The sequence below is a fragment of the Balaenoptera musculus genome, chromosome 14, assembly GCF_009873245.2.
Source record: "Balaenoptera musculus isolate JJ_BM4_2016_0621 chromosome 14, mBalMus1.pri.v3, whole genome shotgun sequence".
NCBI lineage: Eukaryota > Metazoa > Chordata > Mammalia > Artiodactyla > Balaenopteridae > Balaenoptera > Balaenoptera musculus.
Genome location: NC_045798.1, coordinates 26,716,666 through 26,853,113, shown reverse-complemented (window position 1 = coordinate 26,853,113; position 136,448 = coordinate 26,716,666). Strand labels below are relative to the sequence as shown.

Below are 136,448 nucleotides of genomic sequence, written 5' to 3'. Positions count from 1 at the left end.
GGCATCCAAGTCCCAGCTCCTGGCACACCAATTCATCTGGAACATGAAGACGAACATCTATGTGGATGAAGAGGGGCACCAGAAAGACCGTGAGTGCCCGTCCCTCGGGCCCCACCCCGTCCTCACCACCTGCCCAGGGTCGTCATTCCTCCACTCCCACCTCTGACCCCTGCCCGGCCCCCAAGGCCCTGTGGCTCCATCCTGCAGCTCCCCGGGCAGCGCTTCCCAAACCAGGTCGTCCCAGGACCCTCACACCCTTGAAAACTACAGAGACCTTCAAAGAGCTTGGGTTTATATGGCCTTTGGCCATCCGTGCTCACCAACATTAGAAATTTAAAATGGCTTCCCTGGTGGCGCAGTGGTTAAGAATTCACCTGCCAATGCAGGGGACAAGGGTTCAAGCCCTGGTCCGGGAAGATCCCACATGCCACGGAGCAACTAAGCCCGTGCGCCACAACTACTGAGCCTGTGCTCTAGAGCCCGCGAGCCACAACTACTGAGCCCGCGTGCCACAACTACTGAAGCCTGCGCACCTAGAGCCCGTGCTCCGCAACAAGAGAAGCCACCGCAATGAGAAGCCCGCGCACCGCAACGAAGAGTAGCCCCCGCTCATCGCAACCAGAGAAAGCCTGCGCGCAGCAACAAAGACCCAATGCAGCCAAAAATAAAAATTGAAAAAAAAAATAGAGACCCATCTCACATAAACATAACTTTTAAAGAAGTGAGCGAGAAGAGTGGCATTGCTTAACACGTTTACAGGCCCCTTTAGTGCCTGTGGGAGATGAGGTCATCAGTGTGGTGGGAGATCCCCTCACTCTGCCTCTGCATTTCATGTCAGAATATGCTGTTTGGGCTGAAGTGGCTACAGGAGATTGGGCCTTGCTGACCCATAGTTGGAAAGGGAGGAGCGTCTGGTGTTCAGGCCCCCATGGGTGCTCCCCGCTAACACTACCAAGCTTGGCGGGACGGTTTCTCAGGGGTTCAGTGCAGTGAGGGGTCTGAACCGTGTTGTGAGCCTCGCTCTCTGTTCATCCAGCCCCTGGTTGCCCTGCACTCGCCCCTCGCAGGACCTGTAACACCCACCATGGTCACACCCAATGCGCAGGGCAAGGTCTCCAGCGCTGACGCATTTCGTGACGCAGTACTTAAAGATCCCGTGTGTGGAGCCCCAGCTGCCTCACAGGACAGAAACGTTTCTGAGTGCTAGGAAACTGTCAGGCTTTTTGGTCAAGTTTAACAAAGTATTGTAGTTGTTTTCCTTAAATGGCAGATTCATTTTATTCGTTTTCAAGAAAATATCTGCCATAAGTCTACGTCTGAGTGACTTTACCTTGTCTCTTGGTCACTCTTTCAAGTAAAAATGACGTTCCCTGGAAGAGGGGACAGTCAGATGCAGGTGCTCCCCTGAGACCACCACACGCTTCAGGTGCGGCCCCCTTGAGCATCCGTGATCCTGGGGCCCTCCACTCACCACAGCCTCACGGGCGTCAGCACCCTGAGGAGGGCAGACCTCCTCTGGGTGGGGTCTGGAGAGAGGGTCACCAGGACTGCAGGCTTACCCTCGGTTTCTCTGCAGCTGACATTGGCGACCTCCTGGAGCAGCTGGTGAAAGAGATCACAAGCTCCCTGTCTGGCCCGGCCAAGGACTTCTACCAGCGGGAATTCGACTTCTTCAACAAGATCACTAATGTGTCAGCCATCATCAAGTAAGTGGCATCTTCTCCAGGCCGCACTTGTGGGAGTTGCCCAGGGAGCTTTGTAGACATGGCCCCTCGACGTCCCCACTAAGGAACAGCCAGACGGGGAGTCTGCTCCCGCCATCCAGGGCCCCCGCGGGCATAGCAGATGCACAGAAAACACCATCTCAGGTTCACTTTGGGTCTTGCCCAAGCCTGAGGACATCTGCTGTCCAGGTTCTGATGGTCCCCGTGGTGTTAGGGAAACCAGACTCCTTTGTAGCCCCAAGGTCCTTTCTTGATTCACCTCCTGGGCCGCCATTCACGTGGAGCAGACGCCGACCTTGGACGTCTTGGGCCACCCATTTGTGCAGGATGGGGCCCCGGAGTTGTGGATGCTGGCCGGGCGCCTGGGGAGGCAGCAGGGGAGCCCTAGTGCCATTCCTCCAGGCGCCTAGTCACCACACTGTCCCCAGTGCTCAGGCTCAGCCCCCACCCCATCACTGCGGGCCACGTGTCCCATGGTCCTCTCCTGGCCAGTTCTAAGCAGAGCGGCAACGTGGCAGCAGAGATGGAGGATCAGGGTGGACTCCCTGGGCCTCTGCCATGTGAGAGGCATGATTTCATTTCACTCGCCTTGTCGTGGGGCGCAGAGGTCTGAGGGCCTTCCCGAGGCCACACTGCCAGTAAACCACGGAGCCCGCAACCTGGCCCCCACAGCAGCGCACCACCCCCTTCCCCTGCCCCAGGTGGCGGAGCGCAGGGCTAGGGCTCTCGGACAGGAGGGCCTGTCTGTGCCCTGAAGCCACAGACACCAGCGTCTGTGTTTTGTTCTCCAGGCCCTACCCTAAAGGTGACGAGAGGAAGAGGGCTTGTCTGTCGGCTCTGTCTGAAGTGAAGGTGCAGCCTGGTGAGCAGGGCTCGAGGCCAGTGAGACGGGGGTCTGGGGGGCCCTGGGTGCCCGGCACCCCTCTCCAGAACCTGCCCCTGCCAGTGGTCACTCTTGGTTCTCCTAGCTACTGCTGTTTTCTGAAGGCCAAGGCCCTGTCCTTGGCAGCTGTGGTTCTAGAAGGTTCCTGAGCTCCAGTGTAACAGAAGCAACGCAGGCCACACAGTGGGCTTAGGGAGGAGCGGGGGCGTCCCAGGTGTGCTAGGGCCTGTAGGATGAGCGAACCCATGCCCCCCTCCCTGGTGCTCTTGCCATGTGGTCAGATCCGTGTCTTTCCAAGACAAGACGGGAACCCAGACGTCACCGCACAGCTCCCCGTTCTTAACTGTCTCACACACTCGTTCTTCAAAACCCTGGCCTTGCACACTTGCCCACTGCCTGCCTCAGTGGTGGGCACCAGTGCAGGGCCCTGGGTAGGCCTCTCCTGACCGTGCTGAGCCCTGCCCAGCCCCGCCCCAGAGAACACTCAGCCTCCCAGGGGACACCATGCTGCCGGGTCGTGTCCCCGAGGCACTGGGGAGCCAGCTGGGCTCTAGAGCAGAGTGGAGCTTGGGCTGTGTGAGGGAGGCTGGGCTGGCGAGGGAAGGAGGGCGGACGAGGCGGGGGCCCACATGGTCCCCAGGGGCCCAGTCCCTCCCACCAGGACCCCGCCTCGAGCACCCCCACCTCCGGGGGCTTGGGGAACTGTGGTCCGTGACCAGGAAGGGCCTTCTCTCGACCTGCCCTGACAAGGTCGAGCTGGGGGTGTCAGGTGGGTGGGCGCTGGGGCTCCTGTGTCCTGTGGCACTGGCGGCCAGTGACCTGAGAAGCTGAGGGTTTAGGGTGTCCTCTTGGAGAAGCGTCTGCGGGAGGCGGTGGCCCCATGTGGAACGTCAGGATGGGTCCAGGGAAACAGCACAGAGTCAGGGATGACGGCCTTACCGGCCTCGGAACAAGGAGTCGGCGGTGCCGCAGGCAAGGCCCTCAAGGCCTCAGCACAGCCCCGTCTGCTGGGAAAGCCTCATCCTGCTTGGGCCCTGGGATGTCCCTTCTGTCCCTCACAGGCTGCTACCTGCCCAGCAACCCCGAGGCCATCGTGCTGGACATCGACTACAAGTCCGGGACGCCCATGCAGAGGTGAGGCACCCCCCGCAAGCTCCCCCTCACGGGCTCCCATTCCCTGTCACTTGTGCCCCATTCTCTGTTGTTTTCCAGCGCTGCAAAGGCCCCGTATTTGGCTAAGTTCAAGGTGAAACGATGCGGAGTTAGTGAACTTGAGAAGGAAGGTCAGTGGGGCACGTCCGATGTAGTTTGGGGTCCCCATGAACAGTGACGGCCTCCAGCCAGTCAGTCTGGGCACTTGTCTGGGGGTGGCAGGCACGTGTGCAGTGACAGAGGCCCCAGGGAGGACTGGTCGGCTTGGCTGCCGTGCGAGTGACCGCAGGCTGGCAGCCTCCACAGCAGGAGTCGATTCTCTCCCAGTCTGGAGACCAGGGTGTCGGCAGGGCCCTGCTCCCTCCTGAAGCGCTGGGAAGGATCCTTCTGGCCTCTTCCCAGGACAGGGCATGGTTGTTCCTCAGCTGTGGCTGCCACATACATCACACTCTGCAGTTCTGGGGGGGCATGAATGTGGGGAGCACAGCAGCACAAGGGTGTGGCCCTGGGTCCTCGCTCCTCAGCTGTTCTTAGGAAGAGACCCTGGCCCCGTGGCCCCACCCACTGACCCCCGGTGTCTGCTGGGCCTCGTTGGCCTCCTTAGGGTTTTGCAGAGATGATCCCTAAGGTTCTGTGTTGCTTCAGGCACATGATCAGGGCTCGCCCCCAGCATCCTCAGAGGGCCTCTCTGTCCGCCACTGACAGGAAGCCTCTCTCTGTGCAGGTCTGCGGTGCTGCTCAGACTCCGAGGATGAGGGCAGCACACAGGAGGCCGATGGCCAGAAAATCTCCTGGCAAGCAGCCATCTTCAAAGTGGGAGACGACTGCCGGCAGGTAGTGGGCTGGGCAGGCAGGGCCAGAGGTGGGCGGGGCTGGGGCAGGCCCGCCTCTCTCCAAGGCTCCAGGCACACTTCTCAGCATCACACAGAAATAGGAATCCTTGGTTCCCCATTTGATTCTGTTGCCTTGGAGTACATCAGGGCTTTCTGCTAAACCCAGAGGCCTCTCCAGTGGCCCCCACCTCCCGCTGTACACCCTGGCTGCTCAGGGGGAACTGCCCCGGGGGGATGGGTGCCCCTTACTCACACCCACCGCCAGGCAGTGCATCCTCGCAGTCTGCCCAGGGAGCAGTGGGCAGTCAGGCTCACCAGGGCCTCCCTCCCTCCTACCCCTCCCCCTCCCCCTCACTGGGCAGGGCCGCAGGCACCTGGAGCCAGCAGCCCACTACCACCCTGAGTCTCTCCCGGTTCCCAGGACATGCTGGCCCTGCAGATCATCGACCTCTTCAAAAACATCTTCCAGCTAGTTGGCCTGGATCTCTTCGTCTTCCCGTACCGGGTGGTGGCCACCGCCCCTGGGGTAAGTTCCCCAAGCAGTTGCTTGGGCGCTGCCCCTGTCCCTCACCCTGCGGTGTGCCCGCAGCCTCAGCCTCGGCCCTTCCTCCCTAGTGCGGGGTGATCGAGTGCATCCCTGACTGTACCTCTCGGGACCAGCTGGGCCGCCAGACCGACTTTGGCATGTACGACTATTTCACGCGCCAGTACGGGGATGAGTCCACGCTGGCCTTCCAGCAGGTGGGCAGCAGGGCGGCCCCACTGCCCCCCAGCCCCAGCTCCCGCATTGGTCAGCACCCTGTTTTCCAAGTCCTCGTATGTCTGGGGGTAAAACCAGGGCATCTGTAACCTTCCTTGGGATGAAAGGCATGCCTTGAGAGGGGCTCCCCAGGAGAAAGCTGACAAGAGTTGAAGGGGGGAAGGGGCCACCGCCCTGCACCTAAGATGCACCCACTTGTCACTCCGGCTACCAAGGTTTGGCTTGCTGATCTAAGCGCAGGCCCAGGGGTTCCAGGGTGCCCACAGGCCCAAGAGGGCACAGCTCCGGGGCGCCCTGAGCATGCTGTCTCTGCACAGGCGCGCTATAACTTCATCCGCAGCATGGCTGCCTACAGCCTCCTGCTGTTCCTGCTGCAGATCAAGGACCGGCACAACGGCAACATCATGCTGGACAAGAAGGGCCACATCATCCACATCGGTGGGTGGGCATCCTGCCGCGGGGGCACCGGGGCAGGGGCTCTGGGGGTTGAGGAGCTGGGCTTCCTTTCCAGCCGCTGCTCCCCAGCGTCCCCAGGAAACGGCAGCTACAGGGCATCCACCCGGCTTTGCCCTGCAGCTGATCCCAAAACGATGGCTCTTTGGGGTATTGCAGACTTTGGCTTCATGTTTGAAAGCTCCCCGGGTGGCAACCTCGGCTGGGAACCAGACATCAAGCTGACAGACGAGATGGTGATGATCATGGGGGGCAAGATGGAGGCCACCCCCTTCAAGTGGTTCATGGAGATGTGTGTCCGCGGCTACCTGGCCGTGCGGTGAGCCCTGTGGATGGGGCGGGGGGCAGGGAGGGGCTTCCATACTGGGCCCGTTCATCCAGCAAGCCCCGCCTGCCCCTCAAAGCTCCCCTTGGGTCATCTCAGGCCTTTGGTGGACACAGAACTGGGGTTGGGGCGGGGGTATGCACGGGAGGCCCCCTGAGGCCTCGCCTTCCTGTCACGTCTCTGCCACCTGTGCCAGCAGCATCTTGCTCCAGGCATCAGTGACCCTCCATGTTCTGCATCTCCCAGGCTTGGCCTCGCCTGCCGACGCCTTGGGGCCCCTCTGAGCACCCCACCTGCCCTTCCTCCCTAGCCTGAGCCCCTGCACCCCCAGGCTGCGTGCCAGGGACTCAAGTCCTGGCTTCCAAGTGTCATGTGGCCAAAGCCACAGAGCAGTGTGGGGACACCTGGACTCCAACCCGAGTCTGCTGAAGCCTGCATGGCGCGTACGCGGTTCCCTTCAAGAAGGGAGGATCCCTTCCTCGGCCGGGCACAGAACCACGGCAGGGGCCGAGGGCAGGCCCTGGGCAGGGGCTGCATGTTGACCACAGGCAGGGCCCCCACCCAGGCTGGCTTCTGTCCACCTCCCTCCCTGCCTCTCCCCAGGCCCTACATGGACGCCGTTGTCTCTCTGGTCACTCTCATGCTGGACACGGGCCTTCCCTGCTTCCGCGGCCAGACAATCAAGCTCTTGAAGTAGGTCCGGCAGGCAGGCCACTTGGGGGCGGCTGTCCCCTGAGATGGGAGCCCCTCGAGTGCTGGTAACAGGGACTGTTATCGAGGCCAAGTGCTCCCCCTTGGACGCCCAGACAGACGGGGTCCTGGGTGAGGCACCGTCCCCAGACCTCTCGTGTGTGAGGTGCCATGGCTTAGGCGGAGGATGTACCCTGCGGCCCTTCGTCCCTCAAGGGTGTGTCTGGGCCAAGCCCCGGGGCTGCAGTGGCTCAGCCCCCTGCCAGTCCTACCCTGGCCGCAGGCCCCTGGGCCCGGGAGGTGCTGGGAAGGGGCCCAAGCCCTCGAGGCCAGCTGGGAACCGTGTCCCCACAGGAGGCCAGGCCACTAAGTGCAGCCCACCAGCCAGACCACGTCCCTGCAGGGAGGGCAGCCTGGAGCCCTGGGGGCGGCAGCCCTGACACGGTCCTTCCCCCCCGCCAGGCACAGGTTCAGCCCCAACATGACAGAGCGAGAGGCCGCAAATTTCATCCTGAAGGTCATTCAGAGCTGCTTCCTCAGCAACAGGCAAGTCACCCTGTCCTGCCCCACCCACGCACCCGTGTCACTTATCTAGTGTTCAGTGGGCACCTGTGCAGGCCCACACCTGGGCCAGGTAACAGGATGCACTGCCCCGAGACGCCCGGCCCAGTGGGGCAGGAAGTGAGTTCTGAGAGGCTTCAATCCCCTTCAGCTGCTGTGGGGGCCATGACAGGAGGGGCCTGGTGGGGGAACTGGGGCCACTAGAAGCGGTGGGGCCAGGCCTCAGTGACAGGCCTGGGGACAGGCTCCCAGGGGCTGTGACAGTCGAAGGTGGCCTTGAGGTTTCTAGACTCAACAACGGGGTGAGCGAGGGGAGTCCAGGCCCCGGGAGGTGCAGAGGCCCCAGGCCCACACCCTGGAGACAGAGAACTGGCTCCGGTGGATCCGCCGAGGTCCAGTGGCACAGGAGCACCACTTGGTTTTGCTGACTGGGGAGCAGAGAAGTGGGGTTGCTCAGGGTAGCAGGAGGGGTTTGGAGGGCGGCATGAGGCAGGCTCTCCTGATGGTGATGTGAGGCGGGGGGTTGGGGGGCGGGGCGGAGCGCACAGACCCCTTCCAGCCACATGCCAGGCCCCAGGGCTGGGAGTCAACTCCTACAGACGCACCCCCGGGCCACATCCCGGGCCCCAGGACCAAGGGCAGGCGTCTGGCTGAGGAAGGGCATCCTCTTGAGCCCACTTTGGGGCCCATGAGCAAGGAGGAGATGGGGCATAACAGGGAGGCTGTGGCCATGGGTGAGGGAGCAAGTGTCCCAGTGAGAGAGGGGCTGGCAGGCAGACAAAAAGTCCGCGATCGGGCACTCGGCCTCCAGGGGTGTAGCAGGACGGCTCAGGGGGTCGGGTCCCCAGACCAGCACAGGCCCCTCACAATCCCCTCTGCTCTCTGCTCCCAGGAGCCGGACCTATGACATGATCCAGTACTATCAGAACGACATCCCCTACTGAGGGGCAGAGTGCCGCAATCACTGCCTGCTGCTGCACACGGCCTGCCACTTCATCCGATGGACAGATGGGCTGAGATGCCCCTGCAGAGCCCGGCAACCCGCTGCCTCCCGAGGTGTCGCCTACATGGCCCGTGCGGCTGGAATGACAATCAGAGCCAGTCTCTGCACAGGTGTGAGCTATGCTTGCACTGGACACATTCCCTGCCTGTCTTGTCTCAGAGGTACATGAAGTATTTTCTTGTGTATAAAAAATGGGAAAATTATATTTAACCTAAGATTCAACCAACGTAAACAAAATAAAAACAAAAAAACTGCGTTGGAGCCAATTCAGTCCTAAGTGCACGTTCAGCTGGGGGTGGGGGCCGCCAGCCCAGGAGCCTCGCAGCCACGAGGGGCCATCCCCAGTGCCCTGGCTGTGAGCTTCACAAAGACGACTCACCACAGCATAGATGTACCGAAAATAACACTGTATTTTCCCTGATGGCTCTCAGGGCTCCCGCAGAGGCCACCTGGCCACCCCATTCTCGTCTCTCCTCCGCAGGCATTGCTCTGCGTCCTGCCTCTGCTCCGGTCCTTCCCGGTGTCCCTCTCGACCACCTTCAGGTCCTCTACTCCAGGACACCGCCGTCCTCATGCACCAACCTCCCCGCAGTGTCCATCCCCACCCGCATGACCCTCCAAAGACCCAAAACTAAAAAAACAATGACAGAATATCTAGAAATAAGTCACACAAAAGATGATTGATTGATTGGTTAAAAAGCAGGTAAGGACTTCCCTGGTGGCGCAGCGGTTAAGAATCTGCCTGCCAGTGCAGGGGACATGGGTTCAAGCCCTGGTCTGGGAAGATCCCACATGCCGCGGAGCAACTAAGCCCGTGTGCCACAACTGCTGAGCCTGTGCTCTAGAGCCCGCGAGCCACAGCAGCTGAGCCCACGTGCCACAAGTACAGAAGCCCATGCGCCTAGAGCACGTGCTCCACAACACGAGAAGCCATTGCAATGGCAAGGCCGCGCACTGCAACAAAGAGTAGCCCCTGCTCGCCACAACTCGGGAAAGCTCGCACACAGCATCGAAGCCCCAACGCAGCCAAAAATAAGTTAATTAATTTAAAAAAGTAATTAAAAAAAAAAAGCAGGTAAGATACAGGTGAAGAGACAACCCATCAATGAAAGGCAGAACAATGAAATTACCAAAAATGAGGCATAAAGAAAAGGAGAGTTGAATGAGACGCTTCAGTCACCCACGACAGGATTCCAGAGTTGGTGAAAAACACCCACTCAGCTGCAGGAAGCACAGTATAAATAAATATAAAGAAGCAGCCAATATGTAAGTTAAAAGAACTTTTTAAAATATTAAATTAATCCAAAAGAAGGCAGGAAAGGAAGAAGAAAAGAAGAAATAACATGGGACAAAAAGTTTTGCAGTAGCAGACGACAGTCCCACTGCATCATTAATTCTGTTAAGCATGGACAACTAAGCACTCCAGTCAGGAGGCAGGAATTATAAACATGGATAAACGTGAGACCCAATTATATGCTGATGACAAGCAGTGCACTTTATAGTCATGGACCTGACGCAGAAGTAGAGGAAATAGAAAGATTCACCATCATCGTGTGTACATGTGTTTCCGAAGCAAAATTTGACAGAATTCAGGGGAGAAATAAACTAATAGAGTTGGAGATTTTAACATCCTTCTCTGCACAAGTGATTGATAGAACACAGGATGCCATCACACATGTAGCCCTGATGGCGATTATGAAATGCAGTCCGTCAGCAGCAGCACCCCATCTGTACTTGTTCACCACGTCAGGCTGATCCCACGGAATTGTTAGGAATCAATAAGATATCTGGAAGAACCCTAAATACTTAGAAATTGAAAGAGTGGAACTGAAACACCAGACAAAATACACGTAAGAGCCAAGGGGATGATCCGAGTTAAATGCTTTAAGGTCGTGTTTGGGGAGGTGCATAGAGGTGAGCCTGTTCAAGTAGAAAGGAAACCAGAATATCAGGTGTGACTTCCAGAAAGATCAAACAGAAGACCAGGAAGAGGGGGGAGCATAGGAAGTGCAGGACAAACACACTATAAAATGTAGACACACACTCAAACACAGTAGAACTGATTTGAAACCACAATACTTGGAAAGGAAGCCTGTCAAACTGGCTTTAAAATGAAAGTCAATTGAATGGCACGTCCAAGACTCCGGCAATATGGCAAATTATACATCTTGAAAAGTTAGAAATGCTATTTACAGTACTGGGTAGAAAAATCTAAATCCACAAGCTGACAAGCAAATAGGTTTCTTTAGAGACAAAAAACAAAATGAAATTTAAAATCTTAAGAACAATCAAGTTCCTCTTTCGATTACGCAGGAGACAAAAGACCAACCCAAGAGCCTGATACCTTCGAGGAGTTTCTGGGGAAGCTTGGTCCACACTCAGGACGGGGTGTACCCAAAACATCACTCCCTTGATGTGAGTGTCTGCGAAAAACTCTGAAATTCTTAAAGGTGATATACTGACAGCTGTCCCCTTAGACAATACTGTGTTTCACCACCTCTGTTCAGCACTTGGCACTGGGGGCCCTCGCCAGTCTAGTCAGGCCACAAAAGGAAAAGTGTAAGAATCTGGAAAGGAGAAATAAAACTCAGAAATGGCCTTTGTGTACATAAAAATCCAAAATAATCTGAATATTCTATAGTCAAGGTTCAGGATACAGGTTAATATACAAAAATCAATTATGTGTGTGTGTGTATGTGTGTACATATATCTTACAACAACAACAAAAATGAAAACACTACCATTTACAATTGCACCCCAAACATCAAATACCAAGAAAAAAATCTAATGACCTATTCATAAGAAGTACTGAAAACTACAAATGTTGAAAGAAAGAAGATCTAAACAAATATTCATGGGTTGGAAAACTCAACATTATACAGATGTTTGTTTCTCCCCAAATTGGTCTGTAGTTTCACTGCAAATGCCAATCGAAATCCCAGAAAGTTCTGTAGTGGAAATTGGCAAGTCTAAAATCTATATGGGAATGCAAAGGTCAAAATATAGCTATTTGGATCTTGAAGACCCACAAGCTAGATATCAAGAATTATCCTTAAGCCATGGAAGTTAAGACACTGTGGCTTCCTGATTCAAGGAAAGACAAGTGAACAGTGGAAGAGATGAAGTCCAGGGACGTATACCCACATACATGCAGACACTGCAGAGCAGTCAGGGAAAGATGGTCTTTGCAATAATGGTGCATTAACTGGATAGCAGTATAGAAAATAACTCAACCTCGACTGCCTACCTCACATCAGACATAGAAATTAATTCCAGGTGGACTGGAGAGATGTACGTTAAAGGTAAACTTTAAAGGCTTTTAGAAGAAAATACAGAAGCATGTCTTGATGACCTCAGAACACACACAGATTTCTTAAGCAGAACCAAAAAAGCACTAATTATAAAGGGGAAAAAATTAAATTGGACTCTATGAAAATACATGCCACAGACCTGGGAAGATATTTGCAATTACCTATATCTGTTCAAAGGACTTACAGCCAGAATATATAAAGAACTACTAAAAAATCAGTAAGACACAACTGAATAGAAAAATGGACAAAAAACCTGAACAGGCATTTCACAAAAGACATTGTCCAAACAGCCAATAAACATAGTAAGAGGTGTTCAACTTCATTTAGTCATCATTGCAAATTAAAACCACAATGTGATACCCACTCACCCCCCTGCCTGTCTGAAACATAAAATGATACATAATGTCAGGCATTGGGGCATGTGGAGCACCTGGAACTCTTAAGTTGCTGCTGCTGGGTGTGAAGCCTCCAGCAAGGCTGAGCAGCTCAAGCCAGCAGTTCCCCGCCTATACACATACCCGACAGACGTACGAAATCTGTGCAGGAAATAGTGTCCTGAGGTCACTACTCCTAACAAACAAAACCTGTAAATGACCAAAATGTTCTTAGACAAGAGAGAAATCATTGTGGTTATTCATGCAGAAGAATACAGGGCAATAATGGACATAAATGAACAACTGCAGCAGGCAGTGTGGACGCTGCTGAGCAAAAGGTACTTGCTGAATGACTCCATCTGAGGTTCCAGAACAGGCACCATTATTTGATGGTGTTAGAAGTCAGGACACAAGTTAGTTTTGAAGGAGGGAGCCACTAGGAAGGCAGGGGGAGAATCAGGTGCTGGTAACATTGTTTCTTTTTTTTTTTTTTTTTTTAATTTTGCTTGTGGCCTTTTTTCAAGTTTATTTGTTTATTTTTGCTGTATTGGGTCTTCGTTTCTGTGCGAGGGCTTTCTCTAGCTGTGGCAAGCGGGGGCCACTCTTCATCGCGGTGCGCAGGCCTCTCACTGTCGCGGCCTCTCTTGTTGCGGAGCACAGGCTCCAGACGCGCAGGCTCAGTAGCTGTGGCTCACGGGCCTAGTTGCTCCGCGGCATGTGGGATCTTCCCAGAGCAGGGCTCGAACCCGTGTCCCCTGCATTGGCAGGCGGATTCTCAACCACTGCGCCACCAGGGAAGCCCAACATTGTTTCTTATCCTATGGAAATTCACTGAGCTACATACACTGATGACTCATATGTTTTTCTGTGTTAAAATTATTGAGGTGTAATTTTTTTCATCATAAAGCCAAGATGGGTCTCAATATGTAAGGAAGCAATAATGCCAGTGTTACACACTATCCTTCAGAAAAGAGAGGAACAAACACTTCCCTATTCATTTTTTTATGAAGGCAGCACAGCCCTGATATTAAAAAGGACCTTCTGGGACTTCCCTGGTGGTCCAGTGGTTGAGAATCCACCTTCCAACGCAGGGGACGTGGATTCGATCCCTGGTCGGGGAACTAAGATCCCACACGCCACAGGGCAACTAAGCCCACACGCTCTAGAGCCCAAATGCTGCAACTGGAGAGAAGCCCAAGTGCCGCAGTGAGGAGCCCACACGCCATAATGAAAGGTCCCGTGTGCCGCAACTAAGACCCAATGCAGCCAAATAAATTAATTAAAATTAAAAAAAAAGACAACGACCTTCCAAGAAAACTAGAAGATAGGGCAACATCCCTCTCATGAACACAGGCGCAAAAATCTTTAACTAAATATTAGCAAATTGAACACAATGTGTAAAAAAGGACCATCATGACCAAGTGTGGGCCTTATCCCAGGAATGCAAGGTTGGCTTAAGATGCAATCAGGGTCATTCACATTAACAGACTAAAGAAGGAAAACCATATGATCAATAGGGGCAGAAAAAGCACTGCACAATATTCAACACCCATTCGTAATAAAAAATCAGCAAACTTGGGAATTCCCTGACTGTCCAGTGGTTAGGACTCGGTGCTTTCACTGTTGCGGCATGGGTTCAATCACTGGTCAGGGAACAAAGATTCCGCAAGCTGTGCTGCATGGCCAAAAAAAAAAAAATCAGCAAACTAGAAATAGGAGAACAGTTCCTCAATCTGATAAAGATCTCTAAGAAAAACATGGTTAACATATTCATGATGAAATATAAGATCCAGAGCAAGATAGGGGCACTCCTTCTCACCACTTCTAATCAGCTTTGTACCGAGTGTGTGGCCAGCGGTAGACAGTTTGGAAGGAAGAAGAGAAACAGTCCTGCCTCACGGGCAATAAGATTGTTTATAAAATCCTGAGGAAGCTATGGAAGAGTTTCAAAGAACTAACAAGGGAGTAGTTCAGCAGTACCACAGTTTACAAGATCCATACACAAAAGTCATTGTATTTCTATATGCCAGCAATAAACAGTTGGAAATTAAAACTAAAAAATCCTATACCGTGTATAATAGCACCCCAAACATAAAATCCCTCAGAATAAATGCAAAGACATGAAAGACCTTTACACTAAAAAAAAACACAAAATGCTGAGAAAAATTAAAAATGGAGAGAGATGTCGTCCAAGGTTTGGAAGACATTTCTCTGCAAACTTATCTCTAACTTCAGTGTAATCCCAATCAAACAAATGCAAAAGGTCCTCACATCCTAAACCATACTAAGTCCCTACGTCCAGAGGCAGACAACAGGCTGAATATAAACTGAGGAAGCATGCAAGTGTTGGAAGAAGACGGGAACAGTTTCCTTCATAACCCAGAAAATCCAGGATCAGTACAGGAAAGCAAATTGTTACCAAAACAACACATAGATAGCAAAAGAGCACCCCGAACAAAGCGAAAGACAAACTGGGGAAATATTCACAACAGATCTCGAAGCTAAAATGCATCCTAAAAAAGAGCTTTGAAAAAACTGAGGGAGAAGGAAACCCTACAATCCTATAGTTTTAACATGAACAAATGATATGAATTGTTTGCAGGAAAAGAAATGCACCTGGCCCTTAAATATAAAAAATGTGCTCAACCTTGATCACAAGAGAAATGCAAATTAAAACCACCCTGAAGTGCCCTTTCTCACCCATCAGATTGACAACATGCAGGGTTGGGGGGGGAGGCTGTGGGGAAAGTGGCCATAGCCAGTGAGGGTGGGAATGCAACAGAGCGACCCTGAAAGTGACCAGGGGCATCTCCAAATATCATGCATGTGGTCACCCCTGGCTCACAATCCCACTGTGAGGAATGGATCTCACAGATTCTCTGGCAAAATACAAACAGACGTTTGCAGAAGGCTCCTTGCTGAGGAAGCATGAGGACACACCCCCACGGCTACGGTGGCTGTGGCGTTAATGACAGGCCCACCTGCCACACTGCCCAAAGCGAGGAGCTTCCAGAGAAGTCGCATGTTGCACTGTGCTAACCAGGAAAGGGGAGGGGGGCTGTACATAGTTCACTTATCAAGGGGGGGAAAGGAGAGTCCATTAAAAAAATCAAGTGTTTCTTCCACAGGAGTGGGGGCAACAGGGTGGAGGGCACATGGATACAAGCTAGACTTCCCTAGGACATCTTATTTTATGGATGTGATGGATGAGACTTTGTAATTATAAATTATAAAAACTAGAGAATGCAAAGCTTGAAAATTGAAAGCAAAAAAAAAAATCACACCCATTAGGATGGCTATTCATTAAAAAAGAAAGAAAAAAACCAGCAAACTAATATTGCAGAGGATGTGGAGAAGCTGGACCCCTTGGGCACTGCTGATGGGACACCATACAGCAGTTCCTCAAAAAAATAAACAGAAGTACCATTTGATCCAGCAAGTCCACTTTTGGGTGAATACCCAAAAGAAGCGAAAGCAGGCACTCAAACAGATATCTGCACACCCATGTTCACTGCACCATCTTTTTTTTTTTTTTTGGCCACGCTGTGAGGCTTGCAGGATCTTAGTTCCCCGACCAGGGATGCAACCGAGGCAAAGGCAGTGAAAGCGCCGAGTCCCAACCACTGAACCACCAGGGAATTCCCTCACTGCAGCATCCCAATAGCCAAAGGGTGGAACAACCCAAATGCCCATCTACGGATGATGGATAAAATGTTTACACCAATGAAAAGTAAAGTGTGAGAGTATCTTTACGACTTCCAGGCAAGAACGGAATTTTTAGAACACAACGCACAATTCTTACATTGTGCAAAGAAGTCCATGAACAAATTTAACCGCCAAAAGACTAAAGAACAAGTGCAAATCAATAAGGAAACGATTGTTCAAAAGCCTGAGCAAAAACGCACGTATGTGTGCACAGGAGATACACACAATTTCACTACCAAAAAAAAAGTAAATAATAAAAATCGAGCAGCATCTGCATCAGAGACTAAGTGAAACGCGAGGTCCATCTCCTTTAAGCAGAACATTTACAGAAATGAAAAGACGATGCCCGCGAAGACCGCAGTGGTGAGCGCGCACGGTCCACACAGCCCGGACGCGGGAGAGCGCCGCGGACCAAGGAGAGGAGAGGCGCCGCGGGGACTGCGTAACCACCACGCGGACGCGGGACACGGACCTCCGCGGGGACCCGCTGGCCGGTGCCCCGGGCTCTGCTCGCCGGAGGAGAAAGCGGGTTTAGTAACAATTCCTACCCCTCCCGAGTGGGCGGCAGGGCTGGAGGAACCGAGGGCCCGGCAGCCTCTCGGGACCAAGGTCCGCCCGGAGGAGCCTGGCGTCCGCTGGGCCCGAGGACACATGACGCCCCCGCCCCGGCGTCTCCCATTCTCTCGCCGCCACCCCCGCGTCTCACCGTCTCTCGCCGCCACCCCTCCCCAGTCCCCCTTCCCCTCCCCTCCCCAGTCACCCCCGCCCCCCCACCCCTCCGCCTGGCGCCCAGAAACCACGCGGGAGACACGGGTGCTGGCGGCCGCGGCCGGCGTGATGCACTAGGCGGGCAGCAGTCCGCGCGCGCGCAGCTCCAGCAGCGGGGCCAGCGTGTAGCGTAGGCGACGTATGGCGGCGTCCGAGCCGGGGCGCATGAGCCCGCGGCGGAGGGCCGAGGGGTTCACCAGCGCCAGGTAGAGCAGCGGCAGCGCCACGACGCCCAGCAGGAGCAGCAGCAGCGTCTGCAGCGAGCCCAGCGCCCACAGCCTGCGGACCACGACGCACCGGCAGACGGGTGGTGGCGGGGCGCCGGGCGCACCCTGGACCCCAGACTCCAGCGCCGCGCCCGCCGCCGGCTCACCTGATGCCCGCCGCGCCCGCGCCGCCGAACAGCCGCTTCTCCTGCGGGGAAGAGGGAGCGACATACAGCCCCGCGCCGGGGAGCGGTGGGGGGAACCCCCTGCGGGAGCGGGGCCCGTGGGTGCGCGTCGCTCCGTGGGGGGCGTGGCACTACGGGGCGGGTTCCCTATGCGGGCGTGGTCCTTGGGTGGGCCGTCCCGTGGCAGGCGTGGCCGCCCAGCGGGGTTGGTATCATGGGGCGGGTCCCTGGGGGAGGGGGGGAAATCCCTGACGGGGTGGTCACGTGTGTGTGGGCGGCCCCGGGGGCAGGTCCCGTCTCCAGCCCGTCCCTGCCCAGGCCCGCACTCACACAGTCCGCTTTGGCCACCTCCTCCATGAGTGAGCCCGCGCAGCCCTGCCCCCGGCGAGGCTGCGACTCGCACCTGTGGAGACAGGCATGGCGATGTGCCCTCTGTCCGGCCCCACAGTCACCTCCCCACACCCGACAGTCCTAACCCCCTTACGGCTCCGGGCCGCCCTGCGAGGCGTCCAGCGCAGTCGCCGCCTCCATCACCTTCCCCTGCAGCTCCTGTAGGGGGTGGGAGTGAGGCCTCACACCTGGGAAGACCTTGGTGAGGCAGGCCCCGGCAGCTCCGGGGGAGGAGGCCGCAGTGGGGTCGGAGGTGAGCGGCTCTCCGAGTGGAGGGGGGCGGCACCTGCAAGACTCCGCTCTGCTCCTGGAAGCTGGCCCAGGCCTCCTCCGTCCGCTGTGCGCTCTGGCATGAGGGGAGCCGTGATTAGACGGGGAACTCAGCCCTCTCCACCGTCCGGCGCCTGCCCAGGCCCCACCCACACCCCAAGCCGACCCTCCCACTGAGTACCCGGCTCCGCCCGCACCTGCCGCAGGGCCTCCGCCTGCATGGCGTGCTTGGCCTCCACCAGCTCCAGGTGTTTCTTCCGGAGGATCCAGGGAAGGTCAGGAGCCCGGCACTCCCCGAGCTCGCCGCGCCAGACCCCGCCCCACCGCCCGGCCAAGATGTTCATGCCCGCCCTCGCCCGCCCTCAGCCCCAAGGCCCCGCCCCCAGGTCATCAAAGCCCCGCCCACACCAGCGCTCCTGCCCTCGGGGCCCCACCCAAGCACCTGCAAAGCCACCAGTTGGGTCCCGAGTTGCTGCTCTGCGCGCTGCTGACTCAGTTGTTCTCCTCCATAGTAAAAGAGCTGGGGGTGGGGCTTGTGAGGGCGGGGTTTGCGGGGCTTCTGGGGGGGGGGATATTATCCTGGGAGGCGGGGACGCGGCGGAAATGGGGGCGGGGACTAGGGTGGGGCTTCCTAGGGGAAGCGCGAGACGAAAGCCGTCTCCTGAAGGTACCTGGCTTGACAGCTCCTCCCACTGCTCCTGCAGCTGACGGTTTTGTTGCTCCTGGACGGGATCGAGGGGGCGGTCCGGGCCTCTCCGAGGTCCCCGCCCCCACCGCAGTCCCCGCCCCATTAAAGATCCCTCCCTCTCCACTGGCCCCGCCCACCAAGAGCCCCGCCCCGTCCAGGGTCCCACCCTGCATCAGGTCCCGCCCCACACAAGGTCCCACCTCGTCCAAGGCCCCTCCCTCTCCGCAGGCTCCGCCCCAGACAAGGCCACTCCCCCTCCACTGGTCCCGCCCATCCAGAGACCCGCCCCGTCCAAGGTCCCGCCCACAGCAGGCTCCGCCCCATTTAGGGCCCCGCCCCACCAGATCCCGCTTGTGCTGCTCCTCAGCCTCCAGCAGCCGGCGCGCCCGGTCTGCGCGCTCCCGCGCCGCCTCGCTCGCCTCCCCGCGCAGGGCCCGCGCCGCCTGGCTCCGCCGCCGCTGCAGGCTGCGGAGGGGAAACAGGCTCCGCGGTCCGGGGTCGCTCCCGGATGCCAGCCCCCTCGCGGTGCCCCCGCACGTCGGCTCGGTCCCAAGGCCCGGGGCAAGGTGAGGAGCAGCCCGCACCTGCGCTCGCGCTCGCTCAGGTCGTGCAGGCGTTCTGTGAGGCTCTCGCTCTCGGCCTCCAGCCCGCGCACCAGCTCCTCCAGCTCCTGCTTCCGCAGCCGCCCGTCGCGGTTGTCCTTCAGCAGCTGCAGCAGTAGCTCCTGCGCCTCGGCCATGCCCCGGCTCTGCCCGCCGCCGCCGGACCCGCGTCACAATGGGTGGAGCGCGGGGCGGTTCGGAACCGCTGCGCACGGCGCAGGCCGGTGGGTGCTCGCACCTGAAGCAGAAGGCGAGGCTGGCTTATTCCCACTGCCGACGGCACTGCGGACTGAGACGCCTCCTGTGGGAAAGAGATCAGGATCCGTAAACAGGTTCTTGTCTTTGGACCCAGTGATCCCACTCCTGGGAACTTAATCTAGGAAGAAAAAAAAAATTCTTAAACCACAACGTGTTAAGTGGTTCACTCAAGTGGGTAGTTACAGTCATCACAAAGAGGACACCACTGTAATTACTGAAATAATGTATTTTATGTGGCATGCATAGATATATGATGTCTAGTGAAAAAAAGAATATGATTTACTATGTATGCTGAAATAACTAAGATTGTAATGTACACGGATAAGATCTTTAAAGGAAACAAGAGAAAGACAAGCTATTTCATTGGTGAAATTGCAGGTAAACTTGTCCTTTTAAAGTCGGCTTTCATTTGGCCAATTTAGATTATGAAGCTGGATGCAAAAGTCCTAAATAAATTATTAGCTGACCGAATCCAAAGGGGTACATTGAAAAAAAAAAAAGGTACATGAAACCAAGCAGACTTTATTCCAGAGATTGTTCAAGATCAGAAAATTGACGTCATTCACCACATGGACAAAAGAGGGAGAACACCAGCTTCAGTAGGAGCAGAACGCGGGATAGAGTTCCTCATCTGTGGAAAATTGAAAGAGGGATCGAAAGGGACTCTAAACTGATGAAAGCTGCTTAGTAAACACAGTAGGGAGGCAGTATTAGCAGCCTTCCCGTTAAGATTTTAAGAGACAAGAATGACCCTCCTGCTCAGGTCTAACAGTGCTGGAGGACCTGCAGTGAAGCAAGAAAAAGAAATAGGAAAGTCTGAGGAGTCAGCAGATACGTCTGGGTGCCTACCATAAAGCTGCCCCTCCTGCACTGCTGGTGGGAATGTAAATTGGTGCAGCCATTTTGGAGAACAGGACGGAGGTTCCTCATGAAACTAAAGATAGAGTTGCCGGGACTTCCCTGGTGGCACAGTGGTTAAGAATCCGCCTGCCAATGCAGGGGACATGGGTTCGAGCCCTGGTCCGGGAAGATCCCACATGCTGCGGAGCAACTAAGACCGTGCACCACAACTACTGAGTCTGCGCTCTAGAGCCCGCAAGCCACAACTACTGAAGCCTGCGCGCCTAGAGCCCGTGCTCCACAACACGAGAAGTCACCGCAATGAAAAGCCCGCACACCACAATGAAGAGTAGCCCCTGCTTGCCACAACTAGAGAAAGCCCGCATGCAGCAGCAAAGACCCAACGCAGCCAAAAATAAATTAAAAAAAAAAAAAGAGTTGCCATATGATCCAACAATCCCACTCCTGGGCATACATCCAGACAAAACTCTAATTCGAAAAGATACGTGCACCCCAATGTTCATTGCAGCATTACTTACAACAGCCAAGACATGGAAACAACCGACACATGACTGGATAAAGAAGATGTGGTATATATACAACAGAATACTACTCAGCCATCAAAAAGAATGAAATAATGCCATTTGCAGCAACATGGATGGACATAGAGATGATCATACTAAGTGAAATAAGTCAGAAAGAAAGACAAATACCATATGATATCACTTATATGTGGGATCTAAAATATGACACAAATGAACTTACCTATGAAACAGAAATAGAGTCACAGACATAGAGAACAGACTTGTGGTTGCCAAGGGGGAGGGGAGTGGGGGAGGGATGTATTGGGAGTTTGGGATTAGCAGATGCAAACTATTTTATATAGGATGGATAAACAACAAGGTCCTACTGTATAGCACAGGGAACTATATTCAATATCCTGTGATAAACCATAATGGAAAAGAAAAAAATAAAAAGGTGCTGGTGTGAGTGCCCCCCACCCCCCCTCCAGCTCTGCGGCTTGGTTTCTCCACCTGTAAAGTGGGGCTTTTACCAGACTCCCTCATAGAGCCAGGGGGCCAGTGACTCACACGGCTGAGGCTCTGAGCCTGGCACCGTCACTGGTTCCAGCGCTGGACGTCCAGCCCCAGATGGTGGCGCCAAGCTCCTGAAAGTCTGGTCCAGACCGAGATGTGAACCCTGCGAAGCACCATCTCATCGATAATTTTTGTATCGATTACATATGAAATAACGTGAATACACTGGGCTCGATGACACACTAGAATCTGGCCCACTTGTTTCTCTTTCCAGTTTCCTGTGGCCCCTGGAACACAAGCTCCAGTCCCGTGGGACAGCGCTGCACCCCCGGGGGCCCCTCCATCGCCTCACAGCGTCCCCGTGACCACACTGCGCCCGCTGCCTAGGCGTCCTGATCCCGGTTTACGTGGAGAAGCTCAGTGACGACAGGTCACCAGGCAGTGGCGGCTCAGGTGCCCTGTCCCCGCGAGAAGCTGGGCCTGCATCCAGCCCTTACGGCGGTGACATTGGCCACCCCCTGGGTTGCTGTTCTGCAGCCTCAGAGGGTGAGCTGAGGGGCGCTTTGACCCCTCCCCGCCCCTGGTCTTTAGGAGGAAACTCTGGCAGGGAAAGCCCGGGGCTGAGGAAGCCTCCGGTGAAACCCAAGCCACTTCCCTGGCGGTGGGGGCAACAGGAGCCATGGAAACAGACCCCCGGCTGCGGTGCCCCTGCCCTTTGCTCCCACTGGACCCACTGGAAGCACCTGCCTGTCTTCCCACCCAGCCTGCTGGCCCTGCTCTGCCCCTCCCCCAGGACTCAGGTTCAAGGTCCTCTTCTCCGGGCCTCCCTCCCCACCCACCCAGGCCCTCACCGAGGGGCACAGCCCAGGAAAAGGGTGGTGCAGGGCCCCCAACCCTGTCTTCAGGGCTGAATGCAGTGGTTGCACACTCAGTGCATGGTCGGGTGAGGACATCTGCGTGGTGCCAGGAGCTCAATAAATGTCTGTCCAATCAGAGAAAGAACAGTTATAAAATCCATGCCTGTTGTGCACAGCCCCTTTTTTTTTTTGTATTTGAAACTTGTATTTTTTGCCTGATAAGAGAAAAAAGGGGAATTCCCTGATGGTCCAGTGGTTAGGACTATGCGCGTTCACCGCCGAGGGCACGGATCCGATCCCTGCTCCAGGAAATAAGATCCTGCAAGCCTAGCTGCACAGCCAAAAAAAAACAGAAAAAAGATTTCCGTAAACCACGATGCATCAAATAATGGCACAATGGCACAGAGTCCCCCCAGTGTGGGCCCGCCTGCCAGCCCCCCACCATCTCCCACACCAGCCACAGGGAAGCCACCTCAGTCCCGTAAACAAACCACGTGCTCTGATGCCTCCACACTTTGCATGCACTGTTCCCCACCCGTGGGGCAGCACTGCCTGAGTGCCTGGTGTCTGACCAGCTCCTCACAGCCCTTCACCAGCTTGTTTAATGGTTAGACGTTGAGTTACTGTGACGGCAGGTCAGGTAATGAGCTGTCTCATTTGCTGCCCCCACCTGCAGCCCCACCTCCTACCAAGGGCCGGAGGCCGGTCAGCGGCTGCCTCCCCCTCCCTGCTCTTGAAGACTGAGGTCTGCATCCCTGTCAGCGGACAGGCAGTGTGGGGACAGGAAGAGGAATTCTCGGAGCGTGTGCTGACAGCCACTGGCATGAGCTCTGCCCACATCCTGGAGGCACCCCAGGGCCCAGGGATCACTGCCTGTAGCATCACAAAGTGGGCAGCTTCTGGGGATACCCCCAACCGACTCCCCGGGGGGCACACTGCGAGGGGCGATGCCTCAGTGAGGAGCTTGTGGCCCCAGCAGGTACCTGCTGAGGGCAGAGGTGGCCTGTGCCCCGAGGCAGGAGAGAGGGTGCCAACGGCGCCAACATGGACAGAGGGTCACCGGGGACCCCCACAGCCACCCAAGGCTGCACATGGCAGGTCTGTGTGACCCATGTGGGCTGAAGCGTGTCCCCCAGAATTCCTACATTGAAGGCCTGCCCCAGCATCTCAGAATGTGACTGTGTCTGGAGATGGGTCTTTGGGTTGGACCCTAACCCAGTCTGACCAGGGTCCTTGTAAGGGGAAATCTAGCCACAGACACACAGAGGGACTAACAGACGGGGACACAGGGTGATGAGGGCGTCTACATGCCATGCAGAGGCCTCTGGAGAGAGACCACCCGGCCGACACCTGGGTCTCAGACTTCCGGTCCCCAGAACTGTGAGGAGTCAACCCCATGCTCTGCCCCCAGCCTGGGGTCCTTTGCTACATCGGCCGGATCCCCCACAGCCTGCCTTCCCCCCACTGTGAGGGAGTCCTGGGTGGCCCCTGAGGGCAGGGCAGTGGTGGGAGGGTCACCCGGCCCTTCAACCAGGGGTCAAACCCAGACTATCAACTGGCATTTTTCAACTGTGGTATAATTGACACATAACATTAGTTTCAGGAGCTCAACACGATGATTCCATCTTTATGGACATTGTGAAATGATCACCACAGTAAGTCCAGGTAACATCCTAAACCACACAGTGACCAGAAAAAATTCTACCCTCAGCCACGTTCCCACGTGCCCCGCGAGGCAGGGGGCCCCGGAATCAGCAGCAGCGACATCCTGCAGTGTGGCGACTATTAACGACACGCTGCCCCACCCCCCACCCCGGCTTCGCGGGGAGCCGTCCAAAAGCTTCCTCTCCATTTGCTGAACTCAGAAAAGGACCTTCCAGAAGGTCTATGGAAACATTCCACTTCGGGGCTGCCTCCTGCACGAAGATGGGAGCAGCCTCTGGCTCACTCTCCTCGAACTTTCCTTTCTTCCCTCCCTCCGTCCCTTTCTTTGGATGCCAGGGCACCCAGAGCAGCTCTTTTCCTGCCCGACTCCTTTTCTTGGCTCAAACCACCTCCACCGCACAGGATCAAGAACAGCCCTACTCAGATGGTTTTCAGAAAGAGGCACATTTTAAACAAAACCTTTATGAAAGGAAACAGCGGTGCCTACAACTCAACCCCATCCTTGACCTCCACCCACAGAATGACTCCCTAACCAGGCCTAACTCACTCAGGCTGCGATGGAGTAACCCCTCATCTCCCACCTCCTCCAGTGATCCGCGCTAAGAGGCATGAGGCCTCGCCTTGGCGCCTCCGTCAAAAGCACCACAGCCAACTCCGCACACGGGGAAGCGGTGCTCATTCCCTCCATCCCACCTGCAAGACGAGTGCGATGAAACCCGCACACCCTAGGTGATGGTTGGACTGGTTCCAAGTAGCTTTTTAGGGTCTCATTCTTAAATATGAACTGCCAAGGCCACCCAACATTTGAGGAAAAGTCTTTAAAATTATAGAACAGGATAAAAACAAACCAGAAGTGGATCTAAAAGGGAACTAGATACAATGCAAGGAACAGTAGAAAGTGTCAAAAAATTAGTTTCCTTAGAAAGAGATTACATCCAGGAAAAGAGAACAAAATGCAACAATCAAGGAACAAACAGAAGAAATAAAATTTAAAATAACCGCTAACACAACAATTGTAAATCAACTATACTTCACCTAAAAAAAAAGTTGCTAAGATGCTTTAAAAATCAGTAAGAGTTTACTGAAGAGAATGAGCCTGCAGAGTAGAACCAACTCATCACCTGCCCAACGAACAGAAAACCGTCTAAATGGAGAGATGACACCAAAGCTTCCAGGGAGGAAATCAGGTCACACACAGGGGACTGGGCTTCTTCTCACGCTGGAAGGTAGAAGCCAAGGGAGCAACTCCTTCAAACTTCAGCAGGAAAATGACATCCAATCCACAATTCTATACCCAGCCAAACTACCAATTCCATGTCATTTAAAAGCATTTTCAACATTTTAAGTCTCAAGAAACCCACTTCCCATGTGTTCTTTTGTCAGGATGGTACTGGAGCAAATACACTACCAAACAAGCGTGTCACCCAAGAAAAGAACACACAGGAGCCAGAAAACAGGACTTCTGTTGCAGGACAAAAAGGCAGGACTCCAGCCCAACCTGTGCAGAACAGCAGGCGCCAGAACAGACAGTGTCTGATTCTGTGGAAAACTGTACCGGGAGGCATTTCACGGAGTCAAAGGGTGGAGAAAGAGGCTCAGATCAAACTGAGCAATTAAAAAAAGATAAGATCGTTATTAAACCTCAAGAAAAATAAGAAGGGCCAGTACACTAGTTGGCCCGGCAATAAACAAATGTACATGGTGATAACCATTATGGCTTGGCCAATTGCACACTGCACCAGGGTTTGTAAGTGCAATTGAACGGGACATGGCCACACCCGTCTGCTTACACCCTTTTTGGCTGCTTTTGCTCTGTGACTGCAGAGGTGAGTCACCACAGAGACTGAATGGCCCACTTACTATCTGGCAACCTTACAGAAAAAGTTTGCCAAGCCCTAGATCACAGGAAACATCCGATAACTATTTGCAGGGGTAGGAGGGAAGGGGAAGAGGGTAGAGATGAACTGAAATGATCACCTGCTGTGAGGCTGGACTCTGGTTGCCTGCACAATGTGGGGATGGGCTGGGAAGGACGAGAAACCATTTTTTGTTTTAAGCCTTTTTAAGAGCCATTTGATTATTCAAACTATGTTTGAATATTGCTTTGATATATCAAAAAAAAGAATTTTAAAACAATTGAACAGAACTTACTGAGATTTAGAGCAGCAATGCCCACGTTCTTCTGGGGGCTCACCTGCTGCAGCCCTGTAGCTGCCTGGATACCTGCAGTACATGGAGTCCGGGGGCTGAGCTGGCTGACCACCCTCCCAAACTCAGCCTGCTCCTCCTCCTGGGTCTTCACTCAGCCTGGTACCCCCACCCTGGTTCAGGAGGGACAGTCCTCAAGGGAATGGGGTCTACTGTCCCCGACCCTAGAGACTAAGATTATCCCCCTTCCTGGCTCCCACCCACCCCATCCCAAGACCAAGCGGCAGGAGGGACCAGTGGGCAGTAATGAGCACCCCCTGCCCTGGCCCGATCCTGCTGTTCCAATGCATGGTCCTGGGCGTGGGCCAGACCTCCTCTCACCCAGGCCACTGGGTCCACAACCCATCCACACACCCCCTGCTTCCCAAACCGCCTCGGCCAGCTTTGGCCAACACTGCCAGAAAGGATGCTGACCCAACTGCCAACTCCAGACGCACACATGCCACCGAGGGCCTAGGCCCCTCTGAAACCCACCCTTAGGCCTGGGGCAGGAAGATGCCCACCCCAGCTCCCACCCTCCCAGGTCCTGGAAGTGCTGGACAGAGAAAGGAAAGCAGTTTCTCATTTAGCAAGAGAACAGCCAGAGAAGAGGCCTCACACCAGTTTTCAATCAAGCTTTTAATGAAAAGATCATAAAATAACAGTTTCTCATCACTGTACATTAAGACTGCACGCTTCTGAATGGAGAAATCGGTGAACTGCTTTACTATGACACTTGAGGGTTGCATACCTGCAGCTCTGACCTGAATTTATCCAAACTCTCGAGGGAAGTGAACTCAGTGTGATGACTGACAGTGGCGGTGGCCAGTACAGGAGTGCGATCGTGGTCCCCCCTTCCTGGGAAGGGCACATAGCAGGACATGATCCCTCTTCCAGTTCCCGTCCAACAAAACAGCTATAACCCCATCCCTCCCCCTCCCCCTCGAGGTATTTGAAAATGGGCCAGTGCCCAACCTGGGGTCCCCCAACGGGGGAGGGGGAAAGCAAGTGATGGGTGGGGGACAGAGAGGTTCCCCTCAGCACCTGGCCCCACGGGGCCCCGCCAAGTGGAGGGGGGGAGCCCTGGGGATCCTCTCTGCCCTGAGTGAGGTCTGTTATGCAGCATATTTGAGGTCAATAAATTACAGCAATAAATAGCAAGGTGAGGTAGGGGGAGGGGTTCCCGGTAGAAAATTAAAGTCGGGTGACAAGCCCGGTGGGGGATGGGTGGTCCTAGGCAGGGGGTCCCGGGCAGCCTCAATTCCCACAGTGCACACCCACCCCCTGATTTGGAATGTCAGACTGAGGCTCTGGTCAGGCACCACTCCACCACCCCTTCCTGGCTTCGGGTTCACAGGTTCAATGATGCCCAACCTGGCTCTGGGGAATAGGGAGGGCCTTGGTCCCTGCAGGGGGCCGGTAGGGCTGGGATCCCTGGTCTGTTCTGAGGCCTGGTGCCTCTGCTTTTGCCCCCTCAAGCCAAGGGGACTGGACGGATGCGGCCGCCTCTGCCCTGATCCCTGCCCTCCCAGCCGCCCAGGCCTCACCCCGACTCAGGACGGCCGCGGGGAGGGCGGCTGGGGTCCGCCTGCCCAGCCAGCCCGCCCCGATCGCACTCCTGCACACGGCCAGTCCAGTGAATACTGACGGGTGGGGGCGGGGGCGGCGGACAGCCCAGAGCCCCCAAGTGGCGACCAACGGTAACACACACGGCTGTGTGTGGTTCTGAAAGTCCATCTGGGTCCAGATTGTTCGTTTCACAGGCTGAGGTGTATGGCTATGCTGCGAGTCTCTGAGATTCGTATTTGCTTAAAGGTTCATCTTTTCTTCTTTACCTTTTTTGCAATCCTGGAGGAGCCCCGGTGGTGGGCTCGGTCTGGCGGGAGCGTGCAGTGGCGGAGGCCGGTCTACCGCTCGCTCGCCCAAGTCTGAGAAATAAATACATTCATCACTGCACAAACATATTGATACAAAAACAACACTGTTCAGAGTGTTTGCACCGTCTGTGTAGGTAAGGACCGGCCCAGTGAGCCCCTCCCACTGCCGGGGTGGAGGTGGGGGTCCCCAGGGGGCGGGGACCCACTGGAGTCGACGGAGCTGTGCAAAGGTCCTGGCTTTTTGGCGTGAGAGGGACCCTCACATCAACCCACCCGAGGGTCGCAGGCAGAGCAGCGGGATGGGGGCATACGTCCATCCCAGGGCCCAAGCCCAGGCTCAGGTCCTGTGGCCAGAACTGACAGCCACCCCTGCTGTGCCAGCTGGCAGGACCACCACGGTCTGGCCAGGAGGCCTGGGGGGCGGGTCAGCACGGGCCCAAGCTCTTTGGTGCCAGCTGGGCTGGGAGAGGCCCGGGCTGGGAGGAGGGCTCAGGGGCCTCCACACCCGCCCCGGCCCCACAGTGGCCCCTCTGCCCGTGAGCCATTCCAGGGCCTACTCAGAAGGGGCTCCGGCGGAAGGTGGGGTTCACTGGGACTGGCCTTTTATCTGCTGAGGTCTGAAACTGTAAAAGTTTATGTAAACAATGAGATAAATATATTAGTATCTTTTTTCTGAGCCCATTGAGGTTCCATACGCATTCAAAATGTGCTTTGGTTTAAAAAATAGGTTTTGTGAATTTGGGTGTGAGCTTTTTTTTCTTTTTTTTTCTTTTTTTTTTGTTGTTGTTTATCCTCTTTCCTACATGACATCTGCTATTTTCTGTTTCCTGTTTCTCCGAAACATTCAGGAATTAAGTGACTAAAGCAGAGAACTGTAAGCCGCCCTTGGCCTCCAACAGCCTAATCTCCTGGTGAGGCTCTAACACACGTCCATGCACACACTCACGAGCACGCATTCCACATGAAACCAAAGGAAAAGGAAAACAAAACCAAGTGTCGTGTTAACCCCGCCCGCCCCACAAACCCTTAAAGTCTTAAATAGGAAACTAGTGTTTTGCTTTCTTGTTAAAATACAGAGAAGGCTCGATATATGATACAATACTCAGGTGGGTACAATACTACGTCGCACGAAGGTCGTAGAGTGAGGGCCTCTGCGCCCAGTCCCTGAAGCTCTGCCATGAACCACCTGCTTCACCGGGGGCCACGCACAGGGGCGTGTGTGCAGCTCCCGCTACAGACTTCTGTCGTGTGGCTTAAGTGCTGACGGGGTAGGGGAGTCGGGAGAGCAGAGGCGCTGGAGGGGCCCCGCCTGACTTGCTGGAACACAAGTCCCCAGAGGGGAGAGGAGCAGCCCGAGGCCGGGGGTACCCCAAGGGCTCAGCAGGGCCCCACGTGGCCTGCGTGCCCTCACTCCCAACACCCACCACTCGGGTCCCTGAACTCAGGCTCTGGTTTCAGCTGGAGGGTCTCTGGAGGGGTGGAGGATGGGGGTAGGGGATGACTCCGGAATTTTTTGGTCTGAACTTAAAGTAGAAAGAAAAGAAATGAAAACATGAAGCAAAACGAAGAAGATAAAGCCGCTGGTCCAGCCCTGTGGCTACAGTAGGCTGAGGACAGTGGTGCCGACCTCTCGACCTTGGCCTGGCCTTGTGAGCATGGCTCTAGGCCCATGGAGGCGGCTGAGGCTGGCGGAGAGCCCAAGGCGAGAGGTGAGGGTAGGGTAGGATTCAGGGCTGAGCCCACAGGTGGCAGCCAGCCTCTCCCCAGACCGCCCAGATATGCCAAAGCAGAGCAGGTCCCCACCCTGGCGGGGGGGGTGGTGGTGGAAGAAGATATACACATCCCTGTGGTCAGCCCCTCCGCATTGGTTAGGTAGGGGCTGCTGCTCTCCCGAGGTCAGGCTGTTGCAGGCCCAGGGGACAGGATGGGGGGGGCTCACTTCCGCCCCGTCCTGGCCTGACCGGAAGCCTCCAGGAACTTGTCCCACCGTGTGGCTCCCGTCTCCCGGCACCTGGTCCTGTGCCAGGGGTTCCCCAGGGGCTGGAGCACCAATACCCCCACTCGGGCCCAGATGAGAGGCAGCTCGGGCTCCCTGACGCCCAGCAGCACACTCAGAACACCTTCAGGGTGGCCAGCTGGCCACACGTGCACAGAGGAAGTACAGGTGCCCCTTCTGAGAGGGGGCACAGGCGGGGGGCCCAGGAGGGCGACAAGGAAAACACAAGTGTCACGGCCACAACTGCCATCACCAACCAACGTCCTGTTCTCACAAATTCAAGAGGTAGCAAAAGGTCAGAAGACTCTCCACCTTGAAGGGCAAGGAAGGAAGGAAACGCGACATGAGTCCACACGTACCGCGCACACCACACACACGGAGAAAATGGAAACGCGTACCAACGTCCTGGCACCGCGGCCAGCCTCCCCCCGCCCCCCACCAACCCCAGACCTTCCAGTTCCAACATTCACATACACGTTACACGGGGTTTTCTCTTAATAAAAAACAAGTACCTCTAAACAAAGAATATTCCTCAGAAACTATGGGAAAAGCACTCTCTCTCCTGAGGCAGCCGAGGCAGGGCTCGGGGCCCAGGGAAGCCTTTGGCCAAGAAGGGCTTCTGGGGCCTGGAGGGTGGGCGCCCAGCCCCCAGTCGGGTGGGGTGGGGTGGCTGCCCCGGTACATTCAGTCTGCAGACCCAGGCTCAGCCCCGAGGGGCCGGAAGGAAAATAAACTCTTGTTGGTTTTGGTTTAAAAAACAAAATTCAAAAAGAAAAAAGGAACAGATCAGTAGGAATAACAGCCACACAGGCCCAGAGGGCTCTTTAGCTGTGGAGAGGTAGGCGGTGGGGGCCCCTGACTGTCCCAGCACCAGTGAGCGGTGACCCCTGGCTCGAGGAGGGAGGGCGCTGTCCCCTCCCTCTGGCACCGCTCCCCGCAGAGCCAGGCTGGCAGCACAGACACCCCGGCCGCGGCAGCCCTGCTCCCCGCAGCGTGGAGGGAGGCCCCCACTCCCCCTGCTCCGACCCGGCCTGCGGGACACCCCCGTGACCCACTCCCGCAGGCCCCGCCGTGGCCCTCACAGGGAACTGGGCCGGGCAGGATCAGGAGGCAGACGGCGCAGCAGCCACACGCACTCGGGCTGGGTGCCAGCTGCCTGCTTCTCCCCTTGGTACAGACTGTGGATTAAAGCTCTGGGGGGCGGGCGGGGGGCTGCACCAGGAACTGCCCCACACCCGGGGCCCAGCCACTGTGCCCCTGCTTTCCTGGGCGCCCGCGGGCCAACAGGGTCTTTGGCTTTTAGGAGGGGGAGGTGTGCATGCGCAGGTGGCTGATGAGGTTGCGCTGCTGCGTAAACTTGCCCCCGCACAGCTGGCACTCGTAGGGCTTCTCGCCCGAGTGCACGCGCATGTGCTCAGTGAGGCGGTACTGGCGGGTGAAACGCATGCCGCACTCGTCACAGGCAAAGGGCTTCAGGCCCAGGTGGCTGCGCATGTGGCGCGTCATGGTGCCGCGCTGCGTGAACATCTTGCCGCAGATGTTGCAGGGGAAGGGCCGCGTCAGCCAGTGAGTCTTCTCGTGCTGCCGCAGAGTGGCCGGGTCCTTGTAGGTCTTCTCGCAGACCGAGCACTTGAAGGGCCGGGGCTCGGCTGCGTAGGCCGCGCTGGGCGCCGACAGGTCCTCGGCCTCCTCCTCGGCGCCCCCACTGCCCGTCTCATAGGCACCCTCCTCCTTGATGAAGAGCTCCTCCTCCGTGTGCGTCTCCACATGCGCGTTGAGCTGCTCGGAGCTGGGGAAGCCCTTGGCGCAGGGGATGCACACATACAGGTTGTCCCCGTAGGACACCGTCTCATAGCCCTCCTGCCGGTACATGTAGTGGGCGCCGGCGTGGCCGCTGCCGCCCTCGCTCCCGCTTTGCCCGCTGTCCTCACTCCCATCCTTGCCGTTCTCCTCCTCCTCCTTGCAGGGGTATGAGGGCTCCCCGTAGGGCCCGCCCGCCACCGCATTGCTGGCTAGGATGCCGTTGGGAACCCTGTCCCCGAGCCCTTCGGCCTCCTCCCCTGGGCAGGGGCCCTTTGGCGCCGCTTCCCTCCGCTCAAAGGGGGAGGCGGCCACGGGCTCCTTCTTGGCCCACTCCTTCTTGCGGGCCGAGTGCCGGAGGCTCTTGCGGGGGTGCTGCCCGCCCGGCCCCTCCAATAGGCTCAGGGGGTTGTCCTCGGCCCCCTCCAGATCCATGGGCTCACTGGGGGTGCCCCCCAGCTCAGCGTAAGAGGCACTGTTGGCGACGGGAGGGGCGGAAGCCGAGAGGGGTGAGCCTTGCTGACTGTCGCTCAGCTGGGCTGGGTCGTCGGGGGTAAGGGGGGGCCCGGGGGTGGCGGGGGGCAGCGGGGGGCTCTTCTTGGACAAGTCCAGGCCCAGCTCCTGCTCGCAGCCCCCGCCGCTGCCATTGGTGCTGCAGCCACCCAGGCCAGCCTCCCCGCTGGCTGGACAGACCGGCCGGCCCAAGCCATGCACGCTCTCCTGGCTGGAGCCGCCCAGGAAGAGCTCCTCATCAGAGCCTTTGGCCTGGGGGAGCTCCTGGGGGGTGTGGGCCCCCTTGCGCCCGTCCACGAGCCCCGGATACCGGGCCTGGATGACAGGGGCCGTGGACAGCCGCTGGCCGCGGGGGGACCGCCCCAGGCCGGCCCCACCCCGCCCGGAGCCAAAGGGCTTGCCAGCTCTCTTGAGCTTGCGCCGGCATAGGGCTGCCAACTCGGGCAGCTGGAGGTAGCTGGCGGCGGTGAGGAGCGTGCTGAAGTTGGGCTCGGCTGGCTGCTCACTGGGCAGCAACTTGCCGGTGTAGATGAAGTCCAGGATCTGCTGGAACACCGTGGAGCTGACCATGTCTGTGTCCAGGTTGATGAGGTTGTCGTGCAGGACCAGGGACTTGAAGTAGATGCTGCTGGCGGCCAGCACGTTCTTGTGGGCCCGGAAGATGGAGTTCTCCACCATGATGATGACATCACACAGGAAGCCCTTGGTCCGCTGCTGGTTCAGCTGCAGCAGGAGCTGCTTCGAGTGGCTGGGCAGCTCCATGTCGGGCCCCATGTCCCCACGCCCTGCCCACACGCACCACCTGCGGGCAAGAACAGGTACGCGCGCACATCAGCGGGGGACCCTCCTGGGGCCCGGCACCTGGGCAGGGAACTCACGCCACCCAGGCTGCCAGAGATGTGGGGCGGCACCAGCCTATCTGCAAACTTGAAAACAGAGGACAATGAAGGGCACATGGTGGCGGGCAACCAAACTGGGATTTGAACTTGGCCCAAGGTATCATCTCCGCACTAAAGGAAGCCAACCACGTGCCCAGATGGGACCCAAAGGTCTTTGTTCCGTCTTTGGCCTCATAGACCCAAAGGCAGGGGTCTATGAGGTGCTGGGTGGCTGGACTTCCCACGTGGGCATGCAGCTTCCCAGTTTTCGAGACAAGCCAGAAATCCAGGTTTTCAGGTGAAACCACCCCATGCAAAATGAAGGTTCTTTTTCCTTAAATACCACGTGGGCCAGATCAAACATGCAGCCTCTGGTCTGCGACCTCTGCTCTAGGCTGGGTCTCTCTCTAACAACCCTAGAGGCTTCCCAAACTCTGAGGTTTACCAGCATCACGTGACACTGCGCCCAGCCGCCACCCCCACCCCACAAGGCCTTGCCCCATCACAGGCACTGAGCACCCATCCCCCCTACCCCCTGTCTGGGCCTCCAGGTGCCGAGAAGGAAAGGCAGCCTGGCCAAGCCCTGGCACCGCTGGGCCCCAGGGACTTTCTGGGCAGGGGAGGCAGTGCTGTATGAGCCTGGGAAACTCGCCAGACTGGCACAGATGCTAACTGACGTCACTGAGGAAAACACATGCAGAGGAACTCTGTGGTGGCTGCGTGGCAGTGTGCACAGGGGTCTCTGGGAGCAGTGTGCCCCAACCATGCACCCACCCCACTGGGCAGCAGGGCCACAGTGCAAGGCCGTGGCTCCCCACCCCTCCAGCCACTCAGGAGCTCGTGCCCTCCCACAGGTGCTCTGAGCCGTGAGGCCGACAAGGGGCTTTCATGTCGTCCTGCTCATGGCCCAACCTCGGAGAGGAACTGACTGCTCTGAGCCTCCCACACCTGGGATCAGCTCCTACCAGGCGCCCAGCCCTGCCTCCCTCAGGACAGAGCCTGGAGGGGTTGCACCCACCTGCCTTCCTCCCACTGGCCCGTACCTGCCCTTGTTTGCAAAGACAGAGGAAAACCCCCCATAATCCTGTGCACCCCAAGGAAGACTTCGAGTGCCCAATGACCACGTGGGCCGGCACTCAGGGCCTGACAGCAGGAGGCAGCAAGCACCTCAGGCCAGCTCGGCCTTGTCAGGCTGTTCAGAGGCTGGAGCCCAGGTCGCGCAGGAACCAGCCCTCCGCCACTCCCTGCCCGAGCCAGCCAGGCAGGGACAAAGAGCCCAAGGCGCGGCCTCCACACTGGCCTGGACACCTAGCGCCAGCACCCAGGACAACTGGCAAGGGGACTAGCCGAGGGCAGGAGGTCCTGGCCTCCGAGAGCCAGTGAGTCCACAGCAGCCCTCCTCCCCAAGCCCCAGCCTCCCCTCTATGCTGCCAGCGCTGCCCGCACACAAAAGACTGCAGGCCAGGACACAGGCTGAGAGCTGCAGGCTGCCCAGAGTCCCCAGGAGGAGAAGCAAACGTCCTCCCTCTGCCGCCCCCGCCCCCAGCTCCCCCTCCCTGACCTACCGGAGTGCCAGGGGCCCAGAAACCATGTGAGCAGCAGCCAGCGGGGGTGGCCTCCTTGAGCGCGTGGCCTCCCTGGGGGTGCATCAATGCCTGGTCACCTGGGGAAGGGAAGACAAACAGACATGGTCATCCACAAAGGCATCAGCAAGGGGAGGGGGAAGGTGCTGGGGGCCCTCGCTCCCAGGAAGGTCTGGGGGTCTCTCTGGCTGGGACGCCCAGCTGGGCAAGAGACAGTGGTCATAGTGCCCCCAGTCAGTCCCCGTGGCAGGAAGAACACAGGTTTGGGGAGCTCGCCTGCACCCTCCTCCCATCCACCCCCACAGGAGATTTAGGATACTCCAAGGGCCACCTAGATCTGGGGGAGCTGGTAGCAGGCACACAATTCCTGGAGGGCGGGCAGGCGTGGTGGCAGGAGGCCTGGGCAAGGCCTTTTCCAGGCTGGCCACATTTACATAACAAAAGGTCAAAATTGGAGGCGCTGGTGCAACGGGCTATTTATAAGAACCAGTCTCAACCGCCTCTGGCTTTCCTGCTCCTTCCCTTCCCTCCGGGTCTGCTCTCCGCCCCCCAACCCACCCGCCCAGAGCGCCCAGCCCCCTCCTGCCCAGCCCAGCCTGACCACATGGCGTTTGCAGGCTCGCCCTTTCAATACCAGCCCGCCAAGGCCGCTGGCAGCTGCTGCCAGATGTGGGTGGGCTCCACCTGCCCCCCCCCAGAGCTTTGGGTCCTGCGGGAGGGGGTCCTGAGGCTCCAGCTCCTTGTCCCCCACTCCAGCAGGCCTGGGCGCCCTTGGAATGGAGCCAGGGGTGGGGGAGGAGGCCTGCAGCAGCCCGGAGCCCATCCCTGCCTGCCCTTCCCCCGCCCCCAGGGCCAGGGAGGCTCAGCAGGTCCCTCAGGAATGTGACCAGACCCGGGGTGCAGGGTGGCCAGGAGGCCTCGGCTCCAGCCTGCCAGCTGTCTCTCGGCCCCAAGCACAGCTCCCCTCTTGCAGGGGTTGCTGGGGGGAGGGGGCACGGTCAGCCCAGAGGGCAGGAGAACCAGCTCTGTAGGTCCAGCAGCCTGAGAGCGTCCACGTTTCCCCGAGGGCAGCCTGGGCCCCTCATCAGGCTCTCGGCCAAGAGAGGCCAGAGATGGAGCCAAACCCTGCCTGGGGAGGGGGGCGGAGACCACCGCAATGCCACCGCCAGTGAGAGCAGCCCAGGAGAAAGGATGGGAAGCCACATCAGGAACCCCACCAGACCCGAGGACAACCCAAGCCCCGCCTGGGCACAATGCCCACCCAGCGGCCTCCGCCTCAGCCTGGGCCAGACCCTGCAACTGGGGCTTCCTCGCCCTTGTTGGAGATCAGGTCGACCAGCCTGGTCACTGCAGCCCGGGCAAGGCCCAGCGACTGACCAAGTGACTACCCTCGAGCCCGACCTACCCGCGGGGAGGCCCAGCAGGACCGGGCAGAGCAGGCTGTGCCCTCCGCTGGGCAGGGGTGGGGGTCGGGGGGTATCGCACAGAGCTGCCTGCTGGGAGTACACGTCCACCAGGAAGCCGCCCCGCCTGCCGGCCACCCCAGGCTGGGCCGAGTGTGGGCCTACATCGTGTCCGTAAGCGAGGACACACCTCACCACAGGTGAGGGCCAGGACCCCTAGAAAGTGTTGCTCCTTCCCTCCCAGAGGCCTCTGTCCTCCGGCTCAACGGCGGGTGTCGGAGCTGCAAGCACCCACCCTGGAGAGCCCACAGCAGCAGGGGAGAGAGGGCTAGAAACAGCACTGTGGGGCTGGCCAGGCAAGCTGGCAGCGGGATGCCCACTGGGTACGGGGCTGGTGCCCAGCCCTGGCAGGAGCCCACCACGGGTTGGAATGAGGCTGCCGCCTGGCCCCAGCTCCTGGCACCCAGCAGCCACCTGGCAGCAGGCCCAGCAGCGTGCCTATCAGCCCCAAGGATCCCACGCCCAGCGCAGCCCCACTGCCCACCCGGAGCACTGGCTCCAGAATGCCCAGGATCTTGGGTAGTGGGACAGGTCAGTCAGATGGGTGCGTGGTTGTCCCCAGATGGGCTGACCCTGACCCCGGCAAGGAAGTGGGGGAGGGGGCAGCTCTGCTCTCTTGTGAACAGAGGGGCCTGGATCACCTTCCCAGGTCTCTGTTCACAGGACGGCCAGCACCCACCTTCCCAACAGGGCTGCTACACAGTGACGTGGGACAGGTCCTGACTGAGATCTCATTTCCTCTTCTTCCCTCCAGGCTCAGGCCTCAGAAAAGCCAGGGAGGCAGGCCCGGCTGGCCCCCGCCCAGCCCCTGACTGACCCCACACACACTGAGGACAGGCCCGGGGCCTACAGAGCACAGGCCCAAGGCCAGGCCCCTACAGCTGAGCAGGGATCCCAGGCAAGACAAGGCCCCACCCACATCAGGTGGTCCACATGGGCTCAGGGTTCGTGGGGAGGCCTCCCCTCCTGGAACCCACAGAGGGCAGGAGGCCACGAGAGGAGGTCTCCACATGAAAGTGGCCCTTGTTTAAGCAGGAAGCCAAGGAAAACGGCTCCAACCCCAATTCCGACAGGAGCCACCCCAACTTAGCCTGGACACCCACTGAGCCCAGAGCCTGGGCGCCAGGAAGCCTGGGCCCTCAGACTGCTCCATCCTTCAGCCTCCAGGTGGAACCCCCTGGGGAAGAGGCAGACAGCCCTGCCTCCCTGGAGCCTGGCGGCAGGCACCCCTCCCTTCTGGAGACAGAGGAGGGCATCTCATGCCTACCTCTAGCCCACAAGGGGGGCCCAAGCTCAGGGTGTGGTTTCACCCTTGGGCGATGCTCCCAGGAGACTGTGGGCCCCTTTCTGCAATGTCCTACCTCCCTAGGCAGGAAAGAGCCCCCAAAGAAGCCCCGCGCACCCTGGCTGAAACAACTCACCCCGCCCATACCCAGCCAGGATGGAGGGTCCTGGAAAGAAGGGTGAAGACAGGAAAAGGGGGCCCCCCCAACTCTCTTTGGGCAGGCCTTGTCACCCAGGTCCCCGGGAACCCTGACCCCTCCTCCCTCCCCAGAGCACACCTTCCGCAGGAGGCCCAGAGCTATGCTGGGTCCCCCCGGAAAAGTTCGCTCCCGGCCCAGCCCAAAGCACCCAATGGGAGGCTGTTCTTGCTCCTTAACCACCTTCTGGCCAAAGAACAACAGCTAGAAGTCACAGAAGAACACAGGACTCTTCCAGCTGAGAGCGGGGGGGCTGCCCAGCACCCACCTAGGGCTCCACTGGCGGTGGGAGTCACAAGGACACCTGGCCACCGCCATGCCCCCAGGGGCTTAAGCACATCTGACTGTGTCATTGAGGGCCTCAGACACACGTATCCACTGCCCCCCCAACTCTGGGCCCAGCCGACCCCTGCTGTGGCCACCTGGTGCTCCAGGTGTGGCCCCGACAGGTGCGAGCACTGCCCCTCCCTGCAGGCCCGGCCCTTCCCAGGCTGCAGGAGGGCAGCTGGAGGGCAGAGCGAGAAGGCCTGGAAGGTCCCAGCACCCAGGATCCAGAAGAGCCTAAAGCCCAGCCCCCAACCCACCCCCCCCTCCCCAGCCCCAGGTCCTCCTCACCCCATACCAGTTGGAGGGCACCCTGCCTGTGGGGAAGCCTCAGAGGTGTTCTCTCCACCTCCAGTGCCAGATAAGAGGACAGGTTCTGGGGGTTAAGCAACTTGCCCAAGGTCACAGGAGCAAGCAGGTGGCAGAGCCTGACTCCAGACTTTCCTACCCTGGGGACAGACACCTGCACCTCCTTCTCCCAGGGGCAGGGCAGGGGAGCCAGGAGGAGGGCCTCGGCCTGCAGCTCCCCCTCATCTCCCCCTCCCACAGCCTACCTCACAGCAGGCCTCACCCGGGCTACACCACCCAGGGGCAGGCCTACTCTGGGGACCCAGGCTGTGCCCTCTCTGGCCTGCCCCTCCAGACATGGGTTGGTGGTGGGTGGGACCCACTGCTCTGGGCGAGCCCGGCGGGTAATCCGGCCCAGGCCTGGATGCCGGCCAGTAGCTCCTGGCTCGTCTCCCAGACCATCCTCCTGGAAAGCAACGGGCTCCACGAATGCCAAGAGCCCTGCCCTCCTTCGGACAAGACTTCTACGAAATTAACACTCAGTTCCATCAGCACGGTGGTGACGTGGTGATCAGGACCTGGGGCTGGCCTTCTCCCTCAGGTCCCTGAGCAGTGTGGGAGGTGGCGTCCACCCACCCCAGCCCGACCTCCCTGAGTCTGCCCCCAAATGCCTGCAGTCCCACCTTCCCACATGTGCACTCCCACCCAAGAGACTCATGGGACCACGAGGGGAGGCCTGGCGGGGCCACAACCGCAAACCCCGCTCTCCAGGGCTCCAGGGCGAGCCTTGCACACTCACCTCACCCCTGGCCTACAACCTGCCCGTTACTCCCACTCCCAGGACGACCTGGGGACCTGCAGCTGGATTTCCCCTGCTGGCACTGGCACAGCTGGCTGGCTGGCACTGGGGAGGGTGTGGGACAGGGTCACACTGGGAGGCCACCAGCCTGGCTGAGTCTGGCCAAGAGTGTTGAGCCAGTGAGACAGGGGGTGAACTGGGGAGAGGCAGGTGAGAGTTGCCTGGAGCACAGTCACTATTATGAAAACTTCCAGACTGTGCCCACACTGCACTGCTCCCCATCCCCACCTGAAGGGGCCTGAGCTCTAGGTAAGAAGCTTGCTTGCAGCAAAAGAACTAGAGCCTGGAGGCAGGGAGCCTGTGGGAAGCTGGCGGGGCGGGGCAGCACAGCCAACAGGGAGCATCCGGATCAGGCAAGGAGCAAGGAGCTCCTGCTGCAGGGAGACAGGCCCTGGCGAGCTGGCTCCTGTGCCCCCAGCCCCACTTCCTACTTGTCCTGCTGGGTGTCCGGCACAGTCCAGGGACCAGTGGCAGCATCGCCCAGGGTTTCTGTTTCTTCTTTTAGTTTTTTTTTTTTAAATATTTGTTTATTTGGCCATGCCATGTGGCATGTGGGATCTTTGTTCCCCAACCAGGGATCGAACCTGCGCCCCTTGCCCTGGAAGCACGGAGTCTTAACCACTGGACCACCAGGGAAGGCCCTCGCCCAGGGTTCTGAGAAACGCAGACAGTCTGGCCTCACTCCAGACCTCAGAACCAGAACCTGCACGCACACTGGACTGTGGGTTACAAGCTTTCTACTTCCCAGAAAGCCTGACACTCGGCAGGTAGTAAATGCTCAGTGATGGGGGTCAAGGGGAAGGAGGCGGCCCCAGAACTCGAGAGATCGAGGTGGCACTCCGTTACTGCGGGCGTCTTAGAGGCAGGACAGTGGCCGCGGGGGCGCAAGGGGTTCTAGGCACGGGTGGCAGGCAGAGTGCAGGGAGCCTGGGCCACCTGCTGCAAAGGAGTCACCGTCCCCCACCTACCCCGGGATACCTTTCAGGAGTCACAGAGCAGCAGCTGCCCAGCCCACAGCTCCTCCAGGACAGAGACTCCAACATCACAACTTCAAACCCAACCCTAGAAGCTCACTATGTCTTACACTAACTAAGGACTCTCAAATATTTAAAAAACAAAATAAAAATACTCTGCCATCTTCTATCATCATCCCTTCGTACCAGAAGACACTTCATGACTGAAAACCAGGAAGAACCACCTCAGGGTATAGGAGTCCTTCCCCGAGAAAGGGCAGCTGACCCGTCCACCCACGCGGCCGAGACTCCCGGTGGCTGGCACCCAGGCCCTGTGCCCTGCCTGTGACGGCCTGGCCCTGGAATCAGAAAAACAAAACCCAAACCGGATGCCAGATGGCAACGACGGGCTTCAACTAGCTGACCAGACACTGAAAGAGGTCATCCCGGGCAGAAAAGAGAACGGTCAGACTTTAAAAAGACCCAGACTGAAGACACGCAAACCTTGGGTCCCAGAAGCCATGCAGGCGTGGAGCCCCTCCAGCAGTGGGCAGGCCCCAGGGCTCAGGCCAAGCCCCACACTCATGCCTTGCACGGATCAAGAAGAGCTGACTGTCGCCGTATCCCACGGCCTGGCTGCCTGCACGGGAGCCTCCAGCAAGAGGCTGAGCAAAGCAGCCAGACCCGAAAGGGACGACACAGCCAGTTCTGGTCAAGGTGGAAAGCAGGGGTGGGTGAGGGGAGGGATTGGGGAGTGGAGGGGGCTCGAAGGACACACGAGGGCCTTCTGTTCTGGTGTTTTCTCTCTCAGGATGGATGCTGGATGCGTGTCCACCTGGGAAGAGTCCATGGCGCTGTTGCTCACAACTGGGCACACTTCTTAGGTATGACTACGATGTACTTGGCTTCAACAGGTGCACAGAAATCTTCAGGAGGGGCAGCAGGGCCCGTCCCAGGCCTGATGAGCAAGCTGACCGAACCCCCAACTAATCACAACAATCCCCAGACAAGAAGCGGCACCGACAGGAGGGAACCCTACAGTCCAGCCAGGGACCCAAAGGACACCTATAAAGACCACCTTAAAACCTCTTATCAGGGCAGATTTGTGCCTGCCATCTGAAGGCAGCAACAACCTGATGACATTTTTAACCATCCTAGTGTCCAAGGAAGAGGGAAGGGGTCTTCAAATCCTGACAGGCATGCTCAGGAGAGGAGAGGACATTCCAAGTGCAGCCAGCAAGGCACCAACAACGGCCCCAGGAGCTCCAGGCTGGACAAGGCCCTCAGGGATCAGGGGTCAAACAGAAGGATCCCTGCCCTGCGTGAAGGACCAACCCCCAAGCCCAGGGCCTCTGACCAAGGACTCAAGGAGCTAAACCAAAGATCAAGGATCAGGTTGTTTTAGTCCAAAATGCGAAAAAAATAAAATAAAATAAAATCAAGTAGGCACACCTTGGGCACCCAACCAGTTTTTAAAAAGCCATTTTTAAGGATAAAACTAGGGAACCGCTGTGGAAAACATTTCAACCTGTGGCTCTGTGCCTGAAACGCCTGCAGGATGGCACTTACAGAGAAGAAGTCTCACCTGCCCAGCAGGTAACGTGACGGGCCCAACAGGTAACGTGACGGGCCCAACAGAGGAGAGGCCGAGCTCAGAAAGGGAGTCGGACAGAGGGGCCCCCAGGACCCGAAGAAAAGTGCTCACAGAGCTTCTTCAGACGGCATCCCGGGGGCGCTGGGAGGACTGTTCGGCATTAAGGAACCCGGTTTAGAGACAGAAAAAATAAACAGGTTCTTCTCTGCCAGAGGAAGCAGAGCTGGGGGAGTGGGTGAAAGCTGGGCTATTGAGGCAGCAGCAAAAACAGAAACCCTGACATTGCCCCACGATGACATGTGGGGTCAGTACCACCTTGGAACACGCCAAGGGCGGACCAGGGCGCAGGAACCACAGTGACACCCAGCACTTGGGTGAGTCTCAAAAGCACGATGAGCGCCCAGTTCTATGTCCACAGAGAGCACACCCAATGTCCAAGAATGCAGACGAGTGCGGAGAACCGGCACACACTCGCAACAGTTAACCCCAAATTCGGAAAAGCAGTGAAATCAGGAGCGGCCCAGGGAGCAGCCCGGGGCGTGGGGACCATTTCTTACAGGGGTGGGGGGAAGGGTGCGCGCCCCCAACTCTTTACAGCCAGATGTGTGCACATGTAACTCACACCTTGTGGTTCATGCTCGTGACAACCCGCAGCACAGCCCAGGTCCACAAGGAGCCAACGTGCTCGGTGCGGAGAGACTAGGGTCTTCCCGATCCAGGGAGGGGTTGAACACCCCTTCCCACCCCAGGGGACCCCCGCACACAGCCACATGGCCGGGGACACGGCAGCACCGTGTGAACCAGGGCTTCGGGGGCCAGTCCCACAGGACATGCCCAGAAAGTGTCACTCAGTCCCAAGAGAAAGCAGCAGAAGCCGGAGCCCCTGCACCTGGGGGAATCCTCCCACGGGAGCCACTTTGAAGGACCGTCCAAGTCCAGCATGTGCTCCCCACCCCCGCGGTCCCAGCTGTCAATCCTCAGTTCTCTCCTCAAACGCCAATCCCATCAAGTCACTCTCCTGCTTACAGCTCTCAATGGACTCCCAGGGCTTGGATAAAGTCCACACCTGGGCCGGCCCGCGGAGGGCCTCCAGAGGGCCAGGCCACCCCTCCACACAGCCCCCACCAGTCACGCCCGAGTGCCCCCTCCTCCGCGAAGCCACCCAGCACTTCTCCCCCCACCCAACGTCAGCACTAGCTGCCCAGCTGCCACCCAACAGGTTCCTGGGGCCAGGGACCTTGCATCCCACTAGCCTCACGGCCACAGCTGCTCCAGCCACACAGCAGGCTCCCATGCAGGTCTGCTAGGGGAGCAAATGCCAGAGGGGAGAGGCAGGGCTGAGGGGACAGGTTGGGGTGGGGGGAGGGGAGGTGTAAAGGAGGAGGCCACCCGCTGGCCCTAGCCCACTGGTCAGAAACTGTTGTCCACATTCTTGAAAACTAGGAAGGACCCCCAAAGAACTCTTTGGTGGCTTGTATGCTACTGTTCTATTTACTGTGTTAGAAAAACTGGTAACTTAAAAAATATTTACTTGATTTAAAATTATCAACAATAAACCCATTTTATGTTAACATAAACGGTGCTTTTACGGAGGAAAAAAACTATCCCAAAAGAAAAGAAAATCAACGAGAAGGGTGGCACTGTTTCACATTTTTGCAAATGTCTTTAACGCCTGGCTGCACAGACGTAGCTGGATCCTCACATCTGCCCTGCGTTCAGCCAGTGAGGATGCGTGGTTCTGACTGAAGTCTGTGGAGAAATCCAACCTCACACAGACAGAAGGGAGGGATGTTTTACCCTTTTCAGATAATGGTGGCTATTCTTCCTTGTTATTACACTTCAACTCAACAAGTGGTAGGTTCTTAAAAGTTGCAATGTAGACTCTGAAATTGTATCGGTGATTAATTCATACCTGGTTACACAAAAATCCAGTGGCCTACCCTGCACTCACATCCACCCAGGATTTTGCAACACTGAGCGCTAGTCATTCGGAAAACAGCGGTCCCCTGAGTCAATCACATCTTCCCACTGTTGTCAGACTTCATTATACGACACCAAAACACGAGTGCTTCCATCACAAGAGGTCTCAAGTCAGGCTCGCAGTGAAGGACAGCGGTTCCCAAAACTATCCCTGTCCTCTGCTGGCTCTATGGCTGGCAAGGAACACTGTCACCTGTTTTCCTTCCTGTGGTAAGGCTCACTTTGCTCATTTGAGAAAAGGTCTGACCAATTCTCCAAGTCTGAACAACCACCTTGCCTGTCAGCCCTTCTTTCAAGTAAAACTAACGTTCCATGAAAAAAAGCAGCTCGCAGACACAGTGCTGTTCCTGGAATGACGTCCTGCTTCGGTCTGAGGCACGAGAACCCCCGGGGTCCTCCCCAGCTCACCACAGAGAACACTTAACATGTGTGTCCTCCAGGGTCAAGACTCACCACTGGGTCACCTGCACGGCCTCCCTGGAACAGCATGAGGAAGACCAGTGGTCCTGGCTCGAGCACCCAGGGCTGGAGCATGCAGTGTGCACCTCGGGCAGGGCTGCCCACCACGTCTTCATACCGATGATGTGTCAATGCGAGGACAAAGGCCAGTAATGTCTAAGTATTTTGAAGAGTCCTGGGAATCCCCAGGGGTCTGCAATCCACTCTGAGAACGGCTGATGGCCATTACCGCAAATATTTCTACCAACCCATTTTACAGGCAAGGAAAATGACGCACGGAGAGGTCTGGTCTGGCACCTGGAGGAAACAGGCTTGACATCAGAGTCCTCTTCCCCCAAAATCACAGTTGTTCACCAAATGCTGAAATCCCAGGCAAAGGGCCACACCTGAGAATAAGGAATTTCAAAGAAAAGAAAGGAAATGCCACTTCAAATGGCCTCCAAAAATACCCTTAGAGGCAGGGCCGGCAGAAACCACTGCGGGGCCTCCAAGACCTGCTAACTAGAGGCGGCAGTGTTGCCTGAGCAGGCGGGCGCCTGCAGGCTGCGGACCAGGTACTCAGCCCCAGAGGTGGGCAGAGTGGAGGCAGGGAGGGGTCTCGGGAAGCAGGTGTGCACCGCCTGCCCACGGCCAGTCTTGCTGCCCTTATCAGCATCAACATGCATGGAATGTGGGACTTTGGAAACTATCCCCTCCCCTGCCCGCACCCCTCTGGGGCTCGAGTTCACCTACCACAGCCACAGGGCAACCCGAGCCCACGCCCAGCCCCCCCCCCCACCTGCAGCCTCATGGCAGTGGCTTGCTGGTGGTGGCCCAGGGCCCCTCCCCTTGCAGCCCAGCCGGGATCGCCCAGACCCCCCAGGCCCCTCTGCCAAGAGACAACCCCACACGCCAGAGGGAGACCCCAGCCGGTGCCCCCTATGCTGAGAGAACACCAAGAGGAGGACCCAAGCCTGGTTCTGAGCTCCGGGCTGCCCAGTCCTGCCCCCACCCCCCTAGGCCCTCCTGGAAGTGGGAGCACAGGCCCAGGCCTCCAGGGGCAGAAGGGAAGCTCCACGACCAGAAGGGGTCCTCTCTGCCCCCGAGGCTTGGGGAAGGGGCCTCGCTCAGCTCCAGAACCAGACCCCTGGGTTCTGTCTCAGGCAGCCGTCTGCCCCCCACTCAAATGAAAACTCGGCTGCCCTCAGGCTCAAGCCCTGCTCAGCGGCAGGAGTCCACACGCGTGTCCAATGCGCCCTCGTGCATGTGTCGCATCGTGGTTACCCTACTCCTAGACTTTCTCCACCACATCCCAGCAGAAGGACTCTAGACCAAGTGCGTAACCTCTCCAGGCCACTCACACAGCAGGGACTGAGAAGGCAATAGGAACTGCACAGGTGTGTCCCACCAGGCCCAGCCCGGGCTAGGATCCTGAGAGGGAAGGCCCAGCCCTCTTGTGCTACCTCCCCAGCATCCCATCAGGAGCTCTGTGGGAACCATCCTCCTCCCAGTTTGCAAGCAGAGCTGCCGGAGCACCTGCTGGAAAGAAACCATCAGCCCTTTTCTACCAAAGGGGTCCCAGGGAGGGGCGGGGTGAAGAGGCCAAACAGCTGAGACAGGAATCCACCCCCAGGACTACTCACTCTCAAGGGAGAACCCACTGGTCCATCTACCAAGACGTGCGCAGGCCGAAAACAGTGACAGAGGACACCCTGACTGCCCCGGACCACCCCTCCCCCGACTGCCCAGCCCAGACCACTCAGCCCCACTCCTGCCTGGCCCCAGGCCAGGCTGCTCTTCCTGCACCTCCCCCCAGGACATCAACCAGGCCCATTCCAGACCTCACCACACCCAAGGGCCTTGCTGCTCTCCTCCCTCGTGCAGTAAGCTGCCCAGAGCAGGCGGGGGCTGTCTTGTGTCCTGGCTGCCCTCAGACGTGAACTAAGCCCCAAGACAGCCCATTGTTCTGTCCCAGCAGACGAGGATGGGCTGGGCTGGCCATACCTTACCTGAAGTCCCACCTCCAGTGCCCCTCCCAGCCCTCACCCCACCTCCTGGCCCCTTGTCAGTAGCTCCCTCACACACCTTACCCACGTAAATAACCTCAGGGACCCATCTCTCTCTCCCAGGTACCTTGAGGTCAAAGAGAAAAAGAAGGGGCAGGACACAGGTCCCAGGGGTCCCCAGCTGCAGCCACAGTGGGCTTGTTAGGGAACCACGAGGAACTCCAAGGCCACTATGCCTGGGCACACAGAGACCAACCAGGGCCCAAGAATGCAACCAAGAGACCAGGGCAGGCAGTCCCTTAAAGTCAAGCAGGAGCAAGAGTCCTGGGGTCAAGAGCAGCAGGTGGTTCCCAGGGGACCTCCTAGGAGATGCCCCCTTAGTACTCACCAGCCTGGGGTCCCTCCCACTGCCACCCCAGGAAAAGGGACCATGAAAAGGGTGAGCCCCCTCTGCACCTGATGCTTCTCCAAGACCCTGGTACCTAACAGAGAAGCCGCTGGCTCGCTCTGTAAGCACAACCCCACTGGGCAGTCTGTGACCACCCCTGCTGGTCTTTGTGGACTCACCACTCCCTGATTCTATTATCAACACAGACTTATCTCTGCTAAAGCAGTTGGCTGCACATTGGATTCATTTCAAAAGCTTTAGGAAGCATAGATGGCTGGGCCCACCCTAGAGGTGGGCCGGGCTGGGCTCCACCAGCTCCAGGTGATCCTGATATGCAGAGGTAAGAACCAGGGCACCATCAGGCAGGCCTCCACCAGGCAGCACAGGGAACAGCACACACACTGCGGGTCAGTGTGGAGCCCGTGCTCATCACAGGGAAAGTTCCCTGTGTCCACATGGGGCAGACACTGAGGCCCCAGGCCCCACCCTCCCAGCCATCAACTCTACTCTCCCTTCTCATTCATTCTGTGAACAAGAATTCACCAAGAGCTTACTATTAGCCTCCAAAGCAGCGCAGGCAAGGGAACTGCAAAGGCCATGGAACAGTCCTGCCCATTAAAAGGCCTATAACCAGGTTGAGGAAGAGGCCAAGGGGCTGCGACCCCAGCGTGGGGAAGGGAGCAGCACCTCCAACCACCTGTGTGTATGTGGGGGGGCTGTGCCCAAGGCACTGGAGCAGCCCCTCCCCACACTCACCTGAGAACCACCACCACCACCAACACCACCACCCCCCCCCCACCCCCGCAGAGGTGCTGCTAGGAGAGAAACCCGAGGCGGTGGCAGTATCCCAGACCACTGGAGGCCAGTGTGTACAGTGGCCACGGCCGTGCCAGAGCCAGCAGCCCCTCCAGGTCCACAAGAGGTCAACTGCCCACCTGGAAGCCCCCCTCCCCAGCCAAGCCCAAGCCCCACCTTTCCTTAGGGGCCCTCAGAATTCCCACGGAATGGAAGGGGAGAGCCTCGGGCGCCCCAGGAGCCAAGCCACCTGCCCTGCCGTACCCCACCCTTTTCACCCACGCGCTCAGAGAAGGTGGACCCCCGACAGCAAACAGGCACCCACCCTACCACACGCTCAGCAGCAGGGGGCCCTCGACAGGACCTGCTCTAACCCCAAGGCCACGCTCCCCCGCCCCTCCACCCACCCACACAGGGCAGGCAGAGGCGGGGCTCTGAGCCTGGCAGTGTCTCAGGGTCCCTCTCCCCCCAGTCTGGCCACATCCTCCCAGACTGTGCTCCCTCAGCAGAGACCCCCAGCCCCGGGCCTTCCCTCCTGGACTGCGCTGGGGTCTGGAGTCGGCACCCAGTTTTTCCTTCCTCACCGAGCGTGCTGGGGGCCCACTCGCACCCCGCACCCCGCCCCCACCTGCTTTTCTGGCTTTGCCACTCACAGCTCACACCGGGTTCTGGGGCTTGGAGCCCTCTCCCAGCCCAGGTCCCTAACCCTTAAGCAAGGCCCCTCCCAGCAGGAAGCACAGCTGGCTGCCAGGCAGAGCCTAACTGGCCCAGCTGGCTGGAAGCCCCTAACCGAGGAAGCCAGGATGGGATCTCTGACCTCTCCAGACAGAACACCAAAGGCGCCTACCCTGCAGCCCCATGACGTTATTTAACCTCCAGTTACTTGACCTCCAAGTCTGTGAGAGTGCTGCACCCAGAGCGAGCCCTGAAATCTCCCAGTGTCTCTACATCCCAGCTGAAGGCTGACCGCTTAGCGGCAACTCTGAGCAACAGCACGATTTAATCTAGCCACATGGGCTGGGCACTGCATTGGTTCTCAAAAAATTTCGCTGAACGGATAAAAAGCTTGTGAAAGAGACTCACAGGAGCACGCAGCGGGTGCTCCTGCGCCAGCTTCTCGTAGCTCAGCATCTGCAGGGCCACACTCCTGTCGCCATTCTCCTGTCTCCCCAGCACTGCCCTCCCCAAACCGCGCGCTCCCCAGTAAAATCCCCCTCCTGAAGCTGCCCACCCTCCGCCCTCGCCACCTCATGCTCCCCGCAGCACGGTGCGGCCCTATCACCCCATCCTCCGACCGTCTGTTTGCCAGTCTGTCTTCCCCAGGCTGAGCTCTGGAAGGCAGCGATACGTGAATGTGAACTCTAGCTCTGTTCCCATTTTAGAAACGGGGACACTAAGGCTCAAAGAGTCAATCCCTGTCCAAGGCCACACGGAGAGTAAACAGTGCTGAGGCCAGTGCCCCTCACGCTGCCCCCAGGAGTCCCTCATCAGTCGGGCTCCGAGGGCCAGGACAGGCGGAACAGGACTTGTGGTTTCTTCTCTGCAGAAGGAGCTGGGAACAAGAACCCCCACCCTCTAGTGATCAGTCCCGGGGGGCACTGGCCCTCAGCCCCAGTGGGCAAGGCAGGCAGGCCGTGGGGTGGGGCTGACTGCTGGAGGCCAACAGGCCAAGCAAAAAGGGCAGGGTGGCAGGTCCCCCGGGTAAACTGAACTTTATTCCTTCTTCACTCCTCGACTCTCCAGAACTGCCCTGCCAGCCCTTCCACGGGGGCAAGCTGCTGATTCAAAGGCACTGCCCCCACCCCACCCCCACCCCCACCCCCACCGCCTGGCAGACAATGAGGACTCCGGGAAGGCAGCAGGCCTGTCAGCTCAATAATGCAAAAACCCTGTTGCTCTGAGTCCACGACAGCTGACTTCAAGTGGATCGGAGGCTGTGCTTATTAACAAAATGAGAAATCTGATCTATGGAAAGAAAACACTATGTGAGGATTAATCCAGGACTGCAGCTTGTGGAGAAGGCTGGGCTGCTGGCCAAGACCAGGCAGAGAGGACGGGACGGTGCCTACCTGTCACCGGCAGGTACCTCGCTGCAGGACAGGGCATATCACCTCCGCCCCACCTGCGCTGCCTTCTCTCCTTCCAGCCACTGCAGCAATCATTTCGGTTTTGCTTTAATTAAAGGCCTGGCTCCCTCGGGCTGCTTCTTCCTCTACGCAGAGCCAGCAACCAGAGGGAGATTTTTCTTTTCAGGAATCGCTTGTAAAAGCCGAGAGACTAATCTACAAGTCCCAACAACTGGCAGGAAAACACTGCAGGAAGAAATCCTGGGTGCACACCAGCACTTGAGTCAACTGGCCAGAGGACGGGCACTCAGCAACACCCCAAAACTGGCCCGCAGGAAGCAGACCAACCTGGGCGCACTGACCCCAAGGCAGGCAGGCAGGTGGGAAGCCCCCTCCCAGCCTTCCTAGGCTACTACCTGCCCGTGGACCTAGAGATTTCCATAATAAGCACAACCACACAAGACCGATTTCACTCACAGGCAGGGCAACCTACTCCAGGGGCAAAAGACTCAGTTCAGCCCCCAAGTATCAGCCTCCCATTCCCCCCCAGCCCTTGGTACTAAAAGCCTGCTACACCAGCAATCTCACCACACAGCTTTGTCTCTGGAGGCCAGCCTGAGGCCGGCCCATCTGCTTTTTTTTTTCAGAACATGCCAGCAACCCTGCTCTGCTGAGCGTAAGCCCGCTCCTTGAGCCAGGGCTACAGACCAGCCACATGGCCTGTGCTCCTGAAAATGTCTGCTGAAAGGCCCAGGGAGTCCAGACGCTGGCAGATGGGAACGGAGAAAAAGAAGTAAAGCCAAGAGCCAGGAAGCAATAAATGCTAGCTCCAGAAAGGTCCAGCTCCATCCCTCGAGCGGGGGTCACTGGAGAACACCCCCAAGTTCAGCCTAGAATCTCTGGAGGCCCCTCCACTACCTGCCAGCTCTCCCCCTCCCCCCTGCACAAGAGGCACAGTCATCCCCACATCAGTCAACAATCTACAGCCACAGGATTCCTATGGGCAAAGCTCTGCCCCTCCCCCCTACCACATATGTCAGAGGGGTGGCCTCCCCGGGTTACACTCCTCCTGCCGGGGTGGGGGGGCCGGGAACCTAGCTTTCCAGATGTGCTTGGCAACCCCTACTAGAAAAGACACTGGAGGTGGAGGAAACAGGAGAAACACGGATAAATAACTTCAAAACCGTTCTGGGCCATCCGGATCCGCACTGGGCTCCCTTCCCTAGGCAGTCCCACGCTGTTCTGGGTGGGGCCGCTGCGAGCATTATCTGGCCGCGTTCCCTCCTCTCCGTAAGTCACTACCCCCCAGGGAGAGGCATCCCCGCCTCCCTTCACCCCAGCTAAGCTCGTGTGAATATGAACCATTTCGGTAGATAAACAGAGAGTGACAAGCTGGGGCCCTTCAGCCCCCTCCCTCTGCCAGCCGGTCCCCTCCCCCTGCCAGCCGACCCCCTCCCCCAAGCCCATCTCTCTTCCTGCCAAGCGGCCGCCTGCTGAAGAGAGGTCTGGGGGCAGGGCAGCGAGCCCACCAGCCGCAGGGCCTGGCCCTCGGGGAGCGGCCCTCCAGGCCTGCCCCTACCCTGCCCGCGCGCAGCCGTCCTCCTGCGGGGAGGGGGCCGGGGAAACGACACGGACGGCGCGGGGCCGCAGTCGTGGACACGGCGAAACGCCCCGCGAGGGGCGTCGGCGGGCGCAGGGCCGCCCGCATAATAGGAGCCCGCCTGTCAGGCAGCGCCGCTCCCCGACCTGCTCGGATTAGACCGCGGATGCAAAGGCACAAAGAGCCGGCGCCCGCCTCCCCGCCGCCCAGCTCCGCACACCCGCGCTCGGGGGCTTTGTGCCTGGACCGCGCCGCCTGCCCGGGGCCACAAAGCGCCGCAGGCGGCAGACCAGCCGGGGGTCCCGCCCCCTCCCACGCGCGCAGCAGCCCCACGTCTCCGGGCGCGCGCCCGCCCACGCCCCTCTCTCGGGGGCGCGCCCGCCGCCCGCCTCCCGCGCCCCTCACCTCGTGTGCGTCGGCGGCGGCGCTCGCCCGCCGGCCGGCCCTCCCGCGGCCTCGTCCTCGGCGCCGCCCGCGCCGCCCGCGCCCACCCCGTCCGCCCGCCGCCGGCCCGGCTCGGCTCCCCGCCCCGCACGCCCGAGCGCCGGTCACAGCCGCCCGCTCGGCGCCATCTTGGAAGCTTGTGACGTCGGCACCGCCCGCTCACCCCTGACCCACATCTGAATGGGCGAGCGGCGAGGCGGGGCGGGGCGGGGCCGGGCCTGGGCGGGGCCTGGGCGGGGCCTAGGCGGCCGCGCGGCGGCGCCGTGGGGGAGGGGCGCGCGGAAGGAGCCGGGACCCGGAGCCGGGACCCCGACCCTGACCTCGGCGTGTGGCCGACCGACCGCGGGTGCGGGGGTGGCGCCGCGACCTCAGCCCCGGAACACCGGACTGCACCCCTCGGATGGGGGCTCGGCCCCCACACTGGGAGCCTACACTTCTTGAGCCTGACCCTGACCCCTGGCAGTCCCGCTCCGTGCCCCCGCGGGCGGCCAGCGTCACCGCGCAGCCGCGGGCTGCAGACGGCGTGGTGCGGTCTGGGGTCCTGGGCCTCCGTGTCCGGAGAAGGAAGCCCCCGGCCCGGCCCACCGCCCGCGGTCCCGCGCAGCCCCGCCGGCCCTACCTGCTCCGAGGGCGCGGAGGTCGCCACTCGCCGAGCTCAGCCAGCCCCTTCCGGTGGCCGCAGCCCCTCGCAGGCCCCCGGGGTCAAGCGATGCCCCCAGGCCGGCCGGCCGGACCCAGGCTGTTCGGAGGGGCTGGAGCGCGCCGGGGGCCGCGACGCTGCTCTAGGGGTCACTTGGTGAACCTCTCCCCACTTTGGACACCAAATAATAGGACGAGCCAGCTAAAGCCTGTGAGGGGCCCAGATTTACCAGTCAAGACTGGAATCGAGACTACCCGGGAAGGCTGACTGTGGCCTCGTTCTTCCAAATAAACATGTACTTTTAATGCAACCCTAGCAGGACGGTTCCGACACTTAACAAAATTCTCACTTCACCTGGAAGAGTAAATAACCCCAAACAGCTATCATTTCCCTCCTTGGGAACAGAAAAAGGAACAAGGGTGGACTTGCCCTAACGTATTAAAACAAACTGTGAAGCTACTGTACTCAACTCAGGGCAATCTGACCCAGAAACAGAAAGCCTACAAACAGATCCCAGAAATGGTAAGAACGTGATGAAAAAGGAAGTATCAAACATCAGTGAAGAAGCAAAGAAACATCCCTGGAATGGAGCTCAGTGGAGGACTATTTGAAGAAACTACTGAAAAGCTGTCAATGCCCTACTAACCAAAGACAAGCAAATTAAAACTTTTTTCTTTGCTTTTTTAACAAATTGGAAATCAGTTTCAAATGATAACCTTCAAACACAGTCAGGGGTCTGCTGGGTAATCACTCTCCTATACTACTGGAAGCATATAAGTTGCCTCAAAATTCACAAACGGGGCTTCCCTGGTGGCGCAGTGGTTGAGAATCTGCCTGCCCATGTAGGGGACACAGGTTCGAGCCCTGGTCTGGGAGGATCCCACATGCCGCAGAGCAACTAAGCCCATGAGCCACTATTACTGAGCCTGTGCATCTGGAGCCTGTGCTCCACAACAAGAGAGGCCGCGACAGTGAGAGGCCCGCGCACCGCGATGAAGAGTGGCCCCCACTTGCCGCAACTAGAGAAAGCCCTCGCACAGAAACGAAGACCCAACACAGCCATAAATATATAAACCCAAAGTTTAAAAAAAAAAAATTATTAAAAAAAAAATTCATGGACATGAATTTGGCAGTAAGAGCCAAAAATAAAAATCTTTTAAAATGAGCATACCCCCTTGGACCAGTAATTCCTCTTCTGGGATTTTGTTTTAAGGAAATTAACTGCATTTGTAGACTGTATGCTAGATGGTCGGTCTCTCTAACCAGACTGTAAGCTTGGATTTGGAACCCTGGTGCCAGGAGCACACCTGAGACTTACAGGTACTCACTGGTCACTCGTTTCATTTGCATTTGAAAATTAATGTATGAGTAATGATTCTCAATATCTTGTAATAACCTATAATGGAAGAGAATGTAAAAAAATATTTATATATTTATATATATATATAACTGAACCACTTTGCTGTACACCTGAAACTAACACACTATAAATCAACTATATTTCAATAAAATATTTTTAAAATTAATGTGTGATCATATTTTTAAAGTGTCATTTATAATAATGACAAAATAATACACAAAGTAAATGACAATAGGGGATTGGTTAAATGGTCCACATGATGGAATGGTAAACAGTCACTACGAATGGTATTTATAAATACCATTTTACAATTTGGAAGCATGCAAATGATATGAAGCAAAAAAAAAAAAAAAGAAAAGAAAGAAGCAAACTACAAAATTGTATGTACCTGATGCATGCAAAATATTGATCCGTGGAAAAGCAAATGAAGAAAATACATCAAAATATTTACAGAGGTTCTTCCTAGGGTTTGGGATTTTTTTTAATACACGGATATATTTTAGTGTGTGTTTTTTAAATATAAATTTATTTATTTAGTTAGTTTTGGCTGTGTTGAGTCTTCGTTGCTGTGCGCGGGCTTTCTCTAGTTGCGGGCAGTGGGGGCTACTCTTTGTTGCGGCGCACAGGCTTCTCATTGCCGTGGCTTCTCTTGTTGCAGAGCACGGGCTCTAGGCGCGCAGGCTTCAGTAGTTGTGACATAAGGGCTCAGTAGTTGTGGCTCTCGGGCTCTAGAGCACAGGCTCAGTAGTTGTGGCTCATGGGCTTGGTTGCTCCGCGGCACGTGGGATCTTCCCGGACCAGGGCTCGAACCCGTGTCTCATGCATTGGCAGGCGGATTCTTAACCACTGAGCCACCAGGGAAGTCCCTACATGTTTTAAAAGTTACTAATTCTCCTCTCCCCAGTCTGCACTCTGAAGTAACGTTAACACCTGTGCATCTACACTTCCTACTCTGATGTCAACATGTGTCTCTTCACGTCTTACCAAAAAAGATCTTACTTGTGTAGAATAGTTTTCTAGAAGTAGAATCTATGGGTTTAGTGATATGTGGGTGTTTTCAACTTGAATAGGTCCTGCCAGGTATACTTACCCAAAATGATGTAGCAATTCAGATCCTGAGCGTGAGGTTTTATTTTTCCTGCTTCTTTAACTTTCCAAAACATTCCAAATTCTGCATACTTAGTACATATTTTTTAAAGCCAGGAAAAAAGATGTCTGGGTTGGGGGGCAGATTTCTAAATCACAGTGAGCTAGACTCTCACCATCTCTGTCCTGGTTACTGGGTAGCCTTGCATGGTGTCCCCACCTCCAGGGGCCACCCCCAAGCTTGACTTCCAGTCAAGCACTTCATAAAATCCAAGCATGGTTACGCTTCTGCTTCTAGTGCAATATCATTACATAGACACACTTAAAAAGTTGGGGGTGGTGGGGGACTTCCCTGGTGGTCCAGTGGGTAAGACTCTGCGCTCCCAATACAGGGGCCTTGGGTTCGATCCCTCGTGGGGGAACTAGATCCCGCATGCATGCCACAACTTAGAAGCCCACATGCTGCAACTAAGACCCAGAGCAGCCAAAATAAATAATAAATAAATAATAAAATAAATAAATAAATAAATATTAAAAAAAAACTTGGGAAGTTTTGATATAATATTAAGTGAAAATAGCAGATTTCAAAATTTTGTTTTCGCTAACAGCAACCCCGTAAAACTATATCTGGGTGGAAAGTAATGTGGAAATATAAAAACCACATAGTGGCAGGGATGGGAGAACCAGTGAGAATGAGGTGTGTTTTTTTGTCCCAACTCCCTCTGGATTCTGTGTGTCTAGTACAGGACCTAACCTCTCTGATCATCTTCCCCCATCAGTCATTTGGGAATAATAATGGCACCTGCCCCTGGGGCTCCTGGGAGGATTCAATGAGATGAAGCTGGGCAGGTAGAGTCGAGTCAGGCTCTGGCAAGTCCTAGGTAAAGTAACTACGATTGCTATGTCGCTATGTCGGTGTAGGATGGCTCAAGCCAGGCAGGAGAGCTGATCTGCTACTTTTTTTTTTTTAATTGAAGTATAGCTAATTTACAATGTTGTGTTAGTTTCAGGTGTACAGCAAAGTGATTCAGATACATATATATGTATATGAATATATACATGTATTCTTTCTCAAGTTCTTTTCCCATATAGGTTATTACAAGATATCAAATAGAGTTCCCTGTGCTATACAGTAGGTCCTTGTTGTTTATCTATTTTCTGTATAGTAGTGTGTATCTGTTCCTCCCAAATTCCTGATTTATCCCTCCCCCTGATCTGCTACTTTTACCATCATCTCATCTCAATAAAAAATGAAGAAAGAAAAGAAAGAAAGGAAGGAAGGAAGGAAGGAAGAAAGAAAGAAAGAAAAACACACAAAATATCCCAAAAGGGTAAACTGCTGCTTCTTAACGTGACAGCAAGATATAACAAATAAAAAAATACAGGATGCCCAGTTAAAATTTGCATTTCAGATAAACAACTAATAATATTTTAGTATAAATATGTCCCATACAATATCACATCTCACCTCTCCTCCCCCACCCCCCGCCCCAACCTGTATCAGAAAACTCTGTTCCTTGTACATGCTGTGATTTCTCCTCCCACCTCTGGGCATTGGCACCCAGGGCTCCTGCTGCCTGAGCCACCCTTCTTCCTCCTCCCCACCTCTGCCTGGAGAACTCCTACCCAGCTCCGACGTCATCTCCTTCAGGAAGTCCCCCCTCCCCAATCCCAGGCTGTTCACCCTGATCCAGTCCTGCTGCTGCTGCTGCTGCTGCTGGACAGGTGTCTTGAGGGCAGGAAGACTGTCTTGTTCCTTCTTGTAGACCCAGTACCAACCCGGCTCAAGCCTGACATCAAACAGGTGCTCAGGGACTTCCCCGGTAGTCCAGTGGTTAAGACTCCATGCTTCCACTGCAGGGGGAGCAGCTTCAATCCCTGGTCGGGGTACTAAGATCCCACATGCTGTGCAACATGGCCAAAAAATTTAAAAAATAAAAACAAAAAGAACAAAAAAAACACAGGCGCTCAATGAAAAGTCAAAGGAATGAGTGAATGGGTTTCCTCCCGACCCCACTTCCCTCCTGCAGCAATGTACCCCACCTGCTGCTTCCCAAGCCCTGTGGGCTTCATTCATTCCTTGTCACAAGGGTTGCATGGCACGTGGTACACACAGGGGAGAAAGTGGCACTGCAGCAACTTGGCATTCAGGCTGCCCAACGGGGAAGCAGAATTTCTCTTGCAAGAGCAGCAGCCCCACCCAAATTTGAGCTGCTGATATTGGCTGCCAACATTGGTTCCTCACTCTAGGGACAGGCAAGCACTTCACACACATGGGCTTGCTACTCTTCAACACCACCTCTGAGAGGGGAGTGTTACTACCCCATTTTATAGATGAGAAAACTGAGGCTCAAAGAGGTTAAGGTCACCTGCCCAAGGTTACACAGCAGAGCTTGACCCAGGCCCCCCGACAGGCAAGAGCTCGGTGTAGCCTCTTGAAACAGCCAGCATCTGAAGAAAGGCCCCTGACGTGCACATTCTCTCCAGTTAAGGCCCTGCCTTGTGACAGGGCCCTTCCCTCACTAGCCCCCTCCCCTCACTTTGTAATCCCACAGCCCCAGGCAGAGCCAGGCACCCTGAGCCCAAAAGAGGCCACAGCCCCTGATGGTCATTCAAGCCACAGTTGCCGACACTGAGGAGGAAGGAGGTGGGCACAGGCTAGTGAACAGCACACAGGGGGCCCAGCGGACCAAGGTCAAGGGGGGAGATGAGAGAATGCTCACAGCAGGGCTGGACAGGGCTGGGAGCGGTGCAGGCTGCTTCAAAAGGTCCTGCCCTGGCTGGCGGGGCCATGTGGTGCCCTCTGCCCGGCACGCCATTCCTCAGCATCATCAGCTCCAGCGCCTCTCCAGGCCCGGCCATTTTTCACTCTTTATCCTCACTCCGTTTCCCTCTCCATCCCTGCACCATCCGTGATGACCCTATTGCTCATCCACGGTTCACTGCTGCAGCCGGTGCCTAGGACTGTGATCAGTAGCGATTTGGTTCATGTGTGAATTAATAGCTGAGACCCAAAGGCCAGACTTTGGGTGGGAGGCAGGGTGAGGCCAGGCAGGGGAGCAGCAGGTACAAACTCCTGAAGGGAGAGAAGGCTTTTTGAGGCACCCAGAGGAGGCTGGCAGGACAGGTGCCAAGCACAGGGGACTGTGGGGGCGTGATGAGAGTCAAGAGGTGGGGAGCGTCGCCAGCCCAGGCCAGCTTCCAGGGTCTTGAACAAATTTGCGCGGGAGGCGTGCAGAGGAGCCCAGTCCACCGATCACCCAGGGGAGGCAAGACAGCCCTGGAGCCCAGCTGAAGGTGTAGCACTGTCCCTAGGCAGACAGGCCAGGAGGGGTGAAAGGTTTACTGTTACATTGGCCAAGACATTCTTCTAAGTGGGAGAAGCAAGATCCAGAACAGTGTGGACGATGTAATCACATTTCTGGTTTTCAGAAATTATATATGTGTTTCCATTCCTATATGTGGTTGTTAAATTCCTAAAGAAAGCCAGGGCAAGAGACCCATGGGAGGAGGAGGTGGGGAGGGGTGGGGAGTCTTCACATTTAACTCAAGGTGCTCCTGTATTGTTGGAATTGTTACATCACGTCTATGTATTATTTTTATTTTTTAGAAAAATAGGGAATTCCCCGGTGGTCCAATGGGTAAGACTCTGAGCTTCCACTGAAGGGGGCGTGGGTTCGATCCCTGGTTGGGGAACTAAGATCCCACATGCCGCGTGGCACGGCCAAAAAAAATTAATAAAAAAAAGGAAAGAAAGAAAGAAAAATAATCAGGAATTAAAGAAAAAAAAAATCTCAGTGAAGCCTCCCTTTCTTGGGAAGCTTTGCCTGCCCCCTACTTGCTTGCAAACTCCCCCAGGCCTGGGCCTCCCGCTCCTGATCACCCCCCACCTTGCTCTTCAGTTTCCTGGTTGCCTCCACCATTAGACTGGCAGGGTCTGTTGTGGGGTCTGTCTGCAGGAAGCTGCGGCCCCTGCACCTGGCCCAGGGGAATGGACGGATGAAGGAGGGGGCCCTGTTGTCACTCTGAGTTGGGGAGGGTGTAGACCAAGGCTGGCAGGTCTGTTTCTGGGGGAAGCCCATGGGGAGGCAATTGGACCAGGATCCAAATCCTGGCCGTGCCACTGACCAGCTGGCTGCGCTAGAACTGATAGCCATCAGTCTTAGTTTTCCCACCTGTGAAATGGTGCTGATAGCAGTGTCTACTCACTGGGCTTGGGTGGGCAAGCAGAAGCCCAGCAGAACCTCCAACCGAGGAGTGGGAAGAGGTGGGCAGAAGGAGGAGGGGGCAGGAGTGGAGAAGGCCGGCCCCTCCTGAATCCCAGCGGGGGGCAGTGTCCTGGGGGCTCTGCTGGATCACCAGAGGGATGGTGGTGGACCAAGGCTGCACAGGGTGGGGAGCGCTTGGAATTTCCAAATTCCAGCTTTGCAGTTTTCTTTGGGGAGCCTCCTCCCTCAGCAGGGCCTAGTGGGGCTTCCTGTGCAGTAGGGGAGGGGCCAGCTCCCTCGTGGCCTGGACATCAGGAAGCCCCTGGGCTGGGACAGCAGGCTCTGGTCACAGTCACGAGGGAGGCTGGGCCCAACGGCCCTTATCTTGCCTGACCTTGTGGGGCTGACCACTCCCTCCATCTGGAAAATGTGGCCCTCTGCCCTCTCGGAGGCCTCTTTCTCCTTAAATCCCAATGATCCTGGGGTGGGGCCTCAGCGCCCAATTCTACCCCTTGGCCCACCACCCTGGGGTGCCTTCACTGGCCCCAGCCAGCGCCACCTGCCAGACGCCTCCCCCTGGAGACCCTGGGGCATCTCTGACTCAGCAGAGTCTGTACCTGCCCAGCTGCCCCCCCCTCCCCCGGCGTCCCGCACACAGAGGGCCCTGTTGCCCAAGCCCTAACTGCTGGCCACTCCCAGGCACTCCAGCCCGCCCCCACCAGCTCTACCAATTTGAATTCCTGACTATCCCTCCCTCTGGCCTCCTCCCTAGACCCAGGCCCTGCCCCCAGGCTGGGGGAAGGAATCCTCCAGATAGATAAGGGCAAGGGGCAAAGGGACACACCTGGGCTCAGACCCCCTGCTCTGCCACCAACTTGCTGAACGACCTTGATGAATGACCTCCCATCTCTGAGCCCGAGTTTCTCCATCTGTAAAAAGGGGAAATAATTATACCCCCTGGATAAGGTGGCCTCGAGCATACATAAGCTGAGGCACATGGTGAGGGCTCCATACAGGCCAGGTCTCATTGGGAAGTGCGGCCACCAGGAGCCCCAGGCCAACCCTTTCTTAAGGCGGCGTCCAGTTTGATGTCTGCTCCACGCCATGTCGCCAGGTCACGATGCCTGCACGGAGGGCTCGAGGAGGACCCAGTCTGATAGGGGAAGCAGCAGAGTTAATGAGTAATTCCAGGCCATTCGGGCTGTGCCTGGAGGCTGTCCATGCACCTGGGAGGGGCAGCCGAATCCAGTGGGGGCAGGTGGGATGGGGAAGGTGGGGAAGATGGCCCCAAGACGCAAAGGAGGGCACTTGTGAAGGACATCCGGAGTGAGCTGGCTGAAGGGGCCGGGCAGCTGGAAGGCCCATTTTAGAAAAGAGGAAACTGAGCAGGAGGGTCCAAGCCTCCAGGTGAGCCCCCTTTGACCAAAGCACCCTGACCAAGGGGACGTGGCCCATGGGGTCCCTCAGGCTGAGGTCAGTGTCCTGGATGTCCAGCCAGGCAGGCACAGCACATCAGGTGGTCAGTTACCGGAGGATCGAAAGGGAATTTCCCTGAGGGCCCAGAGCACAATGGGGCCCGTAGCCAGGTATCAGAGGCCAGGGCTTTTGAGAGAGGGGGAGCCTCTGTTCTGTTCATGGGTCCCAGAACAGACGCATGACAGACCCCCCCCCCAGCCATCGGAACTGGGACAGACTGGTGGGGTCTGCCATGGGTCCGTTCCTGTGGGACTAGCTGGGGTGTCCCTGGTGTCACCACAGCCCCAGGAACCCTCCGTGCCCAGGGTCTGGAGCCAGCCTCACCTGGCGATATTGTCGGTTTCACAAGACCTGAGGTGGCCCAGCGGGATCTACCTTAGGGGGAACCCCTGACCCCCCGCCAGCCCCAACCCTGCTTCCAAATCCGACCTCCAGGGGGTGAGACAGGGAGACAGGGTGTTGACCAAAAGGTGAAATGAGCTTCAAATGGGCCTCGGAGGTGTCTCTGAGCTTTTTATGTTGTGACCTCCATGCTGTGTTGCTCTTATGAACACAGATTTCATATAAGGACTCTGGAATTGATCAGTTAACATTATGTTTTTTGTTTTTTGTTTTTTTAATTATTCTGAACATAATAATTTAATATTTTCTTGAGAAGTCAGAATTGACATTTTGGATATCAACTTTTTTTTTTTTTTAGCATCTTTATTGAAGTATAATTGCTTTACAATGGTGTGTTAGTTTCTGCTTTATAACAAAGTGAATCAGCTATACATACACATATATCCCCATATCTCTTCCCTCCTGCATCTCCCTCCCTCCCACCCTAACATTATGTTTTGAATATGCACATTGGCAGAGAGCAGTCACTGAGAGAAAGAGAGGGAGGATGGGCTGGTCCCAGGGGCCCCCAGCAGGATGGGGTTCCCCACAGCAGGTGAGCCTCCGGAAGGGCTGGAGGAGCCACATGGCCATCTTCAGGCTGGTTTGTGGGTGCAGCTCTTGTCTACTTGTCGGTGAAGGGGGGTAAATCAGGCCGACATTGTGGGGAGCGAGAATGGGACATGAGGTCCCTGACGAGAAAAGACTGGGGGGAGGGCTGGCGATGTGCTGGGCCCTGGCCAGAGGCCCCCAGGCAGAAGTGGCTGGCGCCAGGACAGGCTCAGTGACCCTAGCTCCAGAACTCTCTGGACTCTCCGGATACTGCCCGTTTGCCCACTCCATAGCTCCCTCTGCCCTCTGGCCAGCTGAGCTTCCATCCTTCCATCCCCCATCCCTTCCTGGGCAGGCCTGGACAGGCTTTGGGCCTCCAGGTCGTCTGGTCAGTCAGGAGGGGCCCCGGCCAGGCATCTGCTCTTCTTCAGCTGCTCACCTTGCTGCACCTGTGTGGCCTCCCCCTGCCCCTGCTCAAAGCCTTCAGGACCTCAGGGCCCCAGGGGGAAGAGACGTGGGCCCAGAACTATCTGCCCTGCTACCGACCCACACCCCCATCACCTGTGCCCTCACCAGCTTCTTTGGTCTTCCTTTGGGTCCTGACTCTGGGCCACGTGCTCAGTACATATGACCTGCTCAAATCAACCCTCCTGCCCCAGCCCTGCCACAGATGAGGAAACTGAGGCTCAGAGAGGCCTCCCAGCTGTCCACTGGCAGGCTAGGGTTCAGACCCAGGTGGCTGCTCAGTGGCCTCCCCCAGCCTGCCAAGCCCTGCGTTTCTTTACTCATTCACTGACACTTCCCGTGGCCTTGGGGACACTGGGGTTGGCCAGTCTCCCCAAGGATGGAAGAAGGATGGCTCCTGTGGGTACATGGGGGACCCCCCAGGGTGCTCTGGGGAGAGGGCAGGGAGAGAACAGGGCTGGGCGGGGCCTGAGTCCCAAGCCTACAGCATCAGAGACTTTTCCTGCTGCCCTGACCCAGGGGCGCAGTCCCCGCGGAGCAGCCCTCGGTGCGCGCAGGCTGCCCCCTGGTGGCGGCGTGAGAAAGCGCCCGGGGACTGACTTTGAAACCCTTCCAGGAGAGGGGGCCCTCGCCAGCAGGTGGGCACCTGTCCCCATCCCCTCCCCCCAAGACCGTGCCACTGCTCCCTGAGTTTCCCCAAATGTCCAATCGCTCATTATTCCCATGAGTCGGGGCCTTTGCTCTTCCCTCCGCCTAGGATGACTCCCTCCTCACCTGCCCCAGTGCCCGCGATCAGAATTAGAGCCTTCCTCTGCTTCCCGGGGTCCATGTCTGACTCTATTCCAGAGGGTGGGGAGGCCCAGTACATGATGTGAACCCCCGGAGCCCTGCACAGGAGCCACACACAGAGGATGATGAAAAATTGCTAGCTCTGGGCTTCCCTGGTGGCGCGGTGGTTAAGAATCTGCCTGCCAATGCAGGGGACACAGGTTCGAGCCCTGGTCCGGGAAGATCCCACGTGCCGCAGAGCAACTAAGCCCGTGAGCCACAACTACTGAAGCCCGCGCACCTGGAGCCTGTGCTCCGCAACAAGAGAAGCCACTGCAATGAGAAGCCGGCTCACTGCAACGAAGAGTAGCCCCCGCTCTCCGCAACTAGAGAAAGCGTATTTATTGAGGATCTGCTATGTGCCGGGCAATGAACAAGCCAAAGAGCTCCCTGCCTTTATGGGGCTTACATTCCAGCTGGGGTGGGGTGGCTGTAGGGATGGAACACGGACAGTAGAAAAACCACAGGTGACATACCAGGTGTGGGTAAGGGCAACGGAGAAAAACAGGCAGGGTGGGGCAGGAGGGAGGGGTGGGGTGTCACTTCCTGGCCGTGACACAGACTACTCTGCAGCTATCAGAAAAAAGGTGAGCGATGCTGGCCAATGGTCAGGAGAGGAGGTTAAGTAAAAACTGATGGGACAATATGGCTAGCATAATTCTCCTTGGGTTACATTTGTGGTTCCCGTGGAATGACAGCTACTGTGTTTAATTCTGAAAGTGCTGGATTAAGCTTCTATCCTCTTGCTAAACTCTCGTTGCTCTTCCAGTAGGTGGGGACCATACTTGTGCCCCCCCTCAGACTGTGGGAAGCCCACTGAGCCCCCCAACCTGAGCCCAGGCCCCGGGAGGGGCTGGGTAGTTCTCTCTTGCAAAAACAGCTTTCTTGTTCCTCATGGGCCTCAGGTTCTATTCTGGGTTGTGAGCTCACAAAGATCTGATGATGTGAAAGATTGTGAAAGCTGAGAGACGTTTGCACACCCGTGTTCACAGCAGCATAATTCACAAGGGCCCAAAAAGTGGAAGCAACCCCGATGTATGAATGGATAAACAAAATGTGGTCCATCTATACAATGGAATATGATTCAGGCTTAAGAAGGAACAAAACTGTGACACCTGCTACAACATGGATGAAACTTGAGGACATTATGCTCAGTGAAATAAGCCAGACACCAAAAGACAATTTACTGTGCAAGTCCACTTACATGACCTCCCTGGAGTAGTCAAATTCGTACAGACAGAAAGTAGATTAGAGGTTACCGGGGGCTGAGGGAGGGGGTGGGAAGCTGTCGTGTAGTGGGTGCAGAGTTTCAGTTTTGCAAGATGAAAAGACATTCCGGAGATGGGTTGCACAACACTGTGAATGTACTTAGCACTACGGAACCGGACACTTAAAAATGGTCGAGATGGTAAATTTGATGGTATGTATATTTCATCCCAATTTAAAAAAAAAGAAATTGTGAGCCAGTCTGGGTTGCCCCTCCAGCCAGCTGAGGAGACTCTGTGCCAACCTTCTCACTGGAAGGCCAGGTGGTTGTGCGGGAGAGGGGGTGGTCATGGCCCTCAGTGGACAGTTTCCTCCCAGGCTGAGACCTGAAGCTTCCACTCACAAGTGGTGAGTGTGTGCATGCACCACATGGCCTCCACGCTGGTTCCTATGTTCTCTGAGGATAATGCAGGTTGGGTTGAGGCATCCCCTGGGCCTGCCCCTCCCTGTTCCCACCTCAGCCCAGGGGACAGCACAGTGGAAACTTCTGGACCCGATTCACCAACTCCCCAGAGAACCTGCTCTTGGCTCCAATCCTTCTGGCAGGATGCTTCCAATCGGTTCCCCCTGCCCCCAGGGAAGGTGGTGCCCTTTCTTTGACAGCAGTGGGGACGTGGGGAAAAGTGGAGCGTCAAATAGAAGCAGAGAAGAATGAAGACCAGCCTTGGTCCCCACCTTCTGGAGTGGGAGCCCCCAGAGGACCATGGGAGGAAGCAGCTCGGCAGCCCTGTGACCTGAGACAAGGGGACCCTCTGAGTCTCAGTGACTCTTCTGTAAATGGGGTGAATGTGGACACACCCTCCCAGGGAGGCCCCTCAGAAGTGAGAAGCGCTGGGGAAAGATACAGAGGGGGACCCCCAGCTGGGAGGCATTGACCCCACCCTCCACAAAGGGCTGACCCCAGGGACACAGTCCGCCTGTGGGGCCCTGCTTCTCAGCCTTGGCTCTTCGCTGGACCCTCTGCGGCCCTGCCAGCCGACGCTGAGCTGAGCCTCTCTAAAGGGTTTGCACCCTCCCCCACCAGCCAGGGAAACATGTCTGCAGAGAGGGAGGAGAGGTGGGCTTGGTTCCTTCATTGTGCTTTCACTTCTAAAATATCCTTTTTCTTTTTTCTATGAACATTTTAATGAGGAGTTGAACGAAAGATGGAAAAAATAACATTCTGATCGCTTTTTTTTTTTTTTTTTTTTTTTTAAGAGGCAGGCTTCTCTTGAGACTTTCATACAAGGCAATGGGTGAGTAAGGCTAAATTCCTAAAGAAAACGCGTACTGATGATGGAGCAGAAAAAGGCACTTCTCCAAAAACCTGCTGGTTACCAGCCTGTCAGCCTCTCGGGGGCTACTTGCTCTGCTTTCTTTTGGAAACAGGTCCATTCAGACCTAAGCCCTGCTGCCCTTGAGGCCAGGAGGACTGGGACGGCCGAGTGTTCCGAGCATTGGTGCATGGAGCAGGCGCTGCGCACAAAGTGAGGAGGGCTTGGTGGTGGGTCCGCATGTGGGGCGCAGCCGGCCAGAGGCCACCACCCCAGCGGGGAGCTGCACTCACTCTCCCTGGAGGGACATGTGATCCAGCAGGTGGACTGGGACCAGGCCTCTGTGGCCACCCGACTCTGCATAGTAGAATCCCTTGTCATCCACAGGCCCATAGATAGTGACCACATCCCCCACCCTCAGTGACAGCTTGGCCTTCACCAGGCCCCCTGCCGGCCCATCCCTGGGGTCATAGTCCAGAGCCGCCACCATGGTCTTTGGAGTCCACAGTGAGGGCCTTCTGGGACTCCCCTGCGGCAGGGGGAAGGAGCTCTGGGGGCCTCCAAGCCCCCCAAAGCCATCGAGGTGGGCCACGGAGGGCAGGTACCCTTGCCCCGGCAAATGCCACCTCCGACCAGTCCACTCCATGCCCGTGTCCATCTTGGCCACCAGGTGCCCGGGGATGTTGCCCACTTGCCCATTGTGTTCGCCACGATAGAAGCCGTGGGGGTCCTGAGAGCCCCACGCTCTCAGCAACTGCCCTTTCCGGAAGGCCAGCTCCTCCTCTGCAGCCTCTGGGGTGGCAGACATCATCAGGGGGATGTAATCAGAGAGGGCCACAAAGACCTTGGCTGGAGGGTCCACCCTCGTTCCCAGCGGTGGGGCGCCACCCCTGGACATCCTGATGATCCTGCTGGATGGAGCGGGACACAGCGCCAAGCTGGGCTCCTGGAACCAGCCCTCTCTCTTGCCCCCCAGAGCCTGACCTGGCCCGCTCTGTCTCCTGAGCTCCTTCCTCTGCTCTCGCCCCTCTGTGCCCCATAGACTGAAGCGCCCTGCCTCCTCCTGCAGAATGTCACAGAAGTCAGACACATATCGCTGGCTGGTACCCAGCTGGGGAGGGGTGAATGCTGGGGCATCTTGCTTTTGTCTGAGGACCTTCTCAAGGGCAGCCTTCTCCTGACACGGCTCTTTCCTGGGTCCACACTCAGGGGATGGACAGATGACTCCTGCAGCAGGGCTTTGGCTGGTGTCCATGTGCCGGTACTGGTTCTCTTCCCCCCGAGACTGGCCCCGGGGCAGATGCGGCCTGTGGTTCCGGGGACTCTTCTGGAAGAGCTGGTCCTTTCTGGAGAGCTCCCGGGCCTCTGTGGGCCTCTGGGCTTGGCTGCCTGACCCTGCACTTGGAAATTCTCCGTCTGAACTCAGTCTGGGCGTCGGGGACTGCCTCCTTGGGGGGTCTTCAGGGAATGCTTCTAGAAACTTGGCCTGGGGCTCCCCGCAGCTTCCGGGGCTGTGGGGACTGGCCTTGGCCCTCGGGGGAGCCAGCACCAGCCTCTGAGGGCAGATGGGGAAGGTCACTCTGCCGGTGGACGGGTCCCCGCAGGTGCAGCTAAAGGGAGACATCTCTGGCAATCGGAGACAGGTGACGCAGTTGTGAGGGATCTGAGCCGGCACCGAATCCAGGGATTCTCCACAGAACGACATGGTTCTCACCGAGATCTTCTGGCACATCAGTGGCAGCTGGAGCTGGGAAAATTCCAACAGGATGCTCCCGGCGGTGGCATCGGCCACCTCTGCCACCTTGAGCCCGTCAGCATACACAGCATAGCCGGTGACCTGAACTCCGTTGGAGGACCCAGCTGAGTCGATGGTCACGGGGAGCCAGCTGACCACCAGGAGGCCCGGTGAGGCGTGGCGCTCCACCAGCACGTCCAGCGGAGGGTCAGGGGGGCCCGCCAAGGGTGTGTTGAAGGTGATGGTGGAGGACATTGTTTCCCAGTGCACCGGCAGCGAGTCCCACGGTGGGTGCACCTCCACCCTCGCCTGGTACCTCGTGCCGGGATGCAGGTGGTGGAAGGTGTAGCAGCTCACGCCCGCTAGGGTCAGGGCACGCTCCAGGTCATCCAGGTACACCATGTGGGGGTGGCTGCTGCCAACCCAGGTGATCTCGGCTGACGTGGCTGCAACACTCTTCAGGTAAAGTTGCGTAGGGGCCACACAAAAGACACTGTTGGTCCCCAGAAGAGGTCTGGAGAAGCCCCGCTTGCCCATGCTCTGCTGAGAGCCCAGCCGGCCATCTTCCATCTTGGCATCTGAGATTTCTATTACCACTTCGGTCTTGGAGCCCACCCTCACGGTCGCGTGTGGCCCCCTGTCCACTGTCCCCTGGGCTTTCCCAGGTACTAAGCTGTGACCAGTGTCTTCCTTCGAATCTTTGCCCTGCCCAGCTGGGAGTCGAGTGGGGCCAAGGTCAGGGAACTCATGGGGCAGGCAGCCCAGGACGTCACTATCTGGAATCTGCTCCACCAGGTTGGATGGCACCAGCCCCTGCCGGCCATCCTCAAGCTCCCCTTTGTAGAAGCCGTCCTCATCCATGTCCCCAAAGACATACACGTAATCCCCAGCCGTGAGCAGCAGCTCACTCTCGGGGTGCTCGTTGGGCCCTTCAAATGGGTTGTAGCTATACTGAGCCAGGAAGACCTTGAACATGGGGGTGGTGGGGGCCTCTGAACCCCCCACTTCCAGGGTCGAGGACACGTTATAGGGCTCCAGATCCTCCACCTGGTTGGCTGTGTCCACGTCCAGAGTAGGGCAGGATGGCACAGGGGCCCACATGGACTCCACCTCAGAGGAGGAGTTCGACTGGGAGCTGGTTTTCTTGGCCTGGGGCCTGGAGTCCAGAGGTCGGCTGCTTGGGACTCTATCTGGCACTTTGGGGGCACTGGCTGCCTCCCCAAGGGCAACTGGGTTCTCCAGCAGGGAGTCTTCCTTCTTCTCCTGTTTGGCTCTGCTAGGCTGAGATGATGCTTGGTCCTCAGGCCCTAGCTGCAACTTGGTTCTTCCACTGCTTCTCACTTGGGACTCCGGGGCTGGCGGGGCCTCCCGGGGTTCCCGGGGAGGGTGACCAGGCTGACACTGCAGTGCCCGCCTCTCCTCCCAGGCCGTCTGGAGATCACACAGGGCCTTCTGCTGGTCGTGCTGCAGCTGTTGCTGCCTGTCCTGCCCTCGTGCCGCCTGCTGCAACAGCTGCCCCGACAGCAAGCCGGCGGCGTTGCGCTCCCGGCACGCGAGGCCCAGCTGCCCGCGCACGTCTTTGTTCTCGGCCGCCACCTTTCCCGTCCAGTCGGCCTGGGCCTGCAGCCGCGCGTTCTCCTTCGCCAGCCAGGCGCCCTCGCTGAGCGCCGCCTGCAGCCTCGCCTCGGCCTCCTCGCCGCGTCGCCGCGCCGCCGCCGCCTGCGCGCCCAGCTCCGCGCACTCTCGCCGCTGCGCGCTCAGCTCGCGCTCCAGCGCCTGTACTTGGCTCCGCGCCTCCTCGCATGGCGCGCTCTGCCCGCCCGCCTCCGCCCGGGCGCTGCTGGTGGCCTGCTGCAGGGTCAACTGCCTCTGCAGGCGCAGCACCTCCCGCTGGGACTCGCGTTGCAGCCTGTCCAGGTCGCTGATGTTGAGCCACTGGGCGCAGGCGGCGCCCCCCGCAGCGAGCGGGGAGCTGCCGAGGCCCGAGGCGATGCGCGCCTGCAGCAGGTGGCACTCCTGCCGCAGCTCTTCGATCTGCTTGTCCTTGGTCAGCAGCACGCTAGCCTGCTCCGACAAGTCCCGCGCACGCTGGCGGGCGAAGGCCTGGCACAGCTCCAGGCCCGCGCGGCTCTCGCCGGGCACTGGCGCGCTCACAGCACGCTGGTTGGTCTCCTGCAGCTTGCGGGCCCGGTCCTCCAGGCGCCGCGCGAGGCCAGTCAGCTCGGCGTGCTTCACCTTGAGCCGCTTCACCTTCTTGTCCGCCTTGTCGGAGAAGCCCGCGCGCCGCAGCTGCAGGTTCTCTTCGCGCAGGCCGGAGCAGCGGCGCGCCAGCACCTGCAGCGCCTCGGACAGCTCTGAGTTCTGCTTCAGCAGCTCGCGGTAGTCCGGGCCCGGCGGCAGGGGGTTCAGGGCTTCGCAGGGCTGACTCCCGGACTCTTCCCCTCCTCGCGGGTCGCTAGGTCTCCTGCGCTCCGATAGTGGCGGCGGGGGGCTCAGGGACCCCGGGATGGAGGCGTCTGGAGAGGAAGATTCGGGGGCCTTGGGGCGACTCAGGGTGCTGTCGAGCGAGAGGGAACGTGCTGGTGCCAAGGAATCGAGGGAGCTGGCGCGCGCGGGGAGCACGCTGTCCGGGGAGTTGGAGCACGCCGCGGGCACCCGGTCGAGGGAGCGGGAGCGCGCGCGGGCGCCCGCGCTCAGGCCGTCAAGGGGTTTTAGTCGACATGAGGACTTGGCGGCGGCCTCAGGGGGTGGCTCTTCTGAAGAATGCGCGGCCTGGGGGTCGGGGATGCCGGACAAGGCGGGGTGCCAGCGGAAGTGCTCCAGAATGTACTTGAGGAAGAGCTGGCGCTCCACGTCGAGTGCCGCCTGCAGGTGGCGGATGCGCGAGGCCTGCTCTCCGTCCGTTTCCCAGCGGAGCTGCGCCAGCACTTCCTGCAGGCGACAGCGGCACTGTGCTGCGGCGTCTTCGGGCGCCCCCGTGCGGCCGCAGTAGCCGCGGTTCACCAGCTCCTCTGCCAGCTGGCGCTGCAGCTCCCGCGCCTCGCGCACCATGCCATCGCGCTCGCGGTGCAGCAGCTGCTGCAGCTGCCGCATCTCGGCCTCCTTCCAGCGCAGCAGCTGCCGGATCTCGGCCTCGCGCTCCCGCAGCACCTCCTCCTGCAGCTGCCGCAGCTCCCGGCTGCGCTGCGCCTCCCACTTGGAGCGCAGGTGATCAACCAGCTGTTGCCGCTCCTGCTCGGCCTCCTCCCGCAGCTGTCGCGCTTGGGCAGCGAAGCGCCGCCGCTCCTCCCGCCCGCGCGCCCGCTCCGCCTCCAGCTCGGCCCGCAGCTTCTCCAGCTCCCGCCTCTGCTCCTCCAGCGCCGCCGCCGCCGGGCCCGGAGTAGCCGGCTTCTTGGGTGTCACGCGGCCGCCGCCAGAAGGGCTGGGCGAGTCCTTGGTCATGGTGGTCGCGGCCGGGCAAGACGCCTGACCTCGCCTGGCCCAGGCCGCCGCTCGCCAACGGCTGCTGCCCTGGCCGCGGCCAACCGTCCCACGAGCCCCTTCCGGGGTTCCTGAGGGTTCCGCGCGCCCCTTCCGCCTCTGGGCGCGTTCTCCCACCCTCTGCAGTGGGCGCGGCTAGCCCGTGCTCCTCTCCCGGCTGCCTATGTTGGCGCTGGGCTCTAGACGCCCAGGCTGGACACAGCCCCTGTCCTTCCCAGGATGCCCACGAGTCTCGCTGGCCCCAGGCCTCTCCCTGCTCCTGGCACCATATCCCTTACGACCCACCCCGGCCCTCTTCCAGGCACTGGACAACCCCTTTCAGGCCAAGGAACCCGTGGGAAGCCTGAGCTGCTTCTCTGGGCCTAGAGAAAGGGGGCTCAGTGTTTGGCTCAAGATCACCAATGGATTCAGGTGGTATGGTGGCTGGAAACTGCAACAGGATACGCCCAAACTTGGGGGTGTGCCCTGGGCTCACCCAGAGGAGGGGGCATCTGGCTCCTGCACCTCCACTGTGCCTACCCATCCAAGGACCCCTTCCGAGGACTTGCGTGCATTATCTGTTTAAACCTCCTATCCCCATTTTACAGAGAAGTCTCAAGCCCATGGCCTGGGCGTGGTGCCAGCCGAGACAGGGGACAAGTGCTCCTTCGAGGACCATAGCCCTGACCTGTGATTTCTTGGTTCATTTTCACAATCATCCCGCAAGGACGCTCGGAGAAATAAGGGCCTCCCCACAGTCACACGGCCCAGAAGTAGCTAAGTTGGAATTCAAACCTGCAAAATTCTGCCTCCAGATTCCATGGGCACTCTGATGCCATCTGGTCAATCTCAGGGTCGCAGGTGGGAGGACCCCTACCCAGTCTTTCTCTCAGTGGGGAGCCTTACATTTCACATCTGCAGAAGGATAAGAGGGTCAAGTGGAACCCGGAGGCAGGGACGGCCAGTTGGAGAGGCAGGGAGGGAGGTGAAGGATGGGGCCACCATGAGGGCCCAACCTGCCCTTTGGTCAGGCTCAGGAGTGCCGGGGGCTACCTGCTTTCCCAAAAAGTAAAGCCAAAGGCCTGTATGGGCCCTGCTGGGTCCCCACACCACCTCCCTGGATACAGCAAGGCCAGAGAACTTTCCATGGCTCTCCAAGGGGCAGTGTGTCAGATGGTTAGGGCTGGTGGGACTTTGGAAGCAAATAGTCCTTAAGCTTTTTGAGCTGCTCCCATGTTCTCTTCTGTAAAATGGGCTAATAATGCAGTTCCCTCCCTTGCTGTGTGACCTCCCAGAGTTTCCTGACCTCTCTGAGCATCCATTTCCTCTGTGAGGTTTCAAGGAGGTAAGAGTATACAGTGCCCAGAGCAAGGCTCTCTAGCAGCTCACTGATTTTAATTCTAGTCCCTCTTTCACAGCTAGGGAAACTGAGGTCTGCAAGGTAGGAATTTGGCTGAAGTCAGTCAGGGCCTCCATGGTGGAGGCAGCCCAGGTACTCTCTGAGTTCCCTGGGACTCACTCCATATACCTCAGGGCAGGTGGGAAGCCTCAGAGTCTGGGGCGTCCATCCAGGCTTTGCCACTTTTTGGCTGAGGGATCACTGATGACTTCACCTCTCAGCCTCTTCACAATGTGTATATTGGTAGCACCAGCCTCCCAGGGTTGGAGGCACACCAGGACTCTGTTGGCCGAGGGCTGGGTGTATAGTAGGAGCTGCACTGAGGTCTGCACAAGTTCCTATCTCCCCATCTAGGACTTGGCCTGGACCTTCACAAGCTTCTTCCAGGAGTCTGAAGAATTCCCCTGGCTCAAAGGCCTCTGGGCCTTTGCATGTGTTGTTTCCCCTGCTGGGATACCAACCTGGCCCGACACAAAAATAACATGTGCCATGCTCCATGCTAATGCTTGCCATTCGGTATTTATTTATTTATTTATTTGCCATACCACCACAAGGCTTGCAGGATCTTAGTTCCCCAATCAGGAATTGAACCTGCGCCCTCGGCAGTGAAAGCATGGCGTCCTAGCCACTGTACCGCCAGAGAATTCCCTGCCATACAGTATTCAAACCACCCATTTGACAGATGAGAAGTCCCAAGCCCCAGTGGGTTAAGAGTTCTGCTCAAGGTGATAGGCTGATTAGTGGGTCCCACACAACCCTGGTTTTGTCCACTCACTTATTACTAACCTTATCTTATCCTTTGGCCTCTGCTTAGCAGTTCCTCCCCCAGGAAGCCTTCCCTGACTCTCCAGGCTGGGCTTGGGCGACCCAGGACTCTGCAGCTCAGATCACACCACATGGTGCCTCTCCTTTTGGAGCAGGGACATGTCTAATACACGTGTGTCTCTGCCCAGAGCGGGCTCAGAGGAGGGGTAAGAAAGTCCCTCCCCAGAAAGGAGGTACCCAGGGCCAGGCAGGCAGGCAGGGCATGAAGAGCACATCCTCACCTGGCCACCTGGCCTGTCTGCCTCCCCCATTCAGGTACCACCTGGCAGCAAGGGTGAGGACCCCAGGCTCAAGGCTGCCCACTGGGGCCTTGGGCAGAGGCATCAGGCTGGGCCGGGAGTGAGGCTCAGGTCTCAGGAGAGGTGTTGGCAGGATCGTAAGCTGTGGAACATGCGCACGCCTGCACACGCGCGCGCACACACACACACACACACGCACACACACTCACACACACACACACACACAGGGCTTCCCTTAGCCTGGCCACCTGTGTGGTTGGGAGCCTGGGACCCCTACTTAAGTCCGGCTCTTCCCTGCCCTTCCTGCTGTGGTACCACATAGCTCCTGGGAAATGCGGATGGACATCTGGTACCCGGCCATTTGCATCCAGTCTTTAATGCTGTGATCCCATTAGCAACACCACTGCTTCTCAGGGTATGGTGCCAACCTGGCCCGGTGGCACCTGGGCCCTCTCACAGCTCAGGCTCTGCTGCTCTGAGGATGGCTGTCTAGCCACGAGCCACCCACAGGACCCTCAGAGTGAATTTCCCCCCCCTCCCAGCCTCTCTTCTGTGACTGACCTTCCTGGGTTGCTCCTGGTGCAAGACAGACAGACGGCCCTCTCACTTACACAGTACTTTCCCCAGGTAGGCAGGTAGAGGACATTGAACCCATCTCGCAGGTGGGAAAACCGAGGCTCAGAGAAGCACTTTCTGTGTTCATTCAGCACTTGGCTCTATGGGCTCCACCTTTTTTGTTGTACTCATGTTTTTCTTTGTTGTTGTTGTTTGTTTTGTTTTCTTTTTTGGGGCCACGCTGCAAGGCTTGTGGCATCTCAGTTTCCTGACCAGGGATTGAACCCAGGCCCTGGGCAGTGAAAGCATGGAGTCCTAACTACTAAGCCTCCAGGGAACTCCTAATACTCAAGTTTTTCAAACTAGGTTCCCTTGAACCCTGATGCGCCATGGGAGATGCCATTGGGCAGTGGCAAGTGGCAAGAACACAGGGAATTTTGGTTCCAGATGTTCTCTGTGAGAGGAGAGGTGGATGGGGGGAAGGGGGAAGGTGAAACATGGGGACAGTCCAGGTGGTCTTGGAGCCACGGGGAGCATGTCTCCACGGGACCCTCAGCACTGCTCTGTTTGACAGAGGCCGAGGCCCTGAGGCTCAGCGGGAGCAGGTGGCTTGCCAGGGCACGTGGGCAGCTGTGGCAAAGCTGGACAGTCGCCTCGGGGCACTGGGCAGGGCGCCACAGCCTGGACGTCCTGCTGCAGCCCCAAGCAGGGCCGCCAACAGTCAGGGCAGGAGGGCAGGCTTCAACCCAGGAGGCGGACCCCAGCCTGAGTCCCCGGGAGCCCCACAGCGCCATCCAAGGCCCATCGGAGGCATTCTGGAATGTGGTTGAGTGGATGAGCAAACTGTGCTGCCCCGGTGCCCGGCTCCTGCCATCCCACACTTGTCACATTGTGCACTGATTGTCCAGTGACCTGCCTGCCACCCCCATGGACTCTGAGCTCGGGGAACTTGACTGCTTTCTCTGGTCTCAGCTTTCTTCCCTAAAACATGAATGGGATAGATTATATGGGTAGTTTTCAAACTGGGCTCCTTTAGGTTCCGGGGCTCCTGGAAAATACTGTAGGGGTGGGAAGGATATGCCAGAGCTGAAGGGGAAACACTGCCCCTACAGGACACGGCCACTCATTCGTGTCATTTGTCAGGTTCTAAGGAGGACTTTGGTTGAATAGTGTTTTTTAATAGTGTTTAAAGAGGTATGCTGGGAATTCCCTGGCGGTCCAGTGGTTAGGACTCAGCGGTGCTGCCACTGCCGGGGGCACGCGTTCGAGCCCTGGTCGGGGAACTAAGATCCCACAAGCCTCATGGCGCAGCCAAAAAAAAAGAAAAAAAGGTGTGCTGCTGGCAACAAGTTTGAGAACCTCTGGGTTAGAGACCCTCCTGTCTATTATGGGCACAGACACCACTGCCCCAACACCCCATGATTCCACTGATCCTGAGAGGGGGCACATGCCCGTCACATCTGGCTTCGCCCCACATCACCAGCCCTGTGCTCCACGTGTGACCTCTGGGTCGTGTGGGGTCCTGGGATGCTGATTCGCATCCCTCCTCTGCCACCCACGCCCTGCGTTTTGCAGAGCTTGAGGCCTTGGTGAGGGCCCTGGGCTCCATCCTGAGAGCCCCCTGGAGGGTTTTAAGCCCCCAACCTCTGTGGCCACAGTAGCCCCAGCTTTCCAGCCCACTTCTCTTATGTGTGAGTCATCAATGTGTTTTCTGTCTGTCCTCTGATACCTCCTCAGCGTCTAGAACAGTGCCCAGTACATGGTCCACTCTCAGTGAATACGCGACTAAAGACGGAGGCAGGCTGACCAGATGTGGCCTCTGTCCTCGTGGAGTTTACAGTCCAAGGGCAGACACAGGCATTAAACACAAATATGGCAAAGGAAAGTAGTGAACTCGGAGTGTGGGCCAGTGCTGCGGGCTGAGGGTGGTGCTAACGGGGAGAAGACCCCAGCTGAGCTGAGGCAGGAGAGCAAGGGCTGCCCAGAGCTGAGACTGGATCTCGGGCGGAGAGACCTGTCAAGCCCCCGGCCCCTCTCAGTCTGTCATGGTCCTTGTGTGCCTGAGGAGGAACTGGGGCTCAGAGGGGAAGGGTCACTCAGCTGCAGCCCACCCAGGGCTTCCTGCTCCAGGTCGTGGGAGGCCTGGCATCCCCAGCACCAGCCCTTCCTGGATGGATATCTTCTCTGCCTCCACTCCTGGGCCCTGCTGCCTGTTCTGGCCAGTCCACGCCCTCCCGGGCGGGCAGCGACAGCATGTGCCAGCTTCCAGCTCTCCGGCTGGGGCTCCCTGGCCTGCTGGGCTGGCCTCTCACCTGGCAGCCTCAGCTTCACTCCCCACACGTGCGCCCCCGTGGATGGCCAGCCCACCCCCACCCCCACCTGCACATGACAGGCCTGACGCCTGAGGTCCCACCACAGGTGGGGAGGCTGGCACTGTCCTCTTCAGAGGAGGAAACTGCCTTGGTCCATGCGACCCAAGTCTGGGCTCTGAACTGGTGCCATCAGAGCCTGCCCATGGGCTCCAGCCACCCGGGTGCCATCGTAATCCCCAAGCTGCTGCCTCCCGAGGACCCCGAGGGGCTGCCAGCAGCATCTTGCCTTGCAGCTGCCCGCTGTTGCCAGGACAGACCCATCCTCTGTCTTCTGCATCTGCATTCCTCTCCACTCTGGGCCTATTCCGACCACCCTTCTCTCTCCATAGCCTGAAGCTCGAGGCCTTGTCCATCTCCCACTGACACTAGTGGCAAGACCTTTCGTCCAGTCATTTGGCCATTGCTCTAGGTCAGGGGACGGTCTTTGCTTCATCAAAGGAGCACCCAGTCTGGCTGAGCACCCAGTCTGGTCTGGGCTGAGGGTGGGGGGCAGGTGCCATGTTAATTTCTTCATTCACTAAACAGAAATCCTCCAATGGGGTTTGTGAAGGAAGGGAGGAAGGAAGGAGGGAGAGTAGGGGGGCATAGCAGGGAAGGAGGGAAAGAGGGAGCCCTTTGGGTTGGCTGAGTCTCCCAGCCCTTACTTTACCCCACACAGTCCAGGAGCAGACTTGGACTGGACCCTTAGATGGCCAGGGAGCTGAGAAAAGCTTGATTGACCCCTTGAGCCTCAGTTTCTTCCTCTCGATGGGGCTGACAGTTCTGACCTCAGAGGATGGTTGGGGGTGTCAAAGGAAGGCTTGTGTGTCGGCACCGGCAGGACCCAGCACACTGCAGGCCATCAAGTTCCCCAAGCAGGGTGGCAAGTCATGTGCTGAGGCCTGACTGGCAGTTGCAGAGGGACAAGGCGGTGTTGGGGGAGGAAAGGATACAGTCACCTTGGGCAGTGGGGGCAGTGTGGGCAGAGGCCAGGGCACAGGCTATGGGCAGGTAAGGATGCGGGACTCGAGGGTTTGGGCCGGCAGAGGGAGGTCAAGGCAGAGCCTCACCACATGGACCACATCCGGGTCTACTCCTGGAGCCCTCCTCCCAGCTGGGCGAGGCAGGGCAAGCTACTTCTCTCAGAGTCTCAGCTTCCTCCCCTGTGAGACAGAACATCTAAGCGCACAGCCCTGCGGTGCCAATGAGCTCAGTGGAGGGTGTAAATGTCCAGCCCAAGGTCCGGCATCCCTTCGGCCCTGTGGAGTGTGAATACCATTGCCAAGTCCCTGCCTTGCCAGAGGCACTTCCTTCTTGATGCAATGCCTCCTCCTGTTCCCGGCCCCTCCCGTGTACTCTGAAGGGCCCCTGTCTGAGCCTGCGTGCCTCAAGAAACCCTCACACCTCTGTCATTTTCCTTGGTGCCTCCCCAGGGTGTGACAAGCCCCTTGAGGGCAGGGACCTGTATCTCCTCCCTGAACCTAGAGGTGAGCACCCAGGACCTGTGCTGATTGGAGAAAGGAGCAGCATGTGGTGAGTTTGAGCAGAAGGGCCTGGAACCCAGAAGGAGGAGGGAGAGGAGGAAGAGGTCACTCTTTTTTTTTTTTTAATTAATTAATTAATTAATTATATTTTTGGCTGCATTGGATCTTCATTGCTACGCGCGGGCTTTCTCTAGTTGTGGTGAGGAGGGGCTACTCTTCGTTACGGTGCACGGGCTTCTCATTGTGGTGGCTTCTCCTGTTGAGGAGCACAGGCTTCAGGAGCCCGGGCTTCAGTAGTTGTGGCACATGTGCTTAGTTGCTCTGCAGCATGTGGGATCTTCCTGGATCAGGGCTCGAACCCGTGTCCCCTGCACTGACAGGCGGATTCTTAACCACTGCGCCACCAGGGAAGTCCTGAAGAGGTCACTCTTATTTATTTATTTATTTATTTATTTATTTATTATTGGCTGCGTTGGGTCTTCGTTTCTGTGCGTGGGCTTTCTCTATTTGCGGCGAGCGGGGGCCACTCTTCATCGCGGTGCACGGGCCTCTCACTGTTGCAGCCTCTCTTGTTGCGGAGCACAGGCTCCAAACGCGCAGGCTCAGTACCTGTGGCTCACGGGCCTAGTCGCTCCGCGGCATGTGGGATCCTCCCAGACCAGGGCTCGAACCCGTGTCCCCTGCATTGGCAGGCAGACTCCCAACCACTGCGCCACCAGGGAAGCCCCACCGAAGAGGTCACTCTTGATTGGAGGCTCGGGAAGGTAGCACAGAAAGGTCAGGTCTGGATGAACAGGATGGCTGAGTGGAGGGGAGCTGGTGTGACCAGAAGCCAGGACTGCTGTGCGGAACAATGAAGGTTTAAGACCCAGAGAAGGGTCCCAAAGTCCAGGCAGCTTTCCCACCGGGACTGTGTGCTTGTTTATGGCCTTCTGCTGCCCAGGGCCTGTGCCCACTTGCAAAGTGGGTGCCAGGGAGCCATCTTGCCATGGGGGTGAGGATACAGGAGATGCTGCAGCAAAGGTTAGTTCTTGGCACTAGGCCTCTTCCAATCCCACCCCTCTATTCCTGGTTTAGCACGTCAAGGTGAAGAGTATGCACTGCACTTCCTCAGCTGGCTTGGGATTTCTTCAGGGCAGGGTCCCCTTCCCTCTGAGGAAGCAGTTCCCAATAGAACTGTGTTCTTTCATTGACCTGGGCCCACTAAGCACCAGGCCCAGTGCACAGGAGGACCATAGAGTCATTTCCCAGGCCAGGCTCCCAGGTCCCCTGCGGCTCTAGGGAGTAACTGATGGAGTCCCTCATACATTTGCCAAATGTGTCTTGTTGTTATTGTTTTTATTTATTTGGTTGCGCCAGGTCTTAGTTGCAGCATGTGGGCTCCTTAGTTGTGGCATGCGAACCCTTAGTTGTGGCATGCATGTGGGATCTAGTTCCCTCACCATGGATTGAACCCGGGTCCCCTGCATTGGGAGCGTGGAGTCCTAACCACTGTGCCACCAAGGAAGTCCCTTGTTTTTTGTTTTGTTTTTTGTTTTTGGCCACGCTGTGCAGCATGCAGGATCTTAGTTCCCCAACCAGGGATCGAACCTGCGCCCCCTGCAGTGGAAACGGGGAGTCTTAACCACTGGACCGCCAGGGAAGTCCCACATTTGCCAAATGTTTAGGAGCACCCACTGTGTGACAGCCCTGGGGGGAGATAAAGGACAGGCAGGGTCCTCATTGCATGAGGCTTATCATCTAGTTTCTCCCCCACTCTCTCCCCGTGTTAAGCCTGGGCTCTCAGGTCTCTGTGTGGGAGGCCGGCTCTATTCCAGGCTATCCATCTCCAGTGCTCTTTTCCTCTGTCTTCTAGTGGGAAACCAACTGCTCTTAGAATGGAGAAAAACTCCTTCACAAGGCCTGAATGATCTGAAGCTGCACCCTCCACTTTGCCTGCACTGCCACCGAGGTCCAAACCACCATCACCTCTTTGCCTGGATGGCCACAAACAGGTTGTACATGGCCCTGCTCCCCTTCTTACCCCCTACCTACCTCATCCTCCATTCTCCAACCAGTCTTCTCCTTACACGCATGCATCTGACCATGGGCTTGCCCTTCCGTCCTCAGAGCTGCTCCTCCCCACCCTTCAGGTCCCGGTGGTGGCTGTGGAGCCAGCAGCCCCGTCTGGAACAGAATCAGGCTCTGCTCCTTGTGGGTTGCATGACCTTGGGCAAACCCTTGGCCTCCACTATGCTTCTGTTTCCTGCGAAATGGGGCTGTTTGTGGTGAGTGTTAGCTATAATTACACTATTTCCTCAGTGAGGCTCCCTGACCCCCGCCCCCGCCCATGAGAAAAGCAGGTTCCCACAGTCACTTTCCCATCACCTCGGCGCTGATTGGTGCTTGAAATAATCCTGCCCCTTCACCCATCTCCCGCGGCCAGTATCACTGTGCACCTACTATGTGCCAGGCCCTGTTTCCCAGTGCCACCGCACTGGGCGCCCCGCAAAGGCAGGGTCCCCGCCGGTCCCTGCGCCCCGGCGCCGTGCCCACACCGCGCCCGCACACAGTAGGCGCCTCGCCCGCCCGCGCCGCCGCCCCTCCCCCGCTCCAGGAAGTGCGGGGGCTCCGGCGCCGGCCGCCGCGATGCATTCTGGGCCAGCAGCAGCACCAGAGCCAAGATGGCGGCCAGCAGGAGGCTGATGAAGGTAAAGACCATTCTCCGGCGCCGGCGGGCGGCCGGGGAGCGGCGGCGGCCGGGGCCGCGCGGCCGCCCGGACCCCTCGGGGCGCCGCCGCCCCCTGCCCCGCGTGGTGCCGCCGCCCAGGGCCGTGCGATGAGGGGACTAAGGTGGCCGCTAGGCCGCAGCCCAGGAGGGAGCGCCAGGCCGCGCCGCCCCGGCCCTTCGTCGTCCGTCCGGCTGCCCCGCCCGGTCCGCGGGCTCCCTCCGCGCGGCGGCGGAGGCAGCGGGGGGCCCATCGGGCGCCCGCGGGAGGCCCGAGCGCAGAGCCCGCGCCGCGGAGCTGCCCCGCCCTGGGCCATAGCACACCGGGCTGGAAGCCGCCGGGCCGGGCGGGCGGGGGGCTCGGGGCGGGGGCCGGCGGGCGAAAGTTAGGCCGGGCTGCCGCGGGCGATCGGGGTGCGCGGGGGCCGGCAGACTGTCGCTGCGACTGCCGGCACACTGTCGCTGCGACTGCAGAGTCACACAGCGGCAAGTTCGGCCCCGGGCTGCAGGGGAGCGGGAGGGCGGGGGGCGGCCGGCCGCGGCGCGGGCCTCCTGCCCGGTCCTCGTCATCCGCGCTCCGGGCCCTGCTGGAGCAAAGTGCCATTTTGGGGGTGGGGGTGGGAGTCAAAACCGACCAAAGTTTATAAAAATAACTTGGTACTTTGTATTTTGAACGCGGCGGGGTGCATTCTTGCTCGCTGGCTCCCCGGGTGAGGAGCACAGATGCCACCCGGGCCCAGTCCTTTCTCGAGTGTGTTTGCCGGCGTCCCCCGGAGCCGATCTCGCCTAGGTTTGCGAGTCGGCCACCCTGCCGGTGGTGCTGCCGGGCTGCACCGGGCCGAAAATCAAAAGGGCCCAGGAGCTGGCTTCCTGGGGGGAGATAAAGGGCTGGGGTTCCTCCTGGGCAGAGCAGTGCTCCGGAGAGCCAGACGTTGAGTTTGGAGTCCCAGCCTCCGGGCCCTCCCTCCCTGGGAACGTTTCCTTTCTTTTGTTCCCTAAGGACTAGACACGACTTTGAACTTCATAAGACGATTGGAAGTGGGCACAAAAGAAGAGTCAGCAGAGTCCAGACTTCTCTCTTCTCTGTCAGTGACACCACCGTCCACACAGTCGTCCGGAGGGGAAGACTGTTATTCATTTATTTCCCTACTCTACTTCCCAGAGGCAGTCATCCTTGATGCCTTTCGGATTTTACTTTAAAGGTTTCTTGAGTTTCTGATTTCTTCTCTAACCTTACCGAGATTACTTGAATCCATACCCTCACCTCTCAGGTGCCTTTCTGAGTTCTCTCCTTCTCTGACTCGCCTTCTTGGCCACCACAGTTCTTTTTCTAAAGCAGATATTTAATCCTTTCATGCGCCTGTCCTAACCTCCGTGATTTTATTGTCCTCGGAAGTTAATCCTAACTTCCTGGCAGCAACACCCTTAGGCTGCTGGAAAGTAATCTGTTCAGCCACACCTCCTGCTCCTTGGTTCGCTCTCACTCTTGCACCTAATCACCGTAACTGCCATTTTCCTTAGCCTTGACTTTGTGCAGCTCCGTACTTCATGTTCATGATGGTGTGTAATCCTCCCTGTGAAGTAGACCCTATTATTCCCATTTTGTAGGTGAGAAAATGGAATGCAGGGAGAATCGCTGGCTTGCCCCAGTTTTCTAGCTAGGGAGAAAGTGAGCTGTGATGTGACTAGTTCTGTCTGACCCGAGAGCCCCTGGCCCTTAGGTGGCCTTTGCACACGCTGTTTGCTCTCCCTGAGAAAAGCTGCCTTCCCCTCCTTTCATCCCCTTCCAGGGAAGTCCTGGGTTCAACTCCGAGGCCAGCTACTCTGAGGCCTCGCCTCCCCCATCAGAATGAGTTGTTTCCGCCTTTGTGTGACCACAGCACTTTCTTTATGTTTCTTTTTGAGCACTTGTCACAATCGGATTTGTGTTAGACTTGCCTTTCCTACCAGGGTCTGAGTTCCTCAAGGGCAGGGATCTTGACCTAATTCATCCTGGTGTCCCTTAGTCTAGGCCAGTTGACCCAGTTTGGGGCTCCCAGGCTCCCAGGGGTCTGAGAGGGGAGTTACTATGGTTTTTCAATTATTTTTGTGTTTCAAAAAAATTAGAGCTTAGGAAAAAATATGTAACATTAACTGAGTACTTGTTAAGTGCTAGATCGTTTACGTAAGTTTTTTTTATGTTTTCAAAATTCTTAAAGGTAGTGTGTTGTCATCTTTATTTTACCAACCAGAAGGTTGTGAGGCTTAGCGGACCATCCTGGGGAGAGATGAGATGCTACATCTCCCTGGCTCCATATCCCAAGTTCCACGCCCCTTGTCACATGGCCTCCTTTCTTATTCCAAGGATGCACGGAGGAGGAGTATGTTGATTCCTGACTCTTGGCTGGAGATTCTTTCAGTTTAGTAGGGGATGCTTGATACAAGATGGTAATCATTGGCTCTGAGAGTCAGTGTTTAGGCCTGGTTAATTTAAAAAAAAATTTATTGAATCAGGTTGATCAGTACATGGGCTGGATAATAAAAGGAATTTTCAGTGGTGAAAAGTAAACATGTTGAATAATCAAATGGATTGCATCTTAAAGAACTGGAAATTTCCTCAAAAACCATTTTCTGAGACACTTGGAGTCAAAGATTTCTTTGTAACAATGGACTATCTGCAGATAGTGTAAAATACATTATTAAAAGTAGAGTGATTTGCATATATCAGGCTGAGAAGTTATTTTAGGCAAAGTGAATATGATAAAGTCTTTAATTTAAAAAGCAATTGCCAAAAGGATTAGCCTTTTTCAGAACACTTTTTAGGAATTACAATGTTAATAAAACATTAAATACATTTTAATTTGCAAGCAGCTAATTCAGCATTGATGGCAACCACCAGATTGTAACCATTGCTTCAGTCAGGAGGGGAAATAGCTACAAAAGTGAAACCTGTAGGTGTGGCTGAGGGAAATTGATTGCAGTCTGTTCATTTCTTTTTAGCCTCTCAATTGCACACATCTCCTGGAAGGGCTCTCCAGCTGGGTATCTTCCCAGAAGGGCTTTTCTCCGTGGGGAAATTTGTAGATTTAAAAGAGGAGTGACATTGTATTAGTTATGGCATAACTCTTGAGATAAGGAATTGAGATTTGTAGCAACCTGTTAATGCTATTTAAATACTGCTCACTCAGAGCTCCATATTGGTGTACTTTCAGCCCATAATCACATGTGAATGAGTAGGAGGAGTTGCTAAATAACAGTTCATTCCTTGGAATTCATTGTACTAAGCAGTGAACTAGTTTGCTCTTGAGTGCAGGTGTAGTACTCCCTGAGGTTGGGTAATGAACACAAGGAACGGTGAGTGTGTCTGGTGGGTGTGTTGTGTGTGAGGGGAGTTTTACAGATGGTGTCAGTGTTCTGAATCCACTGGGTTTTTGGGACTTGAGGAAAGCACAGCATTTTTTACCCTAAATTCATGCATGGCAGTGAGTTGGGACTATTTTAGCCTCCCTTAATGATATTCTTTGTAAATGTTTCTCTCTTAAGAGATAATTGGGACAGGCCCTGGGAAAGAGAGTATGCTCATTATTGCAATATTGGAACCTTTTCTTGAGGTGTACACCAGAACAAAAACACTTGTCTCAGGGTACTTAGACCTATTCTGATTTTGCTACAACTCTAAGTTAAGAGGCTGTTGATTTAGTGTTTTATTACATCAGGTCACTTGAAAGTATTCTCACTCTTGGAAAGTATCACTAAATGTTCAAGAGATAACTTCTCTTTTCTTTGATGCAATTAAATGGGAATTAAAGCTTAGTTAGAACCACAAAGCCATCCCTCCTGGGCCTGGACTCTGGTCGTCCCCCACACCCCACCCCCCCACCCCCCCCCCCCCCCCCCCCCGCCCCTCCTCAGGAGTTTTCCTTTGAATGGCGCAGGACCTGCAGGCCTCCGGGTCTGAGCCCCGCCTGTGCCCCCACGTCTGTCTTGCCTCCCTTAGTTAATGGGCCACTTGTCTATTCCATCACCAAGGAAGAACCTGGGGGAACCTGCCTCGCCCCTTCCTTCCACATTGAGCCACTTGCCAGATTCTGCTGAACTAGGCCTTTATCTCCCTTCTCCGCCTGTCTTTTCTGCGTCTCCGCTGCCATGCCCTTCATGCAGGCCGTCCCTGTTGTGGTGGACACCTGCCTGGGATCGCTCAGTGGGTTCTTTGTGCTTGTCCCCAGTCAGCTCCTCACTCCCATGTCATCCCTAAGCGGCAGTGCATTGCAGAGAAGTGCTCACGCCCAGGCCTTGCCCCCAGAAACCAGATCCAGGTTCGGTAGGGCAGGACCCGCACTCCTCAGCGTGTCCTGTCCGGGGTTGGGCTCGTCAGTCTCATCTCCCCCGCTTGCCCTGGGATCCCCTGGGCCCGCGAGCTCTGCACTCCCCGGTCTCTGGTGGCAACCCGACTCGTCTCTGCACCAGGGCGACTCCTTGACTCAGCTCCATGGGGGGTCTCCTCTGGGCTGTGCCCTCAAGGAGCTGAAGGAGGGAGAAGAATGGCCCAGCCTAGAACAAAGGTGTGTGCTGGACGCCTGCCAGCTGAGGAGTGAGGAGGGGCGGGTAAGCCCCTTTGGCGGGAGGAGGCCGAACTTGGTCTGGCCCTTCACTCTGAGCAGGGCTTTAGTAGCTGACCGGGCAGCTGGTGAGGGTGAGGAGCTTTCATCCTTCAGAACAGATGTAGTAACCCCTGGCCATGTGCTTCTGACCTTGCTCGGTCCCCTCCTTGAATTTTAGGGAGGCCACCCCTGTGGCGCTTTCCAGAAGCACTGGGAACTGACCTGGTTTTACCCTCCTCAGCGTGCCCAGCGTGCCTGGCCCTCCAGGACAAGCCCGCCCTCCCTCCCTCGGCTCGGCCGCTGGCAGAGCTGCCTCTCCACGAGGGGCCTCACGAGGCCAGCGCGGGTGGGTTTCAGGACAGGTGGCAGAGAGACGCTGTGCCTTTCAGTTGAGGATCCAATGGAGCCCCAGGTGTGGCGTCCAGAAGCGGCCACTCGCTGGTGAGGGCTCTGCTGGCATGTGTCTCCTGTCCGGACTCATCCTGTGTGTTCTCGAGGGCTTGGGTGAGTCTCACCCTCGCCCGGGAGAAAGGGGGAGGGAAGGGTCTTCCATTCAGGGCAGAGCTATTGAGAGTGGAATACTGCAGAGCGATTAAGAGCTCAGGTGCTGGAGCGTGTGTCCTGACCCGCCGCGTCTTGGTTGAGTGAACCCAGGCAAGTTGCTTAACCTCTCTGTGCATTAGTCATGTCATCTGTGTGAAGACTGAGTTACTACATATCAAGCACTCAGAAGAGCTCCTGGCATGTACTAAGTGTGGGTGTCAGCACGGGAGCCAGGAGAGTGGCCTGGTGGGAGGGAGGGAGGGAGGGATTGGAGGAGATGGTGCTGCCCTCGGGGGTCGTGGGTTGGGGCAGGGAGGACAGGAAGCCCCCCTCTCCACACGCCCTCCCGCATCTTGAAGTCACCTGTTCCTTAGGGTTAGTGAGAGGTTTCCTGAGACAGCTGTGCGAACGTGTCTTTGTTTAAAGATGTTTACTTTTTCCAGCAAAATGACACAGCTCTTGAATTCAAAATCAGTGTCTCAGAATCTCACCCGTGTGTTTTCCTGTGCTGAGTGTGTGGGCCAATGAGGCTGCTGAGCTGGGCTGACGGTCCCGTCAAGGACGCTGTGCCTTTGGTCTCCTGCTCCAGCTCCTCCAGGCCCTGGCCGCAGTCTCTAGCGTCCAGAGCTGCAGGGCCCTGGCAGGCGGGAGGCTGAGGCCCGGCCACCACCCACCGGCCACCACCCACGGGTGGGGCCAGCCAGGTGCTCCCTGCTCTCAGGGTTTCTCTCCTGCTTTTCACACGGCTGCCTTGGGCTTGTAAGAAGGGACGGGATGGAGAGTAGAGTTCGTCTCAGGTTAGGTGGTGGTGGGGTTTGTGCTGTTTTGAACAGTTCCAGGCCTGTATCAGTTGGAGTTTTCCGTACTCCTTATCTTGCCAGATTTTGTTTCTGCTTCTCACTAGCGAGTTCAGCAAAGGGGTGAAGTGTGCCGGACAGCCCCTGGCCCAGTGGACACATGTGCAGCCAAAGCAGGGACTGGCATCAGGTCCAGTGCTTCTGCTGGTGCTCCCTGTCTGAGCGGGCTGGGCAGTGGCTGTAGCTCCGAAGTCAGATGGCCCCTGAGCCCTTCCTGAGATGGTCTGTAAATGTGTGCGCCCCCACCCCCCGCCCACCCCACGTGCCAATCTTTGGGAAACTCAGCACAGGAAAGCCACTCTACAGGTGGATCCGCTGTGTGGTCCACCTGACTGTCCCCGTCCCCATCCCGGGGTACTGAACTCCAGAGTGTGTGATGCAGGTCAGAGTGCCAGGCCCACCCCCGTTCAGTTGGAGGCACACGCGCATCCCGGAGTGAGGCCACCGTGCAGAGTGGGCCAGAGCGTGTGGGCAGCGCTGAGTGTCCCCTGCAGCCATGTCCTGTTAGCATGACTGTGCGTGGGCGGCCTGCTCCCTGGAGCAGCGTGCTGTGGCTGAGTTCTCCAAGACCTGGTTCAGATCCTCATCTCTGCCGCGGGCTCATCTGTGTCCTCGCCCTGAGCCTCAGTGTCCTGATTACTCCAAAGGGACAGTGACACTCCCTCATAGAGTGAGGACCATCGCTGAGTGTGTCCATCGTGGCAGTAACTGAGTGTGACATAGCTGGCACGCCAGCCACTGGCTCGCTGTGGAGACGTGGTGGTGGGGGCCCCTTGACTGAGCAGTCACTGAAATAAGAGACTCATGTCCTGGAGCTTTGAAGACTTATGTTTAGATTTACAGTGTACTGAATTACATTAAGGTCATAATTGAGCGTCATTGCCACTGGTTCCTTTGTGCAAGCTTGGAAAGTGCATTTCTGTCAAAATTAGTCACTTTGATACAGTCCCACAAGCAGGAAGTAGCTCTTTCAAATTATTAACGTCCCACCAGTTGCGTGGCTGGTATTTGACAGGGATCTCGTACTTTCCCTTGAACGTTGGGCTCTACCTGCTGGGTTTCATTTTGCCTGGATGGGAGAGCCTAGAAGTGTTCCTGGCACAGAAGAAACAGTCGCGGGGTGACTCGCCGTAAATGGAGGGCTCAGGTGAAGGCTGCGTGTGTTTGTCCTTTTGTCATCAAGAGTCTGGGAAAGTGCAGTTCCAGGGCCGCCAGCCCCCAGGATCCTGACCAGGGAATGGGAGCCCCCGCCCCCCTTGCCCACCGTTCTGTGGCTGGACACGGAACAATGGCTCTGGCTCGGGCTCTAGTCCTGGCCCTAGCCTGTCCAAGGTCTGTCTGTGACTGGGCCCTTCTCAGCCTCTCTCCAGCCTTCCCTCCTGTCACGTAAAGCTGACGGGGTCGGCCTGGCCCCCCTCAGGGGCATCGTGAGGCTCTGGTCTCTGCTTCTCACTCGGGGTCTGGCTCCTGCTGTTCACGTGGCTACGTGGGGTGTGCGCCTCTTGCACAAAGGCCCGCATCTTCCCTAGCATGCCTCCTCCTGTTCTGTTTTGTTGGGATTTTGAAGGTGACAATGCCCTGTGGAGGGGAGTGTGATGCGCCATTGGCAGGCCCCTGTCTTATGCTTCTTTGTCTTTTTAATTGGATCAAGTCATTTCTGAAAGCTTTGTGCTAACAACTGTAAACATCTTTATTTCTAATTTAAGGCCCCGTGAGCTCTGGTCATAGGCTGTCAACACCAATGTCATATCATGTGTATGTCCTGTTATATAGAACAGATGGAGTATGTACGTTGGTGCCCTGACACTCTTAGATTTTAAGAAGTGTGGTGACACAGTTGTGGAGGGGAATGAACCGAACCCTAATTGAGTACCTCCTGCCAGCTTCAGCACCATCCAGTATTTCTTGTAATTCTCAGCAGGGCCCTGTGGAGTAAGCTTCCTACCGTAAGACTAGACTCCTAGACTCGAGCTTCAGGTGGTATGAAGGGTGGGGCTGGGTTGAGCCTGGGCCTGTCTGACTCCAGAGTCCTCTGCTCTTCCTGGTCCACTGATGATTTGTTGAAGCAACCACCTACCAAATCAAAATATTGTTTCTGTGTATTATATATAAAATAAATGTTGAAGAGAATGGTTGGGGATTGAAATATTCTGCTTTTATCGCCCATAGGAAGGTTCAGCAGAGAAGGTTCAACAGTAGAATAAGCAATATAAGTCACAGACAGCATGCACCTTCTAAGAAAAGTTCAGACCGGTTTCCGGGTTTCTGTCGGCGCAGACTTGTTGCTGTCAGAGGGACTCCTCGCCTTGCTTCTGTGTGCCTGGCCCGGTGGGAGGCCTTTGCTCTGGTAGGAGCTTGTTTGCAGATGTGGAAGTGACACTGAGTTAGTCAGGGACTTGGTCTCTTCTTTGCTGGAAGGCTGGGTTGTTCTCAAGGAGGGGTGCCCCTCACTGTGGCCTGGGACCCCTGGCCCAGGTGCCTGGTGCTCTCTGGAGGTTCTCAGTCTGTGGGTCCACGGGAGTCAGGCTCCCCTCACTCCCCCCTGCGCCTGGGACCCACACCCTGGCCGAGTCGCCAGAATTAGTAGCCTTTCCAGCCAAGCTCTGTTCCTGTTGCTTCCCTAACCACCCAGGGGTTCCTTCCTTCTACTGCTCTGCTTGCATCTCCCACGGGGACACCTATTCTCCTCTCTGCCCCAGGGTCCATCCTCCCCCTCCCTCAGGGCTGGTGTCAGCCTCTCCCGTGAAGCTGTTGGCCTCCCCCACACCCCCGCAGGTCCCCAGAGCAGCTCCGCTCTCTTAACCCAGCTTCAACAGCCAGGAAGACCTTCAGCTCTACTTTCTGTAGTTCTTTAGGGGCTCATTGTGCCTTTTTCCATTTAGCAAATAGGAAATTACACCATGATGTTAAGTATGCCTTTTTTTAAAACTGTACCAGCGTTCCCTACCTTGACACTTGCCGTCCATAGCATTGATTTGACATCTGAAGCAGCCGTGACTCAGACAGCTGATTTTTCCTCTGTATGTCTGTCTGGATTTCATTTTTCATTTTTCTTTTTTGTTGTTGAAGTATGGTTGATTTACCGTTTTGTGTTTCAGGTGTACGGCACAGTGATGCAGTTATACATACACATATATATATGTTCTTTTCCAGATTCTTTTCTCTTATAGGTTTTTATAAAATACTGAGTATAGTTCCCTGTGTTATACAATAGGTCTTTGTTTGTTATCTGTTTTACACATAGTATGTCTGGATTTCTTAAAGAGGACCATGGCCTCACACTGATTAGGAACCACTGGCCCCTGAGGGCTTCTCAGTGTGTGAGGATTACCCAGGGAGATTGTAAACAGTCGAATATCAAAGAAGGAAAGAAACAGAGACTTTAATTCTTCCCCAGCTCAGATGTGTACACTGCATTGTGAGACGAGGGTGTGCTGTGTATAATGTGTCCTGCTCCCCGTCTCTGCTCAGGGACCAGCGAGTCTCCTGCTGGGGCCGGGCCGTGTCCCCTGCTGGTGCCCGCGGGGCTGTCGGGCAGTGGTCGCTTGTGCCCGATGCCACGCTTTGGCCTGGAGTTTCGGCGACGTGCTGAGGTCCCCCTCTGGGCTTTGAGGAGTGCAGCCCTCTCTCTCCCTCGCCACTCACCCTGCCCAGGAAGCCCGCTCCCCACCAGGAGGGGGACATGTGAGTGTCTGGTTCTCCTTCCCCGGTGTCTCTCTCGGCCTGTCAGCATCATCCCATCCACCTGAAGCAGCTGACCCGACTGCTCTCGCAGAACTGTCACAGAGCTTTGTGGGGCATGTTTTGTCAGTCCCTGTGGTTCTTGGCTTTGGTCTTCCCAACTCTGTTCTGGAGCTGGGCCCCTCTTTCTCCCACCATCCGTCAGACGTTCCAACTCTGAATCGATGTGGCCTCCTTGCCGTTCCTTCCCCCGTTCTTCATCTTCAGTTACAGGCTGCAGTCACACTGGAGGGTTTGTCAGGCCTTCAGATGAACCCGTCTATTTTCTTTTTTCTATAAATTTATTTAATTTATTTATTTTTGGCTGCATTGGGTCTTTGTTGCTGCACGTGGGCTTTCTCTTGGTTGTGGTCCGCGGGCTTCTCATTGTGGTGGCTTCTCTTGTCGCAGAGCACAGGCTCTAGGCGCGTGGGCTTCAGTAGTTGTGGCTCGTGGGCTCTAGAGCGCAGACTCAGTAGTTGTGGCGCACAGGCTTAGTTGCTCCGCGGCATGTGGGATCTTCCCAGATCAGGGTTCGAACCCGTGCCCCCTGCATTGGCAGGCGGATTCTTAACCGCTGTGCCACCAGGGAAACCCCCATCTCTTCTCTGAATGACTTGAGTCGGTCTTCAGCTTGTTCTCGGTGGAGGCGTGATTGGCATTTCGGGCTGAACGGTTCATGTCTGCGGGACTGTCTTGTGCAACTCAGGACTTTCAGCGTCCCGGCCCCCAAGAGTGTCAGTGGTTCTCAGCAGCTGGGCGGAGCAGTGTCACAGGCCTGGCATCTAGTGGGCAGGGCTTAGCGCCGCCCTGTTGAGAAACTCCCAGGGGGTGCCTGGCATTCCCTGGAGATGACAGGACCGGATGGCCGGCTTGTTTGTCTTGGTTTCTCTTACTTCTGCCTTATACCCACTTCTTGTTGGTTAGAACTGTGCAAAGGCGCCTGCCTCGTCATCTTTGCTGAGCGTCACTTGACAGCGAGGTGACTTGAGCTTACCCGGTAACCGTGCTCTGGGTTTCCCAAGCCTCCTAGCTCTGCTGTCACAGTATCACCGTCTTCTCCTGCGGGTGGGGTGGGCAGGGTGGGGGGCAGGGGTGCTGTCCTCCTCACACCGAGCGGCTCCCGTCTTTCTTCCTGTGTCTCTTGATATCAGAGCATAATAGTTGCCCGCCCTGCACCCCTGCCAACACGCCCACTCCTCCTCCCTGTTTCTTGAGCAAGGTTGTTTCTCACTGCCGTGTTACGGTGGACAGTCCTACCTGCCACATTTTTGTAATTTCCTTTGAAATGTACTTTCTTGTGTTTATTACCCGTACCTCGTGTTGTTAGTGTGTGGATTTCTGAAGCTGTAAAGTATATTTATAGATTATTTTAAAATTTATTTTGTCCTATGAATATTGAATCTATTCTCTGTTGTTTCTTCTTTTTTTTTTTTTTTTTTTTTTTTTTTTAATTTTTTGGCCTTGCTGCACAGCATGCGGGATGCAGGATCTTCCCGACCAGGGATTGAACCCGTGCCCCCTGCAGTGGTAGCATGGAGTCTTAACCACTGGACCACCAGGGAAGTCCCTGTTTCTTCTTTTTTGACTGTCTAATTTCACAATTCTATTTGGAATTTTTTCCTGTCTGTATTTGGTTTAAACATTTTTTAGCTTGGTAGGACTCAGCGCTACGGGACGTGGTCTCTTCTGTTTTCTAGACAAGAATCTTACTCTAGTGCTTTGAGCCAAGGCCCGGAAGGTCACAGCACATAGAGAGCCCTGTTTACCCCAGAGCCTCGCCCCTCTCCAATCCCCTGCTTCCCATCTGATCACTCACCTGATCACTAAGCAGGTACTGTATTTGCGTGTGACCATGGGCTCCTGGGCTTCCTGACCCCTGCTGTGCGCCTCCTCTTTTGGAGCTTACGTTTTGTTTGGGGAGTGGACCAGAGTGGGAGTGTGGGTGTGAGATTTGTTTCTTCCCCTTCCTGAATCTGCCCAGGCTTCATAATCCCCAGGGGAGCCTTTCTGATGAGCCCTGGGCATTATTAGTAGGAGGACTAGCTGACAGCTGGCAGGTCAGGTGGTCTCTCAGGTTCCATGCCTCCCGTCCTGCGGGCTCAGGAAGAGGGGCCAGGCCACCCCTTCCCCCACTGCTGGGGCCATGGCCACTAGCATCTTCCTCATGGAAGCTGAGCATTGTTTAGAAATGGAACTCATCCTCTCACTGTGCAGCTTGCTAAAAATCCCCATTTCTCTCCACCCTACACCTGCTAGACCAGAGTTTCTGGGCCTGGGGCCCAGGCCGACGATTGTGGTGGGCAGCTAGGGCTGGCAAGCAGCAGTCTTCCCTGTGGGAAGAGACTCAGCCTGGCCCCTGCCACCAAGCAGCAGCGTGTCCCACCTGTCTCCTCTGTGCGGTCACTTGACGTGCTGTCCTCCTCATCCTGCCCCGTGCCAGGCACACCTGTAACATCGGCTCAGCCCCCTTTCTCGGGACTCTCCTTCCTTATCTCGTATCCCCCAAGGTGCCTTGTACACTAGCCGTTTGATGGGAATGTGGGGCGCAGAGGATGGGGGGGCTGGTTCAGAGCCTCCGTGCCATCCTGCGCCACGGCACCAAACATGAAGGGGCTTCCTGGTTCTAGAGGGCTGCGTGGGCCGGACCAGCGAGGAGGAAGCCCGGGCTGTGGGACGCCATCCTGTGGGCCCCGTGGAGGAGGCAGGGCTGGGCCGGGTGGTGCTGTGGGGTCGCAGAGAGAGGCATCCAGGAGATGCGGAGGATGCTGTTGTGTCGTGGACGAGAGCCGGGTCGGGGTGTGGTGGGGGAGCGCCTCACTCTAGGCTCTGAGGATGGAGGAGCATGGGGGACCCGGGTGGGCGGGTGGGTGTGCAGTGGGTGGCTTGGGCCGTAACGCCTGTTGGATGGTCACTCGAGTTGTCGGGGAAGCGGTGGGAAGTGTCAGGCTAGTGCAGGGTTGAAAAACAAGTGATAGACAATTCTAGGCTAGAGATGGGACAGGGCCCTGCTGTCGCCTGGCCGGCCGTGCTTTCTGGATGAAGTGGCATTTGTATGATAACAACCCCTCATATGTTTGCAAGGCGTTCTCTTGCTCATAGCATGGTTCCCCCTCCTTGTCTACATCTTTGGGTCTCAATACCCTTCTTTTGCAGCAGAGGAAACCTAGGCTTAGTGAAGGTTTCCATCCTCCCCCACCCCCCCTCCACCCCCAGCCTGGGTCGTCGTGCCCCAGTCATGTGCCCTGTGGAGGGAGAGCCCTTCTGAAACTGCACTCCGGCGTTGGGTGGAAAACTGTGGGTTTGTTTGCTTCTCTTCCCCAGTCCATTCACCTTTACACGGAGGCAGCACTTCATAGATCTGGGTTGGAAGGAGTCAGGTCTGCAGCACCTGGCCTGTGCCCCTGCTGCGTGGGGACAGCCCATAGGGGAGGGGATCGTCCACTGGGGCTGTGGGTTCACCGAGGTGGGTGCTTGTCTTGGTCTGGGGTACGGGTCAAGGGGGCCACCGCGGCTCCAGGCCTTTTAACCAGGCCAGGGCATCCAGCCACGCTCTGAGATGGCCTTGGTGGCGATGTTGGCACTCGGTTTAATTTGAGGGAGTCAGGAGGGATCTAACGTGTGGTGCTTTCCCCTATTTGACACCCCTTTATGCTTTGTCAATCAACAGGAGCTTGAAGAAATCCGCAAATGTGGGATGAAAAACTTCCGTAACATCCAGGTTGATGAAGCTAATTTATTGACTTGGCAAGGGCTTATTGTTCCTGTGAGTATTGAACACCTCCACTTCTTACCAGATTATTCTTTACGCTGATGTGTGTGCTGCGGGCTTCTCTCTCTGCTCCCAAGGCGGCTCTGACTCTAGGCGGCCAGCAGGTGCCCGAGGAGGCTGTCGCGGAGGCTCACAGGGCAGGGCCGTGAAGGGGAGCCCATGTGGGCTCTGGTCTCCTGACATTCTGGGGTCCGAGCCTTCCGGGCCTGTGGGGGTCGGCCCGGAAAGGACGTGTGTCTGTGCTCCTGCTCTTCCCTGGCTTCTCTCTGCCTGGCCGCGTTTGTCCAGACGGGCCGCTTTCTCCGACCTCTCTTGGGAGGTAGCGGGTGTTTCCATCCATGTCTTCTCTTTGCTCTCCTGCCTGGGTTTGCGTCTGTGTCTCTAACCCTCTGGACACCTGTGTTCCAGGTTTTATTCTTGGGACCCTCCAGTCTGTGCCTCCCATTGGTCTCTAGTCCCTTTGCCTAGTGGCCCCCAGTATTTCTCTGGGGCATCTGCCCCCACGCGCCACTCCCTGTCGCCCAGACTTCCTTTGGGCGCTCGGGCCCCCTCCTCACTGCGGCTTCCTGTGGCCTCCCTGCCCTCTGGATTCCGCATCTGCTCTTTCTGCAGCTCTTCATCTCCCCCTCCAGAGGCTTGTCCCGCGCTGACTCCAGCTGAGTGGGGAAACTGACCCCAGTTTTCCTGTCCTCCCAGAACTGCTTCTGGCAACACCTGGCCCACGTCCTTAGCCTCGGCTCGGCAGGTCCAGCCCCGGCCCTGAGGTCCTCACTCCTGTCCTGCCACTTCCTCTCAACTCTTAGCCATGGCTCTTGTCCAGCCTCTCGCCTTTCTCTCGCTCTGTTTTGTCTCTTGGGGACCTTGCTTCTTCCAGTGTCAGGTCACTGGGTTCTTGCTGGACGTGGAGGGGTGCGTCTTGGCCTCTGCTCCTGCCCGCTTGCCGGAGGCAGCCTTACTTGGGCGTCATGTGCCTTCCGTGTCCCCGGATTGCGACAGAGACCCTCTGTGCCAGTGACCCCCGTTCCTTCCTGTTCTTCCCACCCCCCGCCGCCTCCTTTCATCCCCCCTGTCCAGTGCCTCACCCCCTCCCCCCGCGCCCCCCATCCCTGCCGCCGCCTGGTGTAAAATCTCTCGTTACGAAGAGATGGGTCACTTTGCCAGAGCCAAGCAGAGAGCACGCTGACTGGAGATGCTTCCTTCTTGACACTGGTTCTAGGTCATGCTTCTTTAACAGTCCCTGGAACGTGAACAGCAAATATTGGATTTGTAGTTTATTTTTATAGTCGTTTGGATAACTAAGGAAAGATATGCTTTGTAGTGTTTCAGTGCACACCGAAAATTATAAACCTGGCAGTGTCCCGCCTAGTTTTGCCCCCAGCCCTTGCCCACTGTGGGGACCTATTAGATGTTGAGTGGAAGGATGCCCAAGACCATCTGACCCCTGGCACTTTCCTAATTGAGATTTTGTTTCCTACTGATAAAATAGGTGAATAGTTAAGATGTGGATCTTCTGAAAAATGATAAGAACGACCGGGACAGTTTTAAGCGGTCAGGCTGGGCAGCCTACCGTGGGAGCTCAGTGGCCGACTCCAAGGGTAGGTGGCTGTCTGGCAGGCACCTCCCTGGCGTCACATCGGCAGAGCCTGTGGAACGGGCGACTTCTCATTGAGCCCCGGGTGGAGATGGCTGGTAGAGTCCCAGTGGCCTGGGCCAAGGCTCCAGGCAGTGTCTGGAGCATCTGGGGAAGCTGTGCCTGGAGACAGGGCTATGGCCAGGGCTCCTCTTGCCCTGCTCACGCTGCCTCTTCCTACTTCTCTGGCTTCCTTCCTGTGAACACGGCCTGGTCCCCTGGGTTGGCGTGAGGAGAGTGTGAAGGAAGCAGTTGGCAACTACTCTGTCCAGGGTCCCCACTAGTACCCCACACCTGGGCCTCGGGTCTTCCTGCTCTGTAGGGGCTGGGTCAGCAGGGGGTCTTCTCCCCAAACTCACCTGGGGTCCATCCAGCTGGAGTGAAAGCAGGGCCAGGCTGATAAAGATGTGGCCCCCGGCAAGTGGGCCTTTACAGTAGGGTGCTTGCTGGTCCTGGGGAAGCCACGTGGCAAATCCACCCTGGTTGCAGTTCAGAGAGTGGGCAGGCCCAGACCCCAGGGGGTGACGGCGGGGGCACTTCATCGTTACCATGGCAGTTCAGGTTGATTCCCTTTAAACACTTGTTTTTATATAACATTTTTCCATTTAAAATTCAGATGTAAGGTCTAAGGAAGAAAAGAATCCCATAATCCCATTATGAAGAATCAGTTTAGTGAGTTTTTGGCACCTCCCCTTCAGGAACAGGGGCCTAGTGGTGAACCTTCTTCAGGCTTCTCTCCCAGTGGGCGTGTCCACCCCTAACTGGGTGCTCACACCCCCTTTAATGGGCCAGTTGCTAATGTCATAATGATGCCATAATTTTATCATTATTTGGTCGTTGCCTTGAAACTCTTCATGAACATAAGTTTTACTAACTATCCAATAACCCATGTTTTATAAGTTATAGGTGTACAATATAGTCATCTTTGTTTATTTTAGATTCTGATCTTAAGATACAGTATTCTGTATTATATATTCCGTTAGGATCAGGGTTGTACTATGTATAAGGAAAAACCATCTGTAGGGCTATATATGTTGTCAGATTATTCTCCAGAAAGGTTGTGCTAGTTTATACTCCTACGGGTGCTGTCTGCACAAGTGCCCACACGTGTCCTTGGCTGTCGTGGAGGTTGCTGAGCATTTTTAAAGGGGGTTCTGAGTGGCACATACTTCAGCACCCAGCCTGTGGGGTCCCGCTGCCCAAGGGGAGAGCCCCAGCCCTGCCCCTGACTGGAGGGGCGGTGATCTTGGGCCAGCTACACAGTTAGTCCAAGCGTCCTCACTGCTAAAAAGAGCGCTTCCCTTCTGGCTGTTGTAAAAGTTCAGTAAGTGCACATGTTAAATGCTTAGTCTCACTCTGGGGCTCTCTGGAACGCTGTTTGCCCATATCTAACAGAGGGTCCATGAAATAACACGCAGAGAGAAATTCTTGTCAGTTTGATAGGTGCAGAAGTTCTCAGCTTGATTTGTGTCTTTGTCCCATTTGGGCTGTTGTATAACAAAATACTAGACAGCTGAGCTTATAAGCAACAGAAATTTATTTCTCACAGTCCTGGAAGCTGGAGGTCTGAGATCAGTGCTAGTTGGGTGAGGGCCCTCTTCTCACGAGTCACAGGCTGTTCCTCGCATGGCAGAAGGGGCACCAGTCCCATTTGTGAGGGCTCTGCCCTGGTGGTCTAATCCCCTCCCAGAGGCCCCACCTCCCCACACCATCACCTTAGGGGGGTAGGTTTTTTTTTTTTTTCTGGCTGTGTTGGGTCTTCGTTGCTGCACGCGGGCTTTCTCTGGTTGTGGTGAGTGGGGGCTACTCTTTGTTGTGGTGCGTAGGCTTTTCATTGTGGTGCCTTCTCTTGTTGTGGAGCACGGGCTCTAGGTGTGCGGGCTTCAGTATTTGTGGCTCACGGGCTTAGTTGCTTTGCGGCATGTGGGATCTTCCCTAACCAGGCCTTGAACCCGTGTCCCCTGCATTGGCAGGCAGACTCTTAGCCACTGTGCCACCAGGGAAGTCTGGGGTGGTAGGTTTTGACATAGGAATTTGGGGGGACACAAACATTCGGACCATAGTAATTTGCATTTAAAATTTTGTTTTTGCAGTTGAAGGTTTTTTCACTTATTTATTGACTGTTTATGTCTCTACATTCTGTTATCTAATAAGGTTTTAGTATGTTTGTCGAATTGCAGGAATTCTGTGTATTAATCCTTTGCATCTGGGACAAATAATTTTCAGCTTAGTGTTTTCTTTTAAATTTTGTTTATTCAAAATTCCTAATTTTAAAGTTTCTCTTTTAAAAAATTTAAAAATTTTGCTTCATCAATTTTTTTTATTGTGGTAAAATATATATGACATAAAATTTGCCATTATAGTACTTTTTAAAGTTTTTTTTTTTTAATTTTATTTCTTTATTTATTTTTGGCTGCGTTGGGTCTTCGTTTCTGTGCAAGGGCTTTCTCCAGTTGCGGCGAGCGGGGGCCACTCTTCATCGCGGTGCGCGGGCCTCTCACTATCGCGGCCTCTCTTGTTGCAGAGCACGGGCTCCAGACGTGCAGGCTCAGTAATTGTGGCTCACGGGCCCAGCTGCTCCGCGGCATGTGGGATCTTCCCGGACCAGGGCTCAAACCCGCGTTCCCTGCATTGGCAGGCAGACTCTCAACCACTGCGCCACCAGGGAAGCCCTATAGTACTTTTATTTTTTATTTTTAAAAAATTTTTAATTATTAATTTATTTATTTATGGCTGTGTTGGGTCTTCGTTTCTGTGCGAGGGCTTTCTCTAGTTGCGGCGAGCGGGGGCCCCTCTTCATGGCAGTGCACGGGCCTCTCACTGTCGCGGCCTCTCTTGTTGCGGAGCACAGGCTCCAGACGCGCAGGCTCAGTAGTTGTGGCTCACGGGCCTAGTTGCTCCGTGGCATGTGCGATCTTCCCAGACCAGGGCTCGAACCCGTGTCCCCTGCATTGGCAGGCAGATTCTCAACCACTGTGCCACCAGGGAAGCCCTATAGTACTTTTTAAGTGTACAATTCAGTGACATTAATTACAGTCAAAATGTTTTGCAGCCATCATCAATCACTGAATTTCCAAAACTTATCACTCAAACAGAAATTCTGTAGCCATGAAGTAATAACTCTCCGCTCTCCTGTCCCCCAACCCCTAGTACTCCCTAATCTACTCTCTATGTCAGTGAATTTGCTTATTGTAGATATTTCACATAAATGAATCATATAAAATTTGTCCTTTTTTATCTGGCTTATTTCACTCAGCATGATTTTTTCAAGGTTCATGTACATCATACCATGTATCAGAACATCATTTTTATGGATGAATAATTTTCTTTTGTATGTCTACACCACCTTTTTTTTTTTTTTTTTTTTTTGGCCTCGCCTTGCAGCATGCAGGATCTTAGTTTCCTGATCAGGGATCGAACCCATGCACCCTGCAGTGGGAGTGTGGAGTCTTAACCCCTGGACCGCCAGGGATGTCCCAGTGTACACCACCTTTTGTTTATCCATCTGTTGATGGGCGCTAGGCTCGTTTGCACCTTTGGCTGTTGTGGGTGATGCTGCTGTGAGCGTTGGTATGCAGGTATCTGCCTGAGTCCCCATCTTCAGTTTTTCGGGGTATATATGTAGAAGTGGAATTTGTGGATCACATGGTAACTCTGTGTTTAACTCTTTGAGGAACTGCCAGACTGATTTCCACAGTGGCTGCACCATCTTACATTCCCACCAGCAGTGCACAAGGATTCCAGTTTTTCCACATCCTCACCAACAATTATTTTCCTTTTTTTTTTTTAAGTTATAACCATTCTAGTAGATGTGAATTGGTATCTCATGGTGGTTTTGATTTGCATTTTCCTCGTGATTAAGGATGTTGAGCATTGTTTCATGTTTTTATTGGCCATTTGTATATCTTTGGGGGAATGTCTAAAGTTCTTTAACCCCCCCCCCTTTTTTAAAAAATTTTATTTCTATATTTATTTATTTATTTTTGGCTGCATTGGGTCTTCATTGCTGCTCGCGAGCTTTCTCTGGTTATGGAGAGCGGGGGCTACTCTTCATTGCAGTGCGCGGGCTTCTCATTGTGGTGGCTTCTCTTTGTTGTGGAGCATAGGCTCTAGGCGCGTGGGCTTCAGTAGTTGTGGCACACGGCCTCAGTAGTTGTGGCTCGCAGGCTCTAGAGCACAGGCTCAGTAGTTGTGGTGCACGGGCTTGGTTGCTCTGCGGCATGTGGGATCTTCCTGGAGGGCTCGAACCCGTGTACCCTGCATTGGCAGGTGGATTCTTAACCACTGCACCACCAGGGAAATCCTTTAAAGACTTTTTTTTTAAGAGCAGTGTTAGGTTTGCAGCAAAATTAAGAGGAAGGACAGATATTTCAGGTATACCCCTCCCCCCCTCCCCCACATAGTCTCCCCCATTATCAACATCCCCCACCAGAGCCGGGCATTTGTTATAACTGATGAACCTATGTTGCCACACCATAATCACCTAAAGGGCACAGTTTACATCGGAGTCACTCTTGGTGTACATTCTGTGAGTTTGAACAATGTATAATGACACGTATCCACCATTAGAGTATCATATAGAGTAGTTTCACTGCCTCAGATCCTACGTGCTCTGTTTGTTCAATCCTTCCCCACTCCTGGCAAGTACTGATTTTTTTTTTTAACTGTATTCATAGTTTGGACGTTCAAGACTGTTGTATGGTTGGAATCATACAGCAGCTTTTCAGATTGGCTTCTTTCGTTTAGTAATGTGCAATTAAGATTTCGTTGTGTTTTGATAGCTCATTTCTTTTTAGCACCAAATAATATTCTGTTGTCCGAATGTACACGGTTTGTTTATCCATTCACCTCCTGAAGGACATTTTGATTGCTTCCAAATTTTGGCAGTTCTGAATAAAGCTGCTATACACATTCTGAGTTGGGTTGTTTGTCTCTTTGTCTTTGAGTTAAAGGAGTTCGTTATATATTCTACATATTAAACCCTTACTAGATATATAATTTGCAGATATTTTTTCCCATTCATTTGGTTGTCTTTTTATTCTCTTGACTGTGTCCTTTGATGCACGAAGTTTTTAATATTCATGAAGTCCATTTTATCTGTTTTTTCTACTGTTGCCTGTGCTTTCAGTGCCATATTTGAGAAACCGTTGCCAAATCCAAGGTCATGCAGGTTTTGCCCTGTTTTCTTCTGAGAATTTTTATAGTCTTAACTCTTGAACTTAGCTCTGTTCCATTTTGAGTTTTTTAAAATGGTATAGGGTAAGGGTCCAACTTCATTCTATTGCATGTGGATGTACAATCTTCCCAGGACCATTTGTCGAAAAGACTGCTTTTTCCCATTGAATGATTCTGGCATCCTTGTCAAAAATTAATAGAGCTAGATAACTAATAAGGATCTACAGTGTAGCACAGGGAACTCTACTCAGTACTCTGTAATGGCCTGTATGGGGAAAGAATCTAAAAAAGAGTGGATATACATATAACTGATTCACTTTGCTGTACAGCAGAAACTAACACAACATTGTAAATCAACTATACTCCAATAAAAATTAAAAAAAATAATAGAACATATATGTGAGGGTTTAATTCTGGACTCTCAATTCTGTTCCTTTTTATATTTATTTATTTATTTGGTTGCACTGGGTCTTAGTTGCGGCAGGTGGGCTCCTTAGTTGCAGCTCTCAGGCTCCTTAGTTGCGGCACGTGGGCTCCTTTAGTTGAGGCAAGTGGGCTCCTTAGTTGTGGCTCATGGGCTCTTTAGTTGTGGCATGCGTGTGGTATCTAGTTCCCTGACTGGGGTCAAACCCGGGCCCCCTGCATTGGGAACATGGAGTCTTATCCACTGCGCCACCAGCGATGTCCTTCAGTTCTGTTCTATTGGTCTGAATGTCTGTCCTTATGCCAGTACCACACTGTTTTGATTACTGTAGCTTTGTAGTAAGTTTTTGAAATCAGGAAATGTGAATTCTCCAACTGTGATCTTTTTCGAGATTGTTTTGACTATTCAGGGCCCCTGTGTAACTGAGCAGGACCCTATGGGGCCTTCCCGGAACAGACCCCTCCCCCATACCCTCTGCTTTAGCTCCTCCCTGAAGTACCTAGATAAAAGTATCTGATGTACATTTCTTGAGTTGTTTTACAGTTGCTAAAACCACCACCAAATGGAAGAAATTAACTACTTGATGACCATGAGTAGGTAGCTCCCAGACCTACTGGCACCTAAGGATTGATAATGTTAACCCCTGTGACACTACCCTGTTACCTCACCATCAACCAATCAGAATTGTGCACAAGTTGATTACATACCCTGGGACTTCCCTCCCTCACCTGGCCTTTAAAAATGCTTTGCTGAAACCCATTGGGGAGTTCGGGTATTTTGAGCACTAGCTGCCTTGGACTCCTTGCTTGGCATCCTGCACTTTCCTTCACCACAACTCAGTGTCAGTAGATTGGTTTTACTGAGCGTGGGCCAACAGACCTAAGTTTGGTTCAGTAACACCTTGAGATCCCATATGAATTTTAGGATGGGTTTTTCCATTTGAAAAAAAAATTATTGACGTTTTGATAGAGATTATATTGAATCTTTAGATCACTCTGTGTAGTATTGTCATCTTTATAATAGTAAGACTTGCAGTCCAGGAACCCAAGATGTCTTTCCATTATTTAGGTTTTCTTTAACTTCTTTCAGCAGTGTTTTGTAATTTTTGGTGTACAAGTTTTACACCTCTATATTTTTCAGCTCAGGATGAAAAAACAAAACCAAAACAAAATCATAGCCTGGGTCACTTGAAACAACAGAATTCAATTTTCTCACAGTTCTGGAGGCCAGAAGTCCCAGATCAAAGTCTGGCAGTAATCAGTAATCAAAAACCTCCCAACAAAGTAAAGTTCTGAATTGGATGACTTTTCTTGGTGAACTCTACCAAACATTTAAAAAATTCGGTTGGTTTCTGATGAGGACTCCTCCATAGCCTTCTTGTTGTGTCCTCATGTGGGCTTTTCTCAGTGCACGGGGAGAGAGAGCAAGGGTGCTCTCTTTCTTTATTTTTGGCCGCGCCACGCAGCCTACAGGATCTTAGTTCCCCGTCCAGGGATTGAACCTGTGCCCTCAGCAGTGAAAGCATGGAGTCTTAACCACTGGACCACCAGGGGAGTCCTGGGAGCTCTCTTCTTTTTAGGATACTAATGCTGTCAGTTCAGGACTCTACCCTGTGACATCATTTAACCTTAATTACTTCCTTATTCTCTAGCCACACTGGGGTTAGGGCTTCAATATAAGAATTCGGAGGGGACATAGACATTCAGTCTGTAACAGCCACCTCGGTTAAATTTATTCCTAGATATTTTACTCTTCAGTGTTACTGTAAGTGGAATTGTTTCCTTAATTTCGTTTTCGGATTCATTGTTGTTCACTGTTAGTGTATAGAAATGCAACTGATACTGGCGTGTTGATTTTGTATCCAGGAACGTTGCTAAATTCATTTTTTTAAACAGTTTGTGTATGAGTAATCTTTAGTTTTCTACATATGAGATCAGTTCATCTCTGAATAGAGGTAGTTTTGTTTCTCCCTTTCCAATCTGGATGCCTTTTATTTCTTTTTCTTGCCTGATTGCCCTGGCTAGAACTACCAAATATTGTATTGAATACAAGTGGCAAAAGTGGGCATCCTTGGGACTTCCCTGGTGGTCCAGTGGTAAAGAATCTGCCTTCCAGTGCAGGGGACGCGGGTTCGATCCGTGGTCGGGGAACTAAGATCCCACATGCCGCGGGGCAGCTAAGCACGTGTGCCACAACTACCGAGCCCACGCACCTCGACTAGAGAGCCTGCGTGCTGCAAACTACAGAGCCCACACGCCGCAACAAAAGATCCCGCGTGCCACAACTAAGACCTGACGCAGCCAAAAAAAAAAAAGTGGGCATCCTTGGGAATACCCTGGCAGTCCAGTGATTAGGACTCGGGGCTTTCACTGCCGGGGCCCAAGTTTGATCCTTGGTTGGGGAACTAAGATCCCACAAGCTGTACAGTGCAGCCAAAAAATAAAAATAAAAAATGTCGGCATCCTTGTCTTGTTACTAATTTTAGGAGAAAAGCTTTCAGACTTTCACCATTCAGTGTGACGTTGGCTGTAGGCTTTTCAGGTTGGCTGTAGGCTTTTTTCATGTTGGAATTTCTTTCTGTTCCTAGTTTATTGAGTGTTTTCATCACAAAAGTGTGTTAGATTTTGTCAAATGCTTTTCTGCATCAATTGAGATGATCTTTTTTCCTTCTTCATTCTATTAACATGGTGTGTTGATTGATTTTTGTATGTTGAACTATCCTCGCATACCTGGGATAAATCCTACTTGGTCATGGTGTATGATCCTTTTAATATGCTGCTGAATTTCAGTTTGCTAGTATTTTGTTGAGGATTTTTGCATCAAAATTCATATACTTTTCTAATAGTGTCTTTGACTCTGATATCAGGGTTATGCTAGACTTGTAGAATGAGTTAGAAAGTGTTCCCACCTCTTCAGTTTTTTGGAAGAGTTCAAGAATGATTGGTGTTAATTTTTTTAATGTTTGGTAGAATTCACCAAGAAAAGCCATCCAATTCAGAACTTTACTTTGTTGAGAGGTTTTTGATTACTGGATTACTGATTCAGTTTCTTTACTACTTATAGGTCTATTTAGATTTTTTCTCAATTCAGTTTCGGTAGATTGTGTGTTTCTATGAATTTGTCCATTTCATCTAGGTTATCCAATTTTTTGGTGTACAACTGTTCATAGTATTCTCTTGTAATCCCTTTTTATTTCTATAATAAATGTAATGTTCCCACTTTCATTTCTGATTTTAGTAATATGGATTTCCTCTCTTTTTTCCTTAGTCTAGCTAAAAGTTTGTCACTTTTGTTGATCTCTTCAAAGAACCAACTTGTTTTCATTGATTTTTTTTTCTCTATTTTTTTCCTTCACTGTTTATCTCCTCTGTAATTGTTACTACTTACTTCTTTCTTCTGGTTTTGGGTTCAGTTTGTTCTCTTCTCATTTTTTAAGGTATTCAGTTAGATTATTGATTTGAGATCCTTCTTTTTTGTTGTAGGCATTTACAGCTGTAAATTTTCCTCTGGGCACTACTTTTGCTGCATCCTTAAGTTTTGATGTCTTGTGTTTATCATCTCAAGGTATTTTCTAATTTCCCATGTGATTTCCTTTTTGACCAATTGGTTGTTTAAGAGTGTTTAATTTCCTCATACTTGTGAGTTTTCCAGCTTTCCTTCCATTATTGATTTCTAGTTGTATTCCATAGTGGTCAGAAAGATATTTGTTGATCTTCTGTCTTGTTCTGGTATTGAAAGTGGGGTATTGAAATCTCCAACTATTAGTTTATAACATATTTCTCCCTTCAGTGCCATCAATTTTTGCTTCGTGTGTTTTGGTTCATAATTTGTTAGTTGCATATAGATGTATAATTGTCATATCTTCTTGATGGATTGAACCTTTTACCAATATATAATGTCCTTTGTGTCTTGTACTTTTTGCGTCATTTACTTCTAATCTCTTTGTGTCTTTGTATGTAAAGTGAATCTCTTATAGGCAGCATATGGGTGGATTGTGTTTTCTTATCCATTCTGGCAATTTCCGTCTTTTAAGTGGAGAGTTTATTTCATTCACATTTCAAGTAATTACTGATAAGAAAGTATTTGCTTCTGTTATCTATTTGTTTTCTGGATGTCATGTATGCATTTTGTTCCTAAATTCTTCCATTATTGCCTTTTTTGGGTATTTAGTTGATTTTTTTGTAGCGTATTATTTTGATTCCATTCTTCTTTTCTTTTCTGTATGCCTGTTAGTTATTTTCTTAGAGGTTACCTTGGGGATTACAATTAACATCTTAATCTTTTAACAACCTGCTTTGAATAATACCAACTTAATTTCAGTAGTTACAAACACTCTGGTCCTATATATTTCCATTACCCAGTCCCTCTTATATTGTTACTGTCGCAAAGAGAAGTTACAAACCCAAAGTATAATAACCAATAATGTTGGGTTTTATATTATCTTGTATAGTTTCTTAACCATTTTTTTAAATTTCTTTTTATGACTTCAAGTTACTGTCTAGTATCTTTTTGTTTAGCCTGAAGACTCCCTTTTGTATTTCCTTTACAGAACATCTACTAGTGATGAATTCATTCCCTCTTTCTCTTTTAGATTTTTTTTATCTGGGAATATCTTAATTATGCCTTCTTTTTTTTTTTTTTAATTTTTTTCTGGCCATGCCACACAGCATGTGGGATCTTAGTTCCTTGACCAGGGCTCGAACCCTCTCCGCCTGCAGTGGGAGTGTGGAGTCTTAACCACTGTACCACCAGGGAAGTCCCTCACCTTCTTCTTCTTCTTCTTCTTTTTTAAAAAAATTATTTATTTATTTATTTATTTTTGGCTGCATTGGGTCTTCGTTGCTCCACGCAGGCTTTCTCTAGTTGCACTGAGTGGGGGCTACTTCTCGTTGTGGTGCTAGGGCTCCTCATTGCGGTGGCTTCTCTTGTTGTGGAGCAGGGCTCTAGGTGCACAGGCTTTAGTAGTTGTGGCACACGGGCTCAGTAGTTGTGGCTCACGGGCTCTAGAGCGCAGGCTCAGTAGTTGTGGCATATAGGCTTAGTTGCTCCGAGGCATGTGGGATCTTCCCGGACCAGGGTTCAAACATGTGTCCCCTGCATTGACAGGCGGATTCTTAACCAGTGCACTGCCAGGGAAGTCCCTCGCCTTCATTTCTGAAAGATAGTTTTTGCTGACAGTCTTTTCCTTTTAGCACCTTGAATGTGTCCTCCCACTGCCTTCTGGCCTCCATGGTTTCTGGTTAGAAATCAGTTGTTTGCTGCTTTCAAGTTACTTCTCTTGCTGCTTTCAAGATTATCTCTTTGTCCTTTGATGATTTGACTATATATCTTGGTATCATTTCTCTGAGTTGATCCTGCTTGCAGTTCATTGAGCTTCTTGGATGTGTAGATTCATATCTTTTATGGAATTTTGAATGTTTGGGGTCATTATTTTTTTAAATATTCTTTCTGCCCCTTTTGTCCTTCTTATCCGTTTGTGGGCCCCCATAATATGTGTGTTGGTGTGCTAGGTGATGTCCCATATGTCCCTACGCTCTGTTCACTTTTCTCCATTCTTCTGCTCCTTAGATGGGATAATTTCAATTATCCTAACTTCAAGTTTGCTGAGTCCTTCTTTTGCTTGCTCAAGTCTACTACTGAATTGCCCTAGTGAGTTTTTCATTTCAGTTACTGTACTATTCTCCAGAATTTTTGTTGAGTCCCTTTTTATAATTTCTGTGTCTTTATTGGTGTTCTCATTTTGTTTAGACATTATTTTCCTGGCTTTGTTCAGTTTTTTTTTTTTTTTTTTTTTTGGCTGTGTCGGGTCTTAGTTGTGGCGTGCTGGCTCTTCGTTGTGGTGAGCGGGCTTCTCTCTAGTTGTGGTGTGTGGGTTTTCTCTTCTCTAGTTGTAGTGTGTGGGCTCTGTGGTTTGCAGCACTCGGGCTCTCTAGTTGAGGCTTGCGGGCTCAGGAGTTGTGTGCGGGCTTAGTTGCCCCACGGCATGTGGGATCTTAGTTCTCCGACCAGGGATCGAACCCACATCCCCTGCATTGGAAGGCAGATTCTTTACCACTGGACCACCAGGGAAGTCCCTAGTTTTGTTTAGTTTTTTTGCCCATGATTTTTTTTACCTCTTTGAGCATTTTTTTTTGGGGGGTTTTTGGGGTTTTTTTGGCCACACAGCTTGCAGGATCTTAGTTCCCCAACCAGGGATCAAATCCGGGCCCATGGCAGTGAAAGCACCAAGTCCCAATCACTGGACTGCCAGGGAATTCCCTCTTTGAGCATTTTTAAGACAGTTGATTTTAATTCTTTGTCTGGTAAGTCTAATGTCTGGGCTTACTCAGAGATAGTTTTTGTCAGTTTTTTTTTTTCCTTTAAACAGGCCATACTTTTCTGTTTCTTTGTATGCTTTGTGATTTTGTTGTTGCTGTTGAAAATTGTACATTTGAATATTATAATGCGGAAATCAGATTCTCCCCCTCCCTGCAGGGTTTGCTGTTCTTGAGTGTTGAAGGCTTCGCTTTTGTTCCACCAGTGTTTTGACTGAAATTTCCTTGAATGCCAGGAGTTTAAAAAAAGTCTCTCAGTCTTTGCAGATTGGCTCTGTGCTAGGGTACTTCTTGAGCATGTAGCCAGGCCAGTTACATTTCTGCCTTCTTCACTTCCAGCTTTCCTTGAGCCTATGGTTAGGGGGTGGTGAAAGCTTCAGATCTTCTCAGTTCTTTTCTTAGCGTGTATCCTGTCCTAGGCATATGTGTGACTTTTTCAGCTCCCCAGTGTACCTGGGTACTTCTGAATGCCCTGATATCCCTGGGTTTCTCTGTGGCTTTTCCTCCTTGGCTTTATGCAATCTGTTGTGTCTCACCTGCCATCCTTTGCTATAGGCAGCTGTGAGTTTTTCATGGCCTTACAGTCTTTTATTTATTTATTTATTTGGCTGCTCCGGGTCTTAGTTGTAGCACGTGGGATCTTTGTTGCGGCATACAGGATCTTTAGTTTCAGCATGCAGGATCTAGTTCCCTGACCAGGGATCGAACCTGGGCCCTCTGCATTTGGAGTGCTGAGTCTTAACCACTGGACCATCAGGGAAGTCCCCTACAGTCTTCTTGAGCAGTTCCTGTGCTTTTCTGTGGGTTCTGAGCAAGGCAAAACAGATGAGCACCTGTGTCAGCCCTCCGGGTAGCCCTGGACCGGTTAGAACAGACAGTAATTTGTGAATAAGGTCTGCTCTGCTTCTCTGGAATGGAGGGCTTGGGTCCCACATGGTGGTCAGAGGTGGCCATCATTCACCCATCTTCAAGATGCCTGTCGCCCAGCCAGGGAGGGGCCAGGCTAAGGGCAGGTAAAGTCGACACAAAGCTTTCCTACTGTGTTTTAGTTGCCTTTTTCTTGATTCTGCATTCACAGCCAAAGGTTGCTGTAAACCTTTGACTGTTTTCCAGAGTTCTGACAAAGTTGGTTCTGACGGTTTCTGCAGTATTTTTTTGTTTGTTTCTATGGAGGGATGGGAGTTTGGAGCTGCCTGCTTTGCCATTTTGCTGATGTCACACCCTAAATTTTTCTCTTTTAATCAGGAATGAGTGGATTTCATTAAAGGCCATATTACTGTCAATTAGGTTTTGTGGTGTGGGTTTTCAAAGTGGCCTGTTAATTAAGCCCCTCATTGCTTTCTGGATTAATTCCCACTTGATTACAATGGACTGTTTTTAAATGTTCCAGTGTATTAAATTTCCTAGTCTTTAGTGTGTTTGCATCTGTGGTCATATGTGAGATTGGATTGTGTTTTCTGTGTTTAGTGGATTTTGATAGATGGTTATACTCACTTCATGTATCAAGAAGTAGAAATTTCATTCTTTTTTCTGTGTTCTGATTTGCTAATTTTTGCTTTTATGGTAATTTCTGCTTTTATGTTATGTCTTTTGTTTTCCTTGGTATTTGTTTGCTCTTTGCTCTTTTTTAAAATTTATTTTTAATTTATTTATTTTAATTTATTTGTTTTTGGCTGCATTGGGTCTTCGTTGCTGCGCGTGGGCTCTCTCTAGTTGCGGTGAGCGGGGGGTTACTCTTTGTTGCAGTATGCAGGCTTCTTATTGCGGTGGCTTCTCGTTGAGGAGCACGGGCTCTAGGCACGCAGGTTCAGTAGTTGTGGTGCGTGGGCTCAGTAGTTGTGGCACATGGGCTTAGTTGCTCTGTGGCAGGTGTGATCTTACCGGATCTGGGCTCGAACCCATGTCCCCTGCATTGGCAGGCAGATTCTTAACCACTGCGCCACCAGGGAAGTCCCTCTTTGTTCTTTTCTAACTTGATGATTTGAGTGCTTAGTTCTTTGCGGGGGGGGGGGGGTGTTCATCCCCATTTGAGAGTTCCTTTCTTGCCTGGGCTGCTCCCTACCTATGTCATTGTCACCCTGCACTTACAGGGGTGCTGCTGCGGGTTTTACCTTTTATTGAGAAGGTAAAACATGCACATGTGACAACGTTTCAATGACAACAGTGTCTTTCTTCTGTCTGTGTCTCTGTCCCTCATTTGTAAAAGGAGCTGGTAAATGCCTGCCTCTCGTCAGTGTGTAGTCAGACTGCCCTGGATTTCTTTGCCTTTGGGCTTCAGAAGCACAGACTTGGGAGTCAGCTTTGTACTCCTGAGGCCTTGAATCTCTAAAGCTGTGTCAATAATTGTTTTTAAAATGAAATTGAGTTTCGTGGAGAGGCCTCGTACCGCCCTGGTGGTCACTCCACCAGCCTGTTGGGAGAGGACGCAGTCTCTCTGCCATCACAGTCTCTGGCCTCTGCACTAGCCCCGAGGCTCACGCACCAACCAGGTTCTGCTGAGCAGTGTTTTTGGGAATGAGCCTCAGGTACACCGATCACATCCCATTGCAGAAGCTGCAACTGCCTTTGCCTCCATGCAGGCCATTCCGTCTCACAGCTTCTTTGAGCACCTCGCATGCCCTGGCTCCCCCACCTGGGCTCGGGCCCCAGCCTCTTTCGAGGAGCTTTTGCTCCCCTGTCCTGGGGCTGGGCTGCTCAAAGCCGACAGTTGTTGAGGTAAATACCTGCTTGTTAACTTTCAGAGAGAGAGCCCTCCTCTTCTGCTCGTGAAGCCGTGTGTGCCCCTTCCAACTGGCTCATCCTCCTGCACCTGCGTCTTCCTGACGCTCTCCATTCCGTGGTCTCAGTGAATCACTCCCTCCTGTCCGTTCCCTCCACTCACCATTCATAGTAGTGAGGTCGCTTTTGACTGCAAGTAAGGAAACCCCCCACTTAGTGTGGCTTTGAAAAGGGAAAGTTGCTGCCCCTGACAGAGTCCTGTGGCAGGGGCTCTGGGCTGGCCATCCAGTGGCTCGGCGAGGGGAGAGCACAGACTTGCCTGGGCTTCACGGTTTTCCGGAAGGAAGAGACCGTCTCTTCTTTTCTCTCTCTCTCCTTGAACTTTTTATTTTGAGATAATTGTAGATTTTCATGCAATTGTAGGAAATAACACAGAGATTCCCCAGTAGCCTTCACCTGTTGTGCAACTGTAGTGCAGTGCTATAACCAGGAAGTGGACCCTGATCAGTCCACCAACCCCATTCAGACTTCTCCAGCAGTGACACGTGTGTGTGTGTGTAGTTTGGTGTGACCAAAAACAAAGACGCCCATCCCAGGGGCCCGCCACAGACCCCTCACTCCTCATTATCCAGAACCAGGACACGTGGCCACCCCTGGTCTGTCACTGGCCGAGGTGTGGGCAGTACCATGATGGACTGTGCTGTCCGAAAGGAGTATACTGCAAGCCACAGCCATGCTTTTAAATTTTCCAGAACTCCCATTAAAAATGAAAATGAGGGAATTCCCCGGCGGTCCAGTGGTTGGGACTCAGCGCTTTCACTGCTGAAGGCCCGAGGAGGGTGTGGGTTGGATCCCTGGTCGGGGAACTAACATCGAAGGAAGGAAGGAAGGGAGGGAGGGAGGAAGGGAGGGAGGGAGGAAGGGAGGGAAGGAAAGAGGGAAGAAGGGAGGGCGGAAGGAAGGAAGGAAGGGAATGAAACAGGTGGAATTCACTTTGTAAGTATTTTACTTAATACAGTATATTAAAAATATTCTTCTACATGTAATCAATATAAATAATTATTAACAAAATAGTTTATTCTTTTTGTTTGCACAGAGTCTCAAATCCAGGTGGTATTTTACGCTTATAGCACATCTAAATTCGGAAGAGTCCTGTTTCAAGTACACAATAGGCACTTGGGCTGGTGGCCACCATATTGGACGGGACAGGTGTAGACCAGTCAGAATTTACCCCTGGTTCACAATGAGGGGGCAGCGTGGATGGAAACAAAACTGGGATTTTGCCAGCAAAGAGACGGCGGGGAGCAGCCGTTGGCTGGACAGTCCGTTGGGGTCAGCTGTGGTCCAGCCCCCCTCTCTTTGGGGCTCCTCAGAGGGCTAATTCTGCTTTATAACTGGTGGTGTGGGTGTCATCTCAGCGAGTTCTGGTTCAGGCAGAGACCTTTATCTGTTTCCCTCCCACTTCCTGTCCCTAGCACTGTGCATTACACAGAGTAGGCGCCCCACAAACAGTCTGTAAGTTATTGAATTTGTAGTTCTCAGAGAGCCTTGGAAACTACATTTTGGTGTGTGCAGGTGGATTATTCGTGCAGGGTTGTCTCTGTTTCTTGTTCATTAGATGCCAGTAGCCACCTTTGTCATTGGGACAACCTCAGGCATTTCTAAACCTCTCCAGGAGGGACAACACTGTCCTCAGTCGAAAACCCTGTTTCTGAGTTAGCTTTGATTTCCTTTTTAACAGTTTCATTGAGAGTCACAAACCCTGCATTTCGTGCATTTAAAGTGTACAATTATTCAATGGCTGTTAGTATATTTGCAGAGTTGTTTCTCCATCACCACAATTTTAGAACATTTTTTATTACTCCTCAAAGAAACCTCCCCTTGTTAGCATCACCCCCAGTCCCCCAGGCGTAGGCAACCACAGATCTACTTTGTAGATTTAGCTGTCCTGTATATTTCATATAAATGGAATCATATAATACATGACCTTTTGTGTCTGGCTTCATTCCTTAGCATAATATTTTCAAGGTTTATCCATGTTGTAGCATGTATTCGTACTTCATTCGTTTTTATTGCCAAATAATATTCTGTTGTAATGGCTATATTATAGTTTACTTATCCATTCACCAGTTGATAGGTATTTGGGTTGTTTCCACTCTGGCTATTATGAATGATGTTGCTATGAACATTCGTGAACAGGATTTTATGTCGACATGTGTTTTCATTTCTTTAGGATATTTAGGAGTGGGGTTGTGGGTCCTGTGGTCGCTTTATGTTTTTGGTAAGGAAGCGTTTGGGTCCAGACACTTCACAAGTGCAGCAAGTTCTCGCCCGGCAACGGGAAGGGAGTAAGGAAATTGTGCCGCGTCTGATGGTGGAATACGCTGCAGCCCTAGCGAAGGCCTGGGCGCGCCGAGGGCAGGCGAGGGGGTGCTGCCAGCAGCAAACCGCATGCGTGTGTGTGCAGGAGTGCCGCGTGCCAGGGCGCTGGCCCACACCGCATGTTTTCTACAACAGACGAGGAATTCTCCGACGTTAGTAGCTCTGCGGCTGGGTCTTAGAAAGCGAAGTGTGATCGTCTCTCCGTGTGGGCGGGCACAGGCTGTGCGGCCAAGAGCACCACCCTCCCAGAATCCGGATCCCTTGACCAAGGAGCGTGCTGACCGCTGTGCGCCGCAGGCTGTGTCTTGGACGCGCTCAGCCCTTATCCTGGGGCGGAATGTCTAGTACTACTTTTTTGGTGTGACTGTTATATTTCTATGAGAAATAACAATAAAGCTACTTCTTCTCTTGAAGGGAAGGTGAATCATGCCGTGAAAGGTGCCCATGAGTTCAGAGGAGGGAAGTTCCTGTGGAATTCCGTTTTATTGGAGACAGCGATTTTTTTTTTTTCTTTGAAATATTCAGCGTGCTTTATTGGGTTTTTAAGAAATCATTTTGAAACTTAGTGACCAACCTAATTTCTTTAGTTTTTTTCTTTGTAATTTATTTTACGGAAGTGTAGTTGATTTGCAATGTTGTGTTAGTTTCTGGTGTACAGTAAAGTGATTCAGTTATATACATGTATGTATTCTTTTTCATATTCTTTTCCATTATGGTTTAGAGATTGTGATTTTAAATTTAGGTGTAATTCAGAGGGTAGTTTGGTCATGAAAGATTGGAAAATCTGTTCTAAAAATACTTCCACAAATGTTTATTTTCAAAGAGAAAACGATGGAATTTTTTAATGTCAGAGTATTCATTGATAAAGAGCTGTACTGTGAAAAGTCCTACGAACCCTATTGTTGGAAACAGTACAAAGAGGTCATCTTCAGAAAGCAGAGTTAGCAGACGATGACTCTGCTCACTGCGCAGACGTGGTAATTCAGGCAACCACGAAGAGATAAGAGAGAATGAACACTTAACAGTTACAGAGAGTGAGAAGACACAGTCTGTGCTCAGAGGCCAGGAGCTTTTCCTGCCTTTCGACCAGGCCCTCTAGTGGACTGTGAAGGTTAGAGCGCAGGGAAGCCCACCTTCCCGTCCCTGTGTAACTGGACCCCAGGGCACGCAGCCTGAGGGTGCGTCTGGGCCAGGCCTGGGTAGACATCCTCAGGGCAGCCACGCCGGGCTGTGTTCCTTGTGGGTGAAGGGTTACCCCGCGGAAAGGACACTGCTGAGGGGTCTCCACTGGCCGACACACGTGGTCGATCATCAGTGGATCCATCCAGGAGCTGCCTGTCCACATCAGTCCAGCCACGAGTCCCATGTGGTGTCAGATCGCCAGCTGAGCATGCGCCACAGGGACTTGGTGTGGCTGCTGTCCAGGTCAGGGAGTGGCTGCTAGAGAGCTGTGTGGTGTCCTCCCTGAGCCCCAGGGAGAGCTGCCACAATGGTGACACAAAACTGTGACTGATGTACGATGGTGGAAGGACTCTGGGTCTTCAGTGGATTAAGAGATGCGTGGGGTGCGGTGGGGTCTCGGGGTTCCTGAAGGTTGCCCTGGGGAGGAAAGACCCGGCTTGCCTGCAGGCCAGGAGTGGACCCGTGGGGGAAAGGCCCAAGGCGTTTGGAGGAGCCTCCTCTTGGTCTTAGTTTCTCCAAAGTGGCTTTGTGCCTGGGGAGGGTGGGGTGAGAGCCGGGAGGGGTGGGGGGGAGCCAAGGTTTGCACTGTCCTTGCGGGTAGCCCTCCATGGCTTGTGGTGAGGACCGTCTGAGGCAAATTTCTGAAATTTTGAACACTATTTTTCTACCACAAAGCCGTGTTTTCTCATTGAGGCCCCTTCTAGTTTCTGCGCTGCCTTCACACAGAATAAGTTTAGCTCTAATGTGTGGAAAACTCACGTGTGGCACTTAGGCCTTTATCCACAGGGTAGGTCCTGTGTTGAATTTTTACACACCCCCTTCCACACAAATCCCTGGGGTTTTGGAGCCACTCCTTTGGTCACCCCGAGCCCTGGACGGGGACAGAGTCTCTGAGGAGTTAAGACACGTTCCCTGGGTGGCGAGAGGCTCAGCCTGTCCTGTCTCCCGTAGTGAGAGAGCTGCTTCTCCTGACTTTTTGCCCGTGTGCAGCATGCAACGTGGGTGGCTCCTACCTCAGAGTCACCCCCACATGACGGATGTTGGGGAATGTCCCGGGCTTGCCTGGCTGGCCTGGCTCGTCCTTGTCTCCAGCTCCTGGCACGTGGCCCAGCATGCGGCGGGCCCCGGGTGGTTGGTCAGTCCTGGGTGATGGTTGAACACATCTGGTGGGTCTCAGCAGCCAGGGTCATCCAGGAAGGCTCTTTCCATGGCTGAAGCAGGTCCCTTCTTAAAACCCCGAAGCAAAATCTCCGCGTCCCCTTGGGCTCCTTGGTAATGGTGAGTCTAGCTCTCCTAGGTAGTGAGCAGTCAGGACAAGGCCTGGGAGGAGTCTGCTGCCACTTTAACTTCTGGACAGTGTTCTAGACAATTCTGTGTTCCCTAAAGAAGGGATTAGGGAAGGTTTTGTTGGGGTGAAAATGATTTCCCGGTCCAGCCATGGCCCACCCCCTCCCGGGTGTGCGTGGGTCTGTCTCCTCACCCAGGTGCAGCGCCTGCGGTGTTGACATCTCCTCCCTCACCTGCCCCTGAGGCACCACCTTCCTGATGCGCTTCCCATAGGTTCATCTTCCGACCGCGGATCCAGCTGCTTGATTGGGTGGTTCAGACCCCTAAACTCGGCCCCAGCCTCCTGTCTTGCTCCATGCTGTCCCCTCCAAGCCCCTGCCATCCTAGTTTTTAGTCCTCTCTGCTGGGAAGGCCTCTCCCACCTCTCAGCCTTCCCTAATTTTACCCTTCTTGGGTGGGGATAGACCAGGGGACAGTGTGGGGACCTGGCCTGTGCCAGCCTCACTCCCCAGCAGAGGAATCCTATTTGCTGGAGAATATCTTGTTACGCTGGGGCTTGAGGAGGCAGCGCTGTGCATTCCTGGGCACTCAGTGAAGCTGGGCCTCCTTTGAGTGGGCTGGGACCCCGGAGAGCTGGAGTCCGGGGCCGGGAGGCCGCAGACTGGAGGGCTGGCTCACCTCTGGACGTGGAGGCAGAGCTGGAGAGAGGCTGGCCTCTTTCTCTCGAGGCATCTCTCAGAGGCTCCTGGGCCATCAGTGTGCAGGCCCTGAGGGATAGATCTCTGAGTGGCCCTAAGGACACAGGGGTGGGGCATGGTTCTGGCCCTGCCTGGCGACCAGCTAGGGGCCAGCTCAGCTCCTCAGGGGCCAGCCGTCCAGCTGAGTGCTGGCTTTATTCTGGAGTTGTGGCCACCTCTTTGGCCTTTCAGCACTGGGTTGGGTTGTTATTTACCCCTGGTGTAACTCTTCATACCTTCAAAAAAGATAAAGAGATATTTGCAAAAGACATTATCTGAAAAAGGGCTGTTAACCTCAAATACACAAAGAACTCTTAAAACTCAATAACAAGAAAACAAAGAACCTGATTTTAAAATGGGCCAGGGACTTCCCTGGTGGCGCAGTGGTTAAGAATACACCTGCCAATGCAGGGGACACGGGTTCGAGCCCTGGTCCGGGAAGATCCCACATGCCACGGAGCAACTAAGCCCGTGTGCCACAACTACTGAAGTCCATGCACCTAGAGCCCGTGCTCTGCAACAAGAGAAGCCACCACAATGAGAAGCCCGTGCACCGCAAAGAAGAACAGCCTCCACTCACCGCAACTAGAGAAAGCCCGCGTGCAGCAGCAAAGACCCAACGCAGCCAAAAATAAATAAATAAATTTATTAATAATAATAATAAAATGGTTCAAAAATCTGAACAGACTTCTTACCAAAGAAGACATACAGATAGCAAATAAGCATATGAAAAGGTAGTCAACACCATATCATTAAGGAATTGCAAATTAAAACTATGGGATACAACTACACACCTGTCAGATTGGTGGAAATCCAGAACGCTGACAACACCAAATGCTGGCGAGGATGTGGAGCAACAGGAACCCTCATCAGTGCTGGTGGGAATGCAGAACGGTGGAGCCACTTTGGAAGATAGATCGGTGATTTTTTACAAAACTAAGCATACCCTTAACCTACAATTGTGCTCCTTAGTATTTACCCAAAGGAGATGAAAATATATGTCCATACAGAAACCTGCACACGGATGTGGATAGCAGCTTTATTCATAATTGCCAAAAGCAACCAGGCTGACCTTCAGGAAGTGAATGGATAAACTGTACATCGAGACAATGGATTAATATTCAGTGACAAAAAGAAGTGATCTAACAAGCCACAGAGGAACCTTAAATGCATATTACTAAGTGAAAGGAGCCAGTCTGAAAGGGCTGCATACTGCATGATTCCAACCACAGGGTATAATACTTTATAAAACCCATTCAGTGTCCAGCACCGAGAGTGAGCCCTGCTGTAGACTGTGGACTGTGGGTGATGATGTGTTGGTGTCGGTTCATCACCTGTAACACGTGTACCACTCTGGTGAGGGAGGCTGTGTGTGTGTAGGAGTTCTGTACTGTCCTCTCAGTTTTGCTGTAAACCTAAAACTACTCAAAAAAAATAAAGTCTATTAAAAAAAAAAAGGTAAAGAAGCCAGGGCGTCCATCTCAGACCCTTTCACAGTTTAGCAGACTTGTTGCTCTAGAAATACAGATTGATTGTTGTTCCCCTGAAGGTGACAAGGCTTCAGTTGATACAACCTCTTGAAACAAATTAATTTTTCCAGTGAACAATTAGAACATTCCTGTCTCAGCTACAGGTTCACTCCGCCCTCTTTCCTTTCCCTCCAGGACAACCCTCCGTATGATAAAGGGGCCTTCAGAATTGAAATCAACTTTCCAGCAGAGTACCCATTCAAACCACCGAAGATCACATTTAAAACGAAGATCTATCACCCGAACATTGACGAAAAGGGGCAGGTCTGTCTGCCGGTAATTAGTGCTGAAAACTGGAAGCCAGCAACCAAAACTGACCAAGGTAAGGCGTCTCCTCGTGTCTTCTGGGGACACTGCTGCGGGCAGGGCCTTCTAGGTCCCTTCTGACACCACGTCGCACGGAGTCCAGAGAAATCCTATAGCACTGACCACCGTGTCCACAGAAGGCTGCTGTGGTCCCGCTGTCCCATGGGCTTGGCACATCTCAGCTAAGCTTCAACCCACACAGGTGTTCTTGTGCTCGCAGCCCAAGGGGGACCCGCGCAGACAGACCAGCCCAGCGCTCGCTCCCAGTGCAGGGAGGGGTGTGATCCTGTCCCTGGGAGTGTTCGTGAGGACTGTGGGCTGCCTGCAGGGGGGGGATGCGGCCTCACACAGCAGTTAGCACGTGGACTCAGACTGGAAGGGGGAAGGGAGGGTGTTGAGGGCCTGCGGGCTTGAGCCGGAGCCATGTGGCAGGCCACAGGATGCTGGGGCTCACTGTGGTGTCTTGGGAGGGCACGGCCAGACTTGAGGGCAGTGTGCCCACGTGAAAGCACACGGTCAGCCTTAGCGGGCCTGGAACTCCCTGTGTGTCCCTGGGTCTGGGTGCCCTCATTTTTCTGGGAAAAGTACTTGATTCACTACTGTGGTCACCCCTCTCTTTTCCCCGGCAGGTGACTAAGCTTTGTTATAGACTGTGTCTAGTTTTTATCCTTAATTCTAGAATTTTCTTTTGCAATCCTAACCTCATATTTTTGGTGGCTTTCTTGTAAGTAACTCCCTGAACCACTTACGGTCTTTTTAGATTAAGGAGAATGGATGAGGCTGGAATTTGAGAGGCTGCAGGTGTTGTTTTTTTTTTTTGGTGACTGATATAAACAGTCATTTTCCAGTGGAACCCCTGAAAGACTCACTGAAACAGTCACCATGAAAGGCATCCACCAGGCTCCCACAGCTGAGCAGCAGAAAGCAGTGGGTACCAAGCGTGGAGTCACAGTGGAGGGGTCTCCAGGGGGCTTGGTGCTTGGTCGTGCACAAGCTGATGTCTGTAAAAGATTGACAGAGTTGTTCGTAAGCACACAAACTCCTAGCTCTGTGTGGGAACCTGCAGTTGCTGCATTTGCTCAGGCGGCCAGACCACAGAGAGTTATAGGTCTCCTCCCTCACCTGAGAATTGGGCGCAGGTACCTGTGCTCTGCCCCTCTCACGGGGCAGGCTGCCCAAGAGGGCCGTGGCAGCACCGGTCCTGTTTTCAGCTTCAGGTCTCGGTGAGCAGCCAACATGCTCTGCTTTTCCAGGTTGTGGGTGATTTTTTCAAATAGTCAGATAAACCTGAGAGGTTTTTCATTCTTTTGTACTTGTTGACTTAGGTTTTGAAGATAAAACTTTTATCTTAAACACGGTGCTGTTCTACATGCAGCACCGGGCAGAATTGCTATTTTGTGATGGGAGACAGGGTTTCTCTCTAGATCATTCTGTAGATTCGTCTGGCATGGCCTTGAGCTTATCCTCATACACTTCAGGAATGTTGTCCCTGGCACTTGACACCATGTCTCCCATGTTTCAGTTACCTGTTACTGTATTACAAACCATCTCAAAACTTAGTGGCTTAAATTAACAACAGTTTATTATTTCTCATTCTGTAGGTTGACTGGGCTCAGCTGGGTGATTCTATAGCTGGTCATTCCTGGGGTCACTCATGGTTCACTATAATTCAGCATTCACAGCAACTTTTTAGTGGATAACTACTGTAAATAATGAGAAGCAGCAGTATATGGAATGTCCAGAATAGGCAGATCTATAGTCAGAAAGGAGGTTAATGTTTGTCTGGGGCTGGGGGAGGGGTCTAGGAAGTGATTACTAAGGAGAGTGGGTATTCTTTTGGGGATAATGAAAACGTTCTGGAGTTAGATTGTGGTGGTGTCACACGATTTTGTGAATATACTAAAAACAACTGAATTGTATACTTCTCAGAGAGTTTATTTTTTGGTATGTGAATTAAATCTCAATTTTTAAAAAGAAAGTAAAGAAGCATTAAAAATTGGGCAAAAATAGGAGAAAAGTCAAGAAACAAGGCAAACCTGTATCATACAGAAAGGTGGTAGGAGTTGGCAATAATAACAATAACCAGAAGAAGGGATGTAAAAACAGAGTTTTCCTCAGCAATGTGTCTGGCTCTGGTACGTATCTAGCAACAGAGCAAGGGCTTTGTTTGGTGGTGAAAGAGATTCGCCATATGAAATACAGTCAGTAAGGAAGCCTGTATAATACTGACCTCTATACGAACCAAACAACACAGCAACAAAATTATATAAACAGAAAAGTCAGATTCATAAATCAAATGTTTTAGTCCCCACATACCCATTTGCTGTCTTATAACAAATCAAGTAGATAAACTTTAGAAAGAGGACTCAAATACAATAAACAGGATAAGATTAATAAACTTACCCTTCATAGTACAATCCATGGAAGACCACTGCATTGTACGCCTTCATGTATGGGGGAAGGTATGGGTCACATTTTACTCTGTGGGAATGGAGCCCACTGGGTCCCCATGAAAAGGGGCAAGTTACAGATACGGTTTACATCCTCCATCACAAACTGTCAGAAAGAATAAAAACAAGGAAATTTTCTAGACTTTAGTCTCTGATCATATACAGTGAGAAAGGAGGTAAGTTTTGATAATGTTTTTAAGCCCCTACATTTTGGAGGGGGAAAGATCCTTCTGAGTAGCATTTGGGTCAAGGAAGAGATCAAGAAGCCAGGGCTCGATCATTTGTAAAACATAATGAGTGTGCCCCCCTGTATGTGAAAGTGATGGATGGGGCCGTGGTTGTGGTTTGGAAAGCGTGGTAGCTGTCGGTGTTCTCACTGTGGAAACAAACGAGCTCAGCTGGGTTTTCTTACAGTTTAGCTCCCACAGGAATAGAGAAAGAATGAAGCACTCATCAGAACTACTAAGTTAACTTGAAAATATTTAAAGCAAGTTCTCCGAAAAGAATTAGACAAACTGCAAACTTGCGAAGTGAATTATCTTTTGAAAAGCACATCTTAAGGATGAATGTATTTGATGCTAATGCATTCGGTATTAAGATGATCATAGTGAGAAGCAGACAGCCTGAGTCTCCATAATGGAGGAAAACTTGAAAACTCATCAGTATCAGCTCTGCTACAGAACCATTTCTAATCCTGGAAAAAGATGGGAAGCCGCCTTATAAATGTGCTATAGGGCAAATGTGGTTCAGGTTTCCCAAAAGTTAAGAACAGCAGTCTCACGGCTGACCGTGGTGTGGAGGGTCTTGGAGGGCAGTGGGCTGGGGTGCCTCAGAGATGCTGAGAAAGAGCCACTCGGAAGAGTGTTTGTTCCGGTGGTTGCTTCCCCTGGCCGGGAAGGAGGCAGCATAGGTGCTTATTTCATGTTTATGGATGCGTGCCTTCAGTTTATGGCAAGTGAAAGTGATTTTCCATAAGAGTTACTAATAGTTAACTTTCCTTTAAAAAATATTTTTGATGTGATTTAAAGAAATATATTAAGTAAATAATCACTTAAGCTCCACGTGGATTTGTGACAGACAAGGAGAAATTGGAACAAAAAGCTTTTTTAACCCATTCCTTGTGATGCTGGGGTGAAGAGCGTGGGCTCCCAATAAAGGCACCTGGCATCGGCAGTCCAGAGGAGAGGGGCCTTTTTGCTAGGACAGTGGGGGTGCTGGTCCTGGTGGGGGTTGGGGGGAGTCAGGGGACGTGTGTGGGAAGCCTGGTGGCTGCATGCACCGCACTTCTGAGGAGGCCAGGGGTTCCTGGACCTTCTGTACTTCCCCCTCCCCCACCCTCCACTCCCTCCTGGCCCTCCTCTCCAGGGCTCGCTGTCTAGCACATCTGGGCCTGACTGCCCTTTGGGGGAGCATTGTGGAATCCACCCTGAGCCATCCGTGTGAATTCCACCTCTGGAATGGACCATGCAGTGCTGATGAGGGCTACAGCCTCCCAGTGGTTAATGCAGGGTGGTCGAGTGAACCTTTCTCGGCCGTTCAGAAGCTGCTAGGGGTCTTTCAGGGTGGGCTCATTATCCATTTACACAGTGCAGGCCTGTCACACACCCTGAACCGAGTGTAGTGCTGGGCACATTGCCCAGTCCCTGCCCTGGAGAAGCTTCACCTGCATGAGAGTGGGGGTGTCAGTGCTGGGCCTGGGTCTCCAAAGTTCAGGAGAGGGGTGAGAGCGACTGGGGACTGGGACATCCCCAGTGCGTCAGTACAGGAAGGCTTCCTGGAGGAGGAGGAGGAAGTGGCATCACTCTGTATGGTTAGTTATATACTGTAGCGCTGGCTGTTTGTCCTCCATCACTTTCTTCTCATCACGGGAATGATGGGTTGAGTGCTGGTGGTTAGAATTTTGCATGAATGGGAGGCCGCTCTGTCTGAGAAGCATATAGATGTTTAATCAGAGCTGTGTTTCTTGCCATGCCCCTTCCAAGGGCCTTCTAACCAGCGGTGCCTTGTCGTTTTCTTGGCAGTCATCCAGTCCCTCATAGCACTGGTGAACGACCCCCAGCCCGAGCATCCGCTCCGGGCTGACCTAGCTGAAGAATACTCTAAGGACCGTAAAAAATTCTGTAAGAACGCTGAAGAGTTTACAAAGAAATATGGGGAAAAGCGACCTGTGGACTAAAATCTGCCGCGATTGATTCCAGCAAGTGTGAGCAGAGACGCCGAGCAGTGCATTCAGACACCCCACGAAGCAGGACTCTATGGAAAATTGACATGTGCCACCGCCTGGCGTCTGCTTGTGGCAGTTACTAACTTTCTACAGTTTTCTTAATCAAAAGTGGTCTAGGTAACCTGTAAAGAAAGGATTAAAAATTTAAGATGTTCTAGTTCTGCTTTCTTTGTTTTAAAAATCACTGCTTCAGTCTACTTTAAAAGAATGGTGTTTCTTTTGCTGTCCAAATTTATCCAAAATCTTCAATTTACATTTAGCCCATAAGGTTAAAAAAAAGTTGTGGTTCCCCTCTTCCCCTGCCCTTGCAACTCCCACTTTCTTGCATTTAGTTTGTTTTTCACTCACTTCCCCAAACCCAGGCCCCGCCTCCCGCCGGGAGGGGCAGTGGAGGCCTCTTCAGCTCCTCTGCTCCCTTCCTTGGCGCGCGGCCTGGTGTGGGAGTCGGTTAAGATTCTCTTGACTCTGATTTATAATATCCTTTTAAAAAAATTAAAAAACAAGCAAACAACCATCTCCACTCCCACCCCCTCCCAAAAACAAAGCTGTGGAAAGGGAGGCCTAGCTCTGCTGTAAAACTGGCTAATGTTACCCCAGTAATGCTGACCAGATTGGCAGACCCTGCTGTCCGTGTCATGATGAACTCCACCTGGACCGGCCTGCTTAGGGAGACCCCCCCAGCACCAGGTCTGCGGCAGCCCCCAGGGGTATGCCAGCCAGAGCACGGTGCACTTGCGGGAGGAATTTTTCACCAGAGAGGCTCCCGAGGCCACAGGTTGCCACTCCTCCCTGCAGCTGTTCTAGAAGATGTCCAGGTCCCTGCGGACAGTGCTAAAGCCAGAGTGTCTACTTGAAATTCCACGCTCACCTGTCACCGACGTGTCCACCCGACATAGCTCAGAGCTCACCCTCTGCATCCTCAGTGCAGCAGCCCCACCGCGGCCCTTCCTCAGCACGTTTGACCCTCTGGCAGACTCCTCTGTCACTGGCACCAGCCTGGGGTCGCCGGCGCCCCACTGGCCCTTCCTCTGGAGCATCCAGCCGGCCCAGCCCAGGAACAGGACGGCCTCCCCCTTCCTCTGGACTCATGGCCTTCGCGGAGTCAGGCTCCACGTGAAGCTCACTCAGTAATATCCTTTACATGTTTTATATTGTTTTGACTGCCTTTTTTTGTAGAAATAAAAATTGACCTTAGAATTTATCATCAGATGAACTTGTAAGGATTTGAATGTTAATGTCTTTTCAAAGCAAGTGGGACTGTCCCTGAAGTAGTAGAATCCTTGTCACTGACACCCAGGGGAAGCCAGTGGTCCAAGCACTGTGTGTCACCACCTCCACTTCTGCCACTGGTGGCTTCCCTTCTGGGTGCTCCAGGGGCTAGATCCTGTGGAGAAGATGACTTAAACTTGGCTCTCTGTTTTAATTTTAGTTCTATAACTTGAGGTCTTTCCAGGCTTGCAGACCTGAGGTGGCTTGTGTGCAGAGGTGGGGTGATGGTGGGTGAGGCCGCATACGTGCAGCCTGCGGCGGGTCTCATGAACGCAACTTCTTTAGTCCCAGGTACGCAAGAGGCACGTTCTGGAGCCTCCCGTGCGCCCGGGCTGGTGAGGGCGCCGGCCAGCACATCCACGTCTGTCTCTTCATTAGCAGAAAGGTGATGATGGACTTTATTTCACTCACACGCAGATTTGTAATAAAATGCCAAATTCTGTCAGAAGCTATCCAGATAAGCCACCATTTGTTCTCGTCGCTTCTCTGAATCCAGAAATATTGCCATTCCTGGGAACTGTCCCATTGCTTCGTATTTCTACCAGCGTAGCTCTGCCCGCCCATCGCCCCTTCCCTTCTCTGCTCACCACCAGGAGGACGTCCACCATGGTCGAAGCCGGCGGCCCCTCAGGGACTTGCATCCCCTGGCATCACAGCCAGGGTTCGCCCATCAGCAGGGGCCTGGCCTCCGAGAGCGGGGTGGTGGGCGGTCCCTCCCTCCGGCTGGGCTCCTGCTCCACCAGCGGGCACTCCCCGAGCCCTCGGGCAGGAGTGAAGCGTGCCAGCAGGCAGCCTTGCTGCTCCGGGGCAGACAGCTGGATCCCCCAGAGCAGGGGAGGGCTGTGATCACCACACCTCCGATGGGCCCCATGGGAATTCACGCTCCTGCCCGGTCCCCCCGCCCCTCCCCCTATGGTGGGGACTAGGCTTTCTAAGATGCTGCGATCTACTCTGCTGCCCTTAATAAAAATGCTCTCGGACACTCGTCTGGTCGTGTGGGTCTTTTCCTTACTGGGGGTGGGCAGTGCCAGTGGCCTGGGGTCTTGTGCAGGTTCTTCTGGCTTCCTCCTCAGGCCTGGCCTCCAGGAGAGGTGCACAGAGGTGTTCTGGCCATGCTGAGGGAAGCAGAAAGGGCTGCAGAGACACCCTTGGGTGTCTGGGGAGGGGAGAGTGACCTCTGTATACGTGTCACCTCAGCCACATTTAACAGAGGAGCAGACTGGGGCCCTGAGGAGGGTGCTGTCTGGAAGGTCAGGGAGCTGGTGAGGGTGTGCCTGAGGGAGGGGCTGGGCCACTTCCTTGAAGAGCCCCAGCTCAAACCCACCTCCGAGTCTCCTGAGTGCAACTGCAACCCTAGTGCTGACTCAGCACCAGGCCAGCCAAGGCCCTGACACTTATTGTCAGCTGAGTCCTCTGCTTGGTGTCTGACACCAGCTGAGACCCTGACAGCTAGGCCTGCAGTCCAAGAGGGAGCTTCCTGGGGCAAGTTTCTGGGGCACCAGAAAGCAAGGAGACTGGGGGCCTTCCTTGATCATCAGTGGGGACTCTGCTTGTCCTAGCCCTGTCCTAACTCTCAGGACAGACCCGCGGGCACCATTACCCTGCTTTCACAGAGGAGGAAAGTGACTCGGTCAAGGGCCCCTGGCCTGTGCTCTTACAGCCTGGCTCCAGTGCCCTCGCCTCCCACGACTGGCTCCCTTTGAGCCCAGACACAGCCACAGACCCTCCCTAAAGTCTGTGAGACCCTCTCAACTCCCTCCACTCGGTGGCCACCGTCCTCTCGCCTTCCTCACTCTGTTCATTGTTCAGCTCGAGATACGCAATGACTGCATCACCTTGGCCTGGCTTCTGGCGTCCTCCTGCCCCCTGGGGCTCCTCTGGCCAGGGCCCTGGACTTCCCAGTGCCAAGTCCACAGGGGGTGGCCTCAGCCCTGCTCTCGCTGTCTTCCCTTGGCAGCATGTCTGTGCCGCACCCTGCAGGGCTGCACCTGAGCCTCAGTCCTCCTGCCGGTCTGCACTGGCTCCTCCTCGCCTGCTTCCCTCATGCACGAGGGGGAACGGCACACCTGCCCCAGGAGCAGAGCTGAAGGTCAGGTCTTGCACAGCACAGTGCCTGGCCCAGGCCGCACTTGGTAAACGGCTGTTACCTGGGTGCTGGCAGCCTGGTCTCCTGGGGGTGTTGTGCGGGCTGTCACCAGAGTGGAAGTCTCCTCAACATCACAGAGACTTTGTCCCCATGCTTTGCTGTGTATTCCCACCCCCCACTGTAGCCCGGTCACATGACTGTCCCTGTGTGTGTACCAGACCGTGAGCTCCTTGCAGGCTGTGTCCCAGCTCCCAGCCCCAGCCTGGCATGGAGCAGATCCTTCGTGCCTGATGAATTGGTGGCTAACAGTAAACCCTGAGCCTGGGCCGTTTTGGGCACAGCAGGTTTTATATGAAAAATACCCCATCTCCCTGGTGGGATGCCAGTGACCAGCCTCGAAATGGGCCCTCTGCCTTCTTGTCCCCTTCTCTCTGTTCTTCAGTGCCCATGGCCTAGGGCTGGTCTGGGCCCTCATCTCTGCTGCTCCCTCTCTGGCTCCCTGGGTGACAGTGGCCACTCCCACAGCTTCCTCCAACATCTGTGCAGACCCCCCAGTCTCTCCCTTGTCACCCACACCTCTCTCCTGGGCCCCAGAGTCATACAGCCAGCTGCCTCCTCTCAGAACAACAGACCCGCCTCGAGGGAGGTGCCTCTGTGCTTGCTGCCCAGCTCCAGCCAGCAGCTTGTGGGAGCACGGCCAGACTCCAGCGGGCCGGGGCGAGGAGGCTAGGGCCACACTCACAGCCATTCCAGTTCACAGCCCTGGACGAAATGGGGGAGGAAAGGGCCTGCGGCTGGAGAAGTCAAGGTCAGAGGAAGGGTAGGGGTAGAGGATGGAGCCAGAAAGAGGGGGCTGAAGCCACCAGTCAAGGGGATGGGGCCCTACCCTCACCCCTTTAGAAAGTGCAGAGCTCTTTTGGCCCTGGTTCCATGCTTGGTACAGACTAAGGCCCAGTGCATGTTGAGTAAATGAACAGGCAGCTTCACAGCTCTGCTCCCCCACTCCCATCTCTAGGTCTGCAAAATGGGGGCACCGGTGCCTGCACACAGGCATGATGATGTGAGATTACATGAGACAAGAAGGACCACATGGGCTTCCATCTGCTCCCGGCATCGCCTTGATCCAGGCCACAGGAGCCCCGGTCACAGGGCATCTACACATCACCAGGGGTGCCATTTCCATAGAAGACCATCCCTCCTGGAAAAACGTAAACACACTCCTGCAAGTTTTCAGGACCTCCTCAGACCCATCCCCTAGGATGGCAAAGGGCTGCTTACTTCGAACAGGAGGTGATGTCTTTAAAGTCAAAACTGAGATTATAATATACCTCCCAAAAAGTAGCCTAGTGAGACATTCTTCCAACCCCTCACTCCCCTCCTCCTACCCACCCCCACCAAAAGAAAAGAATGAAGAGAGCCTAAGCATGAGCAGCGCCAAAGGTGGAGGCACTGCAGATCTTTTCTGGAACAGTGACCTCGGTGGGCCCTGAAGGAGTTTCGTGTCCTTCTTGTGTCTGGGAAGGTTTCCTGGGCACAGTCTATAAACGCCCAAGTTTACAGGACACGTTACTTTATTAATAACAGCCATCTCTGCCCCATGCACCCAAACAAGGAAGATGCTTACACGGCACTGTGACACCCCCCCCCCCACCCAATGCTTGGCAGGCCCCAGGCCCAGAGGTCACGGCTGCCACCTGCAGTCAGAGGGCTTGCAGAAACTCTGCCGCCACTCTGAACCATGAGGACCTGGGCACAGAGGTGGCAGCATCCAGCCCAGGAAGTCACAGCCTGCTCTGGGACCCAGTTCCCTTCCTGGGCACCAAGGGAGGTTAATGCTTGGCTGTCTGCCAGGGTCACAGTGGGGAGGGCTCCAGAAAGGTTTCCAGAGTGGCTTCGCTGGGGGTCCCCTCTCCGGGCCTCTTGGAGTCTAGCTCGTGGAGGGCGCAGAGCTGCACGCCGTCCTGGGCAAGCTGAGCCCACAGCACCGGTGCCGTGAGGACACGCAGCTCGTGTAGGCGCTCCCAGGAGCAGGAAAAGGCATCAGGACCCTCACCGCTGCCCCCAGCCGGAGGCACACTCGGATAGCCGGGGTGTGCCATCAGCTCGGCTGTCACTGCGCGTCCAGTGGGTATACCCTCCAGGGCCCTAGCCAGTGCCCCTGACACGTGGTGAGTGGACATGTGCCGGCCACAGGTGCTCAGGCCCACGAAGACATCGGTCCACCTGTAGATACCGGGGCATCAGCGGCACGACTGCAGGGCCGCAATGGGCAGGGGTAGGCCGGGGGTGGGACGGATCTGGGGTGGGGACAACACTGGTCGAAGATGAGAAACGGACACAGCTGGCCAAGGTGAGTGGCCAGCTGGACACACTGGGACTTGGGCCCGGCAGGGGGCAGGGGGCCTTACCGTAGGCCGTGGCGGGCAAAGGGGCCCATGGCGGCGCGGGCGTCTTGCTCCACGGAGCAGGCGAAGGCGCGCGCTGGGGCCTCGAGCCACGTGCAGCCGCCCACCCCGCGCTCCATCGGCAGCCTGGTGAAGCGCACCCCGCAGGCCTGCAGCGCCTCGGCGAACACCTGGCACACTCCTGCGGGCGGGGCAGAGTCAGGGAGAGGCACGTGCAGCAACCACCCACCCCGGCCTGGGAGCACCAACCCACGCACCTGGGAGCACGTGCACGTGCTGGTGCCCGTCCACGTGAGTAGGGTCCCTGCCCAGTAATTCCCGGAAACGGCTCAACTGGGCCTCCAGCTCTCCTCGAACCTGGAGTAAGAAGGTGATCGGTACATTGAACGTCCGGAAGCAGCTACCCAGGAGGACCCCGTCCATGTGGTCCCCTGTGATCGCCCCTGTGTTTGAACCAGGAAGGCATCCAGAGCCCAATTCTGCGCACGGTACCCTCGGGGCGGAGCTTTGGGGGAGTCACCAAGAGCATCTTCCGGAAGCCGCACCTCCGCACCTGGGGCAAGACCACCTCTCCGGCCGCCACCGCCTCCCGGAATCCCATCTTGCCGAGGAAGAAGCCTTCGGGGCCGAGCAGCGACGAGGCGCCGTGGCGGGCCGGGCCCACGGGGCGGCCCTCGGATAGGTTGGCGTGGAGGCCCGTGGGGATTCGGTGCCTGCGGGCGGAGCGCGAGCGGGAGCATCGGAGGCGCGGGGCGGCGGCCCCCAAGCCCGCCCGAACCCTGCAGGGGGCCGCTGCTCACCTGCGGGCCAGCTCAGCCGCGCTCTCGGCGGCCGCGCCGTTGACCAGCAGGGACACGCTGGTCACAGCCCCCGCCAGGAAGGCTTCTACGATGCCCTCGTCGCGCCGCGGGCAGTAACCAAAGTCATCTGCCGTGACCACCAGCCGCACACGGGGCCGGGCCATGGTCCCTCCACCAGCTGTTCGGGACCGTGGGGCTAGGACCGGACAGTCCAGGCCCCGCCCCAGACGCGGCCCGAGGCCCCGCCCCGACGCACGCGCCTGGCGCGCCCGCGCTTTGGCCTTTGTTCTCGCCACCTGCTGGTTCCGGGGATCCCTGCAACCGCCAGCCACCCAAAGTGCCCCGCCCCACCCGGACCGCGGCCCGGTTTATGGCAACGCGAAACTGGCAGTGACTGCAGAAATGTTTAATATGAAAAACGGAAAAATCAAACCTGAAGAAAAAAATCTCTTACCCTCCCCCAAGATCACCACCGTTCACTTTCCGGGTACTGTCTCCCGGTATTTTCTCTAAGCAAATAAATACACCCAAGTTTTCTGCTCCTTCACAAAATTTTTGGGTTGTTTTGAGAAGACAATGATCACTTCAGTGTTATCTCATTCTTGTAGTGTTTCATTTTTTTGATAGTGACTGAACTTTTTCAGTTTTTATTAGTTATTTGTATTTCTTCTTTTTCAAATTGCCTATTTGTCTTTTGCTGATTTTCTAAGATGAGGCTTTTTCTTGATTTGTAAAAGCTCTGAACAATAAGAACATGAAAGAAAGAATGTACACCAATGGCTTTGTTTCAGAAAGCATGAGTCCCAGCTTCCATCTCTTGAGCTCTGTGCCAGGCTACAACTTTTACACTCATGACCTCTTTTTTTCCTCTGTGATCTAGAAAAGCTTTCCTTACCAATGACTTTACAAATAATCACCAATGGTTGACAGCCAGGGTTTTCATTGTGATGTGGCTGTCTTGATTTTCCCAGTGGAAAGTGCAGTATTTGTATCCAGCCTATGAGGTTGGTCATGTCATTCCTGTTTTACAGATGAGGAAACTGAGGCTGGGAGGGGTAGTGTCTTGCCCTGCGTGACTCTGTGGGGAGCAGTGGAGCTGGGACTGACCTAAGGAGCTCTGGCCTGCCTCTGGTCTGCTCTGGTCCTCTACACCCTGCTTGCCCCCAGGTCAGGGGCCAAGAGGACAGAGCCGAACTGGAAAATAACAGATAATACCCACCTCCGTGGGGACGTTTGTAAGAATTGGAGGCCTCAAAGAGCCCTTCACCAAGTTTTTGGCATAAGGACTATTGTGTTCAAAAGTGGTGATTAAAGTGTGGGATCTCAGCCACTGGGAAGCTGGTCCTGGAAAGGCCAGAGGCCCTGAGGGTCCACTATTGGAAGGAGGAAAGTCACATTTAATGAGCACCTACTGGTATTAGATCATAGGTTAGGGGTGAGCGCCGCAGTTCCTATCTCCAAGGAGCGCGATCTGACAGATAACAACACGGTGTGGCAGAGTCTGGGATGGAGTGTGCCGTAATTCTGTTGGGGGGATGGGCCCTCTGGGAAGGCTTCTCCGAGGAGGTGACACCTGGGGGTGGGGGGGTTTGCATTGGGAAGGCCTCCGGGGCAGAGAGGGAAAGGAGGGAGAGGAGGTAAAGATTTACAGGGTCTTATCAGGGTGCGGGTGTGTTGTAGGAAGATTTGATGTACTCTCCAAACCCATGTGGAAGGACGCTCAGCTCCACTTACAGAGAAGGAGCAGGTGATTAAAGAAGTTGAGTCACACCGGCAGGAAAGAGCAAAGCTAGGAGTTGAAGCTCATCTGTGCCTTAGAGCCGGGACTCCTCCCACTGCGCTGGGGACAGACCCTGGGGTGTCCACACTGGGCGAGGGGAGGACCCTGGAAAGGAGCAGTCCACGAGCAGGAGCCCAGGACAACTCAGCGACCAAGAGGGTAGCCGAGGAAGGTGCTTGTGTCACCGGGAAAGGCCGTGGCTTTGTCCCTTAGGTTCCCCTCCAAGCCGGACCGAGCCGGTCAGCAGCGGCGGCAGCTTCCCGCTCCCTCTGCGAATGTGGGCGGGGCAAAAGCGGCAAGGTGGGGGAGGAGCCGCGTGGGCCCCGCCCCAACTATTGTGCCGCGGGAGCGGGCGGCGAACGGCGCGGCGCGAGCCAATCAGGACGCGGCATGCAAATGAGCAGGCCCGCCGGCGGCCCCGAGCGGCGCGGACGCCAGGATCCCAGCGCGGGCCGCACCGGAGCGTGTGCCCAGCGGGCGCGGACTTGGTGAGCGGGTCGCCGGGGCTGGGTCGCCCGGGACCGGGGCACCAGGGCCAGGAGGACGGAGGGCGGACGCACTGGGCCCAGAGATGGACGGAGACTGAATGCGCACTCCCTCGGGGGCCCCAGCCCCGACTTCTCTGGACACGGACGGTGCTGAGACGCCCACGGGGCTCCGAGCAGAGGACCTTCCGGACATGTGAAGGACGTGGGGTGCGGGGAGCCAGAGACCAGCGGCCCACGGACGGAGGGAGACGCAGACCCACGGAGGGCTGGGGGCACCCTCACACCATCTCCCCGCCCGGTGCAGAGAGGAATCTGCGGCTGCATCGCGGAACCAACGAGAGAGGAAGAGGGCAGCGGGCCCGGCCACCTACACCATGACCAGCTGTCGCCACCATTCGGGATACTTGGCGGACGACGAGGCTGGCCACACCACCTACGTGGCCCGGGTAAGTGTGCCCAGCAGGGCCCAACTCTGAGCCTCCAACATGTTCCCCACCAGTTCTGGCGCCCCAGATCACAGCCCCCTTTCTCACTTCCTACTGATGTCCTCTCTGGACCTCTTAGTGACCTGTTGCCTTGACCACTCCTAGTTACCCCTGCTGGGCCCTACCTAGTCACCTCGGTCTCCGTCTCATTCCCTGTGTCCCCCTGATCTCGGACTGGGAGGGGCATGGTGGAGTAGGACTCCAGAGTGGGAGCATAGAGTCTACTCGGGGCCTACGGCTCGAGGGGCAGAAGCAGCCATGGGGCGCACAGGGCTCAGGACCACAGGTAGTCTGTACAGACCAGCAGTGGGGACGGGGCTCAAGGGGTTTTGTGATTCATGTCCTGGGTGAGGGCAGAAGTGGGCTTTTAGACTCCCCAGCCAGGTCTTGGGTATGTGAAATGTACGTGTCAGGGAAGCTTCAGGGCAACCCTGAACAGATCCCCACTTTACAAGAGAGGAAGTCGGACCTCAAGAGGGGCCTTAGTGCCCACAGTCACATGGCCTGAAGCTGGCAGAGCCAGGGTCCAAATCCAGGGCTGCCTGGCTTCAAAACCTAGTTCCTGGGACTTCCCTGGCAGTCCAGTTGTTACGACTCCACGCTTCCACAGCAGGGGGCACGGGTTCAATCCCTGGTTGGGGAACTAAGATCCTGCATGCTGCGTGGCACGGCCAAAAAAAAAAAAAAAACAGTTTCTTCCACTGCCCACTTCCCACCCAGTTCCTGGTGCCCTAGGAGGACCCCAGGGGACCCCTCCCCCCATGGGGCATCACTGCCCACTGTGATATGCCTGTCTGCTCAGGTCCAGCCACCTAAGAAGTCACTGTTCCCGGAAATGGGGCAAGCCTCCAAGCTGGGCCACACACCACACCCCACTTCGATGCACGGCCCCTCAGGCAGTTCAGGGCTCCGCAGCCACTGCCGAAACCCCAAGGGCCCTCGACCCTTTAGGAGCTTCCTGGATTTCCTTGTCGAGGGTCAGGTGCTGGACAGCCTGCAGACGGTGGTGGAGGAGGCAACTGAGCGCATGGCCACCGTAAAGACAGAGGCTGGGGTGCCGCTGGTGGAGGTGGAGGACCCGATGGAGGTGCCAAGGGGTGGGCGTCGGGCACGGGCCCGGCCCATCCTCAGTACCGTGCACCAGCGCTGCACCCGGCCGAGCCTCTGCCTGGGGCGCCCCAACAATTACCCGTCCTGCTCCAGCTCCATGTCCGACTCCCACAGCAGCTTCACGGCCAACTGGCCGGGCTCCCATAGCTGGGACAGCAACCTGGGTGCCCGCAGCTTGGGTGCACTGCCACCCATGAAGGACAAACTCCTGCTGGAGACGAACCTCAAACGGCTGCTGCAGCTGGAGAACAGAAGGGTGAGGTCTGGGGCTGCAGCCCAGGTGGGGCAGGGGTGGACCCCAGCCCAGAGCCCAGGGCCAGGCCTGGCTTGGCTGCCCCTGGACGCCTCTGAGAGTCCTCCTCTCTCTGCAGAAAGGCCTGGGGCAGTCCTGCCCCCACGGGGACTCCCTGCCATGGGACTCACTGGGCAGCCAGACCAGCAGCCAGTGGACCCTAGAGCAGCCCCTGTCCTGGTTCTCAGGCCTGCTGGGCTCGAGCTCAGGCACTCCCGAAGCGTCAGAGCTGGGGCCAGCAGAGCGGGAGCTGATCTTCCTCAAGCGAGAGCTGAACAAGGAGATGAAGTCTTTGCTGAGCCAGCCAGGGTCCTTTGACCTGCCCGGCTACTGTGCACTCCGAGAGCCCCATCGGACCCTGGACTTCCTGGCTGAGCACCACCTGTTCCCCGCCCTGCAGGATGTGGTCAACCAGGCTGTGGACAAGCTCAGTGGTGCCTGCCGCCGAGACGGCTGCCCTCTCTTCCCGTCGGAATGGGAGCCCTCCCCAGAGTCCAGCTCCAAGCTGGCCACACCCATTGATGGGGAGGAGCCCTGCGATTTGCTGCCCACCACAGCCTCCAGCCCCAGGATGGAGCACAGAAAGAGCATCAAGTACAGGGGATGCGGCAAGGCCAAGGAAGGTGGCTCCCCGGTGTCTAGCACCCAAGTGGCCACCAGGTTCCAGCTTGAGGTGACACCCACAGAAGAGCCCAAGGTCCCTTCACCCTACCCCAGGCAGGAGGGGCTTGACCAGGACCCCAAAGTACGGACACTACCCATGCCCACTTCTGGGCCCCTGAGCTCCAGCCAGAGGGCCCAGCCCTGGCGGAGCCTGCACCTTACCCTGCCTGCCACCGGGATTGTGGTGAAAGTGCCCTCCCGACAGACCCATGTCACCACCCCGGTCTCAGCTCCGCTGGCCTCCTCCCTCCCGTCCTCCTCCCACCACCTCCCCAGGTTCTCACCCCACACCTCCGTGGTAAGGGGCTTCTTGCCATCTCTTGCTGTGCCGTATCCGGAGGTGACCTCCTCAAGGTTGGGGCCAGGGGTCTTAGGGACGGGTTTGCAGTGGAAGGGCTCCTATCGCCACCGCTCCTAGCGGCCACTGTCACTAGCAGGTGCCCAGGGTCCAGGTCTCTTGCCCTGCCCTTGTGAAAACCGCCTGAGTAGGGGATGAGCTGATGAGGGGACCAGGAATCCTGGCCTAGCTACTACCACGAGTTGTCAAAGATGAATAAAGGCTATTTTTTATTCTGGGTATTTTTTTAACGTTTGCATGTGAATCTCAGAGGCCCTCCCATGTGTGGAGGGTCCTGTCCCTCGTGGACAGTGGCCTGAGCCCAGAGTAGGGCCCTGTGTCTGAGGTCTAGCCCCCTCTGGTCCTGCTGCCCAGGACAGGACTCTCCAGTGTGTCTGCCCCGCTGAGAGGGAGTTGCTTGGGAAGGGTGCGGAGAGGACTTGGTGGCTTCACCCTGGCGGCTCCCCAGCGTGGCCCCTGACCCTGCTTTCACCCATCGAAGCCCAGGCGTGCTTCCCTCCTCTGAACCCTGGCCTGGGCGAGGGTTGTGCAGGCTCCCTTTTGTCTGACACAGTGACTGATGTCACTGGCCTTGCCCCGGGCCTGACTGGTGTGGCTGGCATGACAACAGGGTGGTAAGTGGGAGGTGGGCCAGCACGCAGGACCCCAGCTCAGCTCTCCATCAGGCCAGCAGAGCAGATATGGTGAGGCCGCACCCCGAGTGGACTGAGCGCGGCGCCGTGTGGGTGACGCGGAGGATGCTCTGGGGGGGAGGGCGCCCAGGGTGGCAGGCAGGAGTGGATGACATGTCTCCCTTTCCCTCCCTGCTGCCGCACAGAGCCCCAGTTACAAGTTCACCAAGAAGAAGACGCTGCCCTCCATCCTGTCCAAGTCCACCACCATGTCCCGCCTCTCCAACCCCTGGTACGAGGAGCTCGTTGACTACCTGAAGGGCCAGGCTGTGTCCTTGCTTGCCTGCAAGTACAGGTTTGAGAAGAACCTCACTGGGCAGCTGGGCTTCATCTCCTTCCCCATCACTGAGGCACTCCTGGACCTTTTCCTGGGCTTCAGGAAGGTGAAGGGCTCGCGCATCCGTCTGTCCTCCACGATCGACTGGAGCTGCCTGCTGCGCAGGCTGGAGGAGGCCGAGTTTAGCCAGTGGTCACCCCAGCGGGCATCCCAGCCCCCTTCCCGGCACACCTCCCAGCACAGCACCCCCCAGCGCAGCATGCGGACACCCACCGCGCCGTCCGAGCTGGCCGCCAGGACCCACAGGGTCCAGGACAAGCCCACAGGGTCCCGCCTCAACATGAGGTCCCCGGGCCCCCGGCCGCTCGCCTCACAGGAGCGCCCGGCAGCCGCGGAGCAGGAGCCCACCAGACCGCCAGAGCCCAAGCTGTTCCTGTCCTCCGCCAACACCAGCGTGGCCTCCCATCAGTCCGACCAGACAGTGGACATGGAGGACCACCAGAGCATCGAGGAGGAGGAGGAGGACAAGGAGGAGGATGGAGAGGAGGAGGAAGAGGACGAGAATGACTTTGGAGATGAAGGTGAGCCCCAGAGCTCCCCGGAGCCTCAAGAGGAGGCCGTGGTCAGCACCACGGCGGCAGGCTCAGGGGTGGGCCACGGTGACTGCCCATGGGGCCCCTGAAGTGCACCGAGTGCTCCATGCCCCACTCCTCCTGCTTCTCCCGCCCCAGCGGCCACTGCCCTCGCAGCCATCCCGCCCCGAGCAGAGGTCAGAACAGCTGGTGCCCACGAAGAGCTCTGCTGAGCCTCTCAGGGGAGCCAACGGGAGAAATAAAACTTGTGTTGATGGAACACGGTTTTCCTGTCAGATCTCAGCCATCCTTCTGACCACCTGCCCCCGAGGAGCATCTCTGGAGAGCTAGGCCAGGCCTCCACGGCAGCTGCCGGTGCCCTGAGCCCCGTGACCTCCTGGGCTCTGCTGCTGGCTCTTCTGCACTCCAGTCTGCACCTTCCTGCCTCTTCAAGCCTCTTAGGACTCATGGTCCCCACCCCACGGCCCCTGTGCATCACACTCCCACTTCCCGAGGGCTCCTCCTCTGCCAGGGCGTATCCACCCTCTCCTGATGCTCCCACCGCTACCTGTCTTCCTAATTTGTATTTCTCAGCTCGTGCTCCTGAGGTCACATAGGGGCTGCTGGTAGGTCAAGCCATGGATTGACTGACCCAGCTGGCCGTGTGACTATCCCTTCTGCAGAGGCCCTGGGCAAGGCAGCTCTCGCTCTTGAAGGGTCTGTGGGCTTGGCTGGTGCTGTGGTCAGAGGTTCTCACGTCCAGGGTTCTCCTGGAGCTTCTGGCCCTCCGGTGCCCCCAGCTCCTCCCCTCTGCCTTCCTCGGGCAGCCTATTTGTTCCCCTTCAGGCATCTTCACCCAGGGAGCAGCTCCACCCCCACCCCCACCCTGCTCCTATGGCAGAGAGAAGATGCTCAGCGTCTCTGAGCAGGCCGCCATTTCGGGGAGGCTGGTGGATCTCTCATGCCTCCCCTGGAGCCCGCCAGGTGCGCGGAGGCCAGACCTGCTCGGCCCGGCCTGACCATGCTCAGTGGCCCACAGATGAGGACACAGCAACTATAGAGCTTCCTCTGGAACCAGACAGGGAGGACCCCGCGATTCGGGGAGGAGGACCTGCTCCTCTGACTGGCAGAGGGGCCAGGGCCCTGGGTGGGGAGTCAGGGACCCATTTTTCCACAGAGCTCTTGTGACAAGGATCCTTCAGAGCACATGCTCGGTGCTAATGCCTATCCCCCGAGGCCACCACTGCCACCACTGCCGCAATGTCGGGCCACAACAGCCGCTTTGTACATTACTGCCATATCACTTGGCTACAGTTGATTGGCCCTACTGGTGCATCCAATACCTGCTGGCTTCCAGGTCCTGCTGCCCAGTCCTCAAGGGAGAAGAGTGTATGTCCCCACCCCAGCCTCAGAGGCACACATCTAGGTCCTGGGGTGGGAGCAGCCCCTTTGGGCACCACTGGCACATGATGCTAGAGACAGCTCCCCTTAGCTCCTGTTTCAGGCACCATGTTGTTGCCATGTAACAAACCAAGATTTAAGTGGCTTCAAACAAAATCATCATTTGTAATGATTCTGAGGGGGTTCTACGGGCTCAGCTGGCAGTGGTGTAGCCAGAGCGGCTGGGGTGGGAGTGCTGCTTTCGGCTGGGGGCTGGGCTGAGGCTAGGACATCCCTCGTGGCCCCTCCCCTTCCATCATCTCTCTCCCCTTTGCCCCTGGCCATTCAAGGGTCTGTCTGGGCAGGGGCTGGCTTCCTAGAGGGAGGAAGCAAGAACCACCAGTGAGTGCTCTGGCAGCCTGTGCTCGGAAGTCCCCAAACAGCACTTCTGTGGCATTCTCGTGGTCAAAGCCAATTATTATGCGTGCCCAGATCCAAGTGGAGGGGGAAGGGACTCCACGACCTGGGAGAGGAGCAGCTTGTGCTCACAGGGGTGGGAGGCATTGTTAGCAGATGTACTTGGAGACTAACACCTCTCCATCCTCCTTGGCTGACTGCACCTTGAGCAGTGCCTGGAACTGAGTTGAGTCAATCACATCC

The 136,448-nt window shown here is 55.2% G+C and overlaps 7 protein-coding genes and 1 non-coding gene across 20 annotated transcripts in view; 3 read left to right on the top strand and 5 right to left on the bottom strand.

Moving 5' to 3' along the window:
- PI4KA (phosphatidylinositol 4-kinase alpha) overlaps positions 1 to 8,638 on the top strand; it is a 98,084-nt gene extending 89,446 nt beyond the window's left edge. For 2 of the 9 annotated variants that reach the window (XM_036822835.1, XM_036822840.1), the window contains 13 exons: positions 1 to 89; positions 1,577 to 1,706; positions 2,516 to 2,586; positions 3,447 to 3,741; positions 3,820 to 3,890; positions 4,484 to 4,593; positions 5,014 to 5,118; positions 5,208 to 5,333; positions 5,670 to 5,790; positions 5,929 to 6,124; positions 6,734 to 6,823; positions 7,283 to 7,366; positions 8,274 to 8,638. The exon at positions 1 to 89 is cut by the window's left edge and continues 32 nt beyond it. In XM_036822835.1, the coding sequence (XP_036678730.1) occupies positions 1 to 89; positions 1,577 to 1,706; positions 2,516 to 2,586; positions 3,447 to 3,741; positions 3,820 to 3,890; positions 4,484 to 4,593; positions 5,014 to 5,118; positions 5,208 to 5,333; positions 5,670 to 5,790; positions 5,929 to 6,124; positions 6,734 to 6,823; positions 7,283 to 7,366; positions 8,274 to 8,325 (1,540 nt within the window). In that variant the 3' untranslated portion in view covers positions 8,326 to 8,638. Of the gene's footprint in view, positions 90 to 1,576; positions 1,707 to 2,515; positions 2,587 to 3,446; positions 3,742 to 3,819; positions 3,891 to 4,483; positions 4,594 to 5,013; positions 5,119 to 5,207; positions 5,334 to 5,669; positions 5,791 to 5,928; positions 6,125 to 6,733; positions 6,824 to 7,282; positions 7,367 to 8,273 lie in introns of those variants that run through there. The other 7 variants (XM_036822838.1, XM_036822836.1, XM_036822839.1 and 4 more) reach the window with 7 other exon arrangements.
- A 7,934-nt stretch (positions 8,639 to 16,572) lies between these two features.
- On the bottom strand, positions 16,573 to 21,928 carry TMEM191C (transmembrane protein 191C). The gene is made up of 12 exons (XM_036823816.1): positions 21,870 to 21,928; positions 21,073 to 21,181; positions 18,866 to 19,184; positions 18,623 to 18,746; positions 18,265 to 18,315; positions 18,036 to 18,113; positions 17,791 to 17,847; positions 17,610 to 17,669; positions 17,418 to 17,482; positions 17,264 to 17,336; positions 16,916 to 16,956; positions 16,573 to 16,821 (listed from the first exon to the last, which is right to left on the bottom strand). Exons 3-12 carry the CDS (start codon positions 19,018 to 19,020, stop codon positions 16,617 to 16,619), a joined length of 909 nt encoding a protein of 302 aa, XP_036679711.1. The 5' UTR covers positions 19,021 to 19,184; positions 21,073 to 21,181; positions 21,870 to 21,928; the 3' UTR covers positions 16,573 to 16,616.
- Positions 21,929 to 26,365: 4,437 nt separating this feature from the next.
- HIC2 (HIC ZBTB transcriptional repressor 2) lies at positions 26,366 to 51,098 on the bottom strand. Its single transcript, XM_036823815.1, has 3 exons — positions 51,015 to 51,098; positions 34,357 to 34,454; positions 26,366 to 32,715 (listed from the first exon to the last, which is right to left on the bottom strand). The coding sequence occupies exons 2-3, from the start codon at positions 34,380 to 34,382 to the stop codon at positions 30,900 to 30,902; spliced, it is 1,842 nt and encodes a 613-aa protein (XP_036679710.1). The 5' UTR covers positions 34,383 to 34,454; positions 51,015 to 51,098; the 3' UTR covers positions 26,366 to 30,899.
- Positions 51,099 to 51,293: 195 nt separating this feature from the next.
- Positions 51,294 to 69,744, bottom strand: LOC118880082 (RIMS-binding protein 3A-like). Its single transcript, XM_036823437.1, has 4 exons — positions 64,862 to 69,744; positions 55,766 to 55,929; positions 51,673 to 51,792; positions 51,294 to 51,565 (listed from the first exon to the last, which is right to left on the bottom strand). The coding sequence occupies exons 1-4, from the start codon at positions 69,742 to 69,744 to the stop codon at positions 51,294 to 51,296; spliced, it is 5,439 nt and encodes a 1,812-aa protein (XP_036679332.1).
- A 9,408-nt stretch (positions 69,745 to 79,152) lies between these two features.
- UBE2L3 (ubiquitin conjugating enzyme E2 L3) lies at positions 79,153 to 123,406 on the top strand. 3 transcript variants are annotated; one of them, XM_036822969.1, is made up of 4 exons: positions 79,153 to 79,305; positions 92,693 to 92,788; positions 116,308 to 116,494; positions 120,950 to 123,406. In XM_036822969.1, exons 1-4 carry the CDS (start codon positions 79,279 to 79,281, stop codon positions 121,102 to 121,104), a joined length of 465 nt encoding a protein of 154 aa, XP_036678864.1. In that variant the 5' UTR covers positions 79,153 to 79,278; the 3' UTR covers positions 121,105 to 123,406. The 3 variants fall into 3 exon arrangements, with proteins under 3 accessions (XP_036678864.1, XP_036678867.1, XP_036678866.1); XM_036822971.1 differs by lacking the exon at positions 79,153 to 79,305 and adding an exon at positions 87,477 to 87,649; XM_036822972.1 differs by lacking the exon at positions 92,693 to 92,788 and having other exon boundaries at positions 79,223 to 79,305.
- On the bottom strand, positions 107,025 to 107,097 carry TRNAW-CCA. The gene has a single exon. It is a non-coding gene; the product is annotated as a tRNA-Trp (tRNA).
- Positions 123,407 to 125,908: 2,502 nt separating the features above from the next.
- YDJC (YdjC chitooligosaccharide deacetylase homolog) lies at positions 125,909 to 127,973 on the bottom strand. Of its 3 annotated transcripts, none has more exons than XM_036822966.1 (5): positions 127,713 to 127,973; positions 127,433 to 127,625; positions 127,170 to 127,269; positions 126,916 to 127,093; positions 125,909 to 126,730 (listed from the first exon to the last, which is right to left on the bottom strand). In XM_036822966.1, exons 1-5 carry the CDS (start codon positions 127,874 to 127,876, stop codon positions 126,361 to 126,363), a joined length of 1,005 nt encoding a protein of 334 aa, XP_036678861.1. In that variant the 5' UTR covers positions 127,877 to 127,973; the 3' UTR covers positions 125,909 to 126,360. The 3 variants fall into 3 exon arrangements, with proteins under 3 accessions (XP_036678861.1, XP_036678863.1, XP_036678862.1); XM_036822967.1 differs by having other exon boundaries at positions 125,910 to 126,730; positions 127,466 to 127,625; positions 127,713 to 127,971; XM_036822968.1 differs by having other exon boundaries at positions 127,458 to 127,851.
- A 1,979-nt stretch (positions 127,974 to 129,952) lies between these two features.
- On the top strand, positions 129,953 to 134,769 carry CCDC116 (coiled-coil domain containing 116). Its single transcript, XM_036824016.1, has 4 exons — positions 129,953 to 130,426; positions 131,268 to 131,831; positions 131,947 to 132,540; positions 133,706 to 134,769. The coding sequence occupies exons 1-4, from the start codon at positions 130,355 to 130,357 to the stop codon at positions 134,516 to 134,518; spliced, it is 2,043 nt and encodes a 680-aa protein (XP_036679911.1). The 5' UTR covers positions 129,953 to 130,354; the 3' UTR covers positions 134,519 to 134,769.
- The last annotated feature ends 1,679 nt before the right edge of the window (positions 134,770 to 136,448 follow it).

Bases quoted from the DNA above. Each gene is read 5' to 3' on its own strand.
- TMEM191C (XM_036823816.1), bottom strand. From the start codon at position 19,020: ATGGCCGAGGCGCAGGAGCTACTGCTGCAGCTGCTGAAGGACAACCGC. The intron at 17,670-17,790 runs GTGCGGGCGGAG...CCCTCATGCCAG, and splicing joins AGGCGGAGGCCCTGCGGCAG to AGCGCACAGCGGACGGAGGA. The intron at 17,337-17,417 runs GTAAGGGGGTTA...CTGTCTCCACAG, and splicing joins TCGCAGGGCGGCCCGGAGCC to GTGCGAGTCGCAGCCTCGCC.
- HIC2 (XM_036823815.1), bottom strand. From the start codon at position 34,382: ATGGTTTCTGGGCCCCTGGCACTCCG. The intron at 32,716-34,356 runs GTAGGTCAGGGA...TCTTGCCCGCAG, and splicing joins TCTGGGCCCCTGGCACTCCG to GTGGTGCGTGTGGGCAGGGC.
- LOC118880082 (XM_036823437.1), bottom strand. From the start codon at position 69,744: ATGACCAAGGACTCGCCCAGCCCTTCTGGCGGCGGCCGCGTGACACCC. The intron at 55,930-64,861 runs GTGAGTGCAGCT...GTTTGATGTCAG, and splicing joins CACATGTCCCTCCAGGGAGA to GCTTGAGCCGGGTTGGTACT. The intron at 51,566-51,672 runs GTAGGGCCGGCG...CGCCGTCTGCAG, and splicing joins CCTCCGCGCCCTCGGAGCAG to CCCGCGGCTGCGCGGTGACG.
- UBE2L3 (XM_036822969.1), top strand. From the start codon at position 79,279: ATGGCGGCCAGCAGGAGGCTGATGAAG. The intron at 79,306-92,692 runs GTAAAGACCATT...GTCAATCAACAG, and splicing joins CCAGCAGGAGGCTGATGAAG to GAGCTTGAAGAAATCCGCAA. The intron at 92,789-116,307 runs GTGAGTATTGAA...CTTTCCCTCCAG, and splicing joins GGCAAGGGCTTATTGTTCCT to GACAACCCTCCGTATGATAA.
- YDJC (XM_036822966.1), bottom strand. From the start codon at position 127,876: ATGGCCCGGCCCCGTGTGCGGCTGGTGGTCACGGCAGATGACTTTGGT. The intron at 127,270-127,432 runs GTGACTCCCCCA...TTCTTACTCCAG, and splicing joins GCTTCCGGAAGATGCTCTTG to GTTCGAGGAGAGCTGGAGGC. The intron at 127,094-127,169 runs GTGCGTGGGTTG...CCCCGCCCGCAG, and splicing joins GCACGTGCACGTGCTCCCAG to GAGTGTGCCAGGTGTTCGCC.
- CCDC116 (XM_036824016.1), top strand. From the start codon at position 130,355: ATGACCAGCTGTCGCCACCATTCGGGATACTTGGCGGACGACGAGGCT. The intron at 130,427-131,267 runs GTAAGTGTGCCC...CTGTCTGCTCAG, and splicing joins ACACCACCTACGTGGCCCGG to GTCCAGCCACCTAAGAAGTC. The intron at 132,541-133,705 runs GTGACACCCACA...GCTGCCGCACAG, and splicing joins CCACCAGGTTCCAGCTTGAG to AGCCCCAGTTACAAGTTCAC.